Genomic DNA, 115,821 nt, shown 5'->3' on the forward strand with positions numbered 1-115,821 from the left:
GGCGGAACAGTAATTCCTACAGGTTGGTAATATGAAGAAACAGATGAAGGCTGTCGAACTGAACTCCTGAGACTTCAGTAGCTTAATTGAAATTTTTAAAGTCAAAAGGCTTGTCGATTGCCAATAAGGCTTTAGCGTGAATCTCATAATAGCTTAACCTTGCTCAGTTATTAAGGAAAATAAATGTGTTAATTATTGTGAATATTTAACACCTATCTATTCATTGCTGCTAATCAATTCAATGAACTTTACATTTACTTTGTCGTATGTAAACATAAGAATTAGTGAAATCATGATAAACCCATTGTTCTACATAGTGGTGACGAAACACTTATACAACTATAGTAATCTTTACTATATGTTTTGGAAAATAACCGGTAAAATATGGATAAAATACGTCACTTTGAATCGGCAAACTATCTGTGCTAACTAATGCGTAGAAGATGCAAATTTGAACAGTTACAAGTTAGTGTTTAGTTCTTTGAGGACTTAATAGTAACAATCCAATTGACAATATAAGATATTCTTACAGATTTTATTATTTAGAAGTACTTAAACGGAAAGAAAGTTTTGTATGTTTTTTAATTCGGCTGGTTCTTTTGTGTTCCTTACATCGGCTGATAATTACTGATCCAAACTAATATTCATTATAAATATGATCCTCGATTTATAAGTTTTTGTAAAATTTAGGAGTAGGTACTTTATTTCTATTATAATTGGTATAAAGTTCTTTCGCAATGATAATAATAACAAACGAATTATATATTTTTGTAAAAAATTGTTTTGATGAAGAATTATGAAACGCTTTAAAAAGGTTTAGATCGACATTGTAATATTTAGTGATCTGTACAGCTATTGACTTCACTCTATATTGCATATCCATATACTACGTGTTTAGCATATACCTACCATGTACAAATGTATAGAGAAAGTGACCACTTAAATGGTGAACCACAGTGGCATTGTATTTGGCATTGGAGCTAAAACTATTCAAGTTCATTTACGTGTATCATCCAGTTTATCGTTTGATTTTATTGAAATTTTATAATAAAACTATATATATATATATATAACACCTGTACGTGTTCTGTCTGTCTTCTGACTCGTTGTCTTGTGTAAATTGTAGTTATTACGAGACGAGATTCGGGAATAATTATAATTGATAATATAATAACTTCCTATCAATAGTTCAAATGATTCAATAAATTTATTGTTATTAAAATTATATAGATAACTATGCTAAGACTATGAAAATTAGATAAACAAATAAACGCAGACATAAGAGCTAGAACAGGTGTGACAGACATTCTCACTAAGATTGACCAAATGAAATGCAGATGGACGGGTCATATGCTACGGAGCTACCATGAAAAATGGAGCAAAATAGACGTAAAACGAAGAGGAGGTCCACGCAAAAGATGGCAGGACGAACTGAAACTAACAGTACGTAACAGAAGAGTCGCAAAAGATAGAGAACAGTGGAAAGGGTTGGAGGAGGACACCATGCGATCATAATAAAAATAAACGTAAAATATTTGCTGTTTAAGTTTAGTTCCCAATCGCGATTATAATCATGTCGTTGATTAATTGTTGAATTACGAAAGAACAATACAGAAATGTGTTTTACACTATCGAATTAAAACATAAAATGATTTTGTAGGCGTTCAAAATTCAACAATTTGTTTGATAAATTAATAAATTTAATACGAATTAATTCTCAATAATTGCACATGGGATTTTCATACAATCGAAATATTTCATATTCAACGTGGTCAAAATTGAATGTTTAAGAAAGTACATTATAAAAGTAATAAAACGATTAAATTGTATACCCGGTTAGCAATTGTTTTCTAGGGACTACATTTTATCCGGGCCGGGTAATATCTTTGTTACCAGTCGGTCGATATAAAGCGACCTACTTGTTCCACGAAGTCATAACGGTTGTATTATTGTGTTGATTATCTAAATACTGTAAACATTTCATTATACTTTTGTTTACAATTGAGATACGCTGTGGATTTAGAACAATCTTGTTAAACGTGACGGGTGATTCTATGGGGTCCTATGTGAAATTATTGTGTGTTATTCTATACTCAACGTAACACACCTAGTTAATGTATTTGATAAACGTTTTATTAAAATAAAACATCATATGATATCTAAAGAGTGTTATCTTTCTGTGTATGTTTTAGTTTTTTGTACCATTGTGTACCTTTTAATATAATTCTATGTGTGTTTAGAAATAATATAACAATATAATAAATATCAATTTGCCACTTTATGAATGTGTATTTATAATTTTACGATACGTAAACAATAGCTTTTATTAAATAGAACGGTTTGTCACAGAATTTGTTTAAATTAAATCATCTAAACGATAAAGGTAAAAAAAGTGTTAGCCTAGTGGCTTCAGCGTGCGACTCTCATACCTGAGGTCTTAGGTTCGATCCACGGCTGTGCACCAATGGAGTTTCTTTCTATGTGCGTATTTAACATTTGTTCGAACGGTGAAGGAAAACATCGTGAGGAAACCGATATGTCTTAGACCCAAAAAGTCCACGACGTGTGTCAGGCACTGGAGGCTGATCACCTACCTGCCTATTAGATTTAAAATGATCATGGAACAGATTCAGAAATCTGAGGTCAAGACCTAAAGAGGTTGTAACGCCATTGATTTTTTTTAAACGATAATGGCTGCACGGTCTTGTGTCTATTGTATTTGGGCGATTTTCTCATTATATTTCCCCAGAGCTGACCTGTAATATGGCAGAAGCTATAGAAATTAAGATAAAATGCCGCTTGCCGGAAGGTAATACCGTTTAAACGGCCACGTACAAAATTAGAGGAAGCCGTGACAATTTTTTTCTTGAGAACAGAACAGTCGGGAAACGGGGGTGATTTATTTAATGAATAAAAATGCTTCGTGCCGCCTGCTCGGATACCACAATTAGCCATTTTTATGACTAGTAAAAATAATTCAAAATTAGTATGCAAATTAAACGACGTACAGTCTATTACCTATACCATTATATTGGTTGAAGTGAATAAAGATTGACGCGGTCGGCTAGAAATTCAGTGGTCGCTAGTTAATTTTAATTCATATCGTGATCGTGATGCGCCTCGCAAAAAAGACACCTATCAGCGCGTCGCATAATCGTTACAAGATAACGCCTAACACCCTCCCAGCGAAACAAATTAAGTACAGTAGCGATCTGTGAATTACAAGTGTAAATAATCCAAAGGCCGCCCAACCACCGTGGGCTGGGCTTTATGAAAAAAAAAGAAACTCGTTAAAATATCGGCTTAAAAAGAAAAGCGCTGAAGCGGGAGGCTGTGGTGGTATCGGTTTTTCTCGACGCGGGCGGTTCGCTGGGCGGGGCCGAGCCAGTCGCGCGCCGCCGGCCGGCACGAACGCACGTGTGTAGGGCTACGACGGATCGAACACATGAGTGACAGTTTCGGTATGTTGATGTCGTGACTCGAAAAAAATGGACTTTCAGAGTGCAATGGAGACATTCGCTGAAGCTTGGGCTGCGGCCAACACGGTCAAGTCGGAGGCGCCGAGTGACCTTTCACAGGCAAGTGCGATTTTTATCAATTTTTTTGATTTTATTGTTAAAATGAAACTGTGTGTGATTTAACAGAGTGATTTCGTAAAATAACTATGTTTTATTATTAATGACAAAATTGTGTATACGATAAGTTACTGTTACGGTAACTTAGATATGGTCAGTTGATTCCTACCTACACTCTAACAATAACTGCTCGTCTTGATAAGGTAAATTAGTATAAATGTTATCAAATAAATATAAAAAGTACGTATTGCAAAAATCAAAAGTAATAAATGTTTCAGAAGTCTACGAAATTATTAAGAAATGCAAAAAGATCAGATGCATTTAGCATAATAGATTTGTTTGTGATTTTTTATTTGCCGTGTAATGTTCGTGAGTGTTATCTAGATTAAAATAAGGTAGAACAAAAAACTCTTTGAAAATATAAGTTTTAGAATTCCATTTAATTTATTATCTACTGAAGTTTTTAAATTATATAACAACTATTTAAATATCATAAGACAACTAATATGTTGTCCACTAAATAGTTTGCAATTTGTTATTTATTAAATCCGTCGATTAAGGTATCTTACTTTGTCTTAATTATCCTTAACGATGTGGTTAGCCTCATTAAACTCGGATTAGAGGTAATTTTACTTATAACTTGATTAAATATTCAAATCACATGACAACATTTAAAAAGTATTTGAGTCAGAAAATATATCTTTTATGTTAATGATTTATTCAAGTAAAGTTATTTTTTAAATTAAAAACTTACCTATTAAATAATTTATAGTAATGCTAAAGTCTTCATAGTTGAAAATATATAAGCAGGAATGTATTTTTTCATATTTAATACGAATAGTTTGGACACCTATTACTTACATTTTTTGCTCAATAATAATTTGTTACATTACTAACGGAATTCCTGGTTTTATTAAGATTGTAAAAAGTAGCACAATAAGGTCCTAACAATTTTTAAATATCATATAACTAAATCATTTTATAGTCTTTAGAATAAAAACTTACAATAATAACAAGCATCTTTTGTTTTTTTTTTCAAATTCAAACTGTGAGTGACATTCATTGTCAACGATAGTAAATTTGAAATTGGAATTTAGAAAATTCAATTTAAAAAATGAGTACTCGATATTCATTTAATTGTATTGGGAAATTGCTTATCGTAGATTATGCAGTTAATAGGTTTTTAATCTGCTGTGAACAGGTTCACTTGCGGTTTGATTTTGCGAAACACCTATTAGTGATTTCTATTCTCTATTGATAGGCTTTTTACGCAAAAACGTGTTCCATAGAAAGAATCCTTAAAATTATATGACTTTAGATTTATATGGTATAATAGTTGTACATATGTTTACATAATTTTTACATATTCTGTGTTATGTCAGTACACAGGTGCATATAAAAAAGTGGTTTTCAGCTATGCTATAATTCATAGTCATATATATATTTATTTTAATGTTTAACGTAAAGGCAATCTTGCTTTTACCTTACTTATTCGTGCATTGTAAAATAAATTTTAATGCAAGGTAATAAATACGCCAATTATATGTACGCCTTCTAAAAACCGGGCACCCCTGGCTAGTAGTGAATCGTACGCAAACCGCGACTCGTAATATAATCTGTACCGTAGATCATATATTCTATCAATAGCTGTGGTGTTAAATAGACTAATTTTAAAAACTATAGATTGAGAAATTTACTTTTAATTTTTCTATAGTCTACGGTTAAAAACTCTAAACAATTTTATCTACGCTACTTTTTATGAGCGTTATCGGTATAATGTAATCGCGCGGACATTATACGAATCGCCTTTCTGATTAAACCGATAGTGCTGTTTATAAATATACGTGCGAGTTAATCCATTATCGTGGATTATGTATAGGTTTGCTCCATTTACAATTGTAGTTGACGCATTTTGTCATTTACCTAAATACTTTAAAGATCTTGTAATCAACATAGTCTAATGGCGAATTAAAACGTTAAATGAGACTTTTTGAAAATTGTAAGTTGTAAGTACAAATAAAACCTACTTTATAGGAAGGAAAAAATACATAAGTGATACCTATATGATACCTATAGAAACTGTTAAGTCTCTCGGCCAAAAGGATGGCGAGTGCGTTACTGAACTCAGAGATGGTATTTTTTAAGCCCTTAATTTCTGAAATACACAAATGTGAATCTGTGTTATAGTAATAGTAATTTAATCTTCAAGAATTATTTTAACTATTTGATGATTTGTAAACACAGCCGGCATAGTTTATAAATTATTTTTTTTATAGTTTTGAGATTATACCTCCAAAAAGTTTGATAAAAATATTAATTTAATTTATATATTATAAAATAATTATGTAAATAAGTGATACCGTCTAGCAAGTCTTTCAGCAAGAAGGCTCGCGGGTGCGTAGCCGACCTTTAGAGAATTGAAGATTTAACTTCTAAGATCCACAAAAGTGATTTAATCATTAATTACTTGGTGATTTGTAGACAACCTTCACAGTTTGAACAAATCTATGATATCAATATAAACCAATCACCGCTATCCCGTGACGATGACTTAGATAATTTGGGCGCAAAAAACCACTCAAATTACATCCAGATGGTATATAGAAAGTCGGCGCGTGCCGACCACAAAAACTGATGACGGTTCGTAATAGATAAATCCGTGCAATTACACACGTACTGCAATCGAGATTCGATGATTCCTACATGCATTTTTTTATTAAAAACAAGATTTTACTAAGAATTGTGCGATAAACCATTCAAACGAATTGTGTGTAGAATGTTTGATTTTTAAATTGGTATATACTTATTTTAAATTACACTTAATTTTCGATTAACAAATCGATATCAACTATTTCATAGCCTTGTAGACACGCGCCCCAATAATGGGCTCCATCTCGCGGATAAAGCGGCGTCACCGTTACCTTTCTCAAATCACGTACACTATTGTAATATCCAATCGGCCAGAAATGAGATTGCGGCTAACAAGTTATTTACATTGACGTTTTAATATGGAGAATGAAAAAAAAAACTATTTAAAAAGGTAATTATAACGTGTCCGTAATAGCCACCGTACGCGCCGGCACGCAGCCTTTGTGACGTAGCTAAACCCCGAGATTAATTTTGGCGTTACAATGAGCGGCATTTTCAACGAATCGATATCGCTTTATCGATTTGTCAAGAGGCAGCAGACGCAGAAGCCTCCCGGCGAAGATGAGATCTTCATTGCGGTTTTTTGGGGAAATTATTAAAATGAGTGCGGGATAATTCGAGATTGACGCGGGGTCTGTGACCGGGTGAGGTAGTTACGGGGGGAGATGAAAAGCTGCGAGGCAGCATTGCGCGGGCGACGCCAAAAACTAACCATAATTTACTGGACGGCTGCTGACACGCGCGATCAGTTTTTACCTCTGATCCTGTTACAGAGCACATTTCTCACGTGCACCTGAGACAAATTTTGAAAGTATAATACTTAATGAGGTCTGAATATCAAGAATAATGCTCTCTGTATTTGTATATGTACGATAACGATCTGTTTCTTGTAAGGACATGTTTAAATTCTCAAGTCGTAACCTTAAACTTTTTAAACAATTATGGAAAATTACAACAATTTTTAAAATAATCCTCACGTGTTATCTAAACATCAATATTAACATAATACCTTAGTCTGAAAATTAACTAACCCATTTAACAATATATGTGGTAATGAACACATATAATTATTAATTATATGAATAAGATTTCTAAAACTAGTTCTATTTTTATTAAAGGTCGGCGTGGAAGTAGCAAAGACAACAAAGCATTCATAAATGTAACTGGCTTATGTTATCCATTACACCAGAGTTTTTAAATCTTATTCGAGACAAAAACAACTGCCAATCGAAGCCAATTATTCGATACTTTCATGACCTTAATGAGTTATGAATTACAAAAGAAGGCCTCTTTAATTTGCTACGTGAGAGGATTTGCGCAACGTGGGCGATAAATGTTATAATATAAATATTTTGTCTATTGTAAATTATTGTAGAATACCTTATATAAAGTAGTCCCCTACTGAAATGACTCTATAATAATTATAACAAAAAGTTTACTAATTGTCACGACTAGAATATCCGTAAATTACTTCGGCCGTGTAAGAGAAGACAACATAGATATTCATTGTTTTATCACTGTGACAAATTAATCTGTGTTAGGCATATTAAAGCTCACTAAATAATCATTGAGTATATGCAAAACAAAGGCATTTCTTTAGGGGCTCGCAATCTAGCGGTTACCTGTGTTTTTGCCCCCCTTATTATGCAGATTCCGGCGAAAAAGGAATAAATTTAATAACACGCATTCGTGAGCTTGCCTTATCGAACGCACTTGCTTCTGATAATCTGCGCGCGGGCAGCAATTACCGCGAACGACGCAGTGAACGCAGTGTACTCACGTAACAGAGGTAACATACTTGCCTTTTAAATATTTAACCTTAAAAAAGTTTAAGAAGAGATTTATTTTTTCGTTACTTTCGATACATTTATGAGTTTTATATTCATGAATTGATAAGTAATTAAAAAAGGAGAATTGTTCATTTCGACTAAATTTTTTATACACACTGATAGTGAAGACTTAAAATGCATGTAAAATTATTTTTTATTTCAAACTATCACACCTACTTTTGTGTCAAAACTTAATATATTTTTTTAAAACAGACCAATGTGATCGGATCTTTAAAGAGATGAATGAAATGAAACACAAATATCTAAAGGCTGTAAATATGTGTCAACCAAGTGATAATTTGTTACATCTAAAAAGAACAAAGTTCCTCCAAGATTTCCGAGCGAGTACAGTTTTGGTAAAATCAATTGTTACTTTTATTTTATTATTTTTTATGTTCCTGTAGACCTTCCCTGAACTTCCACAAATATTTTACGATCATAATCAAACAAATCGGTCGAACCTTTCTCGAGTTTAAAAGAAACAAACGAACGGCAAATAATTTTTAACATAAAGATCTAATTTAATAAGAGATTTTTTTGAATTATTAAATTCACAAATTTTCTACGTGATCAAGGTTTTATTAACAAAGAGTTCTATCATATGACAAGGCGATTGTGTCCGCAAGTTGTCAAATGTCAATTACACTTTTAAATTAACTTTCGTAACACATTTCGAAATAGTTACGTTTTTCTATTACTTACCTAATCCACAAGTTCTGTTGTTAATAAGTTTTAGTTTTGCAATGTATAATAATGTTTATATAATAATTATTAATACATTTTTTTAATTATCAAGATATATACGATGTATAAACTACTTCAGGTTTTAGGAAATTAATTAAAAACAAAATTTCATTGATAAAATTAAGGAATGTACCCCTCAGTAGGCTTAACTAAAAAGATATTGAATTAATTGACAAATATTCTACTATCTGTGCTTATATTAATTAGTTAATTTCTCATAATTAATTCTTCATATCTCTTTCTCTTTCGTGCGTGTGAATTTTTTATTGCATATGCATTCTCATTGATTCAGGATCACCTGTTAGGACCAAATTTTTACAATATTTATTAATATTTTCAAAATATCTTCTATTAACTAGGAAAAGCGAACTTCTTTGTCTAACTTTAAACATTCCATAGACTGCCGACAATACATTAAGTAATCCGATATTGCTTAAATTAAGACGTGTCGGTTCGTAAGGAAAGCTTTGCGGTGTTCTAATAAGGATAATCTCAGTGCCTGAGTGCAATTAATAATGGACGCGCGTTTGTTACAGATTGTGTTAATAGGATATGAGCACAGAGTATGCAAACAAATATATCTTGTATAGCATTTAACTAATTATATTTGACTATATGAGGGGTTACTAACACTGGATATTTACTGATTTATGTTTTGTAGAATTTTATATATACATAATACGGCTAGTATGTAATATAATATTGACTTAATTTGCTACATTACTAATAAATAAGTTAGAGATAGTGTTGATTAATGTCGTGCGTCCGAGAGAACGCAAGTCCTGACCTGAGTCAAGATTACGAAATTAAAAATATTTTTAAATATAGTTTCATATGGAGGAGAATGACCAAAAAACTCCATCCTTACACTTTTTAAAATAGTTTTTACAATATTTTGTAAATACCATATGCCTAGAAAATAAAATAGGCACATGATGTCAAATCACACATATTTACATGTCTTTTAAATGTAATTTTAAACAGGCGGTAGGTACTATATGTTTAAAGTATTTTCAACTCGATTTCTGAAATAAATTAAGGTACTACTTAACACAGGTTTCTCATACTATCAATATCAGATACTATCAATGAAAAATTCAAAATACTCATTAAGTTTTTTGCCGCCTTAAACGACCAAGTAAAAACCGACCATTGCTCCAGTTTGGTTTCATTTTTAAGGAAATGCATTGTCGATCAATCTGTTTTCTGGGAATGAAAGTTGAGTGCTGAGTGGATCAAGTTAACCAAAAACTTGCCCCTCGCCTTAGCCTTGAATGGCTTAGCCCTCTGGTCAGAAGCAAATAGCTGACGTAGCCCACGGCCCGCCGCGCCCTGCATACGTAATGTGAGCCTGAACGAACAGGAGTGGTGTGGAGATGCGTTCGAAAAGGTTTTTCCTGAGAATGATATCTTAATTATATTCTCATGAGACCGTATGTACTTTCGCATATTTTTTGGGTGTGTTATTAAAATAAAGTGTTAAATTTTACATAAAAACATGTTTCATATTATAATTTAAATAATCAAATTATAATTAAAAAAAAAGTTTTTACAATTATTTTATTGCATATGGTAATTGTTTACTTTACAAAATAAATCAGCTACAACTTTTTAGGCCCATTTCTGTACCTGTCATTTCATAATCATTTGTCAATCTAATAGGCATCAGCCTCCTATGCCGGAGACACGCCATTGACTTTTCGACTAAGGCCAGCCGGTTTCCTCACGATATTTTCACTACACAACCAAAGTCTATTGGTGAACAGCCGGGCATCGAACCTACGACCACTAGGCCACATTAAAATAATACTGTTTTTTATACAACAATATAAACATATTTAAATGTACATATATAATAAATCCATATGTCACTTGTAATAAATGACACCTCCACGCAGCTTGTGTCCACGTAATGGAGTATTTCGCATTTGTTTCATTTTCATTTTTTGCCGGTTCGATTACCCGAACGCAATCCCGTCATTCTCGGCGAAATTCGGGAGCGTCTCAGCATCCAGATATTAATTATTGATTGACGATAAAGTATGCGTAAATATTACACTGCGCGTGATTATGGTCCACTTTTTACATTACCACCAAACACGACTCGCTTTGGGATACTCATTATTCGTGTGGGATTATTTGCAGCTGTAGGCGAAACAAGTTGTTGCATTTTGGCTGCTTTTATTCTTGTTTTTCACAATTCGCCTCCAGCTAAAGTATATTAGTCCTACCTTGTGAAAGCTTTACAAGTAATTTGTCATACATGAGTCGTATGAGTTGCCGAAAAGTATGATAAAAAATCATATTAATATTGTTAACTAATAAACACGAACAACGCCATGTTTTTTTATTTATAAATACTTCGTTGCAAGTACATAGAAATATAGTATAATAAAAAAATAAATTACCAGGAAGACAACTGGCTGACTTATTGCTTTCTAGCGATTGGTTCCAGGTAACCACTGTGAAAAAATTACAAGAAGTGCAAAACTTCATAAGACATTTATTTTTACTATACTTCTGAACCAAGCAAAATAATTAAAATATTTGTAAACAGTGAAAAGGACAATGATACAAAATCGTATTATCTAGAATTTTTCATAGATGTATATTATGTATAAGGTTAACCACACTGAATATTGTAATATGTAGAATGTAATATTTGTTTTGAGTAAAATAAATATTTTTTTTATTTTATTTTATTTTCGAATCCTCTAGAACTTCGGGATATTCATGTGTCAACTACGTTATATAATTGTTAGACAAAACTTTACTAAGCTAGAAAGCACTTAATATATGATAATTAATTCAATATTATAATTTTGTCTCATTTAATACTGTATTTATAAGTTCAAACCATTTGTATGACTCAATACTTAGCGATTAAAAAGAGTGGCGGAAAGTTTCTTGCCAGTTCTTCTTGCCCGCTTTACGCCCTTGACTTGACAACTGGTAGTAAATGTAAATTTATAATTAATTTACTTCTTGTTTACCTATATGAATAAAGCCATTTTGAGTTTGAGTTTTAAAACCCAAGCCCTTGTTTTAGGGTTAACTGCAACTGTCCTCGTGACAAATTAATTTCCCATATAAGTAATAAGGGGAAAGTCGGTGATAGTAATCGCCATACACGTCGTTAATAAAGGCACAATAGAACGGTTAATTACTAAAAATCTCAAAGCTCAGCTGTCGTCTGCGCCGGCGCAGCCTGGAGTACTTTCGAGCACCCCATGTTTAATCCATTCTACGCGCTTGACAATTTCAAAACATGATTTTATACCATCCAGGAATCGGAACTTTAATTGGCCTTTCAAAAAAATATATTTTTGAGTAATGCAATATACTGAGTGCTTGAAAGTAAACGAAAAATATAAAGCAAATATTAATTATAGTTAAATTAATGCTAAAATTGTTAGAAGTTTAAAACCACAAGAGTTGCTGGCTATATCAAACACAGTATATACTGCTATATTATAAGTGCTCAATTTAAATATATTATTGAAGTTACTTCTTTTGGCGGTTTAGAAAAATGATGATAGTAAATTTTTACGATGCGCGAACAAAAAACCGACACCTTGAAGTTAGCTATGGTCAATATTTTAGCTTTTTTGTGTCATTTATATAAACTTTTTTTTACTAGAAAATGCGCTATACTAAAACATATAAACTATTAAATACCTTTTTTTCTACTGCAATTGTCGTTTTTTCTACAAATGTAGAATAAAATTTTTGAAAAGATTTTGACCTTATGCCAAAGAACGCGTATACTTAAGTACATACATAGTTTTTTATTTAGGATAACCGGTGTGAGTATTATAGTATTGTTCTATTTCATTAGTAGGTTAAGATAGAATAATTATGTGGAAAAAAACAAATTGAAACAACATAAAAATTATTAGAATATACGTAAAAAATTGAAATTCTAAAAATATTATAATCTTAATTAATAATATACGTCTGCACATTAATAGGAATTGAAAGTGCTCGAATTAAGGATCAGCCCTAAACATGTAAAGCGACGTTGAACACAGTTCGTGAACCAAGTGCGTATTGTGTCTAAAACAAAAGGTTCGGTAGCACCACTCGAGCTTAATTTTTGAGTGCGAGTTAGTATTTGAATTGGTTTTAATCGTGGTATAAACAATAGGGCTGTCGCCACGCCCAGACCATGTGGTGCATGTTGTAGATAATAATGCATTGTTTTTTATTCATATTTTCAGAAATTGTTATCGAATTAGCGTTTATTCAGAATTGTAAAGCTCTAACAATTTGTTCCCGATAATGTTAAAAATAGATGTTTCGAAACCTCTACATAGAATTGTTGATAAATAAGATTTACTATGAATTAAATATCACAAAATTGTACAACGACACAGCTCACTATGAAATTTTGACTATGAGACTTTCAAAAGTGCTATTAAAATTAAAACTGTCAAATTATGACAATATATAGAATTACATGTTTTTGAATATAGCGGTAATAAGTCGATCGTACAAAAAATATTATTTTTCCTTTTTCGTGAAGCGATGTTGCAATTGATATTTTGTCTTTATCATTTATTTATTTACAGCTTATGTGTAGCGAAATTGCAAATAAGAATATTTTAAAGTTATTTCTATAAAATTAACAATAAACCTTTTCCTATCCATTAATAAGTACTATCCGGCGAAGAGTCGAGAAATCATCTAGACAAAAAATATATACCTACTCGGACTGCGATTAATTGCTCTATCTATTGCTAAATCTAAACTTTTAGAGAGCAATTCGTCAAAGTTCATTACCAGCTTTCCGTTATTCCCATGGAATAAAAATGTTAATGGGTCATAGTTACATAAATCATTTCGCAAAAACCTTTGCCCCTACCTCATGAGAATCCGTATATGTTCAGCTTCGTTAGATTACAGCAAAAAGCGATTGATATATTCGTGGTGCATACTATATTATATGTAAATCGTTAGGCGTTATCCCAGGGGCAGGGGTGAGTGATGCGAAACGCGTGAGCAATCATTTCGATCGGCGACTGCGCAGGGAAATTACGGAAACGCACACAGCGGTAAAATGTATTAGGGGGACAGGGGACATGAGGTTTAGCTTTATATGAGACCTTTTTAACGTGCTTTTAAAATTTGTTACTTAAAGTTGACTTTAGTCCAGTCCTGTCCACTATTCCTTAGCAATATATTTATTACGTATATTTTGTACCTCGTGTTCTGCAAATGTATGTGTATATATTATCTAAAACTAAACAAAAGTGTGGGTATTTGGTGCGTACAAACTCATGTATGTGATTAATTTTCGGCATTATATAAATAAATAATTAATATAATGATGTATTTAATGGGTTATCTATAAACTAATCTAGATAAGCGATATGTTGGCGATAGTCGCACTTTGCAAAATTTGTTTATTGCTTATAGAATTAGTTGCACTACATATCACCTTGTTCATATTTAGAGTATTGATTTGTATTCTATGCTTGTAAAAACAAGTAGTGGATAATAATATGCGATTTTGTTGGCAGCCCTGAGACCAATGGCCATTGCTTGATAACGTTTTTTATTGTACTGATATTAGTAATCCACTGCTAACCACATGACTATGCAAATAAACATTTATAGAGCATTAACAATTACGTATGCAGCTGTAGTGCCGTTTTTATTACATAAACTATACCCTTATATTGTGTCTACAAAGAGAAATTTTAACTCTACTAACCTTAAAATGTATTGTCAGTTCTCGTCCGCTCTACGCCTCATATTTAAGAACTGGCAGCATATGTAAGGCCTTTATTGTTATATTAATTATTTTTGATGCATAAGGTTACCTATATAACACACAAATATTCGTAACATACGTAGTAATAATAATAATGAAACATATTAACTCAAACATAACGAAAAAATCTTTTCAAATCAATGTAATTCTAAAAGTATGTATAATTAGCTCTTTGAAAAATTGTAACTTACAATTAATTATAAACTTTGATTATATAAGTTTTTTGTACATGTCTTGGAAAGCTCTGAATAAAAATAATTAATATATAAGCATCAGCCTACATAATGGCGTATTATGAATATCGAACCGCGATAAGATCACACGAAAGTGAGAATGTGTGTAAAAATGTGCGTCTGCGCACTTGTCACGCACTATGCTTATTTAAAATCGAGGAAATCGCAGGTTCGGTCAAACGCGTTTAAAACACGCACGTAAGGAATCCACTCTGTAACCGCCATAATTTTACTTAATTACACCTAATTTGCCCAAATGAGATATAAAACGAGCAAGCTATATGGAGTTACACGTAAATTATTTTTAATGGAATGAATCGTGACGTCATAAGAGTCATATGTATTGGATTACTTCTATGTATTAGCGGCAGATACATTTGTATTAATACTATTAAAGCATTGACAAAAACAGTGAAGTCAAAGGCCGCCCTAGGAGTGCGCAGTGTGGATATTTATCCGAAGTCTATGATAGATATGTCTTATCCAATTCAGAAAAAAAGGAGAGTGAGTTGAGGTCCCTTCAAGGTAATTTTTTTAAACATTTCTGAAATAAAGAGTCTTAAGGTAGGTTATATCGATAATATAACAAATAAAAAGTGCGTTAAAGTACCTAATTGCAGTATTGCGTTAGAAATCACACGCGTCTGTGCACGCATTGAAATTAAGTAATTAACTCTCCGCCCACCACTATCCACCGACGATCTCAAACGCTTCCATTGATGCCTGATAAATATTTTTTAAACTAAGATTCAGATGTGCATGTTTATGTGAAAGTAGCATCGCGAAAGCTTTAAGCTCCAAGAACAGAACCACCAAGCCTTAGGATTTACGAACTGAAAATAATTATTATATAATTTGTATAATATAAGACCTAATGAAGGTCCATCAGGCTACCTTTTGGGGTGCCTAAGTGAGAATAATGACACATGAAACAAAACATACCAGTAGGTATATATCTGATCATCAAGTTACATGTTATCCATGGTTTAACAGCGTTACATCAAATAGAGTTAGGTAGGATACTGAGTTTTCCCTTTAATTTTTTCTAATCCAAAAAGTTTAAGTTTCGATTAGGAGCAAATAGGAAAATTATATTAAAAATACTCGTGTTATTAAGTTTTAATTGCTTGCGTAAAAGGAAATGTAGAAATAGGCTTACAAACGTCGATAGATCAGTCAACTCGACGACAATGAACTGATACCCCATGCATGTGGTTTTTGCTTCGTATGCAAAGTATGATGAAAAATTTCCTTCTTAATTAGAATGAATATTTGCATAAACAATCCCATACTGGGATGATCATTACAATAATTATGTTTTTATATTAACTTAACGATAACAGTTAGATTGGTAATGCGTCGATAAACCTATTCTTCTTATGCATTGTAACCAACGGTTTATCTTTCTTAGTTTTCCTCATTAGCTGTGCCATACTTCGCCCGTTAACTTGTCATTAGCTTCGCAACTAGATTAGCACAATAATATTTTTAAATTACGAACCAGTAGTTGTTGAAGTCTCTTGTTGTTGTCCCCAAAGCAACAAATAAAAACTGACATTGCTACTTGAAAGGTTTATCGTGACACAGGTATCAACCAGACTAGAATGGATATACAAGTGAAATACAATAATATACAAATACAATAGTTAATAGACTTTTAATTCTAAAATATGTTGCCATAACCACGTCTACTTTTACAAACAAACAAAAATATCTTTATTCCTATAGGTAAATAAGTACACTTATATGTAATTGTGAATTTACATTTACTGCCAGTTCTCAAATCAAGGGCGTAGAACGGAAGAGAAAAACTGGCAATAAACTATCCGCTTTAATCGCAAAAAGTCAATAAAATGACCCTAAAGATTTAAAATTAGGGAATTCTACAAATAACTGACAATATAAACTGTACGAAGAGCAATAAGGATTTTTTTATATACGTAAGATTAGATTCTATTATTGTATTTAACTAAGCATCGGCTTAACAAAAGAAAAACTACTTATTAATCTTAGTAAAACCTTCTTAACACCCATTTAGTGCTTAGAAAAGCGTGTAGTTTTCTATTTATGTCACAACTGTAGTTATATCATACACGTACGTAATAATCGTATTGCTCTTACTAAGCTAAGCAGTTCAGTCATATACAGATTAGTTGAAGTATTTAGTAGTCCCTTAAACAGTACTTTAGTAAAACAGTGAAAAAGCGAGCGAGCTAGGTCTGGATGTCCATAGACTCACCTCACACATTGAAATCGATTTTTGTTTAATTTTTTAATTTTTTTTTATTTAGTTTCTTAAGTTTATTTTTTTACTAGTGATTTTTTTTGTTTTTTCAAATAGTTGTTTTGTTTTGTTTAATATAAGATCTCTTCGTGTATGTCATGTTTGCCTATTAGTGCTTGTCACATTTAAAATTGTATTTAGTGATATTTTTTAGCGATGTAACAGTGTGCCAAGCGTTGGCAAGCTTTTTATCAATAAAATAAAATAAATAAAAGATTAATTAAATATTTCTTTGTACTTGGGTCAACGGGGTTCTTTAAATAAAAGAACATTTTAGTTTTACTCCTTATTAGCTACTCGCGTACAACAATAGAATATAAGCGAAATAATGGAATGTTAATTGGTATGTAACGAAGTGAGTCTCTACGTCTGGCTATAACATCGGGGTGTAACTCCGACGATTTGGAAAATCACCACGATTATAAAACTAAGAAAGCCTGAGTGAGCAAATGTACAACATTGGCTCGCACATTATTCATATGCTTTGATTGGATATTAAACTGTAAATATAACATATAAGATAGAATGTTTGATAAACGATTTATGATTAAAAATAATATTATGTCGTTCTTATATCTCGTACTATTTATAAGAGAGAATCTAATTAATTTTGTATAATGAAGTACATACTTAAAATATAACAAATTTTAATGTTTGTTCGCTGTGACAGTATCAGTGGTGTCTTTAATGCTGACAGCAATGAAATAAAAAATAATCAAAATATTAATTTTATTAAATTATATTTTTTGTTACTAATGATAAACATTTCAAAAATGGTTTAATGGTCTGGTATGGTAATATTAAAATAATAATAATATTTTGTTTATTTAAAAACACAAAAGAGTTTTATGGACAATTTAAATATATTTCATAATAAAACTTTTAGTTTAGTTAAAAAAAAAAGGTATGGAGTAATATATATATTTCGACGTAGTGTACGATTTATAAACGTTATTTCTAAACAACCGATATTATTTAAGGGTCAAAAGCGAAGTAGAAAACCAAGCAATGTGCTCCCCAATAATTCCGTTACGCATTATAAGCCCCGTGTTTGTCAAACTCCTTTAAAGCGGCTTAAAATGGAAGGGAATTGAAAGTAAAGGGTTCTTATAATGCCATATCGCGGGCTTAATCTTAGCGGGCAAATTAGGATTAATTGAACTTCTTACTATTCTTTAAAACTTTTATGGTTCGCAGAAGTCTCGCTTGGTAATTATATGGGGCTGATACAATATCCATAGAAAATGAAGTTTTTTTACACTATACAAAAAACTTAAAATCAAGTTCAAAATAGTATTATTAACAGTCACTTTTGTATTCCATGTTTAATTTTAACCTTGCTTTATTTTAAGGTGATAAAAGGTGATATAAGGTGATATTGATAAAGTTTTCAGTAAAAAATATTAAAACGAGATTTATTTATTTTAAATAATAACTTTAAAAATTATCATGGCCTCGTGTTGACTGATTTGTATCGTTATTTCATAACTGAAAAATAAACACTATTCGATAAAAGTGTATCGCGGAAGTAATAGAATGTGGTATGGGTAAAATCAAATCTACGTATATTATTTAAATCATTTATCTGTTATGTTATCTGCAATCACATGAATCCACTCATAATGCTTTGTTATCGTAATTTAATTAATATAACGATTAGTTTTATCGATAAGTAATTTTAAATCGGTGTAATATTACAATGCCTATCATTGTAATGTCACTGTTACAATTATACTTGAATAACTATAGCACATGACTCAGTTTTGGCCGGCAGCGCACTCGCGAGTCCTCTGGCAATGAGAGTGTCCATGGGTAACAGTAACATTTAACATCTAAGATAAGTCTTCTGCCCGGTTGTTCCCAAAAAAATTAAATGTCCATAAAAAAAGGAAAAGTGTGTGGAAAATTGTGATAATTTTCTTAGAAATATTGAACTATATAACTCAATTACTTCATAAAAAAATGGGCCCATCTCAGCTGTATGTTAATGTCATCAGCAACAACAATAAAAACTGGAAAAAAAACCACATTTTAACAATTAAATTAAAAAATAGATCATATATGAAACTACTTTTTAAAAGTTTACAAATTATTTTTGTTTCAAAGTGTAAAAAGGTTTTAATACAGTCGTTCATAACAAAACCTCTTATTTTATATACTGTTAAGTAACCGACCACGATTTACCAATGTTTTTTTATTACAGATAAACGATACCAAAATCATTATATTATCAAAAACGCAATGGGCCTTATAAATTAAAACACTTTGCATTATTACGTTCATTTAGCCTCAGAATGTCGTTCTTGTATACTTGTTAGAACAGCTCTATATTTATACCACGCATAATGCGTCATTGAATTAAGGGGTGCGGGGTAGGGTTTGAGGGGTATATCCCAGTGGCGGTTGGAGGCTCTCAGGTGTGACGGACGGAAACCCACTATCATTAACCTACCCACATGCGAGTGTAAACATGCATGCACCCCCACGACTAAGTGCTTTGTTTACGCGAAATGTATGCTCGTGTGTGTGGGGACGGATTACTTTTATAGACCTCATTTTTTATATTAAATATATTGGATAGTAAATTAATTGAAGTCTTTCCTTTAACTTTGATTTTTAGCGCTAATTGAAGCTTTCCTAGCTCAACGAATTAGTATCGCAATACCGCGAGCAAATGCAGCCAGCATTAAAGATACACTGCCACACTCACTCTTCAGTGTTTAGTGTTATTTACTATTATGATGTAGGTAAAGTGTGCACATGTAAAGGTAGTGCAATTGGACATCAAATATCTCTTTGTATATCTGGTGCGTGCGACATTTGAAGATAAGTACCATTTTTGGACGATAGGTGGCGCTGACTTTTTGGGCTTTTGAATTTAAAAATTTAAGATTTTGCACACAGTACATAGTTTTATGTATAGATTTCAAGTTATTATACTATACTAGCGGATCCGACAGACGTTGTCCTGTCTACACGTCTTTAATTTCAAAATTTCAATTTTTAATAAGCCATTTTGATGAAAATTATTATTCAAATGTTATGACAATATCTAACGATCCAGCACATGGTCACACACGATATAACACAATGATAACAAAACCTTTTTTAAATTTCGGGACAGATTAAAATTCGAATATTATTTAAAATTTGACACTGCGATGGTAGCGCCGTCTGTCGGATCCAATGTAAAACATTCCAAAATCAACAACAACTAATAAATTGAAAATTAATTAAAAAAACATTGTCCAGCGGACAAAATTGTGAATCTAAACCATTCCCAGATCCCCTTGAACACACACAAAAAATTTCGTCTAAATCGGTCCAGTCGTTTAGGAGGAGTTCAGTCACATACACACGCACACAAGAAATATATATATTAAGATAAGTCTTTATACATTTTTAGTTAACAAAAATTTGTAGTAAATAAATAAAACAAACGATTCCACTCTGTATTGTCGTGAGGCCAGTTGACACAGACCAATAACCACCAGTCCTCAATTCGATGCTTTCATTCCTAACTACGTGTTATGGTTAAGGAATCCCTATGAGTCTTTGTTAGGGTTAACACTGTGGTTTTATTAATCGAGGTATTGCATATAAAAGTTTGTATGTAAGTGAGTGCTCCTATTTCACCATGCCTCCTGCTGATAGAGGACAAATCTTTGTTTTTAATTTATTTTATTACTCAAGATGTCATATGGAACATGGTGTAATAGTTGCAGCTCCTTACAAATAATGTGTTAAAAATTGGCGATTAAAAAGATTGGCGGAGAGTTTATTGCCAGTTCTTCTCTTCAGTTCTACGCCCTTGATTTGCCACAGAAATTAAGTATTTTCGAACCAATTCGAGTTAGAGCCCTTTAAGTAGTAGAGTAAGAGCGTACCAATTCTTAAAAGGCCGGCAACGCACTCGCGAGCCCTCTCTCATTGAGAGTGTTTTATTCACTTACATCAAGTGAGCCTCGTGGATGTTTGCCCTGTTCTAGAAAAAAAACTTAAATCTACTTGTCTATAGTTTATAATAAAAACATCTAATTTATACTTCAACTTGTACTTCAAAGTACACACAAGTAATAAATTGGAACATTTAAAATATTTCACCTATTTTTAAGTTTAATGTCAGTACATGCGTTCCAATATCTATTACTAATCAATAATTTGAATGATAATCTCGATAAAAATCATTCGTTTATCAATTAAATCCAGATACGATCAATAATTTGGGGTGTTTCATTGATTACACGTAATTTGCACTTAATTGACTCAGCTATCCTTATCCACCTATTTCACTGCATCACCAAGAAGCAGATGAAACGTAATTAAAGGGATAATTAATAAGAACATTTATTAATATAATTAATTATTTAATTAAAATAATTAACTGCTTTTATATTGAATATGTAAAAGCATGATTTAAAGAGCCTTTTCCTGAAAGACCGGCAACGCACCCATTAGGCCCCGTTGCAGTTGTCCTTGGGCGGCGGTTATCACTTAATTTACTACTGCCTGCTGGTTTGCCTTCTGACCCATAATAAAATTGTAACAGGTGTAAGCACTTTGACACAAAATACTTTACCCTAACTTAATTACATATTTATTTACTTAAACACAAATCACGACAATTTATTTAAAGATAGAGCAACGGGTATTCTAAGTTAAAATATATGTACAGAAAAATACATTTAATTACGACAATTATTATTTATATTTAATAAAAAAAGTGCTCTAATGTTTGAAAAATGAGATACGCTGAATCTGATACAGAATGAACTAAACTTCTGTGACTTATAAATTATGCCATAATGGAAATACTACAATTTTATAAGGCTTATATGTTCTGTACTGTCTACATAATTAATACGTACTGATAAAGTAATAATTCAGACTGTAATAATTATTAATAATATCATAAAAATTATGAAAAAAGGTCACTCAGTTGCTACCGTAAAAAGTGAGATCCAAGTCGGTTTATTTATTGAGTCTCTACTTAAGGGAGTTTCTGTGAGTAAATACGTAATTAGATTAACCTAAAAACATCTTATACTGACCATATAAAAAATAACTATCTTGTATATTTTTAATAAATAGATTGACTTGGCCAACGGACCGAATGCGACCGTCAAGTCAATCTATTTATTTAAAACATTAAAGATTTTTGATATTTTTATGTTATGAGAAGTTTCAGTTACTACTAATTCACAAAGAAGTTATATGGCGGTCTATAATGGCCTGTACTGTTTCGAGAAAGGTACGACCTTTTATAAAAAAAACGTAAATTATACATGTATAATGGAATTTATTAAAATGAAATTGCGTGTGAATTTACCAACAAACTCCCCGTATCTCACTTACCGTTAGTCAATAAACTAGATTATATCTGAAATAATCATTATTATAATTGTACCCTCGTGTAACGCATAATATTTGCGCATAGTTAACGTGACGAAAAAATTAAATAATTGCGCTTAAATCAGAAAGTGATATCGCGATAAGCTAGTAACTTGCGTAGCGATGCGTTTGTAATTACGAGTACATGGTTGAAAAATATATGGTGTGCCCGATGTAATCTTCGTACATTGTACGCCAATGTTACCGCTCGTTAAAGATGTATTTCCGTAATTATAGGTGAAGTCACCCGCAATTGTGCTACTGTATGATACACCTGGGTGGGCATCCGTCTAAATCTATCTAATGATTTATCTAATAACGTACCTACTTATAAATTTTTAAGTATTTACATTACTATATAATTATTGTATATACTCTATATTTGAGCCTTAATTCATCTTCTTAGTAAAGACTTATTTTATATTATCTAGTTTGTTTATTGATACATTTCTTATAGGTCAATAGTAAACTATAATGGCAAAAACTGACTTACTTGTGTTTTAAGTAACTAAGATAGTATTATAACACCTTTTATTATTATGCCATGTATGGTCGCCGTTCTTGTACTAATTATGCTAACATACAAAACTACAAAGGGTGTGTTGATAGACTGATTTAAAAGCCTTCTCAATTGATAGGGAAATTAATGCAATACAATGCAAGGGAAAGTTTAAACTACTAAAGTAAAAAAAAACAAAAACAAACCGTGCAACTGTTATCTTTATTTTGTTTAATTTTCCAGCCAGTGAGAAATAGTATATGAAAAAGAGTAGTGATAGCCACAGCGTAGAGTCTCTCACTGAGGTCGTAGGTTCAAACTCTGGCATTTGACATTTGATGGCGGAAAAAAGCGTAATTAAACCTGAATGTTTCAGAAGAAAAATAATGACAAGCAATCTGAAAAGGTTGTAGCACCACTGGTTTCATTTTCTTTCCTTTCATAGTAGTTTAAACGGATGACGTGGATATTTTTAAAAATCGAACGCGGTTGGGACTTATCTATTTAAAAGAGCAGCGGTGTGGTACCACAGACCAACTATTTGTTTATTAGTATTATGCTTGGTTGAAATAATTCTTTATGAATTCAAAACTATATTAGTCAACCGTACACGTTGTCTCTTAATCCTGATACCCTTTGCCCTTCCGCAGATAATATTTACTTGTAACACTCACAAATCGTTTATATTCTATAAAACTTGTTTTCCAATGTCAATATTTAATTTACGATTCTTTGTTATGTGAATCTCGGTGTCAATTTTAATTGTTATTTATTACAGTTATAAAGTATTGTAGGATTTGTAGTTAATATAATGATTTAAATAATTAACACTAAGTAGTGTTCTGTACCTACTAAAGTTATTATTCTTACGCAACTACGTTTGTAGATAACGTTGTGTATGTTAATGCTATTAAAAATTTGATAGTTTGGATATGTAATAAGGAAACCGATTGAATGATATTTTTCAAAATCTGTGGTTTTAATTTTTAATTGAAGAGGAAATTATTCAAAATAGTATGTTTAGTGAAAATAACTTACAAAAAAGCGGAAAATCATTTAAAAATGACTGTTTTTTCTTTTAATTTTATTTATAAGTATATTAATAATATAAGTATACTTAATAAACCCCCAATATATCATTTCTTTTAAAAAGCTTTAGGGCAAAGAACGTCATTTGTAAGAATGTAATTGAAGTATAGATAAAACTTTACACTCCGACAAATATTGATAATTTTTACTCGCAACGTACTCTCTATTATTGTGACACATTCATTGAGCGTCTTGCTGACATCAGCATCTCGCTTAGAAGATAGCATAAGTGCCTATATTTAGAATCAGTGCTTTAATTAACGCATAGAACAACGTATGGTTTAGTTGACGACAATTGACACGTTAACCTTTGGGGAATACTCGGGGTCATTAAAGCGCAGATTACTGGGTATGCATAGACGAATTAATAATGTAGTCCAATAGACTAAGATTCAGAGACAAATCGAAGCGCGAACTGTCTGTCAAAGATCTATAATTGTTTGATAGGTGGGATTGTTAGTTTGCACAGTTTGAACAAATTAATTCTTTATCAAGCATAGTTGCAAAATTAATTGTTATCTATTTCAATGGTAATATTACTTCATACCTCTCTCATATTGTAATTTTAGTATAGTAAGTAATACATATTTACATTTATATAATCAATACTTTGTGGACGCTTTCGATAAACTTGTAATATAATGGTAAGCAATCAAATCTAATACAATAATAACGATACATTTTCTTTAGTTTACTCGTGTTTACGCTTAAAGAACACATAATATATTTAATAAGGAAAAACGTAAAAAAAACCCCTACATACATTTGTCGGAAGTGAACACGTCAAATCTAAACCACAGAATATATGATCGCACTACTAAAACCAATAACTTCCGGCTGTATATAATTTAAAATTCTAACACTATGCTATAATTGTTTCGTCAAGGATAGCCGGTAATAGATTAGGGGCGATCAGGCTATCAACGGATGCGATAGCGGTAATAGCGGTTTCTATCGAGGAGATATATTCCCTTATCGGTGCATGGGAATTATATGTACGTTGGTTACGATTACGACCTATTGTTTGCTTCAAGATTTTTGTTCCTTATACTTTATACTAAGTAGTACTAAGCGAGAACTTGTGTTTAATTAATCTATACTTTGCTACTTTACTATACTTTTTTTGACGTAATTTTTTTAATTATGTTTAAATTATAATTCTATATTTAATCGTTACAACTTATATGATGATGGTTATGATGAAATGGGTTCTTAGTGGTAGACATTTAATAACGATTGCATTTCTAAAGATTTACAGACAACAATAAAACATAACAAACATCGTAAACATAGGTCATACGCATCAAGTGCACTATCAAAGCTGGTCGTATATCAAAAGCTCGTAGTTAAAGTTCAACGCACAAAGTGCATAATCGTAGTAATCGGCCGGAGCCAAATGTCATCGACCCACTTATCTCATCCGCCATCCCTTTTACAATTACAACAACAAATGAGTAAGAGCCATGCATCGATATGTGTGATACGTGGAGGAATAAAATCCTGTGTGAACGAACTCTAATCTGTTTCGTGGCAGCTTCCAGACCCGATTGATAGATAGTCAATGAATCACGACGATCTAATGATGCGTCTCGGTAAACATCGCTTTTGTCATTTTGCGGATTTAAGTAGTAACTCGATAAATAACCTGTCCAGTCTTTTGACGCACCGTAGTCGTCTTTTGTTTTTCCCATATAAAACAGTACGTGATAGATAATTCATTGAATGCTTTTATAGTACGATTTTTAAATTTAGAATATCGCGGTAAAGGTAATACATGATTAAGGGATAGTCTGTAGAATTTACTGCTTAACGGCCGCATTCTATACTCGATCTAAAATCTAAAATAATTTCCAATCCAGTAAATTTAGATTGATAAATGTTAAAGTCTGTTAAAGTCAAAGATATTTTACAAAAACAGATTGACTGTCTTCTATTAACTATTATGATTAATAGATTGAAATATCAATATTTGGTAGTAAAAATTAGATAGGGATTGTGTATATAAAGCGGCCAAAAATGCCGACTTTTAATGGATATTCACCGTTCACATCTTAGACAAAATTATATGTGAACCACATTTTTGGTTAAACGTGTTTTTTTATTAATAAAATTATACTAAACAAAGTGCCCAGAAATCAATCCAGCAAAAATTATAAAAAGTGCTCCAATTCGCAAAGACAAAAATCACACCTCCGCACTTTCCGCACATCGTAATACCATTTGAAGAACTATTATTTTTTAAGCAAGTCTAAGTGACTAGGCATATTAGACTTATCACCAACATTTTAAGTTAATTAAAGACTACCTGCTAAATACCCATTAAGGAGTTCCAAGACTTTTATGTCACAAATACATTTTTAAGCTAGGTAGCTTTCCCGACAAAAATATTTTGTTTAACTTTAACGCGTTAAGTTAATTTGTTAAACCGAGCCGAAAGGATACAAAGGACGAAGTTTATCCTTCCGTTAAAAATTCTATTCAGGGAGCGATCATAAATTTGAAATCAGGTAGAGCCTATTGAAGCGACGTCAAAGCTAAACTGATCATCCCGTTTAAGGATGTGTTTCAAAGCTTTACTGACGTAATGGTATAAACAATGACAGGACATATTCATATTCATTGCGATCATAAAAGCCAGGTAAACGCTACCTCACTTACAAGGAAAGATTCAGTTAATTGCCTTAACAGAATCCCTCTGTTTCGAGTGCCCGACACGTTTGTATCGTCAGCAAAAACTGTGACCGCTTTCCATCTTAAAACCAGATTTGTCGAATTGTTTTACCATAATTATTGTAATTTTCTGACTTATTAGCTCGCTTTAAATGTAGTTCATTTGGTAATAAATAAATAAGAATAAAAATGTGTTTATTTATAGATATATTTATAGTTATATATTAGGTATAAAAAACACCTGTATGTTCCCAGGTCTTCCATAACAAACATAATAGTTTTTTTTTTGTATTTCGTTTCCAGCGACCTAAATGTACTTTGCTATTTAATATATTCGCAACCCGTCCTCATTTATTATAGATAATCCGATGAAATACTAATAGATTCATTTTATACTTTGTATCGACTTCTCTGAAACTAATATTCAAACATTCGAAGGGCAGACGCACACGTCATTTCATCGCTGTATTCAATCTGTATGCACTTTACTTAGAAATTGAACTGTCGAATAATAAGTGCATTGTGCGACCGTATACGTATCTGGGATTAGTGAGGGGAATACCAAATGTCGATAGTTTGCACTCATTACCACTTTTTCGTTACAGTTACACTCATTACCATGCTACGTGATATGTCAATTCAATTGAAAAAAATAATAACTATATAATATAATAAATTTATTCATTGATATCTATTACATGTAAATAGCTGCGGCCATAACATGCTAATGTGTTTCGATTTATATGCGGGCTAGAGCGTATTACGCTCATTGTCGCCCTGTCATTACTCGCTTCTATCTCGGGCGACTTCTTAATCTGCTCAATAGAGCTGTGATATCTATTATCGGGGTGCTGGTCGGGGTCATCGACTCATGTGAACATCGGGCGGCGGCGGCGCGCGCCACGCACTTCCGACGCGACGGATTTGCCGGAATCGGCGCGGGCGCATCAAAAGAGGTTGCAAAATTCGGACGGAGGCGCGCGCGCGTGAATCCATTTGAATATTATTTTTCCTTACCGGCATGGGAATGAATCAACGTGGGCGATTGCGCAAACAATGTCGAATAATGGGCAGCTCATTGTTGTAAATTTTTGCCAAAACCCCACATACTTATAGCGCATAATCTTGTCGTGCTGGGATTCTCCAGCGCATTATTAATTGGGCCTACCGCTTATGACGGTCGCAAGAAGTACGTTTTAATTACGAAAAAATGTCGTTTCACAATTATAAAACATTTTTTTCGGTTGGATTCACTGTATCTGAGATTCGGCGAGCCGGAGCCCACACGGGTTTTCTTACTACCGACATCTCACGTTTTTGAGTGGTCGTAATATTTAAATTGCCGACATAGCTCCCGCGGGCATACCTTGCATGGGAATGCGCGACGGCGGTCGTCCAAACCAGCTCTCACCGAATGCGCCGTGCGTTGTCCAAACGCAGCGGCGCTAGCCCGTCCATCCCTGTCTAACTCGGAGCCAATGAACTGTCAAGACAAAGAGGCGTCGATGAAATGTAACTTTTGTTGGCTTACATGAGCGAACGCATCCCGCCTAAAATTTAGCATGGATGTGTTGCGCATGCGAAAATGTAGTCTGCGGGTGCGTCGGCGCAGGCCACGTCCGCGACATTACCTGATGATGCATATTAATTGAGGAGGAAGTTTTGTCAACAATATCTAATGTGCTCGGGTCACCGCGGCCCCATTGATTGATTTTTTGTTCCCGGTGCGTTCGAGTTCCTACATTATATCCATATAGTTCTCTAGACGCTCCTTTTAAATGTTGCATTATTGCATAATTTATGAGATACGTTGCGAAAACAATAAGTATGATTATTCAAAGTAGGTACTTTGTGATATCTGTTTCGTTCGCTTGTAATAAATAAACTAGGTTATTTTATATAATCTGTGTACTTCAGAGTTAATTGCAGATAATCATCGTCCGACTGAATAATCTATGGTTGATTATTGGATGGTTTATGCATTGAGTACATATTATCTGGAGTGTTTTGAGCGATGAACTTGTAAATCCGTATAGTTACTTATCAATTTCCTATAGTGAAGTGGTAGTATAACAGCTATGACGCATCATTAAATTCCAATTACTGTGACATATAGAAACATTTTGACTAATATTAAAATGTTGCGATTTTAATTTAATGTAATGAATGCTGTGTGCCGTTAATATATGAAAGTAATGGTACTGAAAAAAATTATAGATTAAAATAATAACAGATAAGGTAAATAGCGTATCATTCCAGTTTAGAATTACGATAACACGATAATATGAAGGTAAAGCTGAGATTACCTTTTTGGTAGGGTTCCTTTGTATAATTTTAACATATTTAAGTTTTATTACATGGAATACGGCAGCATTGAGTATATTTCTTATCATCGTGTTTTTTAGGCACAATTCTGCGTAAATGAAGGAATAATATAAAAATCGAATTCGCGAAATAGCTAATCGATAACACGTTCACACCTAGAATACTTTTTAATAATAAGGAAAAAATCACAGTCGATAAGACACGTAGATTATTCTCTGATAATAAACAGCTGATAAAGTCGTAATTGACCGTTATCGGCTTAGCTACGGATTAATACACAGATTTCTTTTATCGTATCAATTGTCGGTATAACAGTACAGAGAGATTATAAGCTTAGAATATCGCTGTTTTAACGCGATTAGATTTTGTCTACTGTTTTTGTGTTTATCGCGCCGTAGTTACAATTCGTGTTCCCAATTCAAATTTCATAAGTAAATACTATATGCATGCACAAAAAATATTTGATTTATTTTTTTATGATACAGCATACAAACATACATACAACTCTTAATTTTCATCTATTCTCTACAATCACTCACTTATTTGTTAGTTAAAAAATATAATTAGAACACTTTGGTTTAGGTTTGTATAGAGAAAAATCACTGAAAACTCTCTGGTGTAGTATAACAAAACGTTCCATGTACTAAAATGGTAGGCTAGGCATTATGGAAAAATGAAGTTCGCGGGAGTGTTATATAAATGTTATAATAAAATATTTTTAGGAGATTCTTAGATCTTCTTATTTATGAATTACCATCTTAAATACAAACATGGTAGCGTTAAACATATTAAAAGGGTATTAAAGATATGGCATTAGTCTTGAAGACTAAAATTAGGACTGCTGTCTGATGCCGACTTGTATCTCTTTCGTATTTATAATATTAAGTTTCTCATTTCACAATTATGGTATTTTATTATTATTTATTATATTCGTATAACATGCATCCTACCAATTCTAACCTGCGGCTGCAAAAATTGGGCCAAAGCACACTTTTTGCCCTTTGCCCACACACACACAGAATCAGTTATCGTAAATTAAGAAAAACAATAGCTATAATGTATACATTTCGTATTCTGATGTAAGGCTATAAATAAATAAATATTCGTATAATATTTAAAGAAATATACGTAAACACGTTAGTAGATAATACAGTGGTAGAGTGATGCAACAAGTAATATTCCTTATGTTAGCGAAAGCCGAACAAATTGAGTTAGCACTTTCGTCCAACCATTTGTTTCCAATTTGGTGCGTTCAAAATTCCCGTGTTTATCCCATCCGAAGATAGTGCAAATGACACTAATTATGTTTTTGTAGCGGGTCCGTGTTAATAGATTGCTCATACCAATACCGCTCCGAACTGGAACATACAGATTTTAGCGTCATCAGTATTTCGTAAGACAAATTTATTTACTTACTCTTGCAAGACTTGTTATTAAAGTCTGTGGGGAAAGAGAACCTACACGATGGTTATGCAAAATAATAAAATATAAAACTAATATACAAAGAATTGATAGATAAATTGACAACTAAATATTTAATTTTTCCTTTATCAAGATTATTCAACTCAATGACGTGACAGTATTGTTAATATAACAAATAAGTTTAGCACTAAGATACTACACGACATAATATAAAGCCTACACATAGAACACATATAGAACCGCTATCACATTATCTATATATATAAAAGAAAGTCGTGTTAGTTACACCACTTATAACTCAAGAACGAAAGAACAGATTTGAGTGAAAATTGGTATGGAGGTAGCTTAGAGCCAGGAGACGGACATAGGATACTTTTTATCCCGTTCGACAGCGTTCCCGTGAGACTTGACATGAAACGTCAGTCACTATAAAAAGTGGTATAACAAATAAGAATCAGACTTGGAATAATAAAACGCAAATGATAGCTATGTAATTGACGTATAATGACAGCTATGTAATGACGTATATATGACAATTTGATATTTGTAAGAAATCAATATTCAAAATATTTCTATTAAATAAATACGTTTAATTATTTTTACAATTTACAATTTAATTATAATGATAGTGCTATTGCCCATTCGTATAAACAGTGAAGAGAACTATAAAACTCGGTATGGTCGTATGTATACAGTTCATCCAAAGAATGATGAATGTTTCTATTTGTTGTTGTTGTCGAATGACGCATTTAATCGAGTAAAGGAAGTTTATGATACTTTAATGAAGGCAAACGATGATGAAAATGGTGGTTTATATTTCCTAGATGCCCTTGGTGGAACTGGCAAGACATTCCTCATGTCATTAGTTTTAGCAACTGTTCGGGCGAGATCCAACATAGCGGTTGCAGTTGCTTCTTCTGAAATAGCAGCCACATTGTTAGAAGGATGCCGTACGGCTCATTCAGAATTAAAATTACCGTTAAATCTTCAAACTATTGGAGAACCAACGTGTAATATTGCAAAACACTCAGCAATGGCCAAAGTTTTAGCGGCATCGAAAATCATCATCTGGGACGAATGCACAATGGCGCATAAACGTGCATTGGAAGCACTTAACCGAACATTAAAAGATTTACGCAATGAATCGAGATGTTTTGGAGGAGCAATGATTTTACTGTCTGGCGATTTCCGCCAAATACTGCCAGTAATTCCAAGATCTACGGCTGTCGACGAAATAAACGCTTGCCTCAAATCGTCAAATCTATGGCGCTATGTGACGAAACTGCAGCTGACAACAAACATGAGAGTTACATTGCTTACTGATAAAAAAGAAGAAAAAGAATAAAGATGTAGATGACCTGAACTACATAATGGTATGCGTTTGGTGGTTAGAAAATTGAAGAACAATGTAATTTACGCTACGATAATGATAGGAAAATTCAAAGGTGAGGAAGTTCTTATTCCGAGGATCCCGATGATCCCAACCGATATGCCGTTTGAATTTAAAAGACTTCAATTTCCGATACGTCTTGCATTTGCCATGACCATCAACAAATCACAAGGCCAATCCTTAAAAGTTTGTGGTTTAAATTTAGAACATTCATGTTTTTCCCATGGTCAATTATACGTGGCATGTTCACGGGTCGGAAGACCATCAGCGTTGTTTGTTTTTGCGCCTGATAATAAAACAAAAAATGAAAAAATGTGTATCACAAGGTACTTAAGTGAAGAGCAACCTATGTACTAAAATACAGAAATAATAATGAATGATTAATGTAGGTATTTAATTTTTTTGTATTTTTTCCAATAAAAAAACCCAAACTGCTTATTTATTGCCATTAAGGCGGAACAAAGTTCGCCGGGTCAGCTAGTGTAGTTATAAAAGTGATTTAAATACAAGGAACTTTTTTGACCTTTGAATTATACGCCATATCATTTGTATGTTACGCCATGAGGAAAGCTAAAATAAATAAAATATACAAAATTATAACATGGTATTCTTTTTTATAACATATTTTACACATTTAAAGAAAACCTTTTTAATCGGATTGAAGCTATGTATTTTTACTTATAATTACATTTTTCCGACGTTTCGCGTGCTTTACAGCGTGCGTGGTCAGGGTGACTGAAGACAAAGGGATGTTGAATGTCAAAAAGTATCACAGCTGTAGAAAAAGTTATATTATCGGTAATTTATTTCACGCACGCTGTTTTTTTATTATTACAGTTAAATGTTGAAATGTATATTGTAATTAACAAATAAATGTAATTGAGAATAACATCTCTTTGCGATAAAACTATAGACCACAAACAATTATAGATAACAACCACTTCCGCAGTCAATATTTACTACATATAGAATGTGGGAATTAGGGAATTAATTAATTGGTGTCAAATTACGATATACGTATAGAGGTATTGTTTGCTGCTGATATGATAATAATATTAAGGATTGGAATGACAAACATTAATATATTATATTTGTTAAATTTTTATTCAAACCTAGCATTCATTTTTATTTACGGACCTAAATAGTAGTTTGGTCACAATAATAATAAAAATTGCACACACTACGTTGCAACGAAACTATGGCGGGTGCTGATATTATTAAGACTTCCTGACAACCGAAATGACAGAAGTGTCATGCAGTAGTCCTAGATGTCACAAAATTACTCGAGATTCTTGTCTTGCAGTCAAAAATAACAAAAATAAAAAGCAACTTCATACTTATTCTTAGAACCCCAAAGTTTAATCATTATAGTCTACATATGTGTAAATTTTTCTTTTTTATATGTAAATAATACTTCAAACTACTATCACAATATTTATTATAATATTTAATACTGAAGTAAGAAGAAACCTACTTGCGATGTATTGTGCTTAAAATAGTTTTTTTTTATCGAATACCAGACCATACCAGAACCATTCTTGATTTTGACTTTCTTATACGTATATAAACATCTCTAAGCACATAGTATGTAGGAGATATCTTGTGAGTACGTTTCGATGCCTATCTTAAGACGCCAAATGAAAAGTAATTAATGAATAAATTATTTAGCGTAAATAGAGCCTGTGTACTTATTCACATTTCAACTGTAATTGTTGAGATAGCTTATAGTTTTAATCCTATTAAGGCTTGAACAGTGCTCAAATCGGTCAACTAGCCCTAGTTTAAATTAAATTGTTGGAAGAACTGTCGCTCATATGCATTTGAAAAAAATATATATTGTGGGTTGAAGCCTACTGTATCGATTGATAAAATCAAAAAAGATAAAAGCAATACCAATTTCCCAAAAAAAAATTTACCATCGGACCGTAGATTAGACATAAATTACAAATTCGCTCCAAAACGGTTTATGCGATTTATTTTAATCTTACACGTATTATTAGATATAGCATATATTATTATTTTGATAAAAAAAAAATTGTATTAATTCGTTTCCTGGGCATGGAAAGTAATAAAAGGTAAATAAACTCAAGCGCAATGGGCTTCCCTCCGCAATTTCACACCCGCGAGCCCTGCATGCGGCTTGTCTTCAGTCCACCTCAACGCTTTGCGACGGGAGGACTACGCTTGTGTGTCGAAGCCAATAATAATTAAATATTTGCGTATTTTAGTTTTTACCCGCGGATTTTTTTAGAAATGCCAAAATATAAAAAGAAATATCAAGTGAGGCGAGGACATGAACTTCGGAAATTATTGTATGTTATAAGTATATGTATATAAGTACCTACCCTAACAAAACTCAAATTTAGAGTTGTCAAGTTTCAAGTGCAACTTGTACAACCAAGTAAAATAAGTTGCTGAACCTGATACCTGATGGAATCTGAAAGTGGGTACTGGATCTCGAGGATGGTAAGCAGTAGACATACCGTCATTGAGCTCGTTGTAATCAGCTCAGCGAGACGATACTAGAAATGTGACTATATGAACCTGATGATGGACTCCCAAGGTGGGTACAGAGTCTCGAGGATGATAAGCATTAGACATACCATCATTGAGCTCGTTGTAATCAGCTTAGCGAAACGATACTAGAAATGTGACTAAATGAACCTGATGATGGACTCCGAAGGTGGGTACTGGGTCTCGAGGATGGCAAGCAGTAGACATGCTGTCATTGAGCTCGTTGTAATCAGCTCAGCGAGACGATACTAGAAATGTGTTATATGAACCTGATGGTGGACTCCGAAGGTGGGTACTGGGTCTGATTGACTCTTGATTTCATTTTCGGGCTTAGATATAACATGCTGCACTCGTAGGTTTCAGAACCAAGAAAAATATTTAAAATTTCAACTGGAAGACGAATCGTTGAAATTGATTATTTTTTCAATAAACTCAAAGAAATATAGTGGTATTATAGTAAATATTACCTAATATTTATTTAATATTAAAAATTAATAAGTTCATATAGTCACATTTCTAGTATCGTCTCGCTGAGCTGATTACAACGAGCTCAATGATGGTATGTCTACTGCTTACCATCCTCGAGATCCAGTACCCACCTTCGAAGTCCATTATCAGGTTCATATAACACATTTCTAGTATCGTCTCGCTAAGCTGATTACAACGAGCTCAATGATGGTATGTCTACTGCTTACCATCCTCGAGATCCAGTACCCACCTTCGGAGTCCATTATCAGGTTCATATAGTCACATTTCTCGTATCGTCTCGCTGAGCTGATTACAACGAGCTCAATGACGGTATGTCTACTGCTAACCATCCTCGAGATCCAGTACCCACCTTCGGAGTCCATTATCAGGTTCATATAACACATTTCTAGTATCGTCTCGCTAAGCTGATTACAACGAGCTCAATGACGGTATGTCTGCTTCTTACCATCCTCGAGACCCAGTACCCACCTTCGGAGTCTATCATCAGCTTCATATAGTCACATTTCTAGTATCGTCTCGCTGAGCTGATTACAACGAGCTCAATGACGGTATGTCTACTGCTAACCATCCTCGAGATCCAGTACCCACCTTCGGAGTCCATTATCAGGTTCATATATTCACATTTCTCGTATCGTCTCGCTGAGCTGATTACAACGAGCTCAATGACGGTATGTCTACTGCTTACCATCCTCGAGACTCAGTATCCACCTTCGGAGTCCATCATCAGGTTCATATAGTTACATTTCTAGTATCGTCTCGCTGAGCTGATTACAACGAGCTCAATGACGGTATGTCTGCTTCTTACCATCCTCGAGACCCAGTACCCACCTTCGGAGTCTATCATCAGCTTCATATAGTCACATTTCTAGTATCGTCTCGCTGAGCTGATTACAACGAGCTCAATGACGGTATGTCTACTGCTAACCATCCTCGAGATCCAGTACCCACCTTCGGAGTCCATTATCAGGTTCATATATTCACATTTCTCGTATCGTCTCGCTGAGCTGATTACAACGAGCTCAATGACGGTATGTCTACTGCTAACCATCCTCGAGATCCAGTACCCACCTTCGGAGTCTATCATCAGCTTCATATAGTCACATTTCTAGTATCGTCTCGCTGAGCTGATTACAACGAGCTCAATGACGGTATGTCTACTGCTAACCATCCTCGAGATCCAGTACCCACCTTCGGAGTCCATTATCAGGTTCATATAGTCACATTTCTCGTATCGTCTCGCTGAGCTGATTACAACGAGCTCAATGACGATATGTCTACTGCTTACCATCCTCGAGACTCAGTATCCACCTTCGGAGTCCATCATCAGGTTCATATAGTTACATTTCTAGTATCGTCTCGCTGAGCTGATTACAAGGAGCTCAATGACGGTACGTCTACTGCTTACCATCCTAGAGACCCAGTACCCACCTTCGGAGTCCATCATCAGGTTCATATAGTCACATTTCTTGTATCGTCTCGCTGAGCTGATTACAACGAGCTCAATGACGGTATGTCTACTGCTTACCATCCTCGAGATCCAGTACCAACCATCAGAGTCCATCGTCAGCTGATGATGATGACTCGGTTTCGGTATTTTAGCAATACTGACATTAAAAAGTTTTAACCTCAGAACGAATTAAACATGTAAAAAAATCATGTATGTACTAGTTAAATAATTGGCAGCCACCATTTTTTCTAGACCAATATTTATTTATAAATTTTTATATTTAGCTAATAATTGGTTTCGTATTCACGTAGTTTTGTTAGACTATTCACTATTTTGTTAGACTAGATGGCGTTAGTAAATTATTGTTTGTAGTAGAGGTCAAATCCTCAAAGTCATCGGCGTATGTTAGAGTCTTAATAGATTAAGCTTCAACCATTGCTTTATCGCGTCTAACAATACACAAAAATGATAAAAGTGACCTTTACGAGTTTGTATACAAATAAGAATATTAAATTAAACACACACTAGTACGTCGTAAGTAAACCAAAATCTTAGCCCCAAACGACTTATGCGTCTGACATTTGATTTTATATAATTTAATGGAACGGTTAAACAGTTTGTCTCAATCTAGCTTACACATTTGAATCGCTGCGATTGCGATGTGAATAAGGCCACTGTAAGCGTAGTACAACGGATGTTTGACAATCGTTACATAGTATGCCCTTGGAATATATAGGCCCAGATTGTACTGCGGCCTGCATAGAAAATGCACCTTCGGGAAATAACTGTTCTTGTGGGAAAAGTTTGTGTTGGTTCTGAGAAAGGGGACTGTAGAGGGGGTGAAAATTAAACTTTCATGTGAAGGAATCCTCGTAGCCACGGTGGATTTTCGTTGGACAATTTGGTGAACTTCTTTGATTATATATTTTGTTTGGCAGGGAAATGAACGTAAGGTTTTACTCTCCGTTATGTTTTTAAAAATAATATACATGTTCCAAATTCAAAATAATTAAAACGTCGAAGTTTTTATGTAACAGTATTATTTTATGGCTAGACTACGCTTTTGATTTATCAAAATATTACAGTTTTGTAAAGTAGAAAAAATAATTACTATTTAATATTAGACTATAACAGTTTATAATTAAATGGTAAAATTTTAATTTGTATCATAAAAAATTATAATTACAAAAGTCTGACCTGTCCTAAATTCGTTAATATTTTTTTTTTATATTGTTAAGGATTTGTTGCAATTTGGGTTAGACAAAATTGTGAAAACTCAATATAAATATAACAATCTAAAGGCTAATAATTTTCAACGCTCCATATGCCCTCGTTAAACTAATTTATACGTAAAATTGGTATAGTTTGTTGAAATAAACGCGTGTATTACGAAACAAACCGCTTTGATTAACATAACGAGTCTTTGGATGTCATAAGGGAAATAAGCAAATAAAATCATTATCTTAAACCATTAAAAATAATCACGGGGTCAACAACGACCTCGATATTTCTTACTAAATAGACCATTGATAAATATAAATCCAAATTAAACCTCACAGTATGGGAGTTACGGCTCTTAGTATATCTTCGATGTGTGCGAATATGACGGATTTTTTCTATTACTTTATAATGCATTACAATATGAATAATATATAGCCCATATTTGTATACATATATTATCAATATTTATTATTAAACATTCTCATTATCCACTATCTTTATTAAGATATTATAGAACGTAACCTTAACTTAAAACAAATAAGTCATTTAAAACTAACCTTATTTAATAATAAAGCTTTTTAATATAAAAAAGTGTACAATAACTACTTACAGTTTCTTTTAAAAGAAAAGCTCTCTGTTCTTGTAACATCAACAACATTCAAGGAATATGATATAAAAATGTCATTAAAATAAAAAAAATATTTTTGTAAAAATAGCCATTGTTCCTGTCTTGCTTAAGTATATTCATTACAAACGAATTCCTCTTTATTAGGACATATTATTCTTTTAGTACCACCACTATTTTGCTTTAAATAAACAGCAAATACAATTATTTTCCTTACAACCGTGTGTATCAAATTAATGCGGCTAATTTGTTATCCGTTATCTCTTGTATCTTGCTCTCTGCGTATTTCGCATATCATCATTAAAAGTTAATAATGTTATATAACATAATTTTTATGACTTCACTAGCCATTTATTAAGGTTTCGCAGTGTTTTGTCTCGTAATATGTATACTTATATGATAAAGAGGTAGAATCATGAGGTCTACTTAACCGAATTCGAAAATTTCCTTATCAATATGTTGTCCTCTGTGTCAGAATGTAACTCGGCGTAAAAACAATGACGATAATACTCCTGTCCGGCGGGGTCGCAATAACCAATCACCAAGCGCCTCCTCATATATAACGACGTGTAAAGAGCCGGAGTGTGATTTTGCCACGAAAACTTCTGCAGGCGCTGACTTTTCTAAGCAGCCGGTTACGTTGGACAGTATTAGCAAACTTATAGACTTGAAACTGTCCCCTGACTCATCGTTTATGCTAAATCTACGGTCCGCGCTTAGAAAGGACTTGAAGGACATGGTGACCGACGAGGTTAGCCGAGCTGTTGAGTTGGTAAAGGCTGACTTCACGACGACAACGGATTTTATCATCTTAGAACAAAATGATTTGAAGTCAAATATTGCAGACAAAGACAATCGAATCAGGGTACTCGAGACTGAACTTACGAAATCTCAAAACACGTTATCAAAACTCCAGAGTCGTTTATTTACAGTTGAAAAGATTTCACGTGACTTAAACCTCGAGATTCACGAGGTACCCGAAAGCAAGTCTGAGAATCTGATGGAGTTATTCAAAAAACTCTGTGAGTGTTTAAATGTTGTGGTATCTGAGAGTGATGTTAAAGCATGTCGTCGTGTAGCTAAGATGGACTCAAACTCCAAAAGGCCGCGAAACATACTAGTTACCCTCTCAACGCAGCGTCAGCGTGATACACTCTTGTCTGCGTTGACTCGCTTCAATAAGTCCCACCCTGACACCAAACTATCTACTACCGATATTGGTATTGGCGGCTCGTCGTCGAGCAGGATATACTTGTCTGAACATTTGTCTCCTGAAGCTAAAGAGTTACACCATGCGGCACGTAAATTTTCTACTGACAAGAACTACAGGTTTGTTTGGGTGCGATATGGCCAAATTTATGTTCGTAAGGATGAATCAAGCCCGGCCATTCTAATTAAAAGTCATGATTCCTTCACTAAATTGTCTTAATTGTTATTACTACTACTAATTTGTTTGTTTATCATTGCTTAGTAAGTTACTTGATCAATTTTTGTTTTTATATACTGGATCACACGTTATTTCCACAATGATTAATATATTTTATCAAAATGTAAACAGAATTCGTAGCAAGTTAACTCAATTTTCTTTAAATCTGTTAAATTCTAACTTCGATATTATATGCTTGACGGAAACGAACTTAAATATGAGTGTTTTCGATGGCGAAGTTGTTGACGCCCGTTACAATCTCTTCAGACGAGATCGTGCGGATTCCTCCAGTGCTAAAACCGAGGGAGGTGGAGTTTTACTCGCCGTCCATAAAAAATACCAGGTCATCCGTCAAGCATCGTGGGATAGTGATATGGAGGATGTCTGGGTTACTCTTATTCCTGAAGCACGTGACACTTCTCGCATAAATTTATGTGTTTGCTATTTGCCTCCTGATATTAGAATTAACAAGCTTGAACTCTTTTATAGCCATTGCCAAAATTTACTTCTTAATCGTTTCCCTTTGGATAATTTCTTATTAATTGGTGATTTTAACACACCTGATTACTCTGATTCGATTAATCCCTCTCTGTCAATTTCCCCTAACCCGAGTAAGAAGCTCCTTCTACTAAATGAATTAATGTCACTGTGTAATCTAAAACAACATAACTTTATCACAAATGCAAACGCTCGCTTGTTGGATTTGGTGCTTTCTAATATAGATTGTATAAGTGTCAATGAAACACTTGCATTAAGTTTGTTAGATAAAAATCATCCCGCAATTTTGATTACTCTTTCTCCGATTCAGATTTCTAAAGGGCTTCAACGCGCTAACATTAAACGGCTTAATTTTGCTAAATGTAATTTTGAAAACATTAAATCTGAACTCCAGTCTGTGAACTGGTCCGAAATCTTATCGTCCCCTTGTATTGATGAGTGCACCGAAGCTTTTTATGAGCTTTTATTTGAAATAATATCAAGAAATACACCAAGTTGTTGTAGCAAATTCTCATCTTATCCAGTCTGGTACAGCAAATCCTTAATTAAATGTAATAAAGAAAAAAACTTATATCATAAACGGTTTAAGAGGTTTGGGAATCCCCGCGATTACGACGTTTTCTCTTTGCTGAGGGAGAGATGCAAATTTCTTACCAAGATTTGTTACGACAAGTATATCGCATCCATCGAGGACTCGTTGGTCAAGGACATAAAATCATTTTGGAGATTTGTGAATAATCGTAAAGGCCATATTTCAGTGCCTCACACCATGACACTTGAAAATACTTCTGAGACAGACGGTCAGGGGATATGTGACCTTTTTTCGCGATACTTTGGTTCAGTTTTTGACGATAAAACTAATAAAACTATATACACTGACCAATCTGGTGCTGTAAATAACACGTATTTTAATATATTATCTGGCTTTTCTATTACGGTAACAGATATCAAACGTAAAATAGATAGTTTGGATATTAACAAAGGGGCGGGTCCTGACCTTCTGCCTCCTATTTTCATAAAAAGTTGCGGAAAGGAGTTGTCCATTCCATTATGTGTTCTCTTTAATAAATCGTTAACTAGTGGTGTGTTTCCTAAGCGCTGGAAAACTGCCCACATAATACCTATTTATAAAAGTGGTGATAAGTCCAATTGTAAAAACTATAGACCGATAAGTATTTTATCTTGCGCTGCTAAATTATTTGAGTCAGTGATGTATACTCATCTGTTCAGTCATTTTAAGCCTGTTCTTTCAGACAAGCAACATGGTTTTGTTAGAAACAGGTCTACGGTCACTAACCTTCTGGAATACAAAAACTATCTCTGTCAAGTGTTTGCCACAGGTGGCCAAGTTGACTCTGTTTACACTGACTTCTCTAAGGCTTTTGACAAAGTAAATCACCATCTGCTCTGTCATAAGTTAGCGTCACATGGTATCCACGGCAGTTTATATAGATGGATCTGCTCATACCTAGACTCTAGAACTCAGTTGGTTGCGTTAAAGGGCTTCATCTCTGCACCTATCGCAGTTACATCGGGAGTACCTCAGGGTTCCCACTTAGGGCCATTATTCTTCGTAGTTTTTATTAATGACCTTATTCAACAACTGTCCTGCAATTGTCTCTTATATGCAGATGACTTAAAAATATTTACTTCTATTACTAATTTAGATGACTGCTTAACATTACAGCGTGATATCAATACCGTATCACAATGGTGCAAGACGAACTACATGTATTTAAATATAGACAAGTGTTTTGTCATATCGTTTACTAATAAACGAAACAAAATCGTATGGAACTACGTCATAGATGGTCAATTAGTTAACAGATCAGATGTTGCAAAAGACCTAGGTATCCTGTTCGATGACTAGCTTTCATTCCGTGCCCACTATAGTCACATCACGTCTAAAGCAAACCATCTACTGGGTTTTATTCTTAGATCCACAAAAGGTTTTAAAAATCCTCGTAGCACCTTGTACTTATACTTCAGCCTCGTAAGAAGTATATTAGAATACGGTAGTCCTATATGGTCGCCGAATTATAAGGTGCACATTGACGATATTGAACGAATTCAGAGGAAATTTCTCAGAATTTTATGTTATCGTATAAAACCTGGCCGGTCTAACTTAAATTATTGCGATAGACTCCTGAAATTTAAAGTTCAACCATTAGAATCCAGACGCATAGTCTTCGACTTAGTTTACCTTTACAAAATCACCCACTCCATTATAGACTCTCCCGAACTACTAGCTCACATTAGCCTTAACATTAGATTTAGTGCCCGTAGAGCTAACGAAGTCAATTTATTTTCCCTTCAAACTTATAAGAATAACATCTCTTTTTACAACCCTTTGACCAGGATGGCTCGTCAATATAACGAGATGGCAAAGAGCAACCACTTACTTGTGGACATATTCTGTCGCAACATCAATAAATTCATTAGTGTCGTTAAAGACATCCTCCATCGTAGGTTAAGTGCTGACCCTTGTGGTCCTGGTTAACGTTACGTTAAATTGGTGTCGAGGAACTTATTATTATTATTATTATTGTTTTTTTTTTACTATGTTACCTTTGTTAGTTATGAGCCTTTTATTGATGTAACATTAATTTTGCAGTGTGCACATGGTTTTACATTAGAATCCTGTTCTTAACTATTAGTTTTAAGTTTATTTTTGTAAAGATTATAATGTGTTTTGTGCACCAAATAAATAAATAAATAAATAAATAAATAGAAAGCCACGTTATTTGAGAGTGTAATATATTATCCAGCAAAATTAAATTAACTTTTAAGTTCTATAGAAAATTTGTAGAGTTTTACAATGGCTGATTTATGAGGAAGGTTTAGTTTTAAGGTTTACGGAATTGAACTGTGCGATACTGGAGCGGGTCGCTAGATAAAGATGAAAATGCGTACCACAGCGTAAATATGAATTGACAGAAAAGGACTTATTCATTTTTATAAATAAGGAATGAAATAGATTTAGTAAACGTCTGTCTCGACATACTGCAACGCTAGGTGGTCATGTTTCACGTCGAAGAAGTGATTTAATTAATTTTATTAACCTTAAAACAAATGTTTATACCAAATGTACATTTTAGTAGTAGCATGCCACCTGTGAGATTGACACAAAAACAAAGTGTCAAAGTTATTACATTGATAAGTTAAAAATACCATAAAGTTGATTTAAAAAACAAATGAAACATTTGAATAAAAAATTAACAAATGAAATTAGACACGATTAAATGTAAGTGCAAGTTAGTGGCCGAAAATAGGACTTAGCTTAATAGCCCCGTTACCAAACCATAACATCTTTAAAACAATCTAGGTTTATATTAATATAATATGTAACTATTCCTATTGGCCCAAACTTCGTGTGTGTCAGGGGAAAACAGCGCATGACTCGTTGACAGCTGTAGAATTAAAAGATAAACTCGCATCTTACACAAATAGAAGATATTTCTAAACGTTATCTCGAACAAATAAGTGGGGCATAAATAATCGTGGCTCAGAGCGATAGACAAAACGCGTAATGCCATGGTAAATGTTACTATCGTGTTTTGGTGCTTGTTTGTATGTCACCATTACGCAGCTACCCTGACTAGATAAGCTCGTTGTGATCTGTTGGCATAACTCAGATTTAGAACGTCAAGTAATTCTAAACATTTGTAATATTAAGTTTGGAATTAACATTACAATAATCAGGTGAGCCTCCTGTTCGTCTGCCATAACAAACAAAAAAACAGGACAGCGATTAAAAGTTTAGATTTTTTGGATTATTGAAAAATTCATAGAGCAGTGTCGGCCTAGTGGCTTCAGCGTGGGACTCTCATACCTGAGGTCGTTGGTTCGATCCTCGGCTGTGCATCGATGGACTATCTTTCTATGTGCGCATTTAACATTTGCTCGTACGTGTGAGGAAACCGACATGTTTTATACCCAAAAAGTCGACGGTGAGTATCAGGCACTAGAGGCTGGTTACCTACTTGTCTATAAGAATTAAAAATGATCATGAAACAGATTCAGAAATCTGAGGCCAAGACCTACGGCGGTTGTAGCGCCATTGACTTTTTTTTAATTCATAGAAAGTATCATGTACCATGTCGTATATTTCTAGATTATTTTTACGATATTGAATAAAACTTGACTTCTAATACTATAGCTGTTGATATATTACACATATAGGAAATTTTCGGTCCTTTTTTTTATTATTTTAGCATGTTTTTTATGATTTAATTACACGTAAACCTTCCACAGGAATCAGACTATTATTGCGCGTACTTAAGTTTATAATGTCTTAGTAACATCTCTATGTGTAATTCATGTAAAACGCCTTTTCTATATTGACTCAGCTTTAGTATGAAATCATAATAATAAGTCTAAATTTGCATCAATTTTTATTTAATTAATCCTACATTAGCACCACCGGTACATCTTATATTCTTTGCCAAATCAGTATCGTCAGTAAAATATAGGAAAAATTAACAAGCATTTAGTGCCACAGTAGCATAACAAATACAGTAATCAAACATAATTGAGATAAGTTAGTAAATAGAGAACCGTGTATTATTCCTAATGATCTTTACGTGACATTCGGAGATTATGCCGACTGACAGCACTTGAGCTCTATTTGTACAAGAAACTCGTGTTTAATTACGTATTAATAGTTTTTGTATGAATTATTACGTAATTGCGCAATATACGTTTTTTTAAAGTTACAAAAATTATAGTTATTCATGCCGTAATTAATTTAGTTTTATAAGACCGAAGTGAGCGACGTAGTAAGAGATGTCGCAAAATATGGGTAGGGCAGGCCACATTGCTAACATGGAGAAGAACCGATGAGCTCGCGGGCTCCTTGAAATGAGAAATCGACAGAACAAATGACGGCGCGACCGCCCACCGACTAAGTGGACTGACGACATTTTCAAGGTGGTTCCCAGTGGATTTAGGGAAGCCAGTGCAGGAATGCTGGAGAAAATTGAAGGAGGCCTGTTGAGAAATGGACCAAAAAATAGGCTGATGATGACGATGATGACGATGATGAACACCCGTACAAAAAGTTAAATGTAAATTACTAACACTACCGATAGATTATGTTAGTCCTACAATGGTTGCTGCTTTTTTCGTATCCAAAGGACGAACCTTCCATATATTTGGGTGATTTTATGTTAATATTAATATAGGTAGAAATTAACAAGCTCACACATACAAATCGAATGATATTTAACCCATTTCACATCTACATACAACCGATGTACTTATGTATAGACTATAATTAGTGGCTCCCACGCTATACATTTAAAACAAATATTTAATCAAAACTATTATCACTCATATTAATTGAGCGATATCATTCTTATTTTTCTTACAAATATGTCGTATACAATTAACACTATTAAAGCTTTTGACGCCAGTTGAAGGTTTTTTATGTCAGGTTATACATCAAGATGTGTATAAAATGTTCAATATTGTCTATTGGTCGTTCATAGTATGTTAAATTAAATCAGAAGTATAAGTCATTGCAATAAACAATACCAGGACAAATGGGATTTACTGCAATCGTAGTAAATCGTATTATTTTTTTAATTAATTAAAACCGTATAAAATATTCTGATCTTTGTATTCGATGTTTAATTTGCATTGTAATCAATTTTTTATATTTAACATGCACAAGTTGTAATAATTTTTATTTCAAGTTAAGTTAGGATGCAATATTGTAATTATTGTATTTAAAAAGGTTGTACAGTTGTAATATTGTAGTAATTGCATTTCAGTAAAAGTAAGGTTTTGACTACAAATCAGTATTAAGTTTGTTAAGGAAAACCTGGGAAGCCTATATTTTACTTATAAGGGTCCCGAAATTTGAAAGTTTTAATGCATATGCACATAATAAATTGTTGATAAAAGTTGATTTAAATTTATTTGAGACATAAAAATGGCGAATGTTATATAATCAGTACGGATTTAGTATTTGGCGGGCACCTTTAAAGCTCTTTCAAGCTCGGGCTTTTTCTACCCTTAATTAAACATTATACAATTTAAAATATGATAACTTTAGTACAACAATATTTTTTTCAACAATAAACATTTCACATAACTTACTTTGATCCCGCTAGGTTTTTATATAACGGTCGTGATTCGCACTAGGCCTTTTGCGCTAAGTGTTTCAATGCTAATAACATGATTGTCATGTTTTTATGACGATTTATTAGCAACTAATATCTGACCGTTACGATAAATACGTCAGAGCATTCGTCATGGTTATTTGTCATATTAAAAGAATATACACCTTGTTCTAACTTTATGCTAGTTATGTAAGTATATAAAGAGATTGACACTTCGGTATGAGAATCCACATTTTTCTGTTATAAGTATTAAAATGTGCTCAATTATTATAGAATAATACTCAAAAATATTTCTTAATCAAACCAATTAGTTACATCTAGCGAATTGCAAATAAATTGTAAGTTCGGCGAACGTATCCATTGTAATTGTGGTGGTAGCCGTGATTGCAAGAGTTAACACATAATACATTACAGTTTGTGTCACAACACAATCAGGCTGAGAGGACGAATCAGGCGCCGAGGAGCGTAATCTAGGTTAACAGGGGTCAAACGGCATCACAAATTCCAATACGATATTAGACAGATCTGTGGCGCGAATCGACTCTATGTGTGTCTATGGCACTTATTGGCTTCCTTATTGTATCACTTGTTGCTTTTAAAAATGGAACATAATTTCTGAGAGAACGCAGAATTTTTTTGTCCTAGCACTGGTGCATAAGAAGATCTCTATGATTGTGGTTAGAAGAATAAAAAGATTTGTTTTTAATATTAATTATGAAATAATTCTGAGTAGGTTCATAGACTCGATAGTAATGTATGTATACGTAGTTTTGCTCGCTGATTATAGTACCTAAAATGGCCGTGTGTGATTTTTATATATAATTAAATAATAATATTATTTAATAAAACAAAAAGTCTCATTTATACGAGTAGCTCAACGTATTTTTTTCCGTTAAAGGGCAACCATTTTTTAGCTTTAACTCCAGGTGTAGAATAAAAATCCATGGGGGTCTTATAATTATTTTACAAATAGGGAAATGACCGTTAGATAGTTTAAGCTAATGGTTGCCTTTTTAAGAGCATACAATACAATGAACATTGAATTGCTATAAAAATACCTGATAATTTAAATAAAAAAAAATAACATTCTAATTTTTTATCTGTTATTTTATTTTATAGATGGATCAAAGTCTTATATTACTATATACCTTTGTTTGTTTGTTCCCGCTACTAATGGTACATGATGTAAACTCTTTCTTACCTTACATATGTTCGCAACGGCGGCTTATCTCTACTAAGATAGGGAATGAACAATTAATGTTCTGTGATGTGACGTTACTATAACCTAATCCACAGGAAATTGATTCAAGCATTGATCTGTTTATCTACGTTCTGAATACTTGTTTGGTTCAAACTGCCAAGACGCACTTGATACGTCTTTATTAAAATCTTTTTATCTGATAGTCTGTTTAACCTCATTAAAGTGCAGATTCGCGTGGAGCCTCAATCATTGATTGAGCGTAATCAGTGCCGGCTCATCAACGATGTGCTGACGCAATATCGTCCAATTTATACGTCTAAAGTGGTACGACTTTTCATAGTTTGTATGTTGGCATGAGATTCCCTTGACATTGCGTCTACTGCTTCATTGGTCATAAAAATGCTATAAAGTCGTTGATGGTTTATTTTGAAATCTGATTATGTATTTGATATGTATTAAATGTCAAATTATTTTTTATAACGTGTGTGTTAATCGTTGCCTTTGCTATACTTTCGTAACAAAGTTTTAAGTTAAAAAAAAAAAACAAAAACTTATTTATACTTTTCGATCTATAATTTTACTTTGAATATAATAGGAGTTTTATCTTACAGAGCCTATCTTCAGAACTACGTCGCAGTAAGAGTCCACCACGTCGCTCCCCAGAAGAGCGCGCGGTTCCACGGCCGCCATCTACGCCAGCCCATGAGCGAGTCGCGCATGCGCCGCATCTGTCACCTAAAAAGGAGGTCTTCAATAACCTGCTAAATAAGGGAATCACTGGTGAGCTTTAGTCTTTTTAACAGATTAGTTGAATTATCTAACTTCAGTCCATGCACAACACTTGAAATAACAAATATAATAAAAACACTAGACACAAATTGCAGTACTGGAATAGATGGAATCAATACTAAAACCATAAAATGCATTATCAATGATCTCTCTGAATATCTCTCGGTCTGCTTTAATAAGCTGCTGCATAAAGGTGAATTTCCGGATTCTCTAAAGAAAGCCAAAGTTACTCCTATTTATAAATCAGGCAGTAAAACTGACCCCGGCAATTACAGACCAATATCCATTCTACCTTCAATTTCAAAAATATTAGAAAAAATTATTTATTCAAGACTTGATACTTACTTACAAACTAACAATTTTATTTTTAAACGCCAATATGGTTTTAGATCAAAAAGCAGCACTTTATCAGCCACAGTCGATCTTATCAGTCATATAAAGGAAAACATTGACTCTAAAAAAATGGCGCTGGGTGTCTTTATAGATTTGAAAAAAGCGTTTGATACCGTAAGCCACAATCTATTGCTTAAAAAATTAGATCGTATAGGAATAAAAGGTTATGCGCTAAAATTATTCAAATCTTATCTATCAAACAGAACCCAGATAGTCAAAATAGGTAATGCTCAAAGCTCAGAAATACCAGTAACATGCGGCGTCCCACAAGGGTCTATACTGGGTCCACTGTTATTTTTAATATATATTAATAACATTCACGAGCTCGGTTTACATGGCCAAATCACTCTCTACGCTGATGACACCTGCTTATTTTATTTCGGTATAAATATCCAGACTATGGTTGCTCGAGCTCAGTCAGACCTAAATTCTCTATATTCTTGGTTTCAACAAAATCTGCTAACCATAAATATCTCAAAAACATCTTATGTAATATTCAGAGCAAAAAATAAAATCATTCCTATGTTTCAACCGTTAAAAGTTCAAGACGTTGAAATCACTAACAAAAAATGGGAAAAATATCTGGGTCTTAGAATAGATACATATTTAAAGTGGAACTTTCATATATCACACATAATTACCAAACTAAAATCACTTATAGGCAGATTTTGGTCAATATCAAACTGTATTCCTCAATCCGTACGTCATTTAATTTATAATTGTTTAGTCAAGCCACATTTCATATATCTAATTGAAATATGGGGTACGGCATGTAAAAACATAATTTCTAACTTACAAACACTACAAAATAAATTAATAAAATCATTATTTAGATACAATTTTTTAACACCGACTAATAAAATCTACCAAGAAACCAAAATTATGACAATTAAACAACTGTATGTATATAGCACCTGTATTTTGATAAAAAAATTTTTAAATAACTCTATCCATAGTTGCTTGTCGTTTAAAAAAATCAAACACACAACGACACGCAATACTCGTCGAGCGAGTTTGCTTATCTTACCGAAGCCGCGTACAAATTATTTGAAGAAATCTATTAGGTATGAGGGTGTGCAATTATTTAACCAATTACCATCTCAAATTCGCAATATTGGAGTGTTTGACAAATTCAAAAAGGCATTAAAGATGCATGTTAGAATGAACATAGCTGACTAAAATTGTTACGGCTAATGGCGACGTGTATCTCGCTCGTATATAATATATACATATTAATATTAAGTTTCTCATGTAAATAAAATATTTCTGTTTTTGTAATGAGAAATAAAGTTCTTTAAACATTAACAGATAAATATATATTGTTTAGTATATATCACGTTTACTTTTATAACAATGTTTGCTTTCGTTTAGTTTAGTACTTCATCTTCGTCTCTTCCAGAAATCATTTGAATAATTCTATTACGTTAAGCATTTATCTTCACCTGTTGATCATACTAAAGGTTTAAATTATATTAATATATTGGCCAATGAACATGTATTATATATAGTGGTTGCCTGGAAGAAATCGCTTGAAAGCGATAAGGCCGCCAGTTGCTTTTGATTAAATTATTTTTTTTATTTTATGTAATGCTACGAAGTGTTAATGAATAAATAAATATATATATGTACTATTAGCAAAGATATTAAATTCTAACACATGTATACAGCGTTTACAATACTCTTAACCTATATAGTCATTAAAATAATAATAATTGAAAATTGATTAATATAAAATTAAAAAAAAATTCAGAAGTTTCGTTCTTGCGTGCCTTTAATAATGCTTTCCTCGCTGTGTCGCGATACTCATTTGTTGAGCAAGAAGGGCAACGATTCTGTTGTCACCGATACTATCTTCAAGGCGCTGAATTTAATCTTTAATTAGTGCCTGTGAACTTGAACACACGGCTTAAGTCTCTAAGCTAGACTATATAGGCCCTCAAAAATATTCCTATATTTACATTTTATTTTTAATATTTTGGTTTTATACAATATTAGTATTTCTGTAAATCCCCATTTGGAAATAATATGAGTAATTAAAATATATAAATCAAAATACACTCTTATTTATCTAGGTGAATCGAACAAAAAAACGATAATCTCCGTGTACCGACGAATGCACCGTTTATTCGCCGTCACGCGCCGACCCCTTCCTTTGTTCGGCTTCATCTCTGCGTTAATCTTGCCTATAATTGATTTACTGATATCTTTCATATCTTAAACGTCAAATTTTAAATTAAAACCGATACTGTTAAGTAAGATAAACGTATCAAACAGCATACCGATTTAGGGAATTTATTGAACAACAATATTGCGCTGAAATTTTGTAAGCTTGCAGGTTTTGAATATAATTTTGTCCAGTGAAAACGGAACCTATTCGACGGTCCTTCTAGAAAAGAGCGTACCAATTCTTAAAAGGCCGGCAGCGCACTCGCGAGCCCTCTAGCATTTAGAGTGTCCATTAGCGGCGGTATCATGTAACATCAGGTGAGCCTCCTGCCCGTTTACCCCTGGTCTATAAAAAAAAAGAACTAGAACTAACACAGTGTTAATGTCATAGTCATTTTTTAGGCGATTAGTCACGGGAGCGTACCTAGTCCGTAAACTACAAAACGACATGAATTCCATTCAAACGGTTTAATTCTCCACGTTGATTCCCTCCGTAATAATTTCCATTCATTCTCCACTCTTTATGAATCATAATCTCTAAATCTCCCATCTTTTATCCTTGTCTTTATATAGTAAATCTGTCTAGCTCTATCCCTTTCAAGTTCTTTTACCCCTTAAATCTAATCCGGGACATCCCGTCTGGCCGTAAGGCGCACAAAGCTTAAGCCGATATACACACGGCACACACACACTCACATTGTGCAACACAAAACACTCAAGCTTATAATAAAGAGTATCAAGTATAATAGTTAAAAACTTATCAGCGTTACGATTATAATAAATTCCGTGTCAAAGAATCTAGATACGCTGTTTCAAGCTGAGAAAGGTTGTTGCATTCAAAAGATATGATATTTTCCCATAAAATTCCATTTGGTATCGCTGGTGAACATGCAAAGTTTTTCTACGCACAAGATATTCACGAGATAAACATAATTTCATTTCTACTTATCGTTACAAAGAGCGCTAAGCTCCGCTCGTCCGATTAGCTTCAAGTATCACCTGTCATATTATACATGCAAATTTCAGTCTTAAATAAAGGGATTAAGGCCCGATACATCGGATGAGAGATAAGAATAATATACTCGTAGAAATAACATACATCACGTGGCCCGCCAAAGACACGGTGGCGAGTTAATACCTAATGCCCCTAATCGGTTGATATAAATCATTATTAATTTCAAGTCGCCTGCGTCGATCCGCGCCGATTAGCGATTGCACAATAGCCCACGGATTATAGTGACGTTGGAGATATATCTTTTTGTCAATTCATACCTGGGTACCGTCAGAATATTCATTAACTCGTCGCTTGTATTAAGAGATACTATGAAGCAACATGTTTTGCACAAAGTTCTCTGAAATAATGTTGAAAAATTAAAGGGTCTTGAAAAATTAGTGCCAATTTGATAATATTGCTTACTTGGAGTAAATAATTTCTACTAAGAGAATATAATATGTATAATTAAATTTTTTCTTATGTTATTCGTGAATAGGTAAAAATGTTTTAGATTGTTGTTTATTTGTCAAAAACTCACAGTTTAAGTAATTTGCTGACGCTTCATAAGCCTGTCGTATATAGATAAGCCGATTTGTTTTTTATACTAAGATATTTTTTATTTGAATAAGGTAAGAAATCTGCAGTTTAAAGTATTAAAATTTCGACATTTAAAATGTTACGATTCAAATAGATAAGAAATTAAAATTATAAAATTATTCAAAGTCATTCATATTTCCTAATATACATATCATAATTATTATATTTTGTTACTAATGTTATTTGTTATACTAGTTTTGTTCTGATGCGACAGCTATACAGTGGATTAATCAAAATAACAAAATATACCGTCGTACAAAAATACACATAGGATTAGCAATAACGTTTCATTTCACTCGCATAGACTTGATAAAATAATAACAGATACATTGATACAACTCTTGGTGTTCTCAGACCCGGAAACGTATTCTTCAGGATAATTCACACACCCCGTATCGTACCAATTGAACAACTTGCCACGTTTTAGCAGGGTCAGGTCTCTCAAACAGCTTAGCTGGAAATGTAAATGTATCGAAAAAAACCCCATAATTATGTCATCTAACGACGAAACCCAAGGATAAAGTGTTAGTTCAATGTTGAAATCGGTTTCTTGAACAATCGCGGTAAGCCTGAAATCACCATTTACAATTTTTATATGTGCATAATTGTGGTGATTTAATATGTAAAGATTCGCATTTAAATCGAAAACAGATAGCTGAGTATTAAATTACGATTAATGATAGTTGATAAGAACTTTGATATTAATAATTGGATTGGAATTAGTATTTTATTTAAATGAAAGATGCTAATATGGATGAATAATTATTATAAGATTATTAATTTTAGAAGTATGTAATATGTTCTTTTGACCAAAGAGCTAATTATTAGGCTTTAGTGTTATTTGTATCTTTGCTATACATAAAAAGCTTGCTTAAGTTTGCCAAAACTAATTTTGTGAAAAAATTATAATTTGAAAACATTAAAAATTCTTGTAGCCTGTTTCAGTAATAATATCGCAATATAATGATCAAATAATTTTTAAAACCATTCCATATTTGAGTTTAGTCGTTATAAAAATGATCCCCTATTTATGACATAATTATTATGTTTAAGGACTTTTGACTTAATATAACTATACTACGTATTTACTCATAGAAAATTGTCAGTCATAGGGGAGTGTGGGGTCTGTTTTATCTCCGGGCGACACGAGGCTGATCCGTTCCGGATGATCCGGATAATCGTCCCGTTCCACTGTGCGGCTCTATCGATCTATATTACGACTAATAGTACTCAGTTTTAAGCTGTATATTATACAGTAATGCAAAGTCTAATTAGACTAAAAAAAAAGAACAAGTGAAAAATTTAATTTAGTTTTATGTCTTTCGTGCATGATTAATTGTAAAACTTTTTAGATAAAAACCTATAAACCATAAAAGTTATTTTATTGCTGGTTGTTTAAGGACCTAGTTACTTCCTTTATAGTTTCATTTCTAATGCAAACAAAGTACAATTAATGATGTTGTTTGAGCGCTTTCTATTTGAAGACAGTACGTGTCAAAAGTTTACCTCTCTTGTATAGCATTATCGCCCGTGTCTATACAAATTCTCTCAAAAACCTTGTAGATATCTATCTATCTAGCTTGTTATATCTTTCCTATATTGGACTGAGTGCATCTAAAGGAAGTCCAAAAGAGATGAAGCATTAATTCCAAAAACGGTGCTGAGACTAAAGAATTGAAATCGTAAAATACAATTTGAAATTTCTTGAACATTTTTCGTATGCGAAAATCCATAATATTCTCGACCTCACTGGGATAAAATCCAGATCCGACGGTCGAGTAATCCGGCTTAGTCCTGATCCGTACGTCTACGTATACGTGTGTGTGCGTATACGTGTTGACAAGAGATCTGTGTAGGGTTGCCACTGGTCCGCGGGATTTGAAATTATGACCGAGTCCTTGACTTTACTCTGAGATTTCCACAATACTTTAATTCAGTTATAAGCAATAAATGAATCATCCTACGTTTTAATTTTACACTAATAAGATCTGAAACAGTTCTGATAAAGACTCGCCACAGAAAAAGTCGAAAATGTGAATTATAATAAATGTATATTTAGTATTAGCATATTACCAACATTATAGATAAATGGGATTCATATTTTAAAAGATAATCTTGATTATGACAGACTATAAAAATAGACGTTAGACCATCAAGCCTCTAATCCTCACCCGTTATATTTCGTTCGGTATCTTATTAACTCTTCATTATTTCGCCATATTACCTTATTTACGTGAGATTTGTAACTAAGTTTTTATAACTTAGTAAACTGTTTATGAGAAAACGCACCCAACGCGAGATATTAGTCGCGGAGACTTAAGATTTAAGTTAATAAAATTAGATAAAGACTTAGCAAATATTCGTATACGGCTGAAGATAAGTGTGTCAATAACTCATTAGATAAATTATATAAATTAGCGTAATCCATCGTTTCTTTGAGCATTTGATAATTATATTTTGATGGTCTTTAGTGTTAGTGAAACCGGGTCTATTGCAAGAGCGACAAATAATCAAATTCCTCATTGCTCTGACCGGACCGGTCATAAACAATAATTGTTCTTCGATATTTTAAATAAACTTAAAAGTTTAATCAAGTCATTGTTTCACATTTTATTTGAAATTTCGTACCATTAAGCCAACCCTATTTTAAAATTTATAGGTTTACTATAGTAAGAGCTACGTATGGAGCTATACCAAAAACAGTAGACTGCTTACCACTCAAATTCCAATTTCAAGTAGTACATTAAGCACGTAATTCAAAATTTGCGATTAGCGTTACAGATAACAAATGAATTAATCTTCTTAGCCTATATGTTTTTTTACCGAGTAAATGTCAGCTGTTATTATTAAAATATTGTGTCATGGACAAAGGTATTACAGAGTACTGTGGCAGATTTCTACGCCTTCGAGCTACGTTGTTTAGACCAGTACAGAACACTAGTTCGTTACGATGTATATGTTACTCGAATAATTTTGTTACGAACTTTGACATATCTAATCATTAACTGTCTAATAGGAAAGTCTTTCGGGTCTGTAACTGAAATGTAAAAGCAAAATTCTATTACCTAGTGGCGATTACAATGTAAATCCCTCGCAAGTTATTCTAGTAGATGCGGATTTTCGTAATCCCACAGGAGATGTATCCCTGTTCCCGGGCGGTGGGCAGCGGCTGCCTAATCCGAGCTCATCCGGATCAGCCACGCTCTACATCCACTGTATATGTCCCATCCTTTGTTATGGCTAGAACTTAGAAATGGACTAGCGTTTGAATGAGAGCTATGAAGGAATTTTAACTACTAATTTATGTAAATGACGTTTGTTCTAATTTCTTTGGCTGTAGTTTCGTTAAATTAGAGCTCCATACTATACGCACCCTTTTAGAATCGATAGCTTTGTCGTTGATTACCAAATTGTATGGCTATTGTGTATTCTCGTGTAATTTTAAAACTAAACAAACGTGATAGGTGTACCTATCAATGGCTTATCACGGGGATAGATCAAAAGTTACCTGTCATACAGTTGCGTACTAGCTCTTCGTAGTTTCTATTTTTATTACCAAATTCAATTTTATTTTTATTTAACTATTTTGTATTCAGAAAACGAACCGTTCCTAGCTGTAAGCCTGCTTATCCCGCGGGCATTACCGCTGGGCTGAACCTACGGATTATCCTATAGATTTCAATATGAGTAAAAACCTACAACATGCAAGTTAATGTAAGCCATATGTGAATGGAATAAGGTGTTTATTATCATAACAAGCTAACTTTGTCGAAGATTTGTTGATATTTTTTTACTTGATAATTAAAATGAATACTATTAACTATTTATAAGTACAAAACACTTAACATTTAGACAACTTTTAAGTTCAGCATTTCTTGCACAATATTTTTTTATTTAGTTGTTTATATGATCGGGAAACATGTTTTGAATATTAGACAGAATTTGTTACTTTAACTAAACAAGTAAAGATTCGGTATCTTAAACGTTTTTAGTTATTACCCATTGCCTGACTATATACAAGTATACGTCTTGTAATTTATTTAATACAAGCTATAAATAAATGGGATTTAATTCAGAAATGTCAAAAGGCATATTCGTTATAGTAAAGAACAAAGATAAGGGCGGCTGCTTCATCAATCATAGGGGGATTATCCCTTGCACTTCAGCCCAATTTGTGGCTTGCATTCAGCTTAACGCACACACGCATCCAAGATTATATCAAACAGGTGTACGTGTGCTATTTCGATGTGTGCGTCGGAATTTTTATTCACACTGAGCTCTTGTGCAAATCCAGGTTCTATAGATATTTCTTTATTCGAATAAGGTGTATTTGTTGAAAAGTTCCTTAGCGACATTAACTAAGATTAAGATAATTTTGAAGGTAATACAGAGGTTGAAGTTTAAAAAAACCCTTTTATTATTGTGTTTTCATTCATCAGAGTCATATCGACTTATATTACGGACTCTCATTCAAATTGAAACTTACCTTTGAAATAATTATCGCAGTGTAAATTTACATAATGTATTATTGTAGCTTAACAGTATGGATAAATCCGCCGGCTACAAAAGAGGATGCAATCAGCTGATCGATAAAAAATAAGTTGAGTCATAAATGTGAATGGCGGGATCATCTGGTCATTTTTCAAGATCGACATAAAGTCCGCTGGGAGTTCATGTTTCGAAAATCCGCTTCTAAGCAGTTGTTTTATACAAATCTTGTAGCACACAGTCCTTTCTCAGCTTAGTTTACTGTCAGATTAGTATGAAATTTATTTAAAGGCTGTGAAACCTTTAACTTCTGATTGGTTTCATAGAAAATCGAAAGGAAAAGTTAAATTTCCGTAACTGACAAACAAATTTAAATATATTCTTACGAATTTCAATTAATAATAACAAAGTATGTTATTAAATTATTATTATGTAATTAAATTATTATTACTATTTTCATGTTGGTCTATTTATTTCGTATCATCTTTTAACTCTTCTGGCTTAGGACACAGACTAATAAATAATATAACGCTAATTCCTTTGTCTATGGATCGTAAAAACCATAGAAGTGAACGACAAAGGGTCTCGCAGACCCCGTCTGAGGGGCTGGTGGGATTAAACGCGCCCTTAACAAAATCTTAATCTCTACAAAGGGTTAGCAATATTATCTTATTACTCTAACAAGAAATAGACCTATAAAACGCATCGTATCATTAATTTTAAAACGATTTATTACATTCCCTTTTTCTGTTGAGTTTTATGCAACAATTTACAGTAAAAATATTTCGTCGTGAAATATTTAATATAAACAAAAATAAAACAAAACGATTATGAATAATGCACTGGAAGTATAGAGATATGTATGAATTATCGGCAATATGATGCTAAAGAATTTCCTAATAGCTATTAATATTAATAAATTTATATAAAGCAGGTGTAAGCAACATTTCAAATTGGAAATCTTCGGTTCGCTTAAGGCGGATTACGGCAGCTGCGTACGTCCCTTCAGCGTCGACGTGCACAAACATAAATTTAGCTTCAATCGGCCATCGGCCATTAATCGCGGATTCAGTGTGAACGAGCCTTTAAACGCTAAGCTAACAGGGACGCTACAGTAATAAATATATTTTAAATTAATTCCAAGTATAAAGATACGAAAAATCTTTACAGTAATATTAAAGTCAATTCAAATTATTACCACAGATTATATGCCGTATAATAAAGGAAGTGACATACTGTGCAACATTAACATAACTATTTAATACACCATAATATTCCAAATTTAATTAATATAAAATTTATAAATCAGTTCTTACATATAAGTGTTATAAATGATTTTCGACCACTATTCTTTCATGTTCACTTTTTAAGCGACAATCGGCTTTTGTTCACTATTTGAAACCTTTTAAAAGCGTGTGCGTTCTGTATACATTGTATTTGGACATCCCTACAACACATATACAAATGTCTACTGCCCATATACGTCCTGATAAGATTCAAATAAGGGATTAAAGAGGGGAATGGGATTTGCGGACATCGTCTTACAAGCGAAGCGGGATTATCTTGGCCTGGAACGCATGTCGGCCTGGTATGCAAGAAAATAAGGCTTCTTTAATTTATGGAAAATAATTACGTTACTTAAGTGTTACGAACTAATAATCTTTGGGGCATTTTGCATGTTTATTGATCATAGGGATGTGAATAAAAGTTTTAGTAATATTTAACAATAGTATATAAAAATTCTGGATTATTCGAAGCAGTGTTGGTCTAGTGGCTCCAGCGTGCGACTCTCATACCTGAGGTCGTTTCCGTTCGATCCCTGGCTGTGCACCAATGGACTTTCTTTCTATGTGCGCATTTAACTTTTACTCGAACGGTGAAGTAAAACATCGGGAGGAAACCGACATGTCTTAGACCCAAAAAGTCGACGACGTGTGTCAGGCACTGGAGGCTCACCTACTTGCCTATTAAATTTAAAAATTAATCATCAAACAGATTCAGAAATCTGAGGCTAAGACCTAATGAGATTGTAGTGCCACTGATTCATTTTATTTATAAAAAAATTCCACAATCTTAAGAATTCAATTTGCCTTAAATTTGCAATAAATATATAATAAAAACAAGACCCAATAGAAAATTTTAAGTAAAAATGAAAACTTAATTAAGAAATTAGTAAAATGAAATCATATTTCGCGAAAAATGCACTCGATTCGGCTAATGGAGACGTCTTGATGAAAAGAGGTCCAAAACATGTTTTTCGAGTATCCAGTTATAAGTAGACCTACAAAATATTGACCTCAATATATGACAGCTTTCATTATTAGTTCACTTCGTTGAAACGCCTAATTATAATGTACTTGGAAATAGTTTTACGTAATTTTCTCCGTGTTATACAGTTCATGTTTTCAAATGATTTATTTTCAGATTACGAGTCCAGTAAGTTTGGAAACTAAGTCTTGGGGGTGATAATTCTTAAAAGGCCGGCAACGCACTCGCGAGCCTTCTGACATTGAGTATCACTTAACATCAGGTTATCCTTCTGCCTGTTTACCCCCTGTTCTATAAAGCAAAACAAACTTTAATTGTGACTGGAAGAAAGGATGTAATATCAGACTTATAGAAAATCTTTTTTTTTAATGGAATCTCTCTGTTGGCCTTATAGACCTTTACTACTCAGCACGGGATGTTTTGACGAGCTTAGCTCAGCCTGAAAGGGTGGGGTATAAAAAATCAATAATAAAAAGATTTTATGAATAATTATTATTTTTATACTACATTTTCTTTCTTAAAATCGTGACATATAATTTCACGAGTTGTATTCATGATGCTATTCATCATTCACAATTGATTATTCTCATTATCTTATTTCTATCGTTAACATTTTCACCCACACTGCGAGTATAACGGTTAGTCGTTAATAAATTAATGTAATACATTTAATTTACGCAGAATTCATCTCAAGTGTTATACGAACAAGCCAGTGTACTCTTGACGAATAATGAAAACTCTGAACATTTATTATCTGTATATTTATACCGATTTACAAAATCATGTTTTTTTTCCTAAATTAAAATGAACCAATATGAGTAATGAGTAGGGTAGTAAAAGTCTTTTAAGGAAATCTCACAAATCCCCAGGCTGATCCATAATTCGTGGAAGATGATACAACAAAAAATATACCTTAAATCCATCACTGTAAGAATAGTTTTTAAATGTATGTACTGCATAGAAAAACCAGGATATGATAGGGTTGTACAAAGTAATTCATTGTTTTTACGAATACAATTTCATATACTACACATTCCACCTGCATAATAATACAATGCTTTGTTTTTAGAAGTTATTAACTAGTTCAATAAAACTCCTCAATCAATAAATTTATTCAATATCTATACAAATAATATATTTGGTACTGATTTATTTTTTTGATATCAGTTGGCCTGTCTTCAGATTGACCTTCGTGACTTAGGTGTTAACATATTGATTAGCTAATACGTAAGCAAAGTTAGGCGTACGTAACTTTTTATTGTGGTTGCGTTTTCTTGAAATTGAAGAAACAATTTTCTATGAATTTTTTTTAGTGGATCACTGGGTCCTAAAATAGGCGGAATGCACGATGGTAGTAAAATAGTTTACGATTTCAATAGAGTTCAAATTATTTCAATGTTTAATCGGCGGAAGCGCACGTTCACGGGTCTCTTCACAAAAGACAATTAAATAATCTTTTTAGTCGATCCGTTAATCTGCTACACCAAAGGGAGATAACAATCGTGCGTATATAAACGTTAAAAAAGCTTATTATATAAAGATTACTTTGCTTCAGTAATAATAAAGCAACAAATCATTGAATCATATATACAGTCAAATCTGTCATAACGACATCGGGACTACTCATATTTGGTCGTAAAAACCGATTGTCGTAACAGCCGATAACGTTGTTATTAAGTACCTTATACAATAGAATTCAGCAGAGACCTTTGTTTTTGGTCAACATAACCGGTATGTTGTTCTATGCGATGTCGTGGTAAACGGGTAAAATGTATATTGTTGTTGTTATAAGACATGATTTTTTGGGTGTACATACAGTATAACAGTATATTTTAAAGATACGGAATATACAAACACACTAATACTATTTAAAATACTCGTTATTAATAATGAATACAATTTCTATTTTTGAATGCGTGTTGCCATATCAAAAATTATGTATGAATATAAATCTTATTCCATATTCGTATTGTATGCCGGATAACCGGGTGGACGGTGTAATCCGGACGGACGCGTATAAAGAGATAAGCTCGCTGTGCGGATTACGTCCGGTTTTTGAATATTTTCAATGTAATTTTTCTTTAACAAAAGCTTTCAAATTAATCGTCGATAAAAAACGATTGTCGATATTAATTGCGATGTGATTTTTAAATAAAATTTTGTGCAACGATAGATTTGTAGGGGCTTTTGGAAGAAAGTTATATTATTATACGATTTTTAAACGGTAGTGTTGCGGATTGAGTCACAGTTTGATCTTTCAAGCATCTACGTTTCCTTTAAGTCTTATGCATTCCCGTAGTATGATTTTTGAAACAATATATAAGTAGATCGTGGATTCTTCGTAATATTAATATTGCTCTGTATTTTAATATAAATAATCAATTGTCAATAGTAAATTTACCAAACAGTTTATATGTGTCGTGTAAATCGATAGACACTTTTAAAATTATTGCATTTAATTTTTTTTTAATTTATTGCTTAATATAAACTTGCGCATGAATACTAACTTTCACGAGATCATTGATGTCTACTATTCAAAAATATAAACTCAAACTGTTAAACTCAAAAGGTTCGCAAGTCAAGGGCGTAGAGCGGGTCAGAAGAACTAGCAAGAAACTTACCGCCACTCTTTTCAATCGCCAAGTTTTTAATACAAATTGTTTGAACAGGAAGCAAATCAATCCCAAGGATTAGGATCATTTAAGTATTCGTCACATTTATAAAAGGCTTTATTAATTAATTTACTTTTAATGAGGGCTTTGAATACTATAAGATAGTAATATAATTTTAATACAACGCCATATGTAACTGTACCAAGGCGAATAAAGTATTTTTCGCCGTGACTCAATTTCCTCTGTAGAGTTAATACTCGTACGTTTATATTAATTTGATAAGTAATTGATCATTATCCTCTAGAACTTCCCCTAAAATGTACAAAGTACGTCTTGTATTGATATATGGTATTAATCAGAATCTTTTCATCACAGGAATGTTTGCGTTTTGTTTTTCTGAATCTTTGATGTATACGTCTTATCCAATAAGGATAATGTTTTGGCTTTATTTCTAATAAAGGTATTTATTAGCTTTTAGTAAATTATGATTTCTTACTATATATTACAAAGCTCAATCGGGAGGCGTGTTAATACTGAACGCAGATTATAATATATTCCTTGTATATGAGATTATAATTCGTATATAAATTATATCTTATTTTCAGTGTGTTCACATAGTAAGTTTCACCCCGTTCAGCCAGATTTCAATGGGGTAATCTCACCCTAATGAATCTCCAATCCGGATTAGCGAACCCCTGTAACGACTGAACGGACGGCGAACGAGCGAGGATTAGTTTAAAAAAACTTTCATTATCTCTTTATAATTGCGTATTTATTTAAACAACTGTCTATATTGTTTTACAAGTTGTATCGTGTTTTGTTTTCAATACCTATTAGAACAATAGGACGAGACATTTAGTGTCGTGATATCTTGATCTTAATTCGGCAACTGATTCCGTCTAATAAATTGTAAGGACCGGGCGACACTGGGCTAATCCCATTGTCGGGCATTAGAAAGGCTTTGTGCGGACAGATCGCACTCACATGCCGAAATTACCTAGCAATTGGTAACCGAGCCGAATTGCCTGCGGGCTCCGCCTAAATCGGCTGCAGACACTTTTATTACCCGGGCAAATCCCGCTGACCCGGGCTTGGGAACGGTCCGCTTTATCCGGGCCGGCTTAGCCCCGGATTTTACGTCGCTTAATCCCAACCCGTGTCGGATATCGCGTCAACACAGGCGCTCTCGACGCGCTTGTTATATTAATTCCGGATTTTATTTCGGCTTGCATTCTATAAGTCATCGAATTTCATTCTCTCGGCCGTAATGAAATAATACAGAGCTTTATCATGATGAAATAATGCAATCTCGTCAAGAGTAATCCGCATCTATCATTGTGACACGGGATTACTCGCAATGCATCGCATACTATTTGAACTCAATAATATAAAATTGTATGCAAAAAATGAGGAGATTAATTTGTGTTTTCATTGGATGGTGCGTTATGCGAAAAATTGAGCTGCCGAGAACAAAATGAAACGATCGCATTGAATTATTGTTTTCTGTCGGATTGTCTTTTATAGTGCTTAATTTCTTCATGTATACTGAATTAAAAGTATTCGATGTATGCGTTTTAATTATTTGATACGAGTATAAGCATTAACGAAACTCATACAATTATTACTAAACAATAAAACTAATTATTCCTCTATTATGAACAGAAATGCAATTGAAAAGATGTATTAGGATATTAAATGAGTAAAATGGAAGCGCTGCGTTCATCCGATTCGCCGAAACACATAATTATTTTCGCGTTTAGAAGCCAAAATTATATTTGATGGCGAAATGAATAGTCGCCTATTCCCATTTTAATGAGGATTATAGTTTCTAGTGCATTTAGAGCACTTCGCGCGGTAAAATTAATTACTAAATCGAGTCTGGCTGCGTCGCGGCGTCGACGCTGGATAAACAGTGTGAGTTAGAACACAATTTCAATGTTCGTTAATCTAATCTCTTGTCGATTATGTTGTTGTTTTAGAGAGCTTTAACAAACATTTTATTTAATTTTAATGAGACAAGTTAACTTCGAACGCTTCAAAAGCTTGAAATACTTGTACGGTTTATATGATGTTAACCCGACTATGGAGACTCAATGCCACAGGACTCGCGAGTGCAATACCGAAGATGAATTGGATGGACCCTAAGTGTAATCGGTTTAGAAAAGTATTTCGTCATGTAGTAACATTCGGTAGCTGGTTCACCATATTGGTGGTGTTATAGGAGTTATAATTATTTAATACTAAATAAGTCTAAAAGAAAGTAAAACAAATATTAGAAGTTATAAAAGTTCTGTGTATGAACTTCATTCAAATATAATTTATTACACTTACTTCTATATTAATACCCATATAAACACTCTTCGTATTGAAAAGAGATCATTGAAAGCTTTTAATTCAAACGACCACACTATCATATCAGCCCTATTGCCAATCAACGTGTCGATTCAAATTTGTATCTAAAATCACTAATGACCACCGCTCGCAACTAAACATTAGGACAATTTAGACGATAATGCCGCTAAGTCCGCGTACACACAGGGCGGCATTACCGCGCGATGTTAATTAGTCGGCCGGCGTGGTTGCGGCCTAACAATGAGCTTTTAACTTTTCAAATGCCCTCGCTAAGTGCATTCTGATTATTGAACGCCATTTTAACCGCTGATTTAGAATTGCGGTATTAGTTCCGTAACTGCTCGCTTTATCCAACTATTAACAAATCTATAATCCCATTATTTTAGTGCGGAAAGCTTGCAGCGGTTTATTAAAGCTAAAAATCTATGAAATATAAACCAAACTATAATAAGTCTTTTGAGCATGTTGATATCCTAATCGGAAGTTGAAAAAGGACTGTCACTGCATTTTTGTTTTCTTTATGTTCATTAACAAAACAAACATTAAAGTTCACAGTATATACATAATATATTTACATTAATTAATTATTTATCTGCCATAACTATGTAAATCTGTGTATGTCAGTGAGTACTGAATGGTTGATACGCGATAGAAGTTGATAATGTTATAATAATAGAAAATGAAAAATATAATGCACGTCTGGTAAAGTTACGCAATGAGTTCTTCGAATTAAGAGACAATAGATGAGTCATCGATTCCTTGATTTGAACGATGAAGTATAAAGAGTTTATATATTTTACTTTTTATCTGATTTGTTAATTCTTTTAAGGAAATTTTATATTAATTTGTATAAATTGAAATACCATATAAAACGGGAAAACTAGTGACCTTTCAATCATTAGTTGCGTTAATCTTCTGTATCTATCAGTATCTGTATCTGATTCGTGATAATTTTTTCATCACAGAAGGCTGTGCTTATTAAATATCTGGCTTATGAAATGCTTTTTTTCCGGTTTTTTTTCTTTACGGTACCGTGATTGGAACTCCCGACCTCGGTAGTCATAGGCGCATGCTCAAGTCACTGGACCAACGCTGCTTCTTAAAATGGGAGAAATTTTAAAGAACCTTATTTCTCATTACAAAATTATTAACATTCGAAATGTAATATTATAATACGAATGAGATACACGTCGACAGTAGACAGCCGTCTAAATTTTAGTCTAAATTAAATATTACTAGTCTACAAGTTTTTACTATTCTAATTAAAACGCCCTGATATTTCTGGAACTTTTCTGTATGACAGGTCATATATTTGAATCCCAGTTATGCAGTTATATACGTATTACTTGTAAGTTACTTGCAGTTGTAGGATGACTTACTATTTGGTAGCACACTATCTACTACTACTATTATGAGGGTTTATTAATTTAATACGAAAGCTGTAATTGTAAAATATATTTCATCGGACTACATCTGCTATGTGGATATAAACTTTGAGTGTAGAAGTAAAAGCTTCCAAATTGTTTCTAATCCAATATCCAGTTAGTTTCCCGAATCGAGTTACCTTGACGGCCCGGTTAACCGGGTAACCGTCGAGTTTAGTATTTATAACAACGATACAGGTTCTATGTTGAACTTATATTTGGAAGTAAAAACCGATTGTTAGGTATTTTATTAGGTACCAGGAATTCAGCCGGGACCTTTGATTTTGGTCAATATAACCGGTATGTTGTTTTAAACGATGTCGTCGTAAACGGTTTTGACTGTATATATTTTACGTCACATTATCTTATAATCCGTATTTATCTCATGAGTGGATTTACTTAGGATCAAGTGAGCTTTTTATGTCTTCTACTTTTAATACTACTGAATCATATATAGTTTACTATCTACTCAACTTGAATTGGTCCAATATTTGAATCTGACTAATTATATTTTTTGCATAACATTATCACAGAAACAGACACACACACAAGAAGTTGCTAGTTATAGTAACGTTGGAATAAAACTAAGTTAAGTAACGAAACGGTCAAGTATGAGTACATCTTAGCAAACAAATATGAGCAGTGGCTTGCGGGTAAGCCCGCCTAATCCGCGCCCTATCCGCCCGCCCGCCTTCCGTAAGACGCCTGTTTCCACTACTACGGCTTCACCTTACTCTATTACAAACAAATTGTTTGGACCAATTCTAATGAGTATTAACTAGCTTATCTTATTTCTTGTATCTTCACTATTAATACTGAAATAAATGATTTGATTAAATTTAAAAGATGGTACACTCAAATGCCAGCTATTATATACTATATTACCTACGTAATTACGAACCAATGAAATCACAATTAAAATTAAAAAACGTAACTGCCAGATGATGCTCGCTTAAAAAAAATTGTTAATGTCACCACAATCAACGCGAATCGAAACATTGAAACAATAGAATTAAGTATTTAGTATCGTTTAGTCTATCCAGTATAATGCAGCTATTTCTCTATTAATTGTTACGCTTAGATTAAAGCAAACATACGTAGGGTCATAGGTAAGTGATATTTGGAAATTGTTTTCGAGGCGAGCCTGGCCTCTGCGGCGGGATTAAGGAAACCCGAGCACATCGGCACAGATTAATTATTTATGGAGGCCCCACTGGCCGGCGGAGGTTTAGCTCCCAGACGTTCACCGAGTCCTCTCTCATGCAAACTACACGTCTTAAACAGAAATTGGCCAGTAACATTAAATATTAACAAATAGAGTTCACGTGCGAGATATTAAAGTCGCTTTTCCTTTGACTGAATAATTAAAACGCCCTTTGTCTTCATTGTCCGTGAAGATCCCGGGTCTGCGATGACCACCTTGTCATGGCGAGCTTCGCTTTAAATCTTCCCTGCGTCTTTGGCGCACTTAATCCTTTAAGTCCGGCTGGCTAAAAGCGAATAATGTATTCGCTCTGTTTATTGAAATTTACTATAGAATTATACGCCTATGTAAATATCGATTCGTGTTTTAATCCTTAAGGCGTAGCAAAGCACGTAATATGTAGAAACCTTCTTAACCTAACAGGATTATCGTGCAGAGGCACGCATTTCAGGGCCGGATCACTCCTCACATCGGCTAAGGCACAGATTTTATTACACAAATGGGATTAATACACGAACGCACACGTCGTTACATAAGTCGGCGACTAAATAACACTCCGCGCTCGTTAAACAAGGACAACTCAAAGTCGAATACATTCGCTCGGTGCGACTTAATTGTAAGAATTTCCGAAGCGATGTCAATTAAAATGAAAACAAGTTGCCGCTTCAAAAAGGCCATTTATTAGAGACAATCGCGGCTCCCGGCGAAAGGTGACAAACGACGTACGATAGCAAACATCTAAACCGAAGTTGTTTGACGCCAGCCAGCCGATAAGCGTGCCGTGAGTATTGTGGCGTTCGCGATCTTCACAATGGTGTTCGTTTCGCGAGTTTTCACCCACTCGTAAGTAGGTAAATGTGTTAACGATTGACAAGGGACAGAACAAAAGGCAGACGCCATGTATTCATAAAGTTACCGCATCACCAGCTCGGATAACGATCACGTTTCCTTCTTACGCTCCCCGCTTGAGTTTAAATTAATTATGGGGAACATTGATAAACATTATTTGTTTAATATATATGTGAAAATGTTATATTAATTGGTATTTTAAAAATATAATATAATATTATAATATCGAGTAACTATTATACTTAAACATAAATGAAATTAGGTTAAGGTAGCAAATAGTTTCATAATTAAAACGTGCCGCCGCCCCTTGACAGTTTGTAATAATTGTTTATTTTATCTCAAGCGTATGGGATGACAGCTTCCTTACTAGGGACACATTTTAATCAAAACAGTTTGAAGATTATATTACCTTTTAAGCCACGTCTTTTAATCAAAATCATCTAGATTTTTTATTTGAAATACCCTACATTCTAGCAAAACAAAATAAACAATTCAAAATTCAACACCTATCTAACACTTGACATATCTGAAGTTGATTACATACGTTAAAATAGTTTTCCTGATCGTAGCGTTTATATTATTAAATGACTTTTTACCTTAATTTAACAAGTATTAAATACCTCGTAAGAAAAGTAAGCTGTGTTGAATATGAGTTTATTTTGGTATTGTGAAGTAAAATCTAGAGCTTAAAGTGCAATATAAACGCGAGGCAGCTTTAGCAGAGCTTCAGGTAAGCTCCACTATGTGCCTCTAAGACTCAGGTGTCAAGTTGCTTTGTACGGTCACTACGAGACACTGCTTTGAATCCTTAATCCTGGCATAGATTATAAAACGCGTGGAAAATTTAATTCTTAAATGGTAATTTTAAGTATGCAATTCTTTACATTAATGTTGTGCTTATGGTATATGTTATGTGTTTGAAGAAATAATATATAGAAATATGTTTGTTTATATTTTGTATATATGCTTGCTGAAGACAGGGAAAGTGGTAGAAATTGTGTGGAGCCACTAAAACGACCTACAAAAATGAAGAGCTTGACTGAAGAATTGCATAGATTCTGAGCACTGGCTATGTTATTTCTTGTCTATGTGCTGTACATAAAATATGATTAAAAACGATGTATTGATACTCTTTAAATATTTACAACAAAACAGACATTTATAATTGACACTGAAACGTTATATATTGCGTTATTTGAACAAAAATATCATTACACATAAACGTCACAGATAAACTTATGAATTTTAGACTGATTAACATGTATAATCTGAATTTTTCGATAGATTATCGATTATACGCTCAAAATTCGGCATTATATAGGGAAATGACTATTACAGTTATTGGACTTGACTAAAAATTGTTTAAAATTCTGTGAATTTCTTAGAACGGCTTTTTAAAGGTTCAGAAGATTGAGAGATTACCGCCTACAGTCACACTAACTAAATCTTTATTATATAAAATCTAAATGTTTTGGGGGTAAAGGTTTTTAGAGTTCATACCATCACAGTTTATCTATTCACATAGATGATTAATTTTACATGGATCGTGATATATCCATTTAATCTATAATTTGACAGTGTAATACTCGTGGCTTCGGTGTGAAAATGTCCATTCCTAAAGGTTCCATCCCTGGCTGTGCACCAATAGAATTTCTATGTGAGTATTTAACACTCGATCCTACGATGACGAGAAGACCGTCATGCCATAGACTCAAAAGGTCGAGGGTACGTGTTAGGCATAGATAATTGATCGCCTTCTAGCATATTTAAAAAAAATGATCACTCTACAGATATCTGAGGCTCCGATCTTAAAAGATTGATTTTTTTCAGTAGAGGTACTGCGAAGTTTCGTTTTAGAAATCGTTTAGGTACAATAAAAATCGAATGATGTAATCGTGCACTTAAATCGTCTTATCAAGTTCATGTGCCCTCTAGAGATTAAAAATAATTATATAACTTAATCAGGGGTCAACGCGAAACGGTTTTAACGGGTTAATAAAGCATCAAGATTATTTTTATTTTCTACGCCTAAAGCTAACCTTTAAACTTCATTTTGATAAGCAATTGCGTTAATTCATGCTGATTAAAACATTTTTCTACATTGAACTTCTATCGCATTTTATCTATAACACGAGTATGCAGGATTTACGTATACACTAAAGAAAAATATAAAAATAAGCAATGAAGTGTATTCAACTAATCGGTCGGTCACACCGATATTTTTTTATATTTTACAGTACTTAATACTAATGCAGTGTTGCATTCAGCCCGTGACTCTTATCCTTGTGGTCATAGATTCGATTCACGGCTATGCACCAATGGATTTTCTCTCTACGTGAGCATTTAAGATCCGCCCGAACGGCGAAGGAAAACATAAAATTAGGCAACCGACTCGCCTTAGATTCAAAAAGTCGACGGTGTGCGTCAGGCACAGGAGACTGATCACTTACTTGCCTATAAGATTAACAAATGATCGTGAACCAGACATAGAAATCTGAGGTCGAGAACTAAGAAGGTTGTGTGGTGTGTGTGTTGCCACTGATTTATTTATATTCTTTAATACTAATGCAATAGATAATTTATTAATACATATTTAACTAAGAACCACATCACATACCTATAGAAACAAAACAAGAAAACATTAAAAACTTTACAACAAAATGTGAATAAAGTGATATCTTTTGTAAGTGAAGATTCGTTAGGAAACGTATAGATAAAAATAGACATAACCACAACCACAAAAGTGGTTAATGGACCTAACAAATAAATATAGTTCTATTAAATTAAATAAAACTTTAATGATTTTAAACGCAATTTTGATACGGTATTTACATATCTTGACGTTTCGGATGCTTTTAATAAGGACAGATAATAATTATCTGATATTGCAGTTATAAATTATTTCCATGTATTAATGCCATCTGCTGTCGCTAGCTTGGTAATTAATTTCATATTTAAATTATTTAAAAAAATATTACATAAATTTTATAATAAGCATATTTCATATTTAAGGTTTTATATAACTAAATCTATCTTATTAGTTAAGTTAATTAGTGATGATATGCGATTATATGACAGCTTAGCTTGGACATAAAGATTATCGGCGTTATTAAATTAATTATTATGGCTCTAGTAAAATAGCATCGTTATATATCAGAGTTTAAAGACATCTTGAATATATTTTTAATTTAAATTTTTTAAGTATGTAAAAAAAACGTTTTTGACTTTTAAGTAGTTTTAGTTTTATTAGTCACCTATTAACCTATAAATACATGATCAAGAAACATTTGTTTATAAAAAAACATCCCCCTTACTAAGCTAATAAGATAATCTCAAAATTAAAAATAAACTATATCTAACCTTTCTTTACTAACCTACTCTTAATTTTCTTGCTAAGTGAATTAATTTCTTTAAGAAATAAAGTATCTTTGACCCATAAAATATTAGTGTAAAACTTCATATATTGAGTTTTTAAATATTTATATATAAATACTGATACATTTTTTCATTATTGAAGACAGGTTAATCTTAATCAAATGAGTAGTGGACGCCAAAGCCGACAGGTAATCCCTTTACAGACCCAAAAGTTTCGCCAGACGAACTAATGCTCACACAACAATGGCTGGACTAACCTGACCGAGCTTAGTCCGAATGTCTAATATGATCAGTTTCACTCAATGTTTGTTTTAATTAACAGGTTATCATAAGATACTAAGCCATGCTGATAAACCCTTTTCATACTACTACTTTTCATACTATTACTAAGTCTTAAATTTAAAAATTATATTTTTATTATCTTTTATACATTTAGTATGAGATGGTATTTGATGTCTGACATGTACAGCCTCCTTAAAAAATGTTCTTAAAAGGTTTTTGAATTTAATTAGCCTCTTTTAACTTTAAGAAACGAAAACTCTAAGAAATTGTACCTTCTTTACACGCCAACGTATACGCCGTACTATTTTCCCGAGAATTCCAGGATCTCCCGTTTCTTCGCACAGAGGATTGATAACTATGCAGGCGGTAGCTAAAAATACGGTTTTCTTAGCTATACTTAGTATTTCAAGTTCCCTTCATGGTATTACAACTACTTTACACGAATATTTTACTTTAAGGAAATAACACTAGATGATGTAATTATAATTTTTGCACATGTAATTAAAATTGATGCACATGTAAAATGAAATACAGCTTACAATTTGATATGGACTTGTCTGCCACACAGCCTGAATAACGCCGGCCGCTGTATAACTTAAAAGGGCGGCAACGCACTCGTAAGCCCTCTGGCATTGAGAGTGTCCACGGGTGGCGGTATCACTTAACATCACGTGAGCCTCCTGCGCGTTTGTCCCCTGTTCTATATAAAAAAAATAACTGACATCAAGACAGGACATTAGCTGGCTTAAAACGGGGTATGCTGTCACGAATGTGGTTAGCCAGTTTGTAGGCTTCAGCATCCGTCACGCGATTTATCCGATCTAAATAGATCATCGCTCACGAATGATACCTGAACACGCAAATCCTATTGAATCCCTATCCGTAATTATAGCATACATGATGCGGCATGTATTGTATCGTTAATCGCATGTTAAGTGACAATAAAGAATAATTACTGTGTTTAAAAGTGTTCGGGTGTTTCGCAAAACGGAAATATTATATCCATTACGTTATCAATAATTTTATAATATATGTTTTATACACAAGTTTTATATACTTTAATGAAATATATCTGAAAGTTATAATGAATAGAATTATGTATTGCATAAAAGGGTCGAGACTTAGTTATTTCAATTTAAGAAGCTGCTTTGCGCCATTGCTATTTTAAGACAAAAATCAAGTATGTTCATAAAAGGTAGGTTATATTTCAAATTATATAACATATTAAGTATTTTCTACAGAAGCGAAGCGAATCCAGATTCGTAGCAAAGCGCTACGTTCACGTAGCACTACGATTTGTCCCATAGTTTATTACTAAACAAATATACAAACTTTCGTAAGCTTGGACTAGGTTCATAGATGCACGATTACTGTCATATATGGGATATGTGTTTGTCACTCTCCCTTGTTGCTTCATCCATTACGTAACGTAAGATTAAGTTTTCAGTTTCGCACATCAACGTCTCGAAACTCCTGTAAAGTTTTAATTCTAACTTATACATCGCTCCTTGACATCGGTGTACCCTTTTGTTAAAGACTGAAATCTTTTCAAGAGAGCTTAGATCGAGTAAGCTTTGCAGCGAGGGAACCTAATTGCTATTTTATGTTATGCGCTAATGAACAATGTAGCGAGCTAAGATGCAATTTACAGTACAAGTTCTTTGGAGATTAGCGATATGTTCTATTTATATAGATAAGATACCTTTTAATCCGCTATTGTTTGTGTATCGGTAAACGTGATTTCCTTTATATTTAACTAGTAGCCCGTCCCGGTTTCGCAGGGGTGGACATTTTCTTAATAGATATTAATATGTTCTTTATTATTGCAGAACATTATTTTTCTAACATCAATAGTTTTCGCAGCGCATGCGATGGAAGATATTTTATAGACTTATTTTTACACCTTGGGTAACATTTATTTAGTTTTAGTAGGGTTCCTTATTTTTCAAATAAAATAACCTTTACTAATCAATGCTAAACAGCAATCAAATGGAGAAACAATTTTAAAAATCGGTGCAGTACTTTTTGAGCTATTTTATAAAAATATATATAACATAAAAATCTTACCTCTTTATAATACATATTAATATAGATTTAAGGTTGCTAAACTCTTTAGTTAAATAATATGACAGTTGACATATGACACACATCGTCGAGTTACGTACGTCGTTCCACAAGTGAACGTTTGCCATCCTGCCAATTTGACTTAAGGTCTTTTAAGAAAAGAGCGTACCAATTTTGAAAAGGCCGTTACTCCGGCGTGTCCATCGGCGGCGATATCACTTAACATCAGGTGTGTCACCTACCAATTTGCCTTTCTGTTCTATAAAAAAATATATTTGTCTGACACTCTTCTATTGAACGGACTTCTATCGCTAAATTACATTACAATAATTATTGAGATTTATGAACTTTTTCCGAATTCAAATCGTATATATCAAGATCCCCATTTTCAAATATAAATTATATTATTCGTGATATAATTTCCGTTTGGTTATTCATGGTGAAACCTTATATTAATAAAGTCAGTTGAGCCTACAGATTAAACTGACCAAAGGGTTTTGAACTAAATCACAAAGTCATCTAATAAAGCATAGGTGTTATCCTAACTACCCGCAAAATCTCCGTCATACTTATTTCAAAACTATTGAAAGTTTCTACTAATGCGATTTAAACCCGTTACCCATATAGTAGTTAACCCAAAATCTGAATAACGGAATTTTAATTACTCAACGAGGAACTTGTTTTCAGTTTATTCCGTTACCCAAACTAGGAAACAACCAGGCTCCAGAAGATAAACCACTCCTTATATGGAAATTGTATTCGTTTTTACAACAAACTCCCAAGCGAAATTAGAGTATTATCACTAAATAAATTTAAAGCCCTCGTTAAAAGTAAATTAATTAATAAAGCCTTTTATAAATGTAACGAATACTTAAATGATCCTGATCCTTGGGATTGATTTGCTCCAGTTCAAACAATTTGTATTAAGAACTTGGCGATTGAAAAGAGTGGCGGAAAGTTTCTTGCCAGTTCTTCTTGCCCACTCTACGCTCTTGCAAACTGGTAGTAAATGTAAATTTACAATTAATTTAATTTTTTTGACGTTCATAAGTACATATATATATATGTAAACAAGTACATTCATATGAATAAAGATAGAGTTTGAGTTTGAGTATTGTGAATCCATGTTATTATTTTGTAAGAAACCTCTTATGTTTCATATAATAAACGATAAACGTGTCATATAAGCTACAATTCAATATCATGATTACCACGTATTATTGAGGCTAAAGTATAAATTAAAATTATTTTGTGAAACGAAGGAGAAACGAAGTTCGCGGGGGCAGCTAGTAATACTATAAAATTATGTTTCAAAGTCTTTGGTGATTTAAAGCAATTAAACGTAGCTTTTAAGCAAATTCTTTTTACATTAATGCAACATCATAAAAACGCAACGAAGCAGCAAGAACTATTTAATATCGTGCAAAGACTCGCAAAGTGCCGGTAAAAGCAGCGCCCGACAAAGAGATCTACGCTTCGACAGAACAAGGATTAATTATTATTTTAACATTTCCATCTTTTTTTAACGCCGCCATGGGCAAGTCAAAAGCATTTTCGCTTGAAAAGTTACTAAATAATTAAGATGCCTTCTTAACGACAGTGTTTCGACGTCTTCTAAAAATTTTCAGGCGTCGAAACTTATTTTCGCATGAATGGACATTGAAATAATAATCAGCTTTTGCTATTAGTTATTTCAACGTAGTATTTTCTCGTTAGTGGTTAATAACATTGTGAATTCTAAAGAGAGAATAAAATATTCTTAGTATAACGTGATACTACATAGTTTAAATAGAACAGTGTCGATAGTGGATTTTATTACTTACAATAAAGCGACAAAACAACGTACACAACTCGTCAGTTTTGACTAATTTCGGCAACTTAAAAAAAACTTTTTATTATTTAACTGTCGTTATTAAGGTTGGGTGTAATGCTATGTACAGTGTATCAATGTAAGGAAGACAAGCTAAACTAACCAAATCCGAGTGATATGTACGCTTTACAGAATTGTTGCTAAAGCGAGAGACGTTACATGGAGTTGCCATTTTATTCATTCGTATTTTGTAACGCAAACCAAATAAATAAACTTTACTATTCCACTTAGATATATTTTATTTTGTTTTAAATCTACATTATAAACTCATGCATACTTTATTCTTATAGGTAAGACGCTACCAGTACACTGTGTGGTGGAAGCAGTATCCTCTCTGGAGGAAGGTGCGTGGAGAAGAAGGACAGTAGTTGAGACTGACAGCTACGTCATCATCCCAGCAGCTACCGCTTTCCATGAACTGGTTCCAGCCGCCATGATGAGACTCGGATATCCACACGAATTGGCTGCCTCAGCTAAAGGTATATTTTGTAAATATTTATATAATACATATAATTGCATTTATAAAACACTTGTTCAGGAAATATGTCAATGACTAATAAACTATGCTAATATGGGTATATTATTTTTGGATTCAATATGTAATACAAAATTTATTTCTGGTGGAAATTCATGAGTTTGTCTAAATAATATGAAAAAAATTTATAGAACAGGGGGCAAACGTTGTAAGCTTTTCGAAATTGCAACAACAATGTTAAAATAAAATAAGCACTTAATTGGTTTAAATATTTTTAAAATTTATTAACAGGATCAGTAGTAATAAACAATTGGAAGCCGCTGCCCTTCGAGCGAATCTCTGATGGTCCATTGGCGACTGTTGGCGAAGTTTTGGGTGAACTTACCACCGTTGCCACCCTAAGAATCCAATTGTTGAGACCACGGCTGACGCCGCTCCAAGACATCAAGGACAAATTGTTGAGACTCCTCCTGGTGCAGAGTCGACCGTTGCTGATGTCCACTGGATGCCCTTTAGATGAGGTATGGGTGGTTTTTCACATATTTTATCGTCCTCTATTTGCTGTCCATTCCCAATTCTCAAGCTTGGAATCTCCTTGAAGCTATTGTAATGAAATACATAATCATATTTACACTCAATATTCACTTGAATTCTTATACGGTTATCTTTAAACTATTAGTATTTTTAGGAAAAATATTAATAAACACAATACTTTGATAAACGATTTGTTTTGAACGTCATTAGCTGTGTAATGCTTCTTTAATATTAACTCATTTTATAAATGGTTCTGAATATGACTTGTTGTTATACAATCCCTAAATTCATTAATACGTATGTGATAAAGTTAAATCTATGACAGTACAATACTATGGCGGAATATTTAGCTTTAGATTCTTAGAACAAATCATATACCTAAAAAACATTACATTGACAACTTATCCCATGTAGTCATCAGTTTACCACATTGACGTAAATGTAATTATTTTATTTATTTATAAAAGCATTATGATAGGTTATCCGGAATTTACATCTTAAAACCTTCAACGAAGTCAATAGTACTAAATTAGTATTTTTTCAAGCTTGGTACACCTAATTATTTTTATAATGAACAATATCTCATAATCTAAACACTTGTCATAGCGAATAACATCAAACGAGGCATTAACCAAACCGGCGACAATACGGTCGCGCTACACTGGCTTCATCCAGATTTCCACTGTCCTGGTAATGTTACGTTTTAATACCTGATTGTAACCCCGGATCGGTATACAATGAACCCCCTTTCGCCTCTCATTACTGGAAACCCATTGTTTTATTTAAGCCCACCACTGAATAGCCCTCCAACCTCATTGGAAATATTTGCTAGGTAAATTATAACTCTAATTTAAATGAATTAGATACAATGCGATCACACTAATATTATCGATTATTTAATTGTAATCAGGACAGTTCACTGTACTTAATTTTGTAATACTTTAGTATTAGACTATAGGGACTATATATATACGGACGATTTTCACTGCTGGCTTTCAAATTCAAGTTGAGTTTCAACGCCACCATTTTTTTAGTCGTAAATGCATTAAATCATTGGACGATTAATTTTACTGTAATTTAAAATCAGAGTGAAATAGTTGTACTGGAAATCAGCTGTTATTTAGTTATTTAGGCGTAGTTTAAGATTGTTATATTCTAATGAATATCTTAGTAATATTCAGAGTATTGACAATATTCTATATTTTAACTTACACAGTAACTTCTGCCTTAAAAACACAAAATAAATGATAATCTTATGTTAACTATTTCTACACAATGTTTTACCATTTTCGTTACAATAACAAGTGGAAAACATCAAAAACTCGTAAGTCTCAACATAATATTTTAAGTCGTCTTAACAATTACTTGACATACAAATGAGGAGCTCATCTGAGTGATGGAGACAGATTATCAAAGTCTTGTTAAGTAGACTCGCGTATTGGGGCTCGTTATAATTTACAAGGTAACGCCTAAGTCGTCTCTAATAAGGATCAGTGGGAAGAAAGCGCGCTTGTTCTCCGTGTAAGATTATTTTATGTGTGGAGTTGTTATACTTGTTTATTAATAGTTTCTATTCAAAAATAATAAGCATAACATTCAAGCATCTATGATATTAATAAAGCCTTCATTCGCTGACTGTAATTTATAAAACAAAAACCAGTTAAAAAACAAATGAACTTTCAACATTGGAAATAGAAAAAGCTTTGTTTAAATACGTACAATAAGGTATATCATTATATTTGATGTAATCAATAATTATAGAAATTACCAATCAAACTACGCAATATTTATCTGTATATTATGTATGTTCACAAACAAAAATCGTGTGATAGTAATTTACAACAACAAAATAGAAAACTGTAATGTATCATTACTTAATCTAGATCCCTATGCAAGGGTGTAATGTCTCTATAAGATCTTCATACATATTTAATTGAGTTTGGAACTCATCCACGCATGCTTATTCTATAAATATATTTAATACAAAACGGGTAAAGGCTTATTAGGAGAGCTTTTAACTATATAAAGGAAATAACGAAATAAGCTGATTTTAAAACTTATCATAGGCAAATCATTGTTAAACTATCTAAACTAAATCTATTTTTAGTTATTTCAGATTAACGAATAATATTTAGCTTTTTAAATGTCTTTTAAATATGGACGATTGAGTAAAGATATATTTCAATGATATAAAGTATAACCTTTTACATCGCGGATAAGATGTCAGAACGCTTTAGATATTAATTTTCTTCAATAAATTACATAAAATACAACAACCCACGCCCGCTGTATTGTAAGACGGGCCCTCGATTCAAGCAAAAGAGGGTTAAAAGGAGTTTTAGACGTACGCTTTTGATCTTATTAATACCATAAAATAATTCCTTATAATCTTATTAAAGCGCGAGGTTAGCGATGGAAGCGTTCCCTCACGCATTAGATTGAGATTTCAATTTAGCGCTTTTAGTGATGATTATAACCGAGAGAACGCGGAATTTATATTAGATTCCTAAAAATAATACTGACATTTATGCTGTGAATGTAAGGTTAGATAATTTGTAGGTACATAATTATGTATTGTCGCTTATTAGTTAAAAACATTTTTATACAATAAAATGACCATAACTTTTCGTTTTCCGAGGGACAGATTAAAACTTGAGACAAATGAATGAACAAGTTGTAAAGTTGAAACAAATGATTCAAAGGAAATCGCAATGGCGCAAGATAATCAAACAGTAGAAACTTGGAGTTAAACGCCAGATGAACTCCATCTCTATAATATTATGGTAATTTATCGCAATTTGCTAGAGTTTCCATTCGCAACAAACTTTTACAATGTTCTTGAAACTGTTTGATTTGGCATCAAGTGGTTCGTAAAATACTTCTTAATGATATCTCTGAGATGCGTTATCTCCTCTAATTCTGACAGGTGTAAAGTAGCAAATATTAACAATATCAAATTAATATCAGATAAGACTAAGCCTATTGTCTTCTCGTCCTAAGCAACTAGTAGTAGCGATGTTCGCAATCACACACCGAATTACGTGCCGTAGACACCTGACGGGACTATCACAGGCGCCAGCTCTAGAAAATCTCGTGTATCTAAAGCGAACGATATCTTAAAGCAAATATGACCGCACTATTTAAAAACACAAAACAAAGAAGCGGATTAACGCTTCATGCGCTCGCTAACTTCAGCTTGACATGAATTAACACATGCCGTGTTGTAATACTTACAGCTACTACTGAGATTTTATTTAATACGCGACATACTAACTGATAATTTCTCAATATTATTACAAAATGCAATCTTATGACATCAAGAGATTTTACTGGCATATCTAGAAATCTAAACAATTAAATTATCTCACAAGATATATGATTTTCCTCGAGTGAAATACGTAACCAAACAACGTCAAGATGATGTATATGATGCATAGTTGTGTAATTTAAACAAGTTTCGAATCACCTTATTTGTACACTTTTCAGAGCCGGTAGAACATTTTAGTACAAGCACTTAGTCAGGTCGGTATGCCGGCATTTTGCTAAAGAGTTGTGGGAGGCTGCTAATTGTATAGACGCCCTACCCGCTCATTGTTTTAGAGCAAACCATGATTGAAGTTTCGGCGCTGTAGAGTGATGCGCACTAACCACTGAGTAAACACCGCGGTTGCCGCAGCGAGCCGCGCGCGCATGACACATACATTAACAACCGGCCTAATATTTTCATAATCTAATGGCGATGTTCTGTGAAACAATGCTCACTGTTTATTCAAACAATTATCTCTGTATCTGTTACTGGTTAGACTGACCTCTTTAAAACCATCTAAAATTGTTTGCGGTATCTTTTTGTTTTTTATAAGTTGTACAAACTTTGGTATCGGTAGCGTGAGACCTGAAATACTTTTCTTATTGTTATAGGTGACATTGGCGCAAATATGTCGGGGTCAAGATAGATCTGCGGGTCCGCATATATTCCATGAACCGACTGAAGAAACTCGCAGAAAGTTCGAGTCGTGGTGGAGTGCCCAAGTTTCTCCGCGGCCACCTCCGTTTAGTCCTAGGCGGTATCCTTCTCCAGGACTGAAGAGATCTCCAACCTTGAACACGATCCCTGATCATTTGCATCCAGCCCTTCAGACTGTTCAAAGTCAATATCCAACACAGAAGACTAGAATGAGAACGAGTTTTGATCCTGAACTGGAGTTACCTAAACTACAGCGCTGGTTTTCTGAAAACCAACACCCAAGTAGACAACAGATACAGCAGTACGTTCGCGAGTTAAATAATTTAGATTCGAGAAGGGGTCGAAAACCATTAGATGTCAACAATGTTGTTTACTGGTTCAAGAACGCACGAGCGGCCCAAAAACGTGCTGAATTACGTAATATTAGTGGTTTAAGTCACCTCGGCATGAATGGATTTAACAGCAGGAGTCACAGCCCATCGAATGGTTCTTTACTCGTCGGCAATGAAAATTACTCACCCCACGATCATAATATATTAAAAAGCCCAATGGGTCAGTTGTCTGGCAGCCCTGGAAGGTACCCAATGTCAGTAATGTCAGAAGATAATCTGTCAAACGCTGGGTCCGATTTGGAAGACGATGGTGTTGACATGAACACGGACAATAGACCAGAGAGTCCAGATGCACCTTTATCCCTTATAACGATAAAGAAAAACAACAATGAGAATGATAAAGATGACTCGTTCAAAGAATCTCCGAAACCACCTGATATCATCAAGGTAATATTTTTAACATTTTTGTATTTATTTCATTAATTATTTAATTCAACAAAATATTACTTCCAAATATTTGTATAAACTCTAGACTATGAGATCTGTATAAACAAATTATTGTATTTTTTTCAGGAACATGACATCAAAGAAGAGCCCAGGGACCTTACGAAATCAGAACGAATACATTCGCCCCAGCGTTCACCAGCCAAGAACAGCGACAGTTCCCATAATAACAACAATAACAATGAAGATGAAAACGGCGTTCATGATGAGCAAGACCTGGCTTCAGACGATGAAGTTAATCAAGAGCGGCATTACCATCCAGCTTCTCCTCATCTTGATCGGCTGCCTTTTCCCATGGTGCCAAATCACCCAATGTTCAGCCATGGAATAATGTACATGAGCCAATACATGAGTGGCTTTCCAGTCGTGAGCCCGATCCCCGGTGAAGGTGCTAGCGGTCTCAACCTTGCATTAGCAGGAGCATCAGAAGAAAGACGCAAGCGCAACAGAACCTTCATAGATCCCGTTTCAGAAGTCCCCGTTCTTGAGCAGTGGTTTTCCATGAACACACACCCGTCACACAATCTCATCATAAAGTATACAGAAGAACTAAACAGGATGCCATACAGACAGAAATTTCCAAGGCTTGAATCGAAAAATGTGCAATTCTGGTTCAAGAACCGACGAGCAAAGTGTAAGAGGCTGAAGATGTCCCTGTACGAGCCTTCGTCTCCAGGACATTATGTGCACCCAGGTCACCCACACGCTATGGCAGAGCGGAAAATGGTCTGAATTAGAATTGTGTCATTTTAGAAAGACTGAATAAAAGCGTTGATGGTGTGAAGTGCCATTTTAGTATTAGTTATTGCATTGTGCATACTATAACGTATTATCGTCTTATTGATTTGTTATTAGCAAAACTGTTTCATTCTACCATGGGATACATTGTAAATTAACATCATTTGCTTGTAGCGAGTAAAAATATGCTAATACACGATAATTTGAATCTCAAACATATTTTGTACAATACTAAAGTTATATGTGTGTATTATAATTTATTTATTAAAATAAATTTTATTTTATAGAAGCAAATTGCGAATAATCTCAGGCATTCGTGTTTATATATACTTAGAACATATGAAGATAAAATTAGTGTAATGAGTCAATATGCTTTAGAATATATCGCACATTGTAGAATACGTCTATATATCGTTACTTGTAAAGTCTACAAAGTTATAGAATACGCACATTCCTTAAATTAAGCATTCTCAATCCAAAGATTGACTAGACTTAGGCTATGTTATACCAAACTAGACATTGTCAAACTAGGTATAAGTGTATATACGCTTACATTAATGTAGAGCCTAGTACATTGGTTCAAATCCCGGTTTCTTTGTCAAGTTACTGTTACAGTATTTACGCATTTATCGGCTGAAACTATTCGCGGTTTCATCATATATTGTTTTATAGTTTTAAAGATATAGAGGTAAATTGTTTTGTTTTGATGTTATGCTTTGTGGAGCTGTGATGATCCAAATGTATTTAATTGTTAAGGTTACATCAGCAGGAAGATTTTTATTTAATCTAGATAAATCGATAAAAGATCTTTTCTAAATTTAAGTCATTAGGCTCACAAAAAGCATTTACAGCTTGTATGATTATTGGCTAAATGTTTATCCCTTTCAATTATAGTATAAACGAAAAATTTATTGATTAAAATATTACATATGATACTATCACTTGGAATTTTATTCATATATGTCCTATTCCTTAACATCCGTATTAATTTGAAATATAATTTACACAAAATAAGTTTATCAGAAAATGATTAAAATAATTAAACAATTATAGTATTATTCTACGAAAAATAAAAAATATTAATGTTAAAAAGTACACTTTCTTAAACTTCAGTTTGAATTCGAAATTCAAAATCGGACTAAGTTATAAACTTAGTATAATTTGGCCTTAAACTTCACCCAAGGTGAATTAATAAGTAAACATGCAAAGGACATATAGCCATTTACAACATATACATCTTTGTTTTATATTATAGTAAACATATGTCTTTTTCACTCTTAACAAGATCTGGAGCTATTATTAGAATAGAGAAAAATATTAGGGCAATGCTCAGGATTCAGAACAAAAAAATATACAATACAAATAACAAAACCGTCACAAATATATTAGACTACAATTTTCAAACTCGCCAAAAAGCAAGCGCCTAGCAAAAACCAGTCTGCAATATTAATACACAATCAATTTTAATCGTCACTCCGTACAATTGACTACCGTGTGTCAATAGATACCGTTTGTAGACGACGGTGGAGTCCGGCAGACCCAAATCACCTGTCAAAGTTGCGACTTGCGATATCTGGTCTTTGTCGTCTTCGATCTTGTGAATCCTTTATCGTACTTCTCATTAATTTGGCTTTTACATATTTATAATTAACTTATTGCACGCTGTATCGCACCGTTTTTTAACAATGGCTCATATGACATACTTGATTTGCTTGCGCCACTTCGTATTAGGTTAGCATAACAACAGAAAAGCGCACAGCAGTTTAATATATTCTGTTAAAATTATATAAATAAGATTATTTGACTTAAAATAAAAAAGTAAAAGCCCAAAAAGATTTTACCCTCATGCGCTTAAAGAAGTTTCACTTAAAAAATATGCAGTTTTAAAAACAAACAAACAACATACAAAAATATCTTTATTTATAAGTATAAATAATAATAATAAAAAATAGTAATATCCGTAAACAAGTACACTTATAAACGTCGAAAAAATTAAATTAATTGTAAATTTACATCTACTACCAGTTAAGTCAAGGGCGTAGAGAGTGCCAGAAGAACTGGCAAGAAACTTTCCGCCACTCTTTTCAATCGCCAAGTTTTTAATACAAATTGTTTAAACAAATAAATTCCAAGGATTAGGATCATTTAAGTATTCGTCACATTTATAAAAGCTTTATTGGTTAATTTACTTTTAACGTTTTTGTGAATTGGGGACAAATCTAAAACTTTTGTTACACGTGAAAATGAAGCTAACGCAAGAAAATTTTCGGACAATGATTTATTTCTTGACTTTCGTTGTGCGCTTACTCAACAACAAAGATATATAAAAACAAAGCTATATAGGCTGCGATTAGCATTTCTTAATAAACCCCTACCTCGTGCCACTATTTACAATTGGTTTAACGAGTTTAAGCTTGGACGTAGCAATCTCAATGATGATACGCCTGAGGGATGTCCTTTAACAGCGACTACTGAAGATAGCATTAGTGCTGTGCGGCGCATGATAGAGGAAGATAAGAGAGTAACCTATCAGCAGATACGGCAAGCCTCGGCATTGGTATGAGTCCAGTTCAAAAAACATTGTACCACATGGATTCCCCATACTTTAATTGACGACCAGAAACTCGCATAGACTGGAGTCGCCAAATGTTAGATAAGTTTACTCAAAGTTCTTGACATCGTCACAGCTGTTGAAATCTGGATATGTTGCTACGAACAAGAAACCAAAATAAAATAAAAAACAATAAAAGTATAGGCAAGTTTCTACATTAAGCCGTTTTTCATTTTCCTAACATGTTCAGTGTTACTTAGGAACAAATATGTATTTAAATACGGACATGGCTAAAAACAATTTAATAAAATATTATTTTAACTTTTAGTATTAAGTATTAGACCACGGCGGGACTCAAGTATTTTAGTTCAGAAGAACAAGAGAGGGCATACTTGTGCAAATGTAGACAAGGATGCCCTCATGGTATATATTAGACACAAACTTTGGTAGCTTTTTTATAATGACAGTTAAATAATATATATAAAACATTAAAACAAGTGCTTAAATGAAAACATCACTGCAGCGTCTTATACAAAAACCTTTGAGTATCATGTTGTGTGGATTAAGCCAATTAGCAGGAGATTTTCGACTCCGACTCGCGTATAACGTTTCTTTGATCGTCTACTCATCTTTTTCTTATCTCTCCTTGACTGATGTTTCGCTAATTATGTTAATTTTATATCAAATGAATTGTTACTCAAAACAAATCCCGTCTTAATATCTATGATACAACAATATTTTCTTTGAAATATGTAGATTTCAAATCTAAAACTAATTTGAACAAATTTATAGTAATTCGTACAATTTAATATTTTACAGCTTGCTTTTGATAAAAAGTACCAACCGTCTTGTGTCGTAAACAGGCGGTGTAAACTAATATATAATGCATTTATAAGTATAAAAGAAGTCAGTTTACGGACGATAGTTTAACGTGACAACGCCATAACAAGGCATTGATGAAATGATTGCATACTTACTTAAGTCTGCAAGAAGAAGCGAGAGGCGCAAGCGTACAATGTGCGTGACGGGACAGTGAGCGTAACGGGACAATAAGTCGTGTAATTTCGTGCGTCCAACCGGCGTTCGTCCATTTATTGGATCGATTTATTGTCACTTCAATAATGTAATATTGTACCATTCATACTTTATTAAAATTTGCTGACTGAAAATTCTAAGGCATTTTACACAGGTCATACAATTTTGCTCATTCGAAAGATTTAGGCGCGTAAAAAGTCATCCGTCATAAACGTTATAAATATAAGCCATAATTAATATCAAAGTATGAAGTTTTAATCTAAACAAACTGCCTTCCCTGCGCATTTATGTTAGTTAACCACGGATTATGACGTTCCTGTAATGAAGTAATTTATTACACGCTAAGTATACTGGTAATAGATGTGTCTTACGACCACTTCTCTCGGGAAATAAAGATAATGATTATCCAAAAACTAACGAAAAAAAATTGTATTTATTAAAGGTTCAGGAACTGAACTCCAAAAAAAAATATATTTAAACATAATTTTATCATTGTTACTATTAATATTATTTGAAATAGAATAGTTACTTTAATAATTTTGAATATATATTTGTTTTATTTACACGATTATCGTTACTCTGTTCCAATGTTATTTTTAGTTTCTAAGATGCAATTCCAATTCGACGTCCCTAATTAATAAAGTAATTCTGTAAGATTTTATTCTTAGATTTTTCTTTTAAAAGAGTGAGTACGAGAAATCCTACAGTTTAATTAAAATATATAATTTTTATCTACAATCTTTATTTAAATATATCTATGGGCTAACGGGCTGAAGTATCACCTCATACTAAGTGCTCCCGCCGCCCATAGAGTCTTACATTTCAAGAAGGCTCGCAAGTGCGTGATTAAATATTTTGAAACACATCAGTGGGCAAAACAATCCAATCATGATTAAAACCCATGTCCATGCCAAAATAATGGCAATAATTAAAAGTTTACGCCATAATTAAAATAAATAAATAAGAGATTCGCAAAGTGACATCTCAAGAAAATGCCAGCTAACCAGCCGGTTGTTGTATGACAATAAAACTCCTAAGCCCGTTGCCTAGCGGGAAGATTTACTCCAGCAACTTAATACACCGTAATATCGCTCGTAAAGCCCGTTTCATACTAAAAGCGAAAGCTTTAATAAACTTATTTCGTTTAAGTTTTTTTATTACCTATTTTATTACCTATTTTAGTGACAATAGAGTATGTACTTAAATAGATAAAATACCCTTAAAACTTATATTAATAATTTGAGGGTAATTTTTGATCTTATCCAAATAAAGTTTAATATTATAACCATTAGATATTTAATAAAGGGTATATATTTTATTCATTTTGATATATATTTGTATTTTAAGGGGCGAAAAAATTAACTACTCAGTTTTTAGCCTAACGTTAACTAACATAAAAAGTAAGTCAGAAAACTTCTTTTAAATGCATTTGTCGCGTCCCTAAACAAGACTGCTATTGTAACATATTATTATGGTTTTATTACATTATTCATTAAAAAATCTAATTCCAATTCTTTTCTTTTACGTTTTTTACATTGTAATGTCAGAGATACAATCAAGAATAAACATAATGGAGGGAATCGTGGATATAGATTTCAATACTGCTATCCACACAGTTTCAATCTGGATAGTGTTATATAGACAATATAAGTGTACAATAATAGTGAAAGGTATATTAATAAATATCTCCGCTTATGTGAGAAGCGAGCTTAAAAGCCTATCTGTCGGCCCGTCCAAGCCTTAGTTATGATATAACAAGGAATCGGCTAAGCCTCGACTTACAGCAGACTTTATTAATTGACATGACATTTTTTGGCAACAACGTAAACAACAGCTTTGCAAGGGATTAAAGAATTTCTTAAGTTCATTAGTAATTTTGTTATAAACCTTGTTATTTGGGTACATTATATTCAAAAGCTTTTTGCTTTAAAGACTAGGTCTGTCCTCGTGTAATGCAGTTATGACTTTTAATTAAAAAAATACATAACTCCTTTACATTTTAGTGTAAGGATTTTTTTTTTAAATTAATTACATTGTTAATGTAATTTTTAAAGGAAAGGTATATAGCGTGGGCGAGTATTTAGATTATAATATGTTTGATACCAATTCTATATAACTTACCTATTATTGTGTTAATGTTGTGTATTCTTATTAACAATATAAAATTAATATGAAATTTACATGCCTGTTTTATAATTAGTCTATCTAATTGTACCACTATTTTAGCCAATAAAGGATTTTATTTCATCGGAAAATCTATAATATTTATTACAAAGTAGCGTTTGTAGAAAATCTTTGTCCTGTTTAATGGAAATATATTTAAGTCTACAGGCGGTAAAATTGTATTTAATAAGCCAAGGAGGCCATAACTCAGGGTTGATCCACATTGACTTAAGATGAACCTCCAAGGATATGTTGCTCATTTCGTCTCCCCTTATCATAACCGCGCCTTATTAGCAATTTATTTCTTGAAGATAATTATAAGGTGGATTACTTTTTACTGATCATGGTGGCTTTCTCTGTGCCGTGTGTATATACAAAATTCTTAATGCACAAAATAATAAACCAAATCAATAAGAACTAAAAATTGTTGTGTGAATTTATGATGTTTATATACGCTATTCAGAATAGTACAACATTCAGATACGACAAGTTCGTTGAAGGAAAAAATCTTGAAGAAATTAAGATTAGTAATTCTAAATGGAATGTACTCTACCCCTCCTATGAAGATTACTTTTACTAAACAACACTATGACCTATCAAGAGAAAAACCAGTGCCACAACTCTTCGTCTCGATCTAACATTTCCGTTGGCTTTTAGACACCGTTTTACGTACTTTGTGTTTTATCTTTAGCAATTAAAAAAAAAGTTTGAACACATAACATCAGGGTTGATTTTTACGCTACACCAACAGAGTATTGCTAGTAAAGTACTTATATTCAATCCAATAATCATTAAAAACTTACATACATTCCTGAAATTTTTTTATGTAGTTGATTTTCTAAACCTATGTTTTTGCTTGGTTGACCGTTTCGAGTCTGTTGTGTCTACCTGCATTTTTGTTACTGTATTTGTTTTGTGAATTTTTGTATAGGTACCTTCTTTGTGTTCTAGTAATAATTATTTAGTCTTGTAATGTTTTTCTCAGTAAGCGAAACATTTGTCCTGAGTCTTGGACACACTGGTTATCCGAAAATGTCTTTATCTTCATCACGTAACAAAGGGTTCAACACATCAGCTAAAACTTTAAATTTAAACACGCGCCACCCATACAGCTCGAAAGAGTATATTCAAAAGCCCAATACATATACAATAAATAAAATAACCTGTATTCTTAAAAATAATTGTTTGCTGAAGTTGATTTTCTTATAATAGCGTGTTGAGGTTTCCGTACGGCGAGTGTCGTTTGGCGGACGGTGTAATCTCAAATCTCCCGTCGCCAATTTATTTTCATTAGCGATCATCCTCGGTTAATTTTATTCCCTACTTACCCTGCTAGGGATCGGGATATTTTCGGATACAAAACTAAGGAAACAGTCTTTTATTATTCCCATAAATAATATTTCATAATTTTACACAATTATTTCATATTTATTTTGTTTGTTGTCTGTTTGGAAGATTAGGCGATTCTTAAGACATTTTTTTAAATTTATTTTTAATGTTAAATAATAATAGTAAATTTTAGTCTACAACAACCTCGGAGACAATATTTTTGAGTATGATGTTGTTTATCTATAATACACAATAGTAAATAACTCAAAGAGCCGTAGGTACTAATATTTCCTTTTAATGTTATAAAATGCAATAATCCTTTAATTTTTAATTATCGTATATTTAATACATAATAGATTGGATCAAAAGCAAGAAGCCTCGCATCTCGTATAATGATTAAAAGGATTCTAATCTCTACAATCCACTTTAAGGTATTTTCTTTCGCTTGAGAAAGTCTGAATCTATAGACAATGACAAGCTCAAATAAAATGTCGATGCCATAGTCTCCGCCCCGGAGTATATAGAGATGCTTAATTCATTTCCAGAGGATAATATTATTTTTTTACTCCCTCGCTTTTTTTCGGTTGAACCGCGGCTTATTTTTTATTCATTGCATCGGCAGCCAATCGGGGTGGGATATTCAATTATCCACCCTCATTTATATTTCAAGATAATCGAAGCGAAATCATGTTGCGTTTTGACAATTTTCACAAATGATTGAACTTAAAGAGAAATGTTTATTCAATATGCCACGGTTTAAACCGTTAGAATCTTCGAATTGTTAGCCACAATTTCGCATACAAATTGTAGCTATAGTTATATATTTACGTTAATATTGAATCCACAATAGTTTAGCAATATCTAAAATACTGCAAATTAAAACTTGTTATAGTATATATATATAATACCAATTAATTAAAAAATTGAAAGTGATATCTTTGTAATATCGACTTAGTACTATGTTTGTGGTATATGTTTTAATCCCCTTGCAAACATATTTTAAAGAACCTCTACATAGAATTGAATAAACAATGCTAACTGTATTGTTAGTGCAAGCCGCGGGGTGCATTTTATTCGCGTCTAAATCTGCGCTCGAATTAATTTGTCGTGACGTGCGAAATTAACGCATGAGTAACGCCGCCCGCCCTGACATCTCGCTAAATCGTACGTATGCATCGGGCTTTGGCCAATTATATAGAGCTGATATAACAAATAGCTGTGGGGTTACCTTTTAGGTATGGGTCTTAGATCTAAGAGTTCGTGTTCTTTTATTGTTTTAGTCAACAAGTAAGTGATCTGACCGTGATAGACGCCGACGACTTTTTAAAGCACGAGGGAGTGATAAATGCGCACATAGACAAAAGCCTATTGGTGCCCGGGGCGAGTTAGACTGGTAACGACTTCGGGCATAAGAGCTCCTAGCACTAGATCAATACTGCTCTAAAACATATTCACTATTAATTTAATTGAGTACCTTAAGATCTAAGAGCTATGTTAATAATTTATCATGACATTTATAAATATGACTTTAAACTTCTTCAATATATATTGTGTGTGGTTTTGATTCTCTAAATAAATTTAATCAAATTTTTATCGAAGTAATGAAAACAAAAAATGATACAACACTCTACTGTTATCTATTTTAATAATCAAACAGAAGGCTAAAATTAAGGTAAAAACAAATTAAAAAGTTTTCTACGTAATAACAACTCTTATAATATATCCGTGATTTTCCACGAGTATACCGCGGACTCAGGTGAAAAGATCCCACGCTCGACGTCTGCATCTCCAGCTTAACTGCTTCCTCCCACTCACGACATAATATCTGTCACTTTGTATTATGGATCATGTCAGTTTTAATTAATACGCGATTTGAACAATTGCATATTAAAAATTTATAGAAATACTAGCGGATCCGACAGACGTTGTCCTGTCTACACGTCTTTAATTTCAAAATTTCAATTTTTAATAAGCCATTTTGATGAAAATTATTATTCAAAGGTTATGACAATATCTAACGATCCAACACATGGTCACACACGATATAACACAATGATAACAAAACTTTTTTTAAATTTCGGGACAGACTAAAATTAAAATTCGAATATTATTTAAAATTTGACACTGCGATGGTAGCGCCGTCTGTCGGATCCAATGTAAAACATTCCAAAATCAACAACTAATAAATTGAAAATTAATTAAAAAAACATTGTCCAGCGGACAAAATTGTGAATCTAAACCATTCCCAGATCCCCTTGAACACACACAAAAAATTTCGTCTAAATCGGTCCAGTCGTTTAGGAGGAGTTCAGTCACATACACACGCACACAAGAAATATATATATTAAGATATTTTCTTCGCGCTACTCTTATTGTTCTAATTATTGGCAATACAATTACCGCCGTTATTATTTGTACTTTCGGAACAAAATAACCTCTCGAATGCACACAGACAATGTATGGAAATAATTAATTAACTTCATAGACTAATAGATGTTTTTAATGCTTCGTGTCAATTTCTATACTGTTAGAAATTTTAAGTCTTTCTTGTAAATATTTCAATATACATATTGCCATACGCGCATTTGCCATACGTTATCTGTAATTATTTTGGTGAAAATAATTACATTTTTTTTGTTCGCGGGCGGAATTTCATGCGTATAAAGTTTTTATTCTACCATACGTAGTTGATTTTTTAAAATATTATTATATTATGCTTATTTTGTATATATTAAATGCAATTGTACTATTACATACATAATTTATAATAACTAATTGAAATCATTAAATAATTTTCATTCCTGTACTTAAAGTTTAAAAATGTACCTACCGTAAAATCAGAAATAACACAGAATTTTTTAATCGTCCCTTTATACTAAACAAGTTAATTTTTAACGATCACTCATCAAATTTGTTTAATTACGTCCCAGTGGGCCTAATCGTAAACGAAGGTTGAGGGAGGCCGCTAATCAACCGTTTAAGAACGACACTCCATGATAAAGACCTGATTCCGTCTTTATAGAAGGCGACAACCTCAGGAAATTAGTTCTTATAAAAAAATAAAGCGTAAATTTTACAGTTGGAATATGGGTTCCGTCGATTTTATGATTTAGTTTGGTACTTTTAATAAAAATATTAAAAACCATCGGGACCTTAATGTAAAGGACGTCGTCACATTAATAAAAAGACTGCTGGAGCACATGAAATAGGCTCCACCATCACGTGAATCTCCAGGCTATTCACGTCATTGACACCTACGGCCTAGTGAGGACAAAACTATTTGAACTAGTGAATAAGTGTTAGTGTACGAAAATATTAAGTGCTAAACAGTGGTTAATTAGGTTAGACTTGAATTACATATTACGTCTTAAGTTAGGCTAGATCGTAACGTTCCATGATGTCTTAGTGAAGACACATAAATAAAAAAAGGGTGTGTACTTATGTACACGCGTTAGAAGTTATACTTCTTTGGCGTATGGAAAAAAAATAACTAAAATGCAGAAGTGTTTAACGATACATATTAAAATTAATAAAAAGATTTTATTTAAATAAATAAATTATTACTAAATACTATCACCGTCGTATATGAAATTGATTTATAAACACCAAAATAATATTTATTTATTCCCCCTTGTACTGTTACGAAACACGTGTTCTAAATATAAAATACTAGAATATACAACTTGAAGAAAGTTATCGATTTCTATGCCACTTAGACCTAAGTTTACGATGTCTAATTTAGGTGTTGGTGTGCGCGGGAATCGTAAAAATTCACTCTCTTTATTTTTCTCCATCGCGCCAAAAGAAGTATAATTTCAAAAAAACTTAAAAGAAAAATTAACTTTTAAAAATATATGAAGCGTTATCAATATAGTTGGATTTGTTTGTCTCCTATTGAACTCCACTTGTCCCTTCAGTCAGCGAGGTGTCAAAGCCCCATTATCAATCCCTGGCGTCTCGTTGATTTTAGATAAATACAAAAAAACAATTGTTTATTTTCTATACTTGTAATATTTTTACGAATTTCAATTAATATTATTTTTATTATACATTTCATACACATATGTACATTAAGGTATATCACAGTTAAAAGTAAAGTGAATTAACACATTTATATTATTTTATAAAGTTGCACCGCAACGAAAGATTTTGTTTAGAAATAAATACTTAAAATTAGGGTTGCCTGGAAGAAATCGCTTGTAAGCGATAAGGCCACCCTTTGCCTTATATCTTTTGTAAACTGTTTTTTTTTTATTTTTATTATGTGTATGTTTTTGTATAATGTAATACAGGATAAATAAATAAATATAATTTACAAATTCCAAAAGAGGTATGTGTTCTTCACGTGCTCAAGTTTCTTTTAAGAAAGTAGTCAAATAAAGTATTTTCGGAGGTTAAAAAGGAAATGTGCAGCGATAGCTAAGTCGGTTTATTCCCGAGATAAGAGCAAATGTATTCAGATGCACAATCTTTATACCGCCGCCCGCCCAACCGCCCGCCCATAAACCGACTCGTCGAATGGCTGATGAAGCTATCATTTCTAATGTCATTTTTATATTTCATTTTAGTACAACCTTCTTGGAAACTATTTTATTAGCTTATCTTACTTATAGTGTAAGTTGAATTATATGGTCATATATAATACTATATCATTAAAGTAGGAGCTTTTACGAATCAAATGAATTCTAATTTATCTTATTGTGTTCTGTCACCTGCTGTCTTAAGCTACCGTCCGCAGAGCAGGCGGAGAATAATAAACGGCTAAAACACAAAAGTCTTCTAACTTGGATTTTGTTCATTTTGGGGTAGAGACTCTAACGCTGTGAAGTTCAAGTGTACAGGCACTAATGTAAGATTTAAGTTGGCGCCTGGTACTGGTGACCTTGGCTTTTTCTCGCTCAACGAATAAATCGCAATGCAGCGAGGAAATGCTGCCACTGTTCAAGGTACACTGCTAGAGATACAAAACTTTTAAAATCTGTTTTAATTTTCTTTTTATTAAATTTTAATTACATATTTCTTTATAGGTTAAGAAAATTGTAAATATTTGATTTCTGTAATTATTATATGAATATGAATTTTTTATAGAAAAATAAAGCAAGAAATAACAATTTCATAACATAGGCCCGATAAAAATTTAACGTAGATACCCTTCTATATATTTATTATATACATTCTCGATAAAACTTTAAAATAGTATGTTTTAAGTCTACATTAAAGAAAGAAAGCGAACAACAAAATACCGTATTGATTGCTTAACATAAAATTCCTTTATGAAAATAGTCTGCAGTCTCAGCAAGTTGCAAGTGGTACGTCTATGAGAAAATTCAATAAAAACCTAAAAGCCAATCTTATCTTGAAGAGGAAATTAAGAAACAGCGGCGAGCATCTGACATGGCGCTCTTTACAGATCTATTACAAGGGATGGGTTCGTAATGAATATCGATACTTTTACCATATTACCGTCATACTTTAGTAACTCGTATTATTAAGACATTTATGTTTTCATTAATATAAAGATACATAAAACACTCCAGAGCGGTTGCTATCTTTGCTCAATGAATAAATATCGCTATACAGCGGTGAAATGCTGCTAATATTAATAGTACATTGTCACAGAGACCAAACTTCTGAATTTGTTTCAGTTTTCTGGTTATCCATTCTTTAATATCACGACATATTTTAAGAATATTGTCAATAATGTATATTTGCGTGTTTCCATAAATATTCTTGATAGATCTATAGTTTCAGAACAAACAAAAATAATTAATTATTGTAAAAGAAACCTTAATTTAAGAAAAATCTATTTCTAAGTCATCCTATTAACTACTAATATTCGTACTATATCTTTATAAGAAAGATTTTAAAGTGAATTTGAAAGTATGTCACAGCATCTCAATATATCATACATTATATTGCACATAATCGATAATTCCATATCGATGTCATTACATCACTACTTTACTTTTAAAAGAGTGTTGAATACGACAGTGCGACATCGGACTTTGAAATAATTCTGTGACGGGGGAGGCACAGGAAACAGAGCCTTATCTGCCAACACCCGTTTGTTATATTTTTAAACAACTCCGTATTTGTCCCTTACAGCTGAATGGACTTAATGTTACTTTCAGTTCCTAAGTCATCACGGTTTTTAACAATTGACGAGATAACGTCGAGGATAATAAACGAAACGTTGGGAAGTAAACGTCTTTCAATGTATACATATTTTGAGTGCCCTAAGTATGATGGGACTTTGGTACTATTCCATACTTTTTGTAGAGAATTAGGCAATATATTTTAAAAAATCTTCAGAGGATCCTCACTTTTTCTCTTTTTTAAACTGATTTAAGTCTAAACTTCAGAACATGATTGCATCATTGAACCAAGTTAAGAATTGGGGGCCTATAATGTTTATTGCTGAGAAAACCTACCTATACTGAAATAAGCGGTAATAAAGTATTTTATTTTCTTATAAGATTTGTATATCCACAAACTAGGGACATAAACAACAGAGCACCCATAGATTAACGAATCACTTATAGAAATATATCACCTCCTGTAAGCTGATAAAAGCATTCATAACGTCTAGCACACTTCTGGGTACAGTTTATCCGTTATCAGGGACAATGCATTATGGGAACAATATCATTACGGGGGCTATTCAACATTTTTATTATTGCCTTACTATTGTCTTATGGCGCGACGGTGCCCGATAACAAAGGGACATACAGACATTGAAAATAGAAGGCAAAGGTGCTGGATATTTTATTAAAGACCCAGTATCATTATAATGCTAAACGTTTCCTTTACCAACATCTTTGGAGAAATTTAATATTTCCCGATGTCGCTTTATACAAATTCTTTAAACTACAATTTGCAAGTGTCACGTCAAATGACAAATTTAACTTGCGTGCTCGTTTATCCATAAAATAAAACGTTACTAACTGATTTACGACATATATTCTTAACATAAATAATGTGTTATTATTTTTAGAAATAAAGATTAGATTACTTTTAATATTTTGATTCTTAATGTGTGGCACAGGTGACTGATAAAATTAATATAATATAATAATAATATAATAAAAAAACTGTGCCACACATTAATATAATATAATAAAATTTGGCACAGTTGACTGATAAAGTTGACCTCAATGTTTCAAATTTTTATTCACAATGTTTATATGTATACGAGTATGTTGCAGATTCGAACATATTGTTACTAGCTACGTAGATCGGCGCAAACGCGACGCTGTCGCCGATTGAAACACAACCTTCCAACGCACTAGTGACAGATTAATAACTTGTAAGATTCGTTCCATTATTACACTATCTCCGGACTCCGATATAAAGAGATGCTCAAAGTAAAAGAAGAAGAAGAAAGGACTGTGCTACGCTACAGAGGTCACATTTTTAAAGCCCGTGTATTCCAAACATAATTCTGCAGCGCGATACCTCACAGATTTATTCGGGTAACGTTTGTTGTTTCACCTTCCCGCGAATAATGCGCCAAAGATTTATGAATAAGCTGTTTGTTTAGGCGGATGATTGTCGGCGATAAACCAGCCTCCTTACTCATTTCTTCGTTCATGATGTCCTTAATTAATCTTTTTGTAAATTATGAAATGCGTTGTTTCCGCTTTTTCATGGAATTATTTCTGGTGTTTTAAAATTTAAATTAGAACAATGTGGCGTACTTTTTACAACGAAATAAAACTTTTAAGCAACTAATAATATTTTGTTGTATGATTTTTGAAATATATTTTTTTATCAATACGTTTACAAAGTCAGTTATTAATGTAATCCATAATAACAAAGTTCGTAAATTAACAACTGCTGTCTTATTATGTCTTATTATAATTAGTTGAATACTACTAGCTTTTTTGATTTGTCATTCTTGCTAGATATATAAATTACCGACTGTTAAATGGTTGTTATTAATAGTGATCTCATACTCATTATTAATACTAAAATAATTTATAATATTTTTCCACTATGGCTGTAGCAGGATCCACGAAAGATGCACCAAACTCATATCAAGGGTATTTTTCAGGTTGCTAACAGAATATCCTACGAGTAAAAGGGTAAAAGTATAAAGTGGTTTAGTACAATTTAAATTAGTTATAGTTAAACCAAAATCAGTCGAACCTCACCTAACCCATAGTAATAATAATAAAGCCCGTTTCATTTCCAATAATGATAAAAAAATATATAACTCACATTATTATACAGTTTATTTTTTTTTACTTGTTATACTATATTCCTAGCTTCAATACCATCGATCAGAACCCCTTCACTGGTCTTTGCCTTCTCCAAATTTTAACCAGCTGACACTGTCTATGGCTCTTTCTCCATTCCTGCTATCGCTTCTATCTCTATCCATTTGGGCATGCTCTTTTCTTTCTACCCCTTGGTCCTTTCCATATAGATGTCTTTAAAGTCCATATGTTACCTGTGGGCACATTGAACACATTGCCTATTATATGTAAGTAAATGCAGAGTTACAATAAACTACACAGTATTACGTAGATACAATTCGGCAACTCACGCATTTGCCCTCAAAATATGCAAATACCCAAGAGGGCTTGGTTACGGAGATACCATTAATCATTATCTAAATTAATTTCGTACCTAACAAAATCTCCTCTTAGTTTCTTAAAGTCACAATAAAGAGGATCGCGGTGGATGCCATAACTCATCTGAACGTAAGATTACTGATCTTTAATCCCCCCTCCGGGTTTCTCTTAAAGTTAAGATTTACGACTCTAAGTATTATTTCGCCGCGGTGTAAGCTTGCAGTCAATGAAAAAAGTTTGCATACTTCTGATATGGGATGACGGCTTAATGGAATTATTTTTATATAAAGCGAATCTTAGCAAGTTTTGCGCCGAAATTATTTATTTGCGATTTCGCTCTTAATATTTGGCTATATCAGTCTAATTACACAGTTTAATTAACATCTTTCTATAAATTGAGTTCAAGCTGTGAAAGAAACATGTCAATCTTTAACTATGATTAATATAGTTGGATATCAATCTTGAATTTCCAATATATAAATTTGTACGACTTTTAACAAATAATTTATACTTACTAAACAAATCAATCGATGAAATTAATAGGAATGATAAAATGTAAAAAAAGGTAGGTAAATTTCCAAATTTCATATACATAGTATCATATCATAGTAGTCATATACCTAGTATAAATTTCATTATTATATAGGTAATGATTACTTTAGATATTAATTAGTAGAACATTAAAATACGATCACCATGGACCCATGATAAAACAAAATAAGCTTTTTCTAAGCTTCGTTAAATCAATCATTAATGAATCGGTTATTAAATTTCGATTTGCATCGTTCTTTAGATTTATAATTAGCGTAACACAAGATGAAGTTCTAGTTTGGATCGAGTGAAACTAAGTGTGATCTTCTAATCTATGCGTCTAACTGTATATTATAAGTTAAGGAATATTTATAGCAGTAACTTTATTTAATATCTGCTACACCTTGTCTCGCGAACAAAACTTTTTAGCTACGCTTATATTGAGTCTAACAAAGTAATATCCATAGAAGGCTTAGATTTCCTTTTTCTTTTTAAAATGTGTTTATTATAAACTTTGCCCCGTGATGTTACACGCATTCATTCGGTCATCAGTCGTTTTTTCATCATTTAGAAATTTCGCTATACAAAATCATTAACAAAGTATGTAAACATTAACATATGACTAAGATTAAATTATACACATTTAAAAATATAATATATGCTAAATTATTAATTATTAATAAATATATACATAATAAACATCTGAAAGTCGCTTACGCCAGTACAAAAGCTTTACTATCATAAAACGATATCGCTATTTTCTGAATAAGTTTCAAAATATCTCAGTGAAACTTGGCAACAAAGGTATAATTGAAAGATCGGAAATTCCCAAGCAGGCTCATATTTCAAAGACGCTCTTCTTGCCCGGATAATATAAGAAGATAGAGGACAGAGTCGGATATAAAATATGGCGTCCTTTCATGAATCTTATTAAGATATCCTCCGAAAACTGAAGGAGATGGAGCAACACATTATATTTAATGTTAGAGTAGGACAAAGCGTTCACGGTTTATGTATATTAAAATAATACGTAGCAAGTTAAAGAGGTGCGGTAGCTTCGGTGTGAATTTATCACCTCTATGAATATGATTTTCTTTAAGGTATTTAGTGTCACGCATTACTAGAATACATAACAGTTTTGGTTATTTAAAAATACCTTAGCTCTTGCTATAGAACTCAAAGACTAGCATTTAAGTCCATTCAGAAAACAGTGTTTAGTAATTAACACGTAAAACGTAAAAAATAAAATGTGAATTATACTGGCCTTCAGCGTGGATTTCTCATCTTTGAGGTCATAGATTCGAACCCCGATATTTATAACCGGGGCTCATACTTATGGGATACTTTAGACGCTTGTACCGTGAAGAAAAACAATGTGAGGAAATTGGAATGCCATGTACCCAAAAAGTTGGCGTGCTTCAGACAATCAAATGATCTAGAAACTGATACAGAAACTGGTATTTTTAGTTAATTCATATATTACTGGTAAGATACATATGTTCATCGCATATAATATGCAAACGATGCTCGAATATATAAAAAATAAAATAACAATCCTTTTAGTTTTGACAACTTATAAAAGAATATAACATGAAGTTAGATTAAGTCATACATACAATTATTAGTTTTATTAGTAGGTAATTAAGTTTGTATACTAAATTTGGATGTATTAGTTTTACCTTAAACTATTATTATTCATTCTGTAAGAACTCCGCTGAAGGTCTTTTTATGATAGCCAGTCTTCTCTTGAATATATAAGATTATTTATAATAAACGTCTTTTATTATCAACCCATTTTTTCACATTCGCATTAAATTATAAAAATTAAACTTAAAAATGTATTAAGATTTCGTTAAACTGAAATTCAGCTTTTGCACTCTAAAAATACGATAATTTAAAAGCTGTTCAAGGAATAGGAATGTGAGTAGGCAAAGCCATAATTCATCTAACTTTTCAGAAGTGCAACACACGCTATCTTGGCTAACATGCAAAATAACTTCGGGATACGTTGCTTACCGAAAACCGATAATAAAGTTATACGGCCCAACTTTTACAAGAGCCAAATTTGAATTTATTTGAAAATGCTTTATCGATAGCATTGTTTCGTAATTACACTGCTTACGGCGAGAGCAATACGAAGATTTCTTAAGACGTACGGCGCAGTGAGAATATATTAAATTAATAGATTTCTAATTCCCTTTATAGCACGCGGCCTCAATTAACGATTTTTTTATTAGTACAAAAGATCTTTACCGATACTAGTGTAAGTATAGTAATGAGTTCGCTAATTTGACTTTTTATTTCAGTCAATACAAAATTTTATGTAAGTTTCTTTGATTATAATTCACAGGTGCAAACGATACTATAAGTCATGACACCATGATAGCCATTTCAATGTGTTAAATTTATGATTAAAGAGCGGACTGACAAGCCTTCTAACAGTGTCCATGGGCACTTAAAATAAGATAACCCCGACTCGATTGCCCTGCATTTAACAAAAAATATTTTAGTTCATTATGAAGTTTTCAGAATTCAATTCATTTTATTACAAAGGCCTTTCTAAAATGCAAGCAGAAATGAGAATAAAGAAACACTTAATACCTAAACATCTTAAATCTATTAATTAGACTAAATTTATTTCATCTAAACTGACAATTTTCGTTTATTACAAAAAACTTTAGGTGCATTAAATATTTCCCTCGGTAGACATATCATTAACGAAATAAAATCAATTTATACGTTGTTTACCATAAGCAGGATTCAGCATCTAATGTCTGCCAAGACAAATATCACCATTTCCTACAAAGACGTTCCCTTATCATTCAATTCGCGATATTTTGGGGGCGATATGCAAAAATTACCCATCCACGTTTATCCTCACATAAATAATATTAGATAGCGTGCGTGAGAGTGTTTTTGTAATTACCGCATAAATAATAATTCAGCGCGCCGTAGATTACCGTTAGAGTCTTGATGTATGGGCGCTGTTTAAGATTTAAATAACATTGTACTGGATACCTATAAATACATATTTATTTAGTATTAAATTTTATTTAAATAGTGTTGATATAGGTTTACACGATTATGTTTTGTACTAACTAGTACGCAAACGTATATAGTTTGATAGAGTCAGTGGTCAGTAAGAACAGAAACAGATTGAACAGAAAATTTTATCAAATTTCATCCGCAATAAAGGTACCAATATAAAGTCTCTGTCTAACACATACATAAGTAAATACGTAGCGCTACAACCTTTTTTGGTCTGAGCTTCAGATTTCAGTACACAGGTCGTGGATTTTTTACGATGTTTTTCTTTACTGTTCAAGCTAATGTTAAACACGGATATAGAAAGTCCATTGGTTTACAGCCACTGATCGAATATATCGACATCAGGACTACTCAAGCTGAAGTAACTAGTCTTACACTATCTTACGTGTGGTGTAATCAAAAACAGATAGAAATAATTGTTTTAACTCAATTTAAACTTTTCCGATATTTACCCACTCGCTAAGTCTATAGCACGTTATCATCCAAGTTAAAGTAATACACAAACAATATAAATATTCATTAAAATTAACGCTCCATACTCGCGGCTCTAAGGCTGAATAAGCTGAAAGACACGACCAAGAAAATTGCCAGACAATATCCCTTCGGCAATATTGAGATAAACGTGAAGTGAAAATATTAAAGCCATTACCTACATGGGGTATATCAGATTGAATTTATTTAAGATTATTGTGTTCAGCAGATGGATACGCTTTGTCAATAGAATTTTTAATACGAAAACGACAAAACCGCTGATAGTGATCATTTTTATAGAAATTTTGAAGGGACTTTAGAATAGAAGTACTTGGTTTTTGTGGATTAACATTCAATCAATTATACTATAATAAATAGGTTTAATTAAATTTAATAAGGATTGGTCAGGGAGAGTATGAACGCACAAAATATTTATTCCAAAAGGACAGAAGTATGGAAACATAATTAAAGAATGTACTCTTAAAGTATTGTCGTTTATTAGCTTTTACACATTTACAGAAAACACTTTTTTACCGGATTGTAGCTATGTATTATTTTAAACTTATAATAATTTAACATAATCAATCCGGTAAAAAAGTGTTTTCTTTAAATCTATTCTTAAATTTAGCTGTCCCTTAGAGAGAGAGAGACTAGGTATTGCTTCATGTCATGATACAGTGCCGATACAGTACGTTAGATAGTCAGGCACAAGTTGTGTCTAATTAGACGTTAATTATAGTCAATTAAAATCATAGACATCCACGAAGTGTTACAAATATCCAAACAAAAATTTACGAATTCATTGAATAGGAATATTAATATTTATTTCATATAAAAAAGCACCAGTTTATATTCAGCCCCAAATCCGATAATAGCACATTATGTTTATCGCCCCTAATAAAGTTTACTAGAACATCGCTCTGAATGCATTTGCTCAATACATGTATACCGATACTTATAGTATAACACATTTCACACAGAGCTATTTCGAATGTAAAAAGCGTATTGCGGGACATAGTGTATATTAGGAAGCGTTTACAAGAGCGGCACGTAGCATAATAAATAATATAGTAATCAGTGCGATTCCTTACATCCCGTTCTTATTAGGCGAGTAGCAACATTCACCATTCGCTAATGCCCGGGCTTACTCGCACATGTGGGACGGAAAGATTCCGCGAGAATTTATTGTACATCGGCTTATGAATCATAAATAAGGGACTAATTAGAATTGCTTTATTGTACGAGCTATTGCTTTTGTATTAAGACGTATGGATATGGCTTTCTTGGATTAATATCGAAGAAGGTGAGGTGTTTTATGAGTTTTGCAATATAATGCTGTAACAGAATAAACAGTAGGTACTTATCCAGAGCTTGACATATTCCGTAGTGGACTGATTTAATATTGAGAAAAACAAAAGCATAAGTGACTATCTGATATACTTACTTATTATAGGTATTGCAATGAATTACTAGTAAATTGTAAAACTGGACTGTATTTTTTTAATTTCTTAATTTTATTTTTCAAATATTTCTTTCCAATGTACGGACAACGGTAGTGCATTTGGTAGGATGCCTTTCAATTGCACGTAGTAATCGACTGACACAATCTTCTTTTTCTTTTTCAAAAATTACACTTACTTATTCTTTAAGCGAAGTATCGTAGCAAATACGTCAATTATCAATATCTTCTACAGAACTGCAGCGGTCCCTACGCTTCGTAGCCGTCTTACACTTTTCCATCACGACATTTTTAAAGTAGGGTATAGTATAAACATCTGTCTTTACTTAACTGTATATCATTTTTGTAAAGTTTACTGAGCTAGATACCAAGAGACTGTAAATTTGAATACCACGAACAAATAAATTTAAAATGGTTTCATAAAAATACCCAAGAAAACCAGCATAACGTAGATATTTCAAGATTATTTTATTCATAAAGTAGAATGGTTGTATCAATATGCTAAAACATGAAGTCTATGAAGAATTACACTTTTAATTTATTAACTGTGACTTTATTTACTTATAATAGGGGTGGCCATAGCCAAGTATTGGATACAATTTTGCCATTATATTACGTGTACGAAATATTTTTAATTTAACAAATAATAATATGAATTAACGTTCTTAATTAATAATCCTTACACTAGATACGAACTAATTAATTCGAAGACGACACATAAATCTGATAACATGTCGTAACGCAGCGTCCCGATAATGCGGACAAATTATGAAGTTTTAACAAGTTCTCGAAATAAATCTTCAGCCAGTGTTATCGCATGAATGACATCAAATATCTTAATTTTTTTTTAAATAGATATTTATATTTAGTATTAGAATTTAAGGGTCAATTCGAAGTATTATTATTATTAATATTAGGAGGAGTAACATATCTTATTTGTGTATATAATGTATCCAAGTTTTAACTTTAAGTTTTAATTATAAAAACCATTGAAAATTTTTTTTATCAAAATATTACGAATGCCATTCAAACGTTGATTTGTAAATTGACAAATGAAAAGTCTAAATTTTATGAAAATTAACAATAACAGGAATTTGAAAAGGTAAATGAATTGTGGAAGGAACTCCTAACGAAAAATCTCTCATTATATGTAGGTAAACATTGTCAGAGCGAATTATTCATGTGAACGTCATACTAAACTTTTATAATTAAATCTAGCAACACATTATCTATGTATATTGTTCGTTAAAGAAAGCAAAGTTGGAGCAATAAATTAATTGGCGACTAAGTTGGAGTAAGACGGGGAAGCGCGCAAGATCCAACCAAGTTTAGACTATTAATTTGGGTCTTAGAAGGCACGCCGACAAATAAGGCTGTGTGAATATGTGTACTAAATTGCTATCAATTATAACAAATATACATAATTAATATAAAGAAATTGATTATATTTGAATGGTTTGGGCTATTTATATATAGTATGTCTGCATTTCACAAGTTGCAACGGTTTTTTCACAGAACATGGCACGCTTCACGGACTAATGGCCTCTTTTTTTTATAGAACAGGGGGCAAACGGGCAGGAGGCTCACCTGATGTTAAGTGATACCGCCGCCCATGGACACTCTCCATGCCAGATTGCTCGCGAGTGCGTTGCCGGCCTTTTAAGAATCTTCTTCTTTTCTTGAAGGATCTTAAGTCGAATTTGTTCGGAAATACTACAGTCGGCAACTGGTTCCACAAAGTGGTGGTGCGCGGCAAAAACTGCCTAGAAAAACGCGCAGTTGTGGAACGGTGAACGTCGAGGTGATGCGGGTGGAATTGCAGGAGAGACACCACAAGAAGAAGAAAGGACGAGAAGTTGTTTTGGTGTTGAAGTAATAAAGGGGAAACGTGCAACCGTGTTTAACCTCCTTTAATTCGGTTGTACCTTGAAATCCTTCGATAAGTGGAGTATCCAAGAAAAAATCTTTTGACAGTATACCTACGTGTTTCTGGCGCCTAATTTATTCTTTGACTAGAGCTTGTATCTGGTCCAAACAAAGGGAGTATCGCTTGATATTAGTTTATATTAAACTAACATTGGAGGATGAATTGGTTTTATAAAATGTTTTATTAATAGTTCCAATAGTAGTTAAGTATTATAACGGAAATGTTATTGTATAATTCCCTCGTGCAATACCTAGTATCTACCTAAATACGCAATGAGCTGTTTCGTTCCAAATTCAAAATTAATGACTTTTAAAGTACCCTATACAAAATGAATAATTTCATCAATTTAAGGTATTAATAATTCTAATAAATTTCAACGTGAGCATTTTAACTCAAATTTGGTAATCTGTTAGCAATAATGTAACTTTGTTTTATGTTATAACGGAGAGCCTTTTTGAATGAATATATTGGAAAACTTTACCATTTAGTCGTTTCATATTTATATACATAACTCAAATAAAATCATTCAGGACTTTTGTAATTCGAACTACGCAGACCTTTTGAAAATGGAAAAACACTATTCAGATATAAAAGGCTAATGTCAGAGTGGGGTAAAGAAAACCCATCAAGTCGCCTAATTCGCGACTAATTGCTATTTACGCAATCTCGGTCAATCTCGTTAAGCGCTTAACCTTACCGATGAAGGTTCTAGGTAAAGAATGTTGTCACGTGGCCTCGGTGGGCGGATCGAGTGAGGCTCATCCCCACCTGTTGATCCGGCTGATCCGCCCACGGATATGCGCGGATATTGAGGTTATCCGGGCCACGCCTAACGCCCAGCCGCTTAATCCTTATATGGGCCAGTTTACACATACTCCTATTTGAGTTAGCGAACGTTCTATACGTATATCTATCTAAGGGTAGAATGAATAAGTTTATAATATTTAACTACAATTATAAGCTTGAAAACGTATAAAACAGGCTTTATGGCCTTAAAAACTAAGGAACCAAATTTAACTAAATACTTAGTTACTAATTTACCTTAATGTGTCTGCCATATCCTATTAGAACATTGCATCTATTTGTTAAAACCTCACATTTAAGACTCGTTTATTTTACGTTCATAAGCCTTCTTCTTTTATAAGTATATATCATATACATTTCAGTGATATTGACTCATGCTGATAAAGACTTAAAATGAATTGTCTGCTCTGTTTGTAGCCTTGATGAATTTTCATTGTCAAAAGAGTGCTAAGCATATCAATACAAGAAACGTTTTCTTGGATATTATCAACAATACCCCGTCACGTTAATTCACACAAAGGGACACAAATGGACGATATAAGTTCATCTTACCTCTAAGACATTCAACCGGCAACTAAACTCTTAATTGGTTTCAATCGAATTACAAAACGGGGAATCGAACCCTCGATCCTGCACTTAGATCCTTTTAACGGTTTGCTGAAGACGGATCCCTTATATGCCAATTAGGGGATATAGAATTTAATTACATGATTTAGGAACCGATAGAGAAGTTTATAGTATTTTATTGGATGTTTAGTCAATATAATAGTTACTATTTTAATTGTAATAAACTTTATTTTAAATAAAATAAATAAATCAATTTTAGGCCTGGGCCTCAGATTTTTGTATCTGTTCTGATCGTTTGTCAATCTAATAGGCAAGTGTGCCTTATACACGCCGTCGACTTTTTGGGATCTTAAGCAAGCCAGTTTCCTCGCGATGTTTTTCTTCACAGTTCGAGTGAATGTTAAATGCGCACATAGACAGATATTCGACTGATGCACAGACGGACATCGAACGGACGACATTAGAGACGACACATGCACATTGAAGCCACTAGGCCAACACTGCTCAATAAATAAACTATATATTAATTTTAATAAACTAAGCAAGTTGTAAGTGTGGATTCAGGAATGCCTCATGTAATTGATTGATCGCAATCAAAAAAATTGGCTAGAAATGCTATGTAGTTTTATTGATTACAAATGTTTAAGGTATTAAAAGTGACACTTGAGGTCGTACAAAACAGTTCCGAAGACCATAACGATATATAAGGCCTCAAATTGGTGTATCAAAGGATCACATATTGAAATTATTGGTCAAAGTGGTGACCGTAACTCCGTTTTAAGTTCTTGCGACCGTCCGAGCAAGACACTAGAGCACTTTGCTTGCGATGCTCCTAAATTAACCGCTGTGGAGCTGTAGTTCGTTGCCTCCTTAACTATAAGTCTTAACACACAGTTTAACTACGGTTTAAAATATTTAAAACATTAACCATAAAATATTATTTCACATTTAACTTTCATTTAAAGATCTATTCTCATGTGTGAAATGTATTGTACAAATTACTTACAAATCAATAGTACCTATGTTAACTTTAAATTTAGAACAGAACTTTTTGAGAAATTATAAATACTATGTATTTAATACAAAATAGTTATATAATTACCGAGAGTATGTTTCCCGATAGAACAGTAACTGCTTGAAACTTTATTTACGTAATTTTAAACAGCGATATAAATTAAACGACTGTTTAAACTAGTGCTAGTGCAACTGCCCGTTTCCCTTGGTCATCGTGCGCCAACCGTCTTTAGAAGCATTACTGGGAAATGCACTAATGCCCTCCGATACCGTGGAAAACTGTTAAGGGGCTGGTTAGAGGCTTTCTAAGACACTGATATTATTAGTGCATTGTGTTCTGTCCTACACAAATTGACGATGTTGTCTTTGCCTACACTGACATTTATTGCACGCTATTCTCGCCTCTAATGTCTGATACCAGAGCGCTTTTAAGAATGATAAACATGTTTTAGCATTTGTATTAGCCGTAAAGGTCATAATCCTTCACATATCAAAGCTGATTTTATGTTTTTAAAAACTTAATATTCTCATTGTTTTTTTGTAAAAATGTAAATATTACGCAAAGTATGGCGGCATCTGTTTAAAAATATGTATGTAGTTTAATTCATTTTTAGTGTTACAAAATATATCTAAAAATATTAATTTTGTTTATCCAATATCGTGGATTTTAGACATGCCGGTTTTGATATGATATTGATATGATTGTTGTTTTACAAATGTTGAGTGATTTAAACACACAAACACAGGGTTCATTATACACTTAAACACTGCTATTAAATTCAATTTGCAAAATGTAGATATTGCAAATAAATTTAAACTTAAATTGAGAAATACAGCAAGTTGCTGGTAATCACTGGCGTCGGTGCCATTTGCGATGTTAGCTGTAGCTTTGTGAATAAATATGGATCTTTTAAACGCCTCGCCTCCTAATTGCCTCCAGATGGACCGGAGCCAATTACAGTCGACATTTAGCTTGGCAACGGCGATAAATGTGGTGATATCGCGATATCAGCTATTGACTAATGAGTAATGACGGTTTGGATACTGATATAGCTGGTATGCTAATGAGATTCGTCTATGATTTGTTTTTTGTGAATGTATCAAGAACTTCGCAGCAGTACTTCTCAAGCATTTCACACGCGGCTAAATTAACGTGAAGTTCGTTCTTTTAAGATATAAAAATCCTGTTTTATTTTTGTGCTTGCACGTTTTTTGTACAAAACCTTTTCATACCCACACAAATAGAGCGCTAAAAGACTACGTTTTTATTAAAAACAATTAAACCACAGTATTATTATACAATTGAATTATTTTATTCGATGTAATTTTTAAGGTTTTCTTGGTCATGACGTATATCAAAAGTTTGCTCATTAGTGTATCATGTTACATAATAATTTTATTACCAATATATGTTACCAAACAACACAGCTGTATGTATCAGTACAGTAATGTGTGGGCTAGTTTATGTCTGTCCCGATAGGCGGCGCTTTTCTCCCGCTAATGTGCGCTTGCAACTCGTTTGCATTTATATTCCCCGAGGTTTTGCCAGAATTACCAAAAGAATTGCAAAATACATGAGTTTATTTACTCTTTATGGGAAACTTACAGGATTCTACGAAAACGTGTACTTCTCGTAAATTTATTTATTACATTATAATATAATTAAGAATACAACATTACGGTATTTAAATAGCATCCATATATATTTAAACAGCATATATATATATTAGAAAGTTTTGTTTATTTTAACAACCTAATTTCATTTTAATAAAAACATTGTGTGAGTCCGTGTATCGAAAACGCTTTTCAGTACACAGCTTAAAAGATTACTTAATTTATTAAATCTGTTTTATGTTATTGTGTTTTAAATTAAGTGTTATTATTATTTTAACTGTTTACTTTAGCTTAGGATTGAATGAATTTATCCTGGTATACTGTTGCATACAGGCCTTACATTAAGGAACACAATTTGGTGTGTATTATGTTGAAGAAGTTTGCTGTATAGACGTATTAAATTTAACTGATATTTGAAGGATGATATAATTAGCTCCCGTTATTATTTTAATTACAATTGAATGACATACAATACATTCGATTAATCAGATCTGAAGATGCAAAACTTATTTCTTCTGTACAACCAAAGAAATATTTAATATCAAAAGTAGGAATTCGTTACTTGCTGCGGTATCTCCGCTATCTGGTACGAGAAATAAATTCAACTTTATACCTTCAAAACTTTAACTTACCGACTGAAAATTGTTAACAAAAATGAAGGGGGAGTTACAGCGTGGAAAGGTGGAGCCTCACACTATTTTCATTTCGTGTAGTGCCACATTTAATTTTGTTGAAATTCTAGCGTAGCTTTGCAAAAATGTCAACTTTATTCCCCTCAGCTTTCGTTTCACTCGGATGCCTTGCTTCTTCATTTTCTCGAATGTTCCTTAGTTTTCCGACGAGCTTTGAGGAACTATAACTTCATGGAAACTTACAGCACTCAAATGCGGCTTTTGCAACAATTTAGCTGCATTTAATTTTCGTTACGAGTCGCGCATTGATATATTGACTTTTCTTTTAAGTTTATCTTAAATATTTTATTGCTTAGTTATCTCTAACTGGTGGTTTCATTTGCTTACTTAATGATGAATTGTTTAATCATTTGTATTGAAACTGAAGCTACCATATTTTTGTTTAAAAACATATAACATTACTAAGTTTTCCACTTACGAAAACAGATATCTTAGAGAAATATTTGTAAGAAACATACAGCCAAAACATTGTCAAGCCGTATTAAGAAAATGAATTGAAATGTTGTTTGTCAAACGCAGGCTTACAATATATCCCAGTCACATCGAAGTCGATATACAGCCGAGCACACACTGTAAAAGGCTCAGCTCCCACGGGAGCAGGTCTAAAAGGCCACCAGCGATAGCACTCATCGAATAAGCCTGTTTCCCAACCAAGAGGTTTAGACGAGACATAGACAATACTGTTTTATGCTGCTACCATCAATACTTAAAATGCTTGTGAATGGTTTCGTGATGTGAATTTAGATTCGATAAGGCTTTTTCATTTTTAACACATTGAATGATTAAACAATGGATACAAAGTAATAGCCGGAAACTAAAACTTTTTATGGCGAATTTTGATTAAGTAAATGAATGTTTGAAAATATGTATGAATGTATATTACTATTTTTATTTTTAAAAAAATGGAATCCGAGTGGTCAGCATACAGCACATTGGTTGCCGAATAGTCGGATCCGAGATGATGGCAATGGTTTAAAAAAAATAACAGGACACTCGCACGGATCCGAGTGGGCGGCACCGCTACTATGAACCCGCTTCACTCGGATCCAAGAAAAGAGCACTTGTCTTAATATAAATAGAAACGTTACATGTTATTTTTTCAATTGGAATTTCTGCTAAATATTTTTAGTATAAAATTATCGCTTTTATTATTTTTAGTATAAAATAGTACGTAATCGATATTGAAAAACATTGTTTTTTTTTTAATAAAAAACTTTTTGAACATGACGTAGTTTCTTTAAATAAAAAAGCTTATTTGCAAACGAAATAAAACACTACTCAGATCTATTGTTTTACTACGATTTCGATTTAATAGCTTTATCGATAAATTCCCTTCCCTCTAGTAAAAGGATTGGCATTTGAGCCTGAGAACGATCGAAGTAGCGGATTGAGTCTGAGACAAGTAACCCCCTCAATGGGGTAACTTCAATCATAAGGGTAAACGTTCCACCCAATATTCAAATGATCATCTGTTTGAAAACCTTTGTCTAATATCTTTATAATACAGTTATTTATCCTACAGATTTATATCATTGTCTGAACAAACACAAATATTTTTAAACATTACATTAAATCTCTAATTAACGTTAATTATATTATTGATATATCGCTTGCATTTATTATTAAGTTAATTGCTACGACCTTTAAACTAAATTTAAATTGTACCCTCTACCCCAGGTATCCCACCCCATGCTGCATTTGTTCTTCCTTTCAGAAGAACGCGTTTTGGCCAAAGCGTACTGATAGCCTGATTGAGCATTCTGATAAACGAGCTGGATATCCGTAGTTGCTCCCCTCAGACTTTGAAATCAATTTTTCTTCGGTTTTTAAAATTAAATTAAATTTTTAGGAATGTTTTTTTTTTAATTTTTCGTATTTTTTTTATTCTATGCCTGTCACATTAGTACTGTATTTTTCTTGTACCTTATTAGATACAAAGTTTATGCTAGAAATTATAAAGGTACATTATAAATTACATTTGACTTAGTCGACTGGACTGGACACTGAGAGAGCAAAACAATATGATTTATAATAGCCTGCTTGATATTTTTGAATAAAAAAACATCTGTAACACATGTACAAAACTCTGCATGCAATATGGGACTGCATATAGGCGATTTACCTTAAACTTAAAAAATCTAATTGCACTACACTCAAAGCAATTATAACCAAAATTGGTCAGACAGGATGAAGAAGTCGATACAGAAAATTACCCTTATCTCGTTTCAAGGGTCAAACATATGAAGGGCAAATCCTTAGTGGGCGTATTATTTGTGATCCTCGGGTATTAAGATATCGAGGGGTCAGCGTTTCAACCCCAATTGATATTCGATTTATCCTATTCTTTATTGTTTGAAAATTGAGGGCAGTAAGGCGCTTTTGGAAACAATCGTTGATATTTTTAACGTTAGAAAAGGTCCTGAGATAAGAACCTCTTTGTAGGCGGTAACCCCGTAGAATGTGATAGCTCTACGGCCGTGTATGAAGTATAAAAACTTTATTTACTTCACAATAATACAAAGCAGGAGAAATATTAAATTAAATAAATAAAGGCAAACGATGTAAATGACTGCTGCGTTGTCTGGTGTTGGGTTGTTTGGACATAAAAATACAACCGAACTTAAATACACGAATCCACTCAATATTAAGGTAAAAATAACTATTGCTTATACCAACCTAATGTTAATGTTTATTAGTAAAACGTTGTTAATTGTATTTTAAATTTAAATTTAGTCCTCGAGGTCTGCACAGCTACGTGCTTAGTACCTATTGCAGAATCAAATGCCAGTAACATTGACGGATGAATTAAAATGTAGTGTCTTGTTTCAACGCGGGCTATCTTAATTATTTATTTGTTATCTTACAGCTAACACATATATTAGAAAACAAACATTGATAAACAAAAAGAAAACTTGAGTACATTAATAGACAAACATTGAAACCTGAAGTTAAATCTTAAACCAACTAAAATTAATTCATAATACTATAAAGAAAAAACTAAATTGTTACAGCTAAACAAAGTCAAAGTCTTCCCGCTTCCTTAAATATTTCACTATGAGTAGGTCTCTCGAAGTTTTTCGTTTCGGAGGCCAAACGTTTTAGACACGTTTTGGGTCGCCAGTCGAGTAAGTGAGTATTCATATTGCAATAGAACTCAGAACTTCAAATAACATGGAAAAAACAAAACAATGTTTCTAAGAAAATAATATAATATTTTTTTAAGTAGAAGTGTAGGCGGCAATCTGATATTTGTAATCATAATAAGGACTTATTATAAGCGTTGTCGAGTTTAACGTTATTTATATATTTAATTATGCGTAATTAATCAATCAATAAAGATTAAATAAGCTGAATCCATACAAGTTCATTAACTTGTAAACTGCAAGTTGCTAGGTTTATGTAAGAATCAGCTACATCTTACTATAATGCACAGATGAGAGACTCTTAAAAATATAATTGATTATATGCATTATAAAATTGAACAGTGTGGTTTTAAACAAAAATGTTTACATCTATTTTAAATTATTTGATTTTTAATATAAGGTATAATAATTAGCTTGTTAATTTAAGTTCTAAAACTAAGTCGTGCGTGCCTTGAATTTGCACCAATGGATATTTATTTCCTATGATGGTGAAGAAAACATGGTGAGAAAGCTGCAAAATTAAGATATTGCCGCTGATATCGTTTAGTCTAAGAACGAAGAACGATCGACCTGATTGCCTAGAATGAAACATGATCGATAAAGGAGTGGCGGGCCATTACATAATATTTTATTCCTATTTTTGAATGTCTTTCTATATCGATTATTAGCATATCTAATATTGCTTAACGTATTATAAATAAGTAAAATATATGCACATACAATAGTTTTAAGTGAATTGTGCTCAATAAACAACAAAAGGTGAGCATAATATTTCAACCGTATCGTCTTTATTTTATGAGTAGTCACTATGCTTGTTTAGAAGTTCATGTAATAGACGTTGCAATCCCAAATCTGTAACGAAATAGCTCTTAGAACAGTTTAAGTCTAAGTAAGTGGCGTTCGGCGGGCGAAGATTTGCTGGACCGTCTCTAATGGGCTTTATCCTTATTTATTGAACTACCAACGCTATTTTCAAGTTTAGACATTTTCCCAAATATTGGAATTGAAAAATTTAATAACAAATAAAATGTACCTTCAATACATTCGTGTTTTTAATCGTAAAAGAACGTTGCTGAATAATTTTGCTTGATTTCTCGCTGTGCTGCTTTTCATCAGTTTTATCTCAAATAAAATTATTTTGTTTGAAATTTATAATTAGTTTGAAATAATATTATAATTTAAAACTATAATAATAATAATCATAAATGGCCTTATTGCTGTAAATACTTATAGTAGTTTTATACCTACATATAATATGAAGTACTAATTTAATTAACACTAATAATTAATTGGAATGCTAGTTAATTTCTGTTAGACAGCTTGCCCGAATACCTTCTCTAAGAGCTTCCACTCATTCCACGCTCCTCTGTTTCTAGCTTTACGTGGCCAGGGCTCTTCGTACATCATGTATCATAATATCTTCCCATGGTTTTATTTGTCTTTCTCTTTTTCTTTTTCGAGGGAGCCATTCTGTCGCTTATTTCGTCCATTTATCTTTATCTTCTCTCATAATGTGTTCTGTCCACTTCCAATTCAATCTTTTACTAGAAGTCACTATTCTGTAAGGTCTTTTCTTCTTCCAGTTTTACTCTATGTTTCAATTTCAAACATAGAACACTCCTTTCGATATTATTATGACATACGCTTAATTTGATTTCATGTGTCATCAGTGAGTGACCAGGTTTGACATACGTATATCAGGCACGGTTATATACAGGCATCAAATAAAACTTTTGAAAAATATTTACAACGATTACTTCTGAGAAATATAACTTAAACTTACTTAACATAAGTGTGGAAGTAACCTTATTATAAAAACGTATAACAAATAATTATATATTTTTTTTAAAGATTTAAAACTGAATAAATTTACCAAATGGGACCAAAAGAGAAAATTTTCCGATGCGCTTTTCAATAATCGACGAAGCTTAATACAACCCGGGAAAGTGGGGGGTGGTGTAATGAGTTCAGACAGGCGTCGTTGACGTGTCGTTTTTCTACCTGAGTTTAATCTTACCACTTAGGATTACAGTACTTTGATCGATATTGTTAAATACATACATCAAAAGTTTCGTATTAATTTCCTTCATTCTTTTTATACTTTTTTTTAAACTGTTGATTACATTGTTTTCATTAAAAAACCTTATTACATCTTTTTGTAACTTGGCTACGTTCGGTATGTAAGTCTCAGATAAAACTTTTTTTAACTCATTTTTTTAAATGCTGATGACGGCTGTTTTTTGAATACCAAATCGTCTACAAATAAATGTAATTGTAATTGTAACTGTATTAAAATTTGTATTAATAACATTTATTCCCCCTTTTCCTATGAATGAAGTAATAACAAAGTCAAATAATAATTAATACTCAATTAAAAAACTAAAATTATGTTATCTGTTGTATATTATCTGATAAGTTCGCATGCACTTGAATGATTAATACTCGTATTGAGGAGTTTTTTTTGTTATTTATAATAATCTTTATAATATATACAATATTGATGAGATATATAATATAATAAGGATGGATAATTTTTTAAATCTATAATTTTTTTATATTCAGGCCAAATTATTTTTCAACCCATTCCTAGATCAGGATTATGTGTTTAAATTAATGTTTCCTTATTAATAAAGAACTAAATCTTTTTATAATTATCTAAAGTTATGATGTTTTCATCACAGCAATAACACAATATTTGTATTACTTTATTATATCATCATTATGTCTAAGAATGTCACAGGAACTTTTAGTTTAGCTATTAACAAATAAATCATTTAAATAACACAAGCCAATCCCATATTTCTATACATATGTGACGCATGCCTTTTCATGTAAAACTATTTCTTTTGGTTTAAAGATAACTCGATGGACGTCTAATCAGTGATAACCTTATCTTGATAAGGAATACTACAGGTTGATTTAGAAAAATTCAACATACAATTCTGAAAATTAATGCAGTTTTAGTTGGTTTAAAAATAAGATTTAGACAAAAAAATGTATCTTACGTGCTTGTAATATAATCGTATGCAAGAGTTATTATAATTTAACGATAATTTACTGCACTCTGTATTCGGTAACAACTCGAATACTCCAACCACGGACCTTCGACATGGCCTGAGCTAGACCAGTTCAGCACCTTCTTTCAATAGCAAAAACGATTGTTATACTTCTTCTGCTAATTAATTAAAGCAATGTCAAGCG

The 115,821-nt window shown here is 32.8% G+C and overlaps 1 protein-coding gene across 1 annotated transcript; it reads left to right on the plus strand.

The window, feature by feature from the left end:
- Positions 1 to 3,399: 3,399 nt before the first annotated feature.
- Positions 3,400 to 82,626, plus strand: LOC110994907 (homeobox protein dve-1). Its single transcript, XM_022261824.2, has 6 exons — positions 3,400 to 3,578; positions 48,034 to 48,202; positions 75,440 to 75,628; positions 75,916 to 76,145; positions 80,077 to 80,901; positions 81,028 to 82,626. The coding sequence occupies exons 1-6, from the start codon at positions 3,489 to 3,491 to the stop codon at positions 81,688 to 81,690; spliced, it is 2,166 nt and encodes a 721-aa protein (XP_022117516.2). The 5' UTR covers positions 3,400 to 3,488; the 3' UTR covers positions 81,691 to 82,626.
- The last annotated feature ends 33,195 nt before the right edge of the window (positions 82,627 to 115,821 follow it).

The sequence above is a fragment of the Pieris rapae genome, chromosome 1 (assembly GCF_905147795.1).
Source record: "Pieris rapae chromosome 1, ilPieRapa1.1, whole genome shotgun sequence".
In the NCBI taxonomy this organism is placed as follows: Eukaryota; Metazoa; Arthropoda; class Insecta; order Lepidoptera; family Pieridae; genus Pieris; species Pieris rapae.

What these genes read in the sequence shown, in the direction of transcription:
- LOC110994907 (XM_022261824.2), top strand. Translation starts at nt 3,489, where the DNA reads ATGGACTTTCAGAGTGCAATGGAGACATTCGCTGAAGCTTGGGCTGCG. An exon ending in CTGGATGCCCTTTAGATGAG is followed by an intron (nt 76,146 to 80,076) that starts GTATGGGTGGTT and finishes TTATTGTTATAG; the next exon opens with GTGACATTGGCGCAAATATG. An exon ending in AACCACCTGATATCATCAAG is followed by an intron (nt 80,902 to 81,027) that starts GTAATATTTTTA and finishes TATTTTTTTCAG; the next exon opens with GAACATGACATCAAAGAAGA.